At 53.6% G+C, this 115,716-nt stretch overlaps 2 protein-coding genes, 2 long non-coding RNA genes and 1 pseudogene across 7 annotated transcripts; 2 read left to right on the top strand and 3 right to left on the bottom strand.

Annotated features, from left to right (window-relative positions):
• Positions 1–21,686: 21,686 nt before the first annotated feature.
• Positions 21,687–31,001, bottom strand: LOC118350410 (uncharacterized). The gene is made up of 2 exons (XR_007401106.1): positions 25,651–31,001; positions 21,687–23,241 (listed from the first exon to the last, which is right to left on the bottom strand). It is a non-coding gene; the product is annotated as an uncharacterized LOC118350410 (long non-coding RNA).
• SPDEF (SAM pointed domain containing ETS transcription factor) lies at positions 26,674–43,626 on the top strand. Of its 4 annotated transcripts, none has more exons than XM_049092034.1 (7): positions 26,674–26,794; positions 26,956–27,095; positions 37,071–37,535; positions 39,588–39,785; positions 40,845–40,892; positions 41,007–41,153; positions 42,954–43,626. In XM_049092034.1, exons 3-7 carry the CDS (start codon positions 37,100–37,102, stop codon positions 43,130–43,132), a joined length of 1,008 nt encoding a protein of 335 aa, XP_048947991.1. In that variant the 5' UTR covers positions 26,674–26,794; positions 26,956–27,095; positions 37,071–37,099; the 3' UTR covers positions 43,133–43,626. The 4 variants fall into 4 exon arrangements, with proteins under 4 accessions (XP_048947991.1, XP_025274274.3, XP_025274273.3 ...); XM_025418489.3 differs by adding an exon at positions 33,875–33,938 and having other exon boundaries at positions 26,691–27,095; XM_025418488.3 differs by adding an exon at positions 33,872–33,938 and having other exon boundaries at positions 26,691–27,095.
• Positions 43,627–46,727: 3,101 nt separating this feature from the next.
• Positions 46,728–66,086, bottom strand: PACSIN1 (protein kinase C and casein kinase substrate in neurons 1). The gene is given in 11 exon segments (XM_025418482.3): positions 46,728–49,570; positions 49,894–49,989; positions 49,992–50,080; positions 50,920–51,047; positions 51,142–51,262; positions 51,623–51,798; positions 51,895–52,050; positions 52,444–52,679; positions 53,851–54,007; positions 54,926–55,051; positions 65,882–66,086. Coding segments are annotated over 10 exon segments (1,332 nt in total). The 5' UTR covers positions 54,989–55,051; positions 65,882–66,086; the 3' UTR covers positions 46,728–49,460.
• An 8,403-nt stretch (positions 66,087–74,489) lies between these two features.
• LOC125752201 (uncharacterized) lies at positions 74,490–104,741 on the bottom strand. The gene is made up of 3 exons (XR_007401105.1): positions 104,312–104,741; positions 75,715–75,979; positions 74,490–74,630 (listed from the first exon to the last, which is right to left on the bottom strand). It is a non-coding gene; the product is annotated as an uncharacterized LOC125752201 (long non-coding RNA).
• Positions 98,986–99,181, top strand: LOC112641876 (U4 spliceosomal RNA; annotated as a pseudogene).
• Positions 104,742–115,716: the final 10,975 nt, after the last annotated feature.

The raw sequence follows: 115,716 nt of genomic DNA, 5'->3' as shown, positions 1-115,716 counted from the left end.
ATAAGTTTTTGTGGACTGGCCTGGCAATCTGAGAGTCAGGTAGGGACCATGTTCTAGGCAATTGGCAAACAAGCTTGGAATCTTCCCCCAGTACTTAAAAGTGATACAGGCCTATGGTTACCTTGTCGTCAGATAGCATGTAAAGCTATTTGACGACTTAACTGGCATGATGGCAAATGGTGGATTCACTGGATCCATCTCTTCATGTCGGTAGCACTTTTAAGAGCTCAGAACTCAAGTTTGTCCTTAGTCACAATCACCCCTGTGGTGAAGAGATGAGATCAGAGGGGGGGGTTGCTTGAATCGTACAGGCTCAGACCCATGGCCTTGTCTCCCAGATTCTGGCATTAATTTCACTTAATTGCAGATCCTCAAATTGGCCTTCACCCTTGGCTGGCAAAGCTGTGTGTCCTAAATGATGGTGAGGCCATTTCCCTGTAGACAGCTCAGTGAAGGAACGGGTGGCCCTAGATTCATGAGAGAAATGGGGGTGCCACAACAGAACTGGCCTCTGCTCCAAGGGCCTAAATACAGGACTCGAGGAGTGTCTCTACTTAGCCTGATACCAGAGCCTCAAGGTGTGGGCGCCTGGCCCAGAGACCCCAGTGGTGGGTGCCCTCAGCCCCGCCCCCACGTGGTGCGTGACAGCACACCAGCGTCCTGCTTCCTTCCAGGCGCCCCAGGCTGTTTGTTCTCTTCAGGGGAGGGCCCCCACCCTGAACCTGGGTATCTGGCAGCGCAGACCCACTCCCAGGCCCTACTCGACACCCCTACCACTGGACACCTATTTGCTTGGCGGAATCTGTTTGTCTTTGGGGCTGTAACCTGTCAAGAAGTGACCAGGCCCTGGGAGAGGGGAGCAGCTTTGATGGCGGCTTCTGGCTCAAGCTATTCCCACGGGGGCTGGGTGACAGGGAGGGGGCTCTTGCCTGGGGTGGGGGCGGAGGTGCTGGGGAGGCCGTTGCAGTGGTCCGGGCCCGGCCCTCCTGCAGAGCAAACAGGTCCTCAGGCCACTTCCCTGCCCTAGCTCAGGTTGAACCTGGGTGCCTCCCACCCTGTTCTCCAGAAGGCCCCTCCCTCACCTGCTTGCTGTGACTCGGCTGCTTTCCCAGACGCCAACTGGTGTCCAGCCCTGTGTGGCGGCCAAGAGAGCAAGGCGCCCTGGGCACTCATGGGAGTGGAGTAGCAAGCAGGCAAGGCCTGCTTTGAGCCTGAGAGTGTGTTCGAGTTTGGGGGTCAGGGTGTCCAGAGAATGGATTCTGACAGGTTAACATGACTGATGGATCGCAGATGCCTTCTCTTTTGTAAAACGTCCATGGCCATGTTTAAAAGCCAGGACTTAGATGGAGCTCTGGGGGGTGGGGGTGAGGTGCTTAATATCCTTCTTAGCCCTTTGAGATGCTGTAATCTAGAGCAGTGCTTCACAAGTTGAATGTATTAAATGCAACTTCTGATTTAGCAAATATTGGGGAAGCAGGCAAGATTCTACATGTCTAACAAGCTCCCAGGTGAGCAGACACTGCTCCCTCTGGGGACTGGAGTTTGCATGGGGACAGTAGAGAATGGCGTGAAGGGATCGCAAGCCCCCCACCTGCTGCAAGCTGTGAGATCGAGCTAGAGCTAGCCAGGGCTGTGGTGGCCAGACCCACTAGAATTTGGGGGAGTTGAACAGTAATACTCAGAATCTAGAACAGTGATACTCAAAATGTGGGCCATGGTTCCCCAGCATTTCCCAGGGATTATCCAAGGCTGTGACTTCTGGCTTACACGTTCCTTCTAGTGTATTGCCTTTGTCACAAACAGCAAATGTCAGAGTGTCCACTGTAAATGTGGCTATATTGGCTGACTGCTGTTGACCAACTCCTATTAAAACTATTTACATGAATTCATTGAATCCTCACAAGCGTGAGACAGTGCAAGGCAGGCCAGTCTGGTGCTCATTTTGTGAACAAGAAACTCCTAAGTGTCACCACTCACGAAACAGAAGTGCAGGCACCACAAAGCATGTACCCCCACTTAGTCCAGGGGTGCCTGGGAGGAAGTGGCACTTCAGCCCAACTTGAGGATGGAGGATTGGGAAGGGAGTGGATGAAGCCGTCTGTGGGAAGGTTGGGGAGAGGGTAGTATGCTGAGCCCCTGACAGGAGATCAGCGCCTCTGTGAATTCCTTCCTGTGGCCCCGTTTGTATCTTGAGGAGAGGAAGAAGGATGGCCTTCCCAGTCACTGCTTGGGAGAGCTCTGCTGCCCTCACCCCTGTGCACTTCATGTATTCACTCTTACTGAGCATTGCTTATATGCAATGCACTAGTCTAGGTGCTAGAGATAGGGCAGTGGCCAAAAGAGACGAAAGTCCCTAGTCTCATAGAGCCAACACTCCAGCCAGGGTTAACAGACAAGAAACACAGATGCGGTATGTCAAGAGGTGACGGGTGCTATGGGGAGAGAGAAAGCAAAGGACAGGGAGTGCTGGTGTGGGAGAAAGGACTGCTAGAGAAGGCCAGAGAGGCCTTCGCTAAGAAGATGCATGAAGAGCATCTTGTGGATATGTGGAGGAAGAAGGTTCCAGGCAGAGAGAACAGCAAATGCAAGGGCCCTGAGGTGGGAACATGGTAGTTGCAGACTGAGCAATAAGAGTAGTAAGAAATGAAGGCACCTGGGTGGCTCAGCAGTTGCTTTCGGCCCAGGGCATGATCCTGGAATCCTGGGATCGAATCCTGCATTGGGCTCCCTGCGTGGAGCCTGCTTCTCCCTCTGCCTGTGTCTCTCTCTCTCTCTCTCTGTCTCTCATGAATAAATAAAATCTTAAAAAAAAAAAAAAAGAAAAGAAAATGAGGTAAGGGGCGCCTGGGCGGTACAGTTGGTTAAGTGACTCTTGGTTTTGGCCCAGGTCATGATCTCAGGGTCATGAGCCCTCCACTACCACCTCTTCTCTCAAATCAATAGAAACTTTCAAAATGAGGTCAGAAAAGTGAGGGGTGTGAAGTCAGGTGGGGCTTTGAGGTGACTGACATGGCTTTGGCTTTCACTGGAGGAGACGGAGGGCGGTGAGCACATCCTCTAAAAGAGACTACACTGTAGGTGTAGACAAGGGCAGAAGCGAGGGGCCCCAGTGTTGACCGGGTGCTGTCAGTGGGATGGTGAGAAGTGGTTAGGTTCTCAGAACACTTGGGAAGCAGAGCCGAGAGTCTGTGCCTCGGATAGGATGCCGAGTGCTGGGAGAGGGATGGTGTGCCAGATGGGGGCATCGCTGCTCCCCGAGACAGAGGACTGCCTGAGGAGCAGCTCGCAGGTCAGCTCTGAGGCAGGTGCACACCTGTGCCCGTTGGCATCTGTAGGATGCGCGGAGCAGCCAGGTGGAGACGCAGGTCTGCCACGTGCTAGGGAGACGGGGGGGTCGGAGACGAGGCAGGAGTCGAGCTGCAGGACTAGAGATGTCCATCACAGGAGTGCCCCCAGCTCTGACCTCATCTGTCCGCACACCCCCTCCAAGCCAGCTCGTTGCCCCCACTCCCTTGTGATGATCCTCCTTGACCCAGAGCTCCGAGGCTGCAGTTGACTTGTCCCGTCTCAACGGTCCCTTCTGTCCAGCTCTCTGTGCTCATCGTTCCTGCAGATGCGGGTAGAGGCATGTGCGGCTGCAGGCTGTCCAGGCCGGGGTGGCCTCACCCAGGAGCCAGGTGATGCAAGGGCCCCAGTGGGTTGTAACTTCATTCCCGTGGTCCCCTCCTCCCAAGGAGAGTCCAGGGCCCGGAGTCAAGTTCTAGGAGTTCCTCCTGCCAGGCTGTGGGACAGGGAAGTGTGGAGAAGATGGGGGCTATGTCTGAGTGGGGGACCCCAGGCCAGGTCAGCAGCTGGGACCCCCAAGATCCCTGAAAGGCTGGGCTATCACTACTTGGGCTTCTGAGCAGCCGAGGCCCCCCAGACGGTTGGAAGGCAGTGCAGTGTGGAGGGCAGTGCGACAGCAAGTGCCAGGGAGGGATTGCAGCTGAACCACGAGGAAGGCCCTCTAGGGGGGCGTGTAGGGAACAGGATCCGTATCCTTGGGGCCTGGGAGTGGAGCCACCTTGGAGCTGGTGTGGGGTTGGGCCCAAGGCCAGCAGAGGGCGCCCTGTGGCCCAGGCCTTGTCCAGAGGGATGTCATGCTGCCCTAGGCTGGCTCCCCTGAAAGTATGTTTCCCAGATCCGCACTGCTCCAGGGCATGTGGCCCCTGCTCTCCATTGCAGGTAGGTGAGCTTGAGTCTTGGATTGAGGCTCTGCTGCTCTTCCATGGTGGGCCCGGTCAGGGTATGCTCTGACAGCCTCACTGTCTCGGTCTGTAATGAGGACAGCTCCAGAGGTGTCATGAGAATTGAAACCCATCACAGAAGTTTAGCCAGCACCATATACCTGGCACATGGTAAGTGTCCCATGAAGCTGTTGTTATATTTTTGTGACCCGTCAGAGGTGGGAGGTCCAGGCTCCTGAGGAGAGGGGACTGGGACGCTGGGCATTTGGCAGACAGAGTCTAGAAAATCCACAACCTGAGCGGGAGTCTCCCTGCACCACAGCTCTTATTTCAAGCAAATCCTTGTGGCCGTTTCTTGGTCTGGGGTAGGGGCTGGGTTGCAGGAAAGGATCATTCTGGAAAGGAGTCTAGGAGATCCTAATTCTAAGAGGCTCTGTCCACAGTTGCAGGCAGTAGGCTCCCAACACACCTTTGTTGAGTGGAGAAAAAAATAAGTGTGTAGGAGAGGCAGCCTTGCGACTGGCCTGGTTTCTGGAGGTGGACACTGCCCAGCCCAGCCCAGCTCAGACCCCAGACGATGGTAGGGCTCCTAGAGGGAGAGGGTATCACAGGTGTGCCTGAGGTTGAGAATGACAGCTTGAAACTTATGCCTGAGAACTGGTTTGGCCACTGTGGTTTACCACTTCCGAGGGTGGAGCAGTGGGGCTGACACGTTTGCTTCCAGGTGCCCTCAAGGGCCCATATCAATACCAGGGCCAGGGATGGAGGCCAGGCCACAGGTGGGCACTGCAATGGTGTTTGCACCCCATCCTCGTGGGATTTGCTGGTGTCAGAGAGTGCAGAAATCTCTGACCATCTCTGGCTCTGACCCCTTTCCTCCCACACAACCTGGCTTCCTGATAGTTGAGCATGCTTTATCCAGAAGCCATGGGGGTGAAGGCTTGGATTGGGGGCAGTTGTTACCAAGCCAGGTCAGAAGGGCAGTCTGTGTATCTATTGCTCCCTTCCCAGCAACCCCCCATTGTGTGTCACCCAGGGTTGATGAAGACACATGTCCCTGTGGGGAGACAGGACCTAGGAGACAGGAAAAGTGAGCACCAGTGGGCCACTGGATAGGCCAAGTCCTGTGAGTGGGTCCCACAGTGAATACACAGTGCAGGAGAGTCTGGGACAGCCAGGCCTCTCCCCAGCAGCCTTGGGTTGGGGACAGTGACCATTCCAGAGCATCCCAATCATGAGACCAGGAAGAGGGGTAGAGCCCAGTCAGAGAGGGCACTGGCCTTCCCCAGAGTCCCACAGCTAGCATGGCCACTCCCAGCCCGGGCTCTCTCCAGGACACCTGAGCCAGCAGAGACAGCCAAGGTCCCCCAGGGGAGAGAAAGAATCGGTGACTGGGAAACAGGAACCGACTCCAGCTGGCTCGGATCCTCAAGCTGGGCAGCCAGGCATCCGGTGGGGTCCAATCATAGTGGCAGTGGTTGGGCCTGAGGGGAGGCAGCCTTGGCTCTCAGGACTCTTTTGCATGGAGTGAAGAGGAATTTGCATCTTTGAGAAGTTACAGCTATGGGAAGGGAAGGGTGGCCGGGAGCCCTTGGCCAGGCCTTCAGTTGCCTGCCACCCCCTGCATGGGGTGGGTATGGGGGAATAGGCCCTGTGCCAGCCAGCCTCCGCCTTACCTGGTGTGAAGAGCACCACTGCATCCCAGTCCCACAGGCTCAGTGTTTGGAGTCCAAGGAACAGAGCCTCTAACACCTGAGTGTGCACAAGCACATTCACAAGCGTGTGATCCAGCGTACCTGTGCACCGCTGGCTCCGCTCACGCAGGAACGCATGCACACCACACACGTGCAGGCACATACTGACACAGGTGCCCACCCGTTACCACCCCTTGGGGCATGCAAGCTCACACCACCACATGCCCACCTGCACATGTCCGTACTTCATAGTTGGTTTTTTTTTTTTACTAGTTTTTGCTATCGTTCAGGCGTATTTGAAGTTGCTCTGCTCAGCCTCACTGCTATTCTGTTACTGTCGTATATCTTACATACATAAAGAACACAAAGCATACAGGTGCAGCTTGATGAACTCGTTCCTATCAACGCCCTGCGTCACCATCACGCAGGCCAAGGTCCAGAGCACGTCCGGTGCACCCTCCCAATCAACAGCCTGCACAAGAAACCCTACTACTCTGATAGGGTAAGCACCGCTATTATTCCCATTTAAGCGGTGGGGAAACGGAGTCCCACGCTGAGAAATGGCCAGGCTGGCAGCTGTTCGACCCCAGACTACCACGTTGCCTAAATACCCCGCAACGCACACGTGCACACTCTCACATGCAGAGAGGGCTGTGGTCACAAAAGGGGTGGAAGGGCCTATTTTGTTTTTTCCATGAGGAAAGCAGCAGAGACAATTTAAGCTTTGTTTTCAATCGGCCCTTGAAAGGGTGCTTCTTGGCTCACAAAGACTGGGCGAGCTGTGTGCTGTGCTGGGCTGGGCTGTTGCTCCCAGGGGCTGCAGCTCCTGCCCTGGGGCTTGTGGTGTCCGTGGGGGCAGAGGACGCATTGGAGGTCACTTCTGCACAGGTAGAGGCCGTTCAAGCATCTTCATCGTGCCCTCCATCTGTGGAAGCACTACTGGTGAAGCTTGATGTTTCTTCTTTTATTCACCCTGTTAATAAATAAGTATTGGGCACTTCCCTACCTTGGGCCCAGCCCAGTCTTCCATGCTGAGGAGGCAGCAGTGAGACAGACTAAAATAGTGGGGCTGAGAAACGTGAAATATATAGTATATGGGATGAAGAGGAGGGACATGGAGACTCAGAAGGGGATAGTGAAGGGAAGGTGAAGCGCGACTCTGAATGGGAGGTCCCCACTGAGAAAGTGATGATGTTTGAAGAAAGAGGTGAAGCAGCCGAGGGAGTGATCATTGTGATGTCTGGGAAAAGAGCATTCCAGAAAGGGAGAACAGCCATAAAAGGGAAAATGACAGAGATACCTGTTGTATTTTAGAGGCCGGGGTGGATTCTGTGAAAGGTAGACTCTGGCATTTCACCTGGTCCCGCCTTTGGGGCTGTGTGACTGCTGGAACCAGCCCCCCTCTCTGGGCCGTCTCTTCACCCACATGATGGGAGCTAATGTGCTGCAGTGTCCACCTGAGCACTCTGTCCTCAAGGGCCTGGCCCAGCCAGAAGAATAGCATCTGTGCTCACGCCCAGGTCTGCTCACGGCCTCTGGCCTGGCTGCTCTCACTCCCCGGGCTGGCCACAGCCTCAGTCCCTGGCCCTGACCCTTCTAAAATGCAGTGGGCAGGGCTGCCATAAAAGAGAGCCTGGCGTAGTTCCTGGCTATTAGAGCACTTTCAAATATTGGCTCTGTGCATTTGGAAGAATGAGGTGGTGGTATTGGAGTTTTTTGTTTGCTTTTTTTTTTAAAGATTTTATTTATTTATTCATGAGAGACACAGAGAGAGAGGCAGAGACACAGGCAGAGGGAGAAGCAGGCTCCCTGTGGGGAGCCCAATGCAGGACTCAATCCCAGGATCCCCGGGATCACGGCTTGAGCCAAAGACAGATGCTCAATCACTGAGCCACCCAGGTGCCCCGGTACTGGAGATTTGTATGTGACTTGGATGTCATCTCTGCAAATTTATTGTTGAGAGGAACAGTGGATGAGAACTGAGTTTAGGGTCCCTTCAGACTCCAGCCTCCCTGGACACTCCCAGGCATGGCTCATCTCCAGAGGACCTATCTCCTGTCCACCCCCATCTCCTCCCAGGATTGGCTCCACATCTAGGCCCTGTTCCCCCTCCCTTCATCCCCTTTGCTTCTCAAAGGCCTCCTTAAGGGAAATGGTACCCAAGACCACCTAGACAAAGGAGATGGCAAAGAAGGAGATATTGATAGACCCTCTTAAATGATTTAGGAATTGCATTCTGCTGCAAGTAACATAGTCCTGAGGGACAGTGGCTTCAACAAGATAGGGATTTATTTTCTCTCATTAAATGTAAAGTCCAAAGGCAATTACAGGGCTGGCTTCCATCTTCAAGGCCTCTTCATGATCACAATGTAGCCACCACAGCTCCAGCCAACACATCCTAGTTCCAGGCAGAAAGGAGGAAAGACCAAGTCCCCTTTCTAAGGAACCATCCTGGCATCCCTGCCTAACAACTTCATGTATATCCCATTAGCCAGAACTTGGTAAACTATTCCTTCTGTCTGCAAGGAATGCTGGTAATATTCTATCCAGGAAAATTAGGATTCCATTAGTAAGAAAAGAGAGTGGATATTAGGGAGACAACTAGCACTGTCTTCCCTATGTATGCCCTGCACTCTTCCATTTCTGTGCCTTAATAAAGCCAGGTGTTCCCCCCCACCCTTCTATTCTCGGATAAGGAGCCTACAGCACATTTTCTGAACCCATTAGGGTTGCCAGTAACAGAAATCCCCCAGGGTTGCTTGAGTAAAAGGGGAGGGAGGATGGAGTTACTTATAAGAACAAGGAGCACCAGCCTACGATGTCCATCAGCAGAGAAGCGCAGGGCCTCCCCATTCGCTTGCATAGCAGGGACCAGAACCAGAGACAGCAGTGGACAAGGTAGGTCCAGTCCCTGCCTCTAGGAGCTGACATTCTGTTTTGTGTGGTTTTTTAAAAAAATTTTTATTTATTTATTTATTTATTTATTTATTTATTTATTTATTTATTTATGAGAGAGAGAAAGGTAGAGAGACACAGGCAGAAGGAGAAGCAGCTCCATGCAGGGAGCCCAACATGGGACTCGATCCTGGGTCTCCAGGACCATGCCCTGGGCTGAAGGCAGGTGCTAAACTGCTGAGCCACCCAGGCTGCCCTGAGCTGACATTCTGAGGGGGACACAGATCTGAGGGGGACACAGACCAAAACCTAAAGAAGGTCTTTTCAGGCTCCTCTAAGTACCAAGAAGATAAACCAGGGAAAGGCGGTAGATAGTGATGAACCAGATGATCAAGAAGCAGCAGGCACATGGCTGACATTAAGTGTGTGTGAATAAATGTGGGCAGCCCCCAGGAAGGTGGCCCAGAATCCAAAGGCTGTAGACCCTTGAGGGGCAGGTGATAGAACACAGCTCCGGATGGAAAGGCCCAAGGCAGGTGGCAGGTGCTAGGACCCTCAGCCCAGAGGCTGGCCCTAGCCTGGAGAAGGGACAGAAAGAATCACAGCGGGGTGTGGGCAGGAGGCCCTACAGCAATCCTGAGGCTGTGCAGAGGAGCTGCTGGTGTAGACACCTAGCACATGCTGGAGGTCCAAGACTTGTCTGGGTGGGGCCCCTGAGTGGTCCCCTCTAGTGGGTTGGGTCCCGTGTGTGTGGTTGTACAGTGGACACCTGACAACAGAGACGGGGCCTCCCTCCCCTCAGATCCCCACATCCCCAGGCAGACCCTCCTGGCCTCTCACTGGGCTTGGAAGGGAGCCAGCCCTACCCTCAAACTAGCCATATAAGAGCAGTAACTTTCACCACCAAGGGCAGAGCCCCTAAGCCCAAAGCACACTTCTCCACGGAGAAAGCTGTGTCAGGGCACTAGGAGAGGCGTAAAAATGAGCTGGTGCCCCAAATTGTCTCTTTCTGCAAGTCCTGCTGCAGGAGACCTTGTGTCTCACTGTGATGTCGCTGAGACCCTTAGGAAGACTGAAGAAACCCCTCACTGAGGAGCTAAGGACTGATACTGCTTACTGGGTCCCCACTGTTATTCAGTAATTACACCCTATGTGTGCATGTGATGCATTTTCTCATACAGGGGCTTCCTGGAGCTTCCCTTGGGCCCTCTGTAGAGCGTGTTGTCTGCCCCCCACCCCACCCCCCACCCGCTGCCACCTGACACAGAAGAACTCCGAGGCTCAGAGACAGGAGTACACATGCTCAGACTCCCCCAGAGGGAAGTAACAGGGGCAGAACCGGATCCTGCAGTCAAGGTCTCGGATACCTGCGGCAGCAGTGAGCACTGCTCACTATACACCCCCACGATACACCCCCTATACAGCCCCACGATAAAAAAGCACACCCACATCCATCCCTGGGACCACTTTCCTTTTACGCTTCCGGCAGTGTTCGCAGATACTATCTCAGCTTCTCCCACTGATCAACCCAGAAGGCGTGTTACCCCGTTGTACAGCACGGGTAACAACTGAGCCCTGTGGAGGTAGAGACCCGTGCCCCAGGTTTCAGAGTGTCTGGGCCAGGTCCTCTGGTTCCAGGCTTGCCTCTAGGTGCCCAGTGCCTGTGTGGCAGTGCCGAGAGCCAGGTGTGCGGGCAGCACATGGGCTCCAATGTCATTCATACCCGGCCAGGTGTGGCCTTGGGCAGTTCACGGATCTGCTGGCCTCAGTGTCCCCACTCATGAACTGGGACTAGTTCCCACTTCACAGAATCTTCGTCCGACTCCGCTGAGCTCATGCTCACCAGGGGCCTCCACCCTCCTCTTGGGACCAGGCAACAGCCGGGGGCAGTCCCCACTCTGCCCCTGTGCCCCCTTCCTTGCCCTGGCCCCGTGCCAGCTAGGCCCACCCATGCCACATCTTCCAGATGGCACCATAAAGCCATCCTCAAGCCTGGGCCACCGGGAACAAACAGTCCCTCCCCGGCCCCTCCCAGGAGGCCACACCCCACTGGAACCCTCATCAGGACAATCCCCTCCCGCCCTCCCACCATGCCTCACTCTTGCCTGGGGGCTGAGGCTAAGGTCTGTCCTTCCTGGGGGGGAGGAGGGAAGCCAGCCAGGGAGACAGAAGCTGGGGCAAGCTGTGAGAGCCGGGCCCAGGACACCGGAGCAACCCCCAACCCTCTCTTCTCCTCTCTGTTTTCCACCCTTCCTCCCCACTCTCGAGAGAGGCAGACTGACCCACTTCCAATCAGCTGGTGTGACCAGTGGGCAAGACTGAAACTCAGAGAGCTCTAAGTGTGTCCCTCTGTGAAATGGCCCCCTTCCTTGGGGGGCTGTGAAGGCTGAAAGACGCTGGCCTCCCACCAGCCCAGCGCCCACCTACCTTGGCGGCGCAGGGAGAAGGGAAGGGGAGGAGAGGATCCTTCCCCAGGTGGGCCGGGAGAAGCCTGGGGAGCTGGGGCTCAGGACCCTCAGCCCCTCCTCCTGGGCCCCCAGGAACTCACCCTCCACCCTCGGTGAATCTTGGTTTTGCCCTCTGTGCAATGGGAGTGTCAGGGTGGGCGTGGGGCCAGGCGGGGGCTGGAAGAAGAGGGCCTGGTGCCTAGGGGACAGAGACCCAGGGTCAAACCCCGTCACCAGAAGACCCAGGCCTCGACCCTGACCCACCCCTTCCCATTCCCCGGTCACCAGGACTCAGGCTTTCTTCTGGGAAACTTTGATCTGCTCCCCACTCCCTTCTCTCGGGCAGGGAGAGTCTGTCCCGTACAGGTAAATTGGTAATTACAGATTGCCTGTCCACAATTGTTTTCCTTTGTTTCCTGTGCACATCGGGAGGGGGTAGAGCATGGTGGTTCTGGAGCCAAGCTGCCAGGGTTTAAATCCTCATTCTGTGCGTGCCAGCTGCGCTCCCTGGGAGGTCATGTAACCTGTCCTCTGCCTCAGTTTCCTCATTTGTAGAACAGGTTTGGTGATAGTGCCCGCCTCCTAGGCTTGATGTGCGACTTCAACAGTTAAAATATATAAAGTGTTGAGAATTTTGAGGGTCTGTGCACGGTCTCGTTGGTATTTTGTCCACTTAGTGAGAATGGGGCCTCTTCCCAGAGGGCACGCAGGGAAGCTCCCAGACGGAGCAGCTCAGAGAAAGAGCAACTGTTACCACAATGCATACAGCCAGCCCTTGCGTGTGGATGGGCTGCCAGCACCCCCGTGCCCCATCCCTGCTGAGGCCTGAGCAGCCCCAGGAGGAGTGAGAGGCACCCCATCCTGAAACTGGCCGCCCTTGGGTCTGTTGGGCTGGAGGTGGTCCTGGTCTCCACGGGGCTGGGTGACCACCTAACCCAGGTGGAGAGGCAGAGGCATGGAGGTCAGGCTCCTCCTTCTGCCCACTTCCCTTCTCTGGGTGTCAGTTTCTTCAGCCCTAAACTGGAAATGAAAGGGTCCTCTCAAGGGTGTGGGGGGATGAAATGAAACGACATACGTAAAGGGTCTACCTGACCAGAGTGGCAGTGTCGGGGATGGCGATGGAGAATAAATCCAGTGAGGGGAAGATTGGGAGTCCCTCCCCACAACCACAGGGCTGGTGGGCAGGTACTGGGAGAGCCAGACGGTCTAATCCAGCCGCTTGGCTTTCAGAAGACCGGGCTGAAGCCCCGAGAGAGAAAGGAACGTGTGGAGGTTGCACAGCAAGTCCAAGGCAGAGCTAGGTCTTGAGCTCCCTCGGCTCCCGGCCCCCCTGCTTTGGTGCTACCCCCCACCCCCCACCCCCGACTTCCCAGTCACCCTGGCCAGCCCCCTTCCAATCAGCTCTGCTTTGGCTCAGCCACAGGCAGGCTGCCTTCCCTCTGCCCCCTCAGCTGGTTTATCTCCGAAATGGGAATCAGAAGAGGACCCAGAGGACCCCCACAGGGTTGTGAGGGCCCAGCAGGGCCCAGGCCCCTCTCACAGCACGCACTACGGGCTCTCCTCCGCTGGATCTGAGGAGCCAGGCCCCTCCTCACCTCCACCCACAGTCGTCCTGACACCCGGGGAGGGGAGGCCACTCCCCCATGACTCGCTCCCTGCCTCCCAAGTGAGAAGCACCGAGCACAGCACCGCCTGGGGTTGTGGTTTGCTCAGCATGTGTGTTCCCTCCCCGCCGGCTGCATCCTAGCTGCCCCCTCCGGGCCTGGCCGCTGCGCCCCTGCCCTGAGCCCCGCAGCCCCGCGGACCCCCCTTCTGCCCTGGGGGCCTTGCCAAGCGCCCTGGGCGCCCCGAGGGGAGGCCCAGGAGGCCGAGGAGGGAGGGAGCGAGGCCGGTGGGGCGACACCTGAGATGCCCGGAGGCCGCTTCCTGCAGCCGCTGCCAACCACGTCCCAGACTGGGCGCGGGATGCTGGCTTCCCTGACATGACGCAGGAGTGGCGTCGGGTGGCAGGAGAGGGCAAGGGTCATCAGTGGGGCGGGAGGGCGCAGGCGGCTGGGGCCAGCGAAGGGCACGCATGGCAGGAGGCCTCCAAAGGCGGAGGGAGGGGCTGGACAGAACGACTTCCTAGGACGACTCACGACCCAGTACAGTCGGCCGTGTGAACTGGCAAGTCAATTAACTGCTTTGCTTTTCTTTTTTTCTTTTTTCTTTTTTCTTTTCTTTTATTATCTTTTTTCAATCAATTAACTTCTCTGGGCCTTGGTCTCCTCGCCTGCAAACGGAGGTCATGCTACCTACCCACGGGATTGTGCGAAGGGGAAGGACGTTATGTAGAGAGGGCGTTTATTCGCAGATCACAGAAAGCGTCCAATAAACGCATAGTAATGTGATTAATATATTTATTAGAATAAATGCACAGAGACCATAAAAAACTGAATTGAAGTCACACAGCAGGGAGAACCAAGGACAGACCGAGATTCCCCCCTTTTTTTTAAGTTTTATTTATTTATTTGAGAGAGAGGGCGAGCATGAGCAGGGGGTAGAGCTAGAGGCAGAGGGGGAAGCAGACTCCCTGCTGAGCAGGGAGCCAGATGTGGGGCTCGATCTCAGGACCCGGGATCATGACCTGAGCCAAAGGCAGATGCTCAACTGACTAAGCCACCCAGGCCCCCTGACTAAGACTCCTTGGGAGTCTGCCTGAGGCACTGAGACAGGCGGCCTCGGCTCAAAGGTCAGCACTGCTATTCAACCTGTTGACTCCAGGCCACCATCTTGACCTCTTTGTATCTCAGTTTCTCCATCTGTAAAATGGGGATTATAATAGTGCACCCCCCTCCTAAGGTTACTGAAAGGATTCAGGAGTTAATACGGGTAAAGCACAGGGGAGAATGCCTGGTACCAGAGCAAACAGTCCAGAAACTGAGCAGTTGGTGCTGTGTGACCTTCAGGGACTATTTTTCCACTCTGGGCCTTTGCCAAATCCCTGTAAAACGAATCATTAGACTAGTTTAGCCAGAAGCTCCTTCAGCTCTGAGATCCATAGTTGCGTGGAGCAGAAGCATCTGCACTCACACAACACCCATAAAATGGGAATTTTATGGTCCTTGCACACCTAAGAACAGCACCCCTCCCCAGCCGCTGTTCTCTCTCCCTCTCTCCTTTCTTATCCTCCAGATGGCAGCCAAAGGAGGGCGGCCCTAGCGGGGAAGGAAGTAGGGGAGGCAGTCACAGTGTTGGAATGGTGGGAAGGAGAGAGATCTACCCCTTCCCCCCAACCCTCAACCCTGTTTCTGCTCCCCACTGGTGTCCCAGGGATAGGCCTCGCCTCTGCTCTTCTCCAACTGGGTAGGGACCCTCAGAAGGCAGCTTGCCCTTCCACTAGGAAGGGGTGATTCTCAAAGAAACTCCTCCATGGTTTGGCAGAGCTTGGGTAGACCTTGGCTGAGAATGAAGACAGCAGGGGCCCTGAGTCAAGCCCTGGCCCACTATGCCACCCCAGGCAGCCCCCGTATTCTCTGTGAGGCTGTCTTGAGTTCTGAGTGTGGGGCAGACAATGTCTCAGCCCCTCCTGGCACTGGTGACACAGAGGTCACAACCCAGGGAGGTAAGAGCTCACTATCCCTAACCCCCAGAGGCCCCACATGGGGTGGGGGGATGGTGGTGTCTTGTACTGCCCACCCTGCCTCCAGTCTTCCCTGCTCGGCAGGGCTTAAGTCACTTCAGGGGAAGGGTGCCTCTGACTGGAGTGCCAGGTGGGGTAGAGTGGCTGGAAACCCCAGATGAGGAAACAAATCCTGTTCTCTGTCACCCCTTCCCTGACCTTCCTTCCCACACGCCTATGGCCATTGTTGTCGGGGCAATTAGGTCTCACATGGGAACCAAGAGAAGGGAACCCAGCCCTGCACCTTCCCCACACCCTCTGTCCAACCCAGGGACATTCCCAGACCTACCTCAGCTCAGCCCCTGTTCCCATCCCACTTCCTGGTTGATAGCCCCATCCCCAACAAATTCCATCCATCCATCCATCCATCCATCCATCCATCCATCCAACCATCCATCCATCCATCCATCCATCCATCCATCCATCCTTTTATTCCATGCACAGCTATGTGCTGGGCAAATAAGACAAAGCCCTCTCTCCATGTACTCCTTGCTCAGGGCAGGAGACAGACCAGAAGAAGGACAATTGGTATGGTGGGACGTGTGCTGTCATCTCAGGGTCCTGCGAAGGGCAGGATCGGGGAATGCTTCTCAGGGGAGAGATGATGCACAGGGATTCTGAACACAAAGGACGAGTGCCCGTAGCAAGCCAGGAAGAGAGAGCCATCATCAGCCCCATCAGCCCCATCAGCCCCGCAAGGGCAAGGCCTGTTTCACTCCCTGCGGCGGCCCCAGGATCTAGAACAGTGTGGCACACAACAGATGCTCAGTCAACGCTGGAAGAAGCAAGTGTTTAAGGAGAGCTGCCGGCAGCTCCTCGAGCTGAATCTGCACGTGCGGTTGCAAGCAGGAGCAAGACAGGCAACGGGGCAGAGCCAGCAGGGCTCCGCTTTCTCTGAGGGCCATGGGGAGCCATGGGAGGATAGTAAGCAATGGAGGAACAGCCTCCCCTGCCCCCCACTTCCTTTCCCTTCCCCGACTCTGACTTGGATCCAGTATGAGTTCCCATGGCTCCCCTTTCCTTCATCTGATAAGCTGATGTCCTTTGATTTGGGGGAATAAACACATAGCAAGGACTTACTATATGCCAAATGTTTTGCTGTGAGGTGGATCAGGCAATTCTGGTAGCATTTACCCTCCATCCAGGACAGAGACTCTTATTCTGGGGTTCATGGAGGGGTTTCAGAGGCTCTGGGAGCCCCTGGAATTGGTGTGCTTGTGTGTGTCTGTGTGTGTTCAGAGGTGAGGAATCTATAGCTTTCAGCACACTCTCAAGAGTGACCAGTTCCCCATGTAGGTCAAGACCCACATGTGTGAGGAAGAAAGCTCCTGCACCCCATGTTGCATCTAAATACTGCTGAAAAGATTCGGGCCCCAGAATTTTCAATCTCAGCCTACCCCTGACTCTGCCAAGCCCTCCCCAAGCCCATGTGGGGGCTGGCTGTTCCCAGCAGCAGGCCAAGCACCTGGCACTTCCCAGCTGATGGTGCTCCTGCCCAGCAGGGGTGCCCCGCCCTCACCCCAGGCCCCTGGAGTGGCTTTAGCTCTATTCATTTTAAGACATTATGGGAGGGATTCCTGGGTGGCTCAGTGGTTGAGCGTCTGCCTTCAGCCCAGGGCATGATCCCAGGGTCCTGGGATCAAGTCCCGCATCGGGCTCCCTGCATGGAGCCTGCTTCTCCCTCTGCCTGTGTCTCTGCCTCTCTCTCTCTCTCTCTCTCTCTCTCTCTCTCTCTCTCTATGTGTGTGTGTCTCTCATGAATAAGTAAATAAAATCTTTTAAAAAATAAAAAAAGAGGTTCTGGGGAACTCTGTGGCTGTCCTGGCATCTGGGAAGTCCCCAAAGAGGAGGGAGCAGGGTCTCAGGGTCAGGGCCCAGACAGTAGGATGTAAAGGTCCCATCCACCACCGGAGGGGTGAGGCGGTAGCAGAGGGGCAGCTTTCAATGCTGAGTCCCACCTTGCCCACTTCCCATCTCTCCCTCCTCCATTTTTCTTTTTAATATCATTCTCCGTCTTCTAGCATCCTCATTCATTCATTCATTTCATTTCTTTCTTTCTTTTTGGGCTACCACCAAGAAAGAGCATCAGAGGGTTGTTAGGAGCACGAGGCTCTTGTGTCATTGAGCTGGGCTGGGGGGGAGAACCCCTGAGGGGCCAAGAGTTGGCCTGGGGAGGCCCCGGGACGCAGGGAGCCCCCAGACCAGGCAGGCTGCTCCTCACAGCTCCCCCAGGTGAAAGATGGGGCCCGCATGGAAAGGGAGCTGCCAGTGGCTATAATCCCCTCAGGAGAGCTACCCAACCTGGCAGGGCCAGGGTGGGGGTTGTGTGATGGCATCATTGTCCAGAGCTCCGTCTTCCTGGGGCCCAGAATGGAAGTCAACTGGAAGAAAGCACCCAGTGCATCTCCAGCATTGCCCAGTGGGGCAGGTGCCCTAAACCCTCAATCGTGCCTTGGTTTCCTCACCTGTAAAATGGGGGAGACTTCAGAGATAAACTATTGGACTGATGTGAGAAATAAGTAAGTTAATACATGTATCACTGCTGGTAATAACATTGACCCTGGGTTGGCAGTGGGTTCACCATGTTCATTATATTATTAAAAATTAAAGGAGGGCCACGCATGCATGGTGAGTGTGTGTCATAAACCCAGATTTACCGTAAATCCGATTAATGTGAGTCCTAAAAAAGAAGCCGCTGAAGTGCTTGGCACATGCGGAGTGCTCCCTAAACTCTGGCCATTGTCTAGTGGAGGGCCACAGGGAAGAGAGCCCGCTGTGGACAGGCCCACCTGCATGCCAGGCACTCCCACTTCCTCTCTCCTCATTTGCTCCTCATGACATCGCTCTGAAGAAGGAGGCCTTTTTCCCCTCTTACTGAGAGAAACAGGCTGAGAGGGGAAGCGATTTGCCTGATTTGCCCAATAAGGTCATGTAACGAGAGTGCAGCAGAGCTGGAATTTGAACTCGGTCTCCAGACTCTTTCCCAACCGCCTCGGGTTCTTCAGTCCCATGGGAACGGTGGCCTGAGGGCCTCTGATGCCCACAAGCCGGGCCCCAAGGAGATGGCCTGCCCAGCAGCCGGGCAGCTCGAGCCACCTTCAGCTTCCATCCGGTCACCTGTCCCCACAGAGCCCGACCGGCACAAGTCTGCCCACCCGGCCCCCCCGGCCCACGTGCTACCTGCCCACAGAGAAAGTGGGAGGCTGCGCTGGACCCGCCCCGGAGAAGGCAGCTTCTAGAAGAGCACGCCTTGAGGTCGGGCAGCTGGTGCACTCCAACGTCCAGCGAAGACAGGGACTACATGGGGGCGGTGAGGGAGCGGGAGGACCGCGACACTGGACGGGAGGACTGCGACACTGGGCCCGGGGCATGACACTCATCCTCCAAGAAGACCCTGCAGGCCCCGGGCTGCAAAAGGCAGTGTCATATGGCCCTGAGCATCTGCCGGCCCAGGCTTAGCCCGCTCCCCCGAGGTGCCCGGCAATGGCCACAGCATCCTGCCCAGGGCCTGCTGGTGGCCCAGGCAAGGGATGCCTGGAAGGGCGGGAAGTGTCCTCACTGGGCTCTAAGCCTGTTGGGCTCTGCTGCTGTTGTGCTGTGTGACCTTGGGCCCCTCACTGCCCTCTCTAAGCCTCAGTAAATAAAGGAGTCTGTAGGACCAGTTGATCTCTGCCCTCCTGGTGCTGCCCTTCTGTGGCTGTGGTTCTTTTTTTTAAGATTTTATTTATGAGAGGCAGAGGAAGAAGCAGGCTCCATGCAGGAAGCCCGACGTGGGACTCGATCCAGGTCTCCAGGATCAGGCCCTGGGCTGAAGGCGACGCTAAACTGCTGAGCCACCCTGGGCTGCCCTGTGTCTGTGGTTCTAACAACTGCATTGATGGGGAGCAAGGAAGGATCCTTCGGATCTTGATTCAAGCATCACCCCCTCATGCACACACCAATCGTGCCCAGCACTTCCGTGTTTCTGCTTTCTTCTTCTTTTTTTTTTTGTTTCTGCTTTCTTTATGCCCCGTAGCGGCACTTGTCACCTCTGACACACTCCACGTCCTACTTATTTGTGTGTGTTTCTCCTCTCTCCCAGCCCGCGAACGACAGCTCCATAGGAATGAGATTGGTCTGTGCAGGGCCTGGCCCTAGTAACTGCTCAATAAACATGTGCTGAGGGCGTGCCTGGGGGGGGCAGGCATGGGTTGGGGGGTAGGTGGGGGCCGTGCTCCCCCGGCACCGAGTAGGAGGCGCTGGCTGAGAGGTCTGGAGACAGAGGTGAGGGCGCTGAGTCCTGCGGGCTTGGTGCAGGGGTGTGTGGCGGGGGCGGGGGGTGGCGCCCACCCTGCAGGTGGCCCTGTGCACTCCCACGGCCAGGTCCTCCTTCCTGCCGGCCCCCCGCACGGGGTCTGGGGCAGAGGCCGGGCCAGGGGGAGGCACCTCAGAGGCACCCTCCGCAGCTGGGCACAAAGGCAGTGCGGGCGGCCCTGGGGGAGCCCGCCGATAAGGTGGGTAAATTTCAAAGGGGCTCCTGGGGCACGGGTGGGCAGGGCTGCTGATAGCGCCCCGCTGCTGCGCCCCCCCCCCCCCCCCCGCCCCCGGGCCCGCCGCCCAGCCCCACAGCCGGCTGGAGCAGAACAGGTTCCGATTGTGCTCTTATCTGGGCTGCGGTTTGGTGAGGCTCTACCGGCCCTGCGCTAACGGGGGGAAAGGCAGCGCTGGGTGCGGGCGCCGCGGCCCCTCCGCCTCCACCCCCCACGACGCGGGCTGGGGGGGCACCTGGCACTCCAGAGCGGCCCAGGGACACCTGCCGCGCCGCCCCGGCCCCGAGCAGGGAGGGGGCCCTGCGGTGGCTGGGAGCGGGGCTTTGCTCCAGGGCCCGGCCCCACGCCCGGCCCTGCCCGCAGCTTCCCTCTCTGTGCCTCAGTTCCCCCCTCCCCCCCAGGTTAAAATAGGCTCCCTGGTGCTAGGGGTGCCACCTCGAAGGGCCCTTAAGATGACCAAATAAATAATGGCTGTAAGCGGTGGCACCCGGGTCACCGGAGCCCAGGTAAGTGAGGTCCCGGGAAATGAAGAGGCTGGGCCTTCAAGGCCCTGAACGCTGGCCCCAGCCACACCGCTTCCCTGGCCCCATGTCCTTCCACTGCCTTCTCTTTCTGCCCCAGCCGGACCGGCCTCCTGCCTGCTCCACAAGCACCCAGGGCACAAGCCCACCTCGGGGCCTTTGCTCAAGCTCTGGGGCCCGGAATGTTTACAGATAACGGCGGCGCCCTCGCCTCCGTGTTTGTGCTCAAACCTCACCTCAAAGGGATCTGCACTGACCACTGACTTGAATACTGCTCCCCACGCCCCACCCGGCGCTCCTGACATCCTTGGCCCTCTTTTTCATGGCATTCATCACCTTCTGGAGTTCTATTATAATGTGCTCATTTATTACTTTTACTGTTGACTCTGTCTTTTCCCTTTAGAATGTGAACCCAGTGAAACCCACCATGCCTGGCCCACTGCAGACCAGGAGGCCACGTATTTGTGGAGCGAATGGATTGATGTGGCAGGGACCGGGCCAAGGGGACACCCAACCTGCTCTATCATCACTGGAACCAGTAGGGAGGATGGTGTGTGTGTGTGTGTGTGTGTGTAGTGCACACCCTCTCTGCCCCCTGCAAGCCTGCAGGGTTCCTCAGGCTTGGAGACCACCTCTGGCAAGAGCCCATTCTGGCTCAGTTCACAGGAAACTCTGGGGACCCTGAGGGGGCCCTGGGAAGGGGTGAAGCCTCCTCACATGGGATCCTAGCTGTGAATGGATGATGGGGGTGGGTGACTGAAACCACAGGGAAGGAGGTGACATACAACCTATCCACTCAACTTCCCCCTTAGGGGTCTGGGGTCTCTTTCTGAGGCGTCCATCTGAAGAGGAGCAGGAGCATTGGTGAGGAAGCCCAGAGTCTGGGGAACCAGGCCCCAAGCTGGGTAGAATGGAGAGGGCCACGCATTATAGCTCATTGCATGTAATAGGTGTTTGTGAATCCAGTAGCCCCACAGATGGCTAGCCTTCGGAGGGCTGCTAGGGGCATCGGGGCCCTCTGAGACAGAGAGACACTGTGGCCCCCAGTCCATGAGCTCCTTGACGACAGGCTATTTCTGGCCACACGGAGCCTGGCATAGAGTAGGTGCTCAAGAAATGTGTGCCAGTTGAACAGAGAAACATGTCACGGCTCAGGGGTGCCCAACAGTCCTCCCCTGGACCGAGGTGGCATCCTACATGCTCTAGTTAGTGGAAATGCCTAGTTGTGTGGTCGCTTAGGACATAGTTGCCACCCCACGCCGTTCCTGGTCTCCTTGTCCACTATTTGGCTAAAGCATGGTATCCTGGAAAGACTCCAACAGACCCAGCCCGAGTCCTGCGTCTGCCACTTTCTAGCCTTGACTTTGGCGATGCCTAAGGAGCCCCTGTTCCTCATCTGTGGACAAGAAGGCCAACAGAGCACTCAGGTGCTGGACTTATTAAGATTAGATGAGCTAGGGACACCTGGGTGACTCAGTGGGTGAAGCATCTGCCTTGGGCTCAGGTCATGATCCCAGGGTCCTGAGATCAAACCCCACATTGGGCTCCCTGCTCAGTGGAGAGTCTGCTTTTCCCTCTCTGCCCCACATCCCTGCTCGTGCTCTCTGTCTCTATCTCAAATAAATAAATAAAATCTTAAAAAAAAAAAAAAAAGATTAGATGAGCTGGCACACACCACACAGGAGCACAGTTGGAGGCTGGACTCCTTTTTTTTTTTTTTTTTTTTTAATTTTTATTTATTTATGGTAGTCACAGAGAGAGAGAGAGAGAGAGAGAGAGGCAGAGGGAGAAGCAGGCTCCATGCACCACAGCCCGACGTGGGATTCGATCCCGGGTCTCCAGGATCGCGCCCTGGGCCAAAGGCAGGCGCTAAACCGCTGCGCCACCCAGGGATCCCGGAGGCTGGACTCCTATCCCAGTCCTTTTGTGTGTCCTTGGGTCTGCTCCCCAGCGTCGCTGGTCTCAGAGTCTCCCACTGTGCCACGAAAACTGCATGGTCTCTGGCGGGTGGCAGGCCAGGCTTCCTGCCCATCAGCCCCTGCGGTCCCATCTGAGGGACCAGCCCCAGGCTCTCTACACCTCATCAGGGCAGTCTTCCCTCCTTCTCAGGGCCTTGTGTCAACTGGGAGGGACAGCCCCATCTCTCTGGCTGGCATGAGGCCCAGCCTTGACCCTGCCGTCACCCCAAGGCTGCAGTTCCTAGGAGGACCCAGGTGGGAGGATGGGGGAAGAAAGCTAGGAAGGGGACGTTCTGACCAACCGACCCACCAACATTGACTGCCCTTTCCACAGTACTTCCAGCTGCCAATGTCAGCGGCCACTCACACATCTCGGTGCTCTATCCACAAGGTCAGCAGGGCAAGTACGATCTCCACACAACAGAGGAGGTAAGCGAGGCCCAGAGGGGCCTGAGCCGGCTTCCCGTCACCCTGCTAGTAAATGGGCCCTGCCCCCACTAGGTGCTCTCACTCTCAGATGGGTGATGGGTGAGTGGTGGCAGGAGCACCCCGGGAGAGGGCTCAGGCTGTTGGCACCAGGACCCATAATCTGTGTGCAGGCTCCTGTGCTGTCACAGCTCAGGGGCCCCTGCCCTGGACAGGTGAGAATCTTAGGGAGAAAAGAACCACTGGGAGACATTAGAGTACAGGGAAATGGGAAATGGGGAGTCTGCAAGGGCTGGAGGGAACACGAGAAAACCTTCTGGAGGTGCCAGCTCTTGAGATGGGGCTTGAAGGATGAGGAGTAATCCCAAGTAGAAGAAACTCAACGTAAATCCATTTGAGCAACAGACAAAGGATGTTACTGGTTCATCCGGGTGTTGACTCAGCAGAGGCTCCTACTGGGGTCTTGTCCTGGGCTGTCACAGCATACTGTCCCTGGGGCTGGGGCTCAGAGCTCCCAGTGGCAAGAGAGAATACACTATCTCAGTGAGTTGGAGAAGAACCCCAAGAAGTGGCATCAGGCCTCAGGTCTGGAGGGTGCCCACAACAGGTGGGTGGTATGTGGATGAAGAAGGTACGTTTCACCTGATGGGAACTGGCCAGAGGAGAGTTGAGGAGGACACCAGCCAGAGGGGGGAGGGCCATGGCCCAGTGGACCCAGTGACTCATGCCCCGGACCTGAGACTTGACCCTGAGGGGACAAGGGATAGTAACAGGGTCCTACCAGGCACAGCACAATCAAGGAAACTCCAGATTTGAGTTTGAGTCTGCTTCTCAGCATGACCTTGGGCAAGACATTTCTCACATTCCAGCCTCATTTTCTTCACCTGGAAAATGGACATAGCAATATCTATGGAGAGGTTGCTATGAGGAGTTAGATGACACACATCAAATAGGGGGGCTGTGGTTGGTGCAGCAAGACATCGGGACAGGTGTCTCGATTCACAGAACACATTCACCAATATTATATCTCTTCCCACAGTGGCTCTGAGACTTCTCTGGGGATGGGGAGAGGGGGTTTCAGCAGGCTTCAGACACTTAGACAAAGTCCTGAAGCTGGAAAGTGAAAGAACCTGATTGTATAGTTGGGTCAATTTCTGAGTTGGTGCCACAGCATGATGTTGGATGGATCAAAGTGTTGAGAGGTGTGTGTTCCCCAGAGTCCCTTCACGGGGTACAGATAGTTTATAATTGGGCCTCCCTTCCCCTGGAACGCAGCAGAATGTCCTGAGTGACCACCAAATCTGCCTTGAGCCCACCTCTGAAGTCACTCAGAGTCACCTCTTAGTACCTTAACCCATGTGAGCCCCAGCTGAGCAGATGGAAAGTCTTCTCTTGGTTCCCTCTTGGAACTTCCCAGCTTCCAGAGGCACATACTCTAGGCTTGGGCAGATAGAATCACTGTCCACCCTCAGCACAGCTTAGCCTGGTCCATCCATTCAAGTCCACCCATCCCTGGAGACACCTACAAGGTGCTCCCTTGCAACCAGAGTAAGGCTATCCGGCATTCAAAGGCCAGCCTTCCCAAGGCCAAGATTGTCTGTGGCACAACCAGGTGCCTTCTCAATGCCACTCAGCCATGGGATATCACTTCTGGCTGGAAGAGGGTTCTGTCTCTTTTAATTTTTTTTTAAAGGTTTTACTTATTTATTCATGAGAGACACAGAGAGAGAGAGAGGCTGAGACAGAGACAGAGGGAGAAGCAGGCTCCATGCAGGGAACCCGACATGGGACTCGATCCTGGATCCTGGGATCACGACCTGAACCAGAGGCAGACGCTCAACCACTGAGCCACCCAGGTGCCCCAAGTGTGTTCTATCTTCATCTGCCTATTTTCTTGTCTCAGCTAGGATCAAAGTTGGCTTTTAATATTAAAGACCACACTTAACAAAAAGCATAAGGTCTATTTCTCTAATAAATTTACCAAGACACGCAGTGCAGAGCCAGTATGGAGGTTTTATGCAGTCCTCAGAGACCTGGGCTCCATCCAGCTCACTGATCCACCACCTGGTCCTCATGGTCCAAAATGGCAACCAGAATTCCCTCCATCACAGCTGCATTCCAGGCAGCAAGATGGAGGAAGGTTCCAGAAGAAGGGAGCAAATGGTACATGCCTGTTTACCTTTAAGAGATATTGTTAGAAACTGGCACATGAAACTTGGACCTGGACACACAGTCTGGTTGCGAAGGAGTCTGGATAGTCTTTATTCCAGGTAACCAAGTTCCCAGGCAAAAATTAGGGGCTTGTTTCTGAGGAAATAGGGAAAATGGACAATAGGGGTGACTATTTCTGACACCCCATCCACTGAAAAAGCATTTTGGGGGTCCCTGGGTGGCTCAGCGGTTTAGCGCCGCCTTCAGCCCAGGGCATGATCCTGGAGTCCTGAGATCGAGCCCCACGTTGGGCTCCCAGCATGGAGCCTGCTTCTCCCTCTGCCTGTGTCTCTGCCTTTCTCTCTCTGTGTCTCCCATGAATAAATAAGTAAAATCTTGAAAGAAAGAAAGAAAAAAAAAGAAAGAAAGAAAGAAAGAAAGAAAGAAAGAAAGAAAGAAAGAAAGAAAGAAAGAAAGAACGAGCATTTTTGGGGGTAGTCCTTGTACTTACCAATGTTATAGTACATATTTTATATATATGTATATAATATTATATATATATAATATGATCAATATCTTATTTCCTGAGTGTCAAGCAGCACCTAGTAGGTGCTTAATAATGAGCAGTGGTCATTATTACTACTGCGTCACAGTGCAGAGAAGGGCACAAGATTCTGCGAGACTGGAGAGGAAGGCTGCCTGCCAGGCAGGGGAATGGGGTATGAAAGGTATTCTGGAGGAGGTCCTGCCTGGGACGAAAGAGGTCTGTCTTTCTTTGTCTCTTTGTTTCTTTCGTTCTTTCTTTTTTCTTTTCTTTTTTTCTTTTTTAAAGATTTCATTTACTCATTCATGAGAGACACAGGGAGAGAGGCAGAGACACAGGCAGAGGGAGAAGCAGGTTCCATGCAGGGAGCCCGACGTGGGACTCGATCCCAGATTCTGGGATCGCGCCCTGAGCCCAAGGCAGACAGGTGCTCAACTGCTGAGCCACCCAGGCAGAGACAGGTCTTTCTTTTTATTGGCCCTGGTGGGCTGGGCTGGTCGCCCGTAGCCATTTTAGGTTTTTGCCTAAAGACCTATCTTTATCTCCAGCCCAGGCTGCTTCCACTTTTTCTGGGGACTGACTATGGAAATATCCTTACCAAGGTGCCGGCGACCATAACAGCCAAGCACAGGGCTCTCCAGGATGAGGAGTCCAAGCAGATGCTGGAGAATTGGGGCCTCCGTTACGGTGAGAGGGCCAGTGCCGAGGGCCTTGGAATCTTCCTGCAGCCCCAGAATACTCTCACTGTGAGCAGCCACATGGTTCCTTTTGAAATCAGAAAACAACAGTGAGCATCATCTAAGATGCCCTCATCTGATAGAACGGGGGTAGTAGGGGCTTGGTGCCTTCCCAGGGTGATCCAAAGGAAGGAAGAGCCAGCCCCTGCCCTCCCGGGACATCCCGCAACCCACCTGGCAGGATGAGGAGGAAGTGGAGAGCTCGGCTCTGCGGTCCTCCTGGGACTCATGGAGGTGGAGGGGCCAAGCATGGGTACCTCCTCACCTGCATCCTTCAGAGGCTGTTGGGGAGCAAGCTGCTGCTGCCTGTCACCCCCACCCCCGGCTCAGTGAGCTTCCAATCGTTCCTGAGCACCACTGCACGCTAGACCTGCACCAGGCCGGGGGGGACACGGACAACACTGGCCCCACACGCAGTGAGTGGGCTCACGAGCTTCTGGTCCTTTTCCACAGGGTTCTCTGAAGTTCCCTCCATCCCAGGCCTGGAGAGCCAGATGGCACCTCCTCCAGGAAGTCCTCTCTGACTTGCCTTGCTGGGTGCTTCCACAGACCTCCGTTGGAGAGGAGGCATGGGTGGCTCTGACTTTCCACAGAGCTTGCTTGTCTGTTCCCCAATCTTGGCTGTTCCCTATCAGGGCCCTACCCCACGTCCCTCTAGATGTACCCCCTGTGCCTTGCACATACTAGATAAGCTCAGTAACTATGCATCAACTAATGAACATGAGTGTGTAAGTGAATTAATGAGTGAATGAGTGAGTGGGTTGTCTAGCGGCGAGAGTGTGGCTCCCCCTTTGAGGAGAAGGAGGCCTGCAAGGGTTAACTAGGAGCCCGCCTGTGGTCTGAGGTAAGCAGGGAGCGTATTTGTTCAGGTAAATAAGGAAGGATTACTTATAATGGGAAATCAGGTCTGGCCAACTCTTCATCTCACGGCTGCTTGACTTCCTCCCAGCACATTCCTGCACTCTGCCCGTGTCCACACTGCCCTGAGCCCACCACAGCCTCCATGTAAGCCCCTTCAGTAGGTCCTGCCACCGTGCCAACAGGTGGCCCTGGGGCTGGGGGCAGAGGGCTCCCTGCAGGGCACAAGGCCCCGGGATCTCAGAGGGCCACCCCTTGAGGGTGGCCAGGTCCCCAGCGGCCCACCCGAGCACCACCTCTGCCCCCAGCCCTGCTGGCCTCCTGTCCCACTGGTCCCCCAGATGCCTGGCTGAACCCCAGCAGTGGCCCACGCTGCCTCCGCCTTCTCCTGGCCTCCCCTGAGGTTGGCGCTGCGGTGGACGACTCCCTGGCACGAGGCAGCTAACGGGTGAGTCTGGTGGGAACACTGAGTGCCTTGCGGGGGTGTCCTCCTCGCAGCTGTGGGGAGGTGGGTGACGGGAGAGCAGGACTTGGAGGCATGGTCTGTGAGCTCAGAACTGGCCTCCCAGGCATTGCTGGCCCTCTGCTCTGGGTCCTTCACCCTCAGAAGCCCCTGCCCCTGCCACCCATCTGCCTCCCTGGGTGGACCCCAGAGCCTGCATGAGCCCCCAAGGCCACACCTTGAGCCCGGGCTGTGCAGCCTGAGGGAGGCGGCTCTGCAGGTGCAGAGCCTCGGCCCCTAAGACACGGCCAGTTCTGCTTGGCTAGTAAAACACAGGCGACCTTTCTGCTCTGCCAGCTGCAGCTGCTCTGCCAAGGGAAGGGTCTGCCTGGGGCCAGGCCACTGTGTCCAGGGGCTTGCTGAGGGCTGGAGGCTCGGGGCCAAGCTCAGGCTGGGAGCAGTGGGGACAGGCCCAGGGCCAGGGCTTGGGCTGCGGCAGTGGTGGGTGCAGGACCCAGGTGGTCTGGGGAGCTGCAGAGCTAACCGCTGGGGGTTCAGGGACCCAGGGAAGCAAATGGCCTGTGGGCCCCAGTCTGAGTGCACTAGCAGGGAAATGGGATGTCCCTGAAGACCCCCCTAAGATTTGCCAGATGCCTTCTGTGGAGAGAGGGAAGTGACAGTGGTAATGATGGGATAGAGAGCTGAACGGTCTGGATGTTGGGGGGTCCCCCTGAAGCTGGACAAGGGGTATGTATGTATGTGCATTCCTGTGTGTGTGTGTATGGGTATGTGCTTGCAGGTGCATGGGCATCTGTGTGTGTGTGTTGGGGAGTGGGCAGGCCCAGAGCCAGGCCACAGGCCTGTCCCCTGTATGACAGTATGGCCTTTCTCCCTTTCCTTGGCCAAGGCTGGGACGAGGCCTCATTTCCTGCCCCCACCACCCCAATAAACAGCTTCACAGGAATCCCCAATAAAGCTGCATCTCCCCAGCACCAGCTGCTCCACTGAGTAACAAAACAAACAGGCATCAGGCTGCCCTGGGGCCTGAGGTGGCAGATGGGATGGGCAGGAGACTCCCCAGCATATGTGTGGACCTGTGCCAAGCCCTAGCCCAACTGGGGGTGGGGCTGGAGCCGAGGACTCCCAGCGTGGGGGCTCATTACCCCAAACTTACAGACTCGGGACCCCTGGAAAGGTTGAGGTGTAGCAGAGATGGTCTCTCAGGATGGGGAGCCACCCTCTCCTTTGAGAAATGACAATAATTTCCTCTGCCCCAGGCACTATGGGGGGCCCCAGAGACCAAAACTCAATCCCTCTTAGACCTGCTTACTGTGAGTCAACCTGTGATAAAATGCCACTTATAAAATGAGATATAAATGAGATGCCATTCGATTTTCACAAGGACCCCCTGAATGAGACAGGGCCTCTCTGTCCACCAAGCTTGAGGGAACAGGGTGTTCGCTCAGTTGGCGATCTAAAATTGCGATGTTGGCAATAAGCAGGAAAACCAGGAGAACCCACTTTTTACCACTGAGGTCAGTGCAGGTGTAAAGCTAATAGCCCTGAAACAGTCAGAGCCCCATTTTTTCCTCAGGCGACTTGGTGAGGCTTGAGTGTAATCTGCAAAGTCGTTTCAGATTGACCTGCAGACAAAGATGCTCTGGGTGGAGGGCAAGAAGGGATGGGTTTAAGGCCCATGGTGTGTGACCTTGGCCAAGTCACTCTTCCTCCCTGTAGCCCTTGTCTGTGTAATGAGAAGGTTAGACAAGGTGGTCTCCTCCGTTAAAGGAGGCTTTCTTGGAAGGGATCATCTGGAGCTGGGTTTTGCAGGCTGTATAGGAGTTGGTGGAGGCTGGCTAGCTGGCTGGATTTGCCAGAGCTCGAAGATGTGTGCTTTCCCAGCCTTGACCCTTAGGCTCAGGTCTGGAGAGGCGGGCGGCTCTGGCTTTGGCTCTGGCTCCTCCTAGAGGCCAGAGAGGGGGGAGTGAGGCCAGTAGCTGCCCAAGACTGACCTAGAGGGCAGGATGACCTCAGGTAAGGCCCAGGCCTCCCTCGTTGCCAACCTCAACTCCTCCCCAGGCTCCACCGACCATCACCCCCTACTTCTTCCTTTGTTACCCTCATTCTTCACCCCATTGCCATTCCCTCTCCTCTTCCTACCCCATCCCCTCATCTGCTCCCAGGTGCCACCTTCCTGAATGTTAAGCCCATCTCAGTTCACACGGAACTTTCATCCACCTTCATGCCCTCAATCTTTATAGCTCCTTAAAGCATGCTCTTGACAGCCCATTTAACAGACAGGATCACTGAGTCTCTGAGGAAGCCAAGTGACTTACACCAGTCCCAGAGCTAGAGGGCCAGGGGCTGGGGCTCAAACCTGGTCTGGGACCCTGCCCCAGCCCCACCCCCTCCCTTTCTTCACCCCACCCTGCACCCCAGCCTAGCCAGCAGCCTGTCAGGTAGAACCACTCTTCCCAAAGCAAACTTTGCACAAGCCGATTTGCCCTGGGCTCTTCCTGACATTTAATGCTGGGCTCCTTTCCCCTGCCTCGTTTGCATGATCCCTGCTCAGGAGGCGCCCCCTGCCAGATTCTCCTCTCCCACCTTTCAGCAGCTGAGTGGGGCCCCAGACTGGGGGAGGGTGAGCCTCCTCATCCCTCCTGACCTCTCCTCCCTAGCCAGGCACCTGAGTGTGACTCTGCTGGGGACCAGTCCGACCAGAGCCCACCCAGGATCTTCCAGAGGGACAGTGAGGTCTCTGGCCGCCACCAGAACTGAGGAGCCCTTCCTTCTCGCTCTAGCTCTGGAGTTCAGGAGAAGGGTCTGGGGGTGACTGCCCAGCTAGGGTCTCAGCACCTAGGACCAGTGACACTGGTGGGGGCCTAGGTCTCTCTGCTCTGGGGCAGCAGGTTCTTCCTGCCTCTGACTCCCACAGCTCCTGCCAGAGCTCTGGGCCTGAAGTGTCAGCACTTCAGTGCTGCTGGGGGGTACCCCACACAGAGGGTCATATGTGAGGCAAGAGGCAGCCTGGCGGGGGCCCTGCTGGGTGAGGAGGCCGGACCAAGTCTCTCAGAGGCCCTGGACACCAACTCCAGAGGAGGCAGGGAGGAGACACGGCCACATCCTTCATTCTGCCCAAATGTCCTCCATGAATTATGTTTCTACTCGTCAAAGTAGCCCCTGGAATCCACCTCTGTTTCTCCACCATCCACCTTCCAAGCCAGGCTGAGGGGTGAGATGGGGACAGGGGATCGTAGAATCCAGACACCGTGGGGTTAGAAAAGCCCTGAGAGATGACTCACCCCTTCGGAGCACAGAAGAGGAGACCGGGGCCCAGAGGGCACCAAGCGCTGCCCAGGGCCTCACGTACAGTGCGAACAGAGCAGGACAGAGACCCACATTTCCAGTGGAGCAAACTCAAATACAGGGGAAAGCATGGTGCTGAGGCGGGTTCCTGCACCTCCAGGCTGCAGGCATCCGTGCCACCCAGGGCCCTTGTGGGGCTGGCACCTCCAAGGGGCTGGGTCAGTGGGTGGCCTCGGCAGTGGTGACAGGTGTGGGCAGCAGGGGAGACCTGAGGGGCTGGGAGGTGCCAAGTCACAGTACCATGTATAAAGAGAGAAGTGCTCAGTCCCCACGGACTCACGCCCGCATCTGTCAGGTGGGAGTAATAGTGGCTGCCCCACGGGATGGCTGTGGGGCCACGGGACACGGGCTGTGCCCCACGGGACAGCCCAACGAAGGAGTTTACTCAGTTGGCCTCCACCTGGTCTCAGAAGGGGTTGCAAGCGATGTCAGTGAGGCGGCATGGATGGACACCAGCGGTGCTCACGCAGCTGGAGCAAACGGCAGCCGTAGCTCATACAAATGTGCCTTTGGGCTCCTGGCTGCCTGTGGGAACTATGGGAAAAGTAGGCTAGACCAGATTTCCTTGAAGTTCCCTTGACCTTTCTGCTCCTGCCACCTGGCCCTGTGTCCCGACTCCCTACCCAGCCTCTGATTCCTATCTAGCCTCACCCCCACACCCCATTCTTTACACCCACCTCCTGGGCCCACTGACTGGCTCCACAAAGTGCACCCCCCAGGGAGCAGGGCTCCTGGACCGTCAGGCCAGTGGCCTGCACGTGTCTGGGATCTGAGGAGGTGAGAGAAAGCCAGGAGGCCTAGAAGAAACCTGCCTCCCCTGCTCCTACACTGAACCCAAGACAGGTGAGTTCTCCCCCAGCCACCGCCCACCCCCGCCGGACCCACCTCCCTTCTTCTTGCCTTGAAGACCCCAAGGGGCAGCAGGTGTGTGGGGATGGCCCCAGTGGGGTGCTGGAGGAAGGCTGGAGCTGCCCGAGGTGTTGAGCCTGGACATCTTCCCGGGCAAGAAAGTCGCCTGTCCAGTGCAGAGAGGCGGTGCTCTGGACAGCGAAGCCTGGTCAGTAAGGAGGAGGCGGGGTAATTTTCTTGGGTCCAGCTTGTTTGAAGAGCAATTTCACAGGGCAAGGGGGCTGGGGGCCCCTGGAGGGCAGCAGGAGCGTGGGAGGAGAAGTGAGGGGACAGTAGGAGGAGTGGAAGGTGAGAAGGTAGAGGGGAGAGGCAGGGAGGGTTCAGAGAAGCCAAACACAGTTGCTCGGGCAGGTCGTGAGCACTGGCCCCCGACTCCACTCCGGGCAGTCCCGGCTCCTCTCGCAGGTGCTGACTGGGGGCCTGGGGGGCCGGCCCCTGTGGCCCCTACCCACTCTGCCCTCCCGCCGTCCCCACCTCCCTCATAAGGAGGCCCTTGCATGGACAGGGAGGGGCTGCCAGCCAGGACCATGGCCGAGCAGTGAGGAAGCCTGAGGAGGGCTGCCCTGGTTGGTGGAGAAAGGCCAGCTCCGTGGTAGGCAATGTCACCCCCTGCCCCACCGACCCTCCCTTGGTGCTCTTCTCACTGGGGTCTGCAGCCAGGGTCCTCAGCTCAGGGCAGACTGAGGTTGGTCCCAGGATTGAGAGGGGCTTGAGGACATTTGTGCCACCCACAATCCCTCGCCGGGTAAGATGTGGGAGCCTGGACCGAGCAGGATACGGGAGACGGGCTCCAATCCCGTGACAGCCCAGGGCCTCAGGAAAGACCTCCTTGGTAACTGCATCTCTCTGAGGCTGTGCCGTCAAGAGATATCGGGGGATCTTTTGCTGGTGCCAGGTCAGGGTGGGAGTGAGAACTCGGGAGGGAGGGGAGTTATAGGGCCACAGACCTGGCAGCGGTAAGGAACAGCTGCTATAAATCTCTTAACTCGGGGTCCCTCTGCCCTCTCTCCTTGATCTGCCTTCCCGAGCGAGTGGGAGATGCTGAGAGAAGGGGCCCCAAGGTGGCTAATCCCTCTGGCCGCTGCCCTGTCGATCCGGCCCTGTATTTGGGCTTTGGCCTCCACCAGCTGTTACCAAACTTTCTTTGTCTGAAGTCTGAGCCAGAGCCTCTGGGGCAGGAGGGAGCCAGGACATGCTGAGCCTTAATCCAGACATGTGGTTTAATCCAGAAGAGATCAACTCGAGGTTTCGGAGCTGAAGGCATTGCTCGGGAGACGGGCCTCACCTCGGGCCCAGCAGAGGCCGGTGGGAGGGCCGGGCCTGCCTTCTGAAGGCCCTGGACCTGCCAAACACAGAGGCTTGTCCCAGGGCCCCAGGCCTATGGAGCAGGGGCCTGAGGGTCAGCAGGGCCCCAGTTTGGTCCTAGTCTGCTGTGACTGTGGGCATGTCCTTGCCACTCTCAGATCCTCATTTTTCCCAGTGTATATGTGTCTTCTCGGGTGAATGGTCACCTGTGAACATAATCATGGCTAATTACGTGGCACAGATGGGGAGAGCTGGGAAGTCAGAGAAGGAACCTGCCAAGGAGGACTTCCTGGGAGAGGAGGGCTCTGGGCTGAATTTCGATGAGAGGGAAGGGGCATGCACTGGGCAGGGGGATGGCAGCACAAGAGAAAATAGCCACTTTGTACCCACAGCACTGAGGCCAGGGGGAAAATGCCATTGCCCTTAGAGCCTGGATATTGTTACAATGTCAGTCCATCCCTGGTTCTGGTCTAGACCCTGCCACTGACCAGCCAACGAATCCCTTCCCCATATGTGATCTATAAAATGATTACGTTAACGCATGGTCCTTCCAACTCTGATTATCTGGGCTGGAGAGGAGGTGGGCTTAGAGGTGGGTACCAGTCATTGGAATTGTGCAAGGCTGGCAATGGGGAGCTATGGGAGGTTCTTGAGCACAGGAGTGCCCAGTGAAGGAGTGTTAAAGAGGAAAGAGCTTGACGGTGGGGTAGATTGAGCAGCCAGGAGGTGGGAATGGACTTTAGAGGGTCAAATTGCCCAGTCAAGAAGTGAGCAGGACCCTGGGAAAATGGACCGGCCGGAGCAGAAGCCTAAGAGGGAATGTGGTACAATGAGCAGAGCCTGCATGCGGCCAGCTGAGGACTTCAGGCAAGCTGTGTAAGATCTCTAAGCCTCACTGTTCCCACCTATGAAACAGGCCCACGTCCCCCCAGGGTTGTGGGTAGTTAGGGGGATGTGGGCATGAATGCTTGAGACATAGGATGTACACACTGAGTGGTTCTCTCTTCCCTCCTGAGTCCAACCCTGGAGCCTGGAGGGGACTCCAGACTAGCAGGCTAGGCACATAAACCACTGGCTCCCTGTCCAGTAAACCAAAATCCCCCCAGATGTGGGCTGCTGGGGTCAGAGCATTCCCCACCACCACTTATAGACAGTCAGATCTTTCCTCCCACCTCATGGTTAATTGTTGACCTATTTTTCAGCAGGGAGGTATCGGGAGCCGGGATCAAGCCTTGGTTAGGAGCAGGTGCCTTGGCATTTAGGAGCAAGGTGAGGGGAAGCCAGACTGTGGAGTGGGGAGGAGGAGGGAATTCTGTGCAGGTGAAGAAGCCCTGGGCCAGGAGTCCAAAGGCCTGGATACAAATCCCTTAGTCCTCTGCACCTTCACTCCCCTCTCCACGGAGCAGGAATGTGAAGAAGGCCCGGGCTGCTTCTCTCAGGGAGGCACGCTCACTGCGTGTCAGGGACGTGTCATCACATCCCTGCCTAGCAAATGCTGCCACCTGCCCTGCCCATTCATCCTCACTGACCCCCTCATGCCGCTGTGCCCCGAAACACAGCAGCCGCCTCCCATCCTACCTGTGGCTGTGGCCAAGCAAACAGGAGTGCCATGAGGGAAGCAAGTTCTCCTGCTTCTTGGATAAGCTTCCGTCTCCCTGGCATATGGCCCAGAGTGCTGGCAGAGACTGTCCTAACGTGGCAGGCCTGGGAGTTCTGGGGACGTGGATGGGGCAGGAGGCAGGTAGGGGTGATGAGGAAGGGGTGGGAGACAGAGAGGGGGCTCTCCTGGGGTGGGGCCTCCTAGGGGGTAGGGCGTGGGCACAGGCCGGGGTGGGAACCCAGGAGCAGAGCGGGCTGTTGGCACTGCCTGGGTAAATAATGTTGGGCTCACAGCACACATGTGTGTTTGCACAGAAGGCCTTGAAATGATTCCAGGCCTGCCCTCTGTCCCCCGCAATCCCAGCCCCCCTCCTTCCCTGCTCACCCTACCCCACCCTGACCTTTCCTTCCTTGTCACTTGAAGGAGCCCTTGAAAGGGAGAATCGAAATCAAAGGGAACACCCTTCTCTCTTGCTGGCATTCTCTCTGCCACAGGAAACTACACAGCTGCCATGTAGAGTTAGGAAAGTTGGCTACTGCACAGGGAGGGGACAAGGGGGAGTTGAAATGCCCCTTGAGCTCCATTCACCAAACTGCTATCCAGAGAGAAAGATCGCTGTTTGCTGAGATATTTGAAGGTGTGGAAGGGGCTAGCTGCAGCCCTAGAGAAGCCAGAAGTATCTTCCCAACTGGATTCTTTAGGGCAAACACACACCGAAGCTAAGTGGGTCAGTACCATGGGGTGACTTGCAATGGGCCAGGGAGCCCCCTCTCTGTCCCAGTGTGGCACCCTAAATGCCCCCAGTAGAGCCTACCAGTCCTTTGGTTAAAGCCTCTCCCTTTTACTGGCCAGAGGCTTCTGAAGCAGCAATTCTCAAATGTGAACGTGTGTTAGGATCACCCACAAGCCCCACTGAAATGCATCGCTGGGCTTTCCTGAGCTTCTGATCCTGTAGCTTCCAGACAGGCCTGAGAATTTGCATTTTTACCAAGTTTCCAGGTGGTATTGTTGTTCCTGGTCCGAGGCACCACGTCGTGAGAAACACGGCTTTAGTTTGTTTCCTCTAGTTAAGAGTCACTCATGGTTTGTCTCCCTCTCTGATGACTTCCCATCCAGTTTTCCCTCCCTTCCCCTATGACCCTCTGTGCTGTCACTGGGGGGTGCTGGAGGGGGGGGTAGGGGGTAACTGGGTGGTGGGCATTAAGGAGGGCACGTGCTGTGATGAGCACTGGGTGTTACACACACCCGATGGATTACTGAACTCTAAATCTGAACTAATGATGTACTATATATTGGCTAATTGAATTTAAATTAAAAACAGAAAAATAGAGGAAAAGAGAAAGAAACACGGCTTTAAGAACACACGTTGACTTGCCCTTATCTGCTCCTTTTGTCCCTACTGATTTTATTGGGAGCCTATTGATAACCTTCCACTGGGATTTATTCTGGAGTCCCAGGCCCACAGGTCCCAGAAATAGTCCCAGAAACCCTGGTGTGATGGTGTATGTACATCCCCCGGGTCCCTTGCCTCTCCTGAGCCACCTACTCTAATATGGGGTTCAGAGAAAGAGGGCTGGGAGGCAAAGCAGAGCCTGCATGACCGATGGGGAAAGAGGCCTTTAGCTCCTGTGTTGTGGTGCCCCCCCTGGGGGCCTTGGGACAGCAGGAGGAGTGGGTGTCTGAGAGGGAGGGAGAGAGTGAGTGAGTGAGCCAGCAGGAAGGAAAGGAGGCAGAGGGAGAAGCAGACTGCTCCCTGAGCAGGGAGCTGAGGGATGTGGGTCCCAACCCCAGGACTCCTGGATCATGACCTGAGTCGAAGACAGCCGCTTAACCAATTGAGCTATCCAGGTGCCCCAAGAGTGGGTGTCTGAATCGCTGGGGGCCTCTGTGGCTCCCCAGACCATGGCCCTCTAACCACACCTGACCTCCTCTCCCACTCTCACTCTGCACCCCTACCAGCACCCCCTCCTCCAGCTCACCTGTAGGTCCTCAGCCCTCATTCCTCCAGCACAAGGGGAAAGGAGAAGGCCCCGGGAGCCAGGAGGGCCGGGGGCAGCATCTTTGGGGAGGATGAGGTGGGATGGGGACCAGAAAGTCCTCTTGGGTTGGTGTGGTGTTGTTCGGTGACTCCTTCAGAGGTGTTTAGCTGGAAATGTATCCGGCCCCCAGATGGCCCCGTGGAAGGGGAAGGGGCCGGCTTCCCCGACTGGTGAGAAGATGCTAACCTGTCACACCCCTCTCTTGCTCCTTTCTTCCTTCACCTGACAGGTGAAGGTGATGGTGACCTTCTCCCTTCTCTATCCTCTTTAAGGAAGAATAAAAGAACACAAACTCTGCTACAGCGAGACAGATTTAGGTTAGCTCTCAGTAGGAACTTCCTCCACAGAGCCACAGACTGGGATCTGGGCTGGGGCTGGACATTAAAGACTCCTTGTCCAGGCCTCAGTTTGCTCATCTACCAAATGGGGCTAATCATGCCTTCCACGGTGAGGATTCAGTGAGGCCAAGAACCTCAGAAGGTGTCTAAGGCACACCACATGCATAAAGATTCACTGCTTCCAACCAAGCTGGCTTCCTTGGGGACTGAGGGAGCTGTCTGCTTGTACCTCACTGTCTTTCCCAGCCAGAAGCCAATCCGCCCAGCCCTGTCCTAACTGTCCAATGACCCGGAAGCCCCAGCTCTCTCTCCCAGGCCTGGCCACTGCCCACTGGGCCCCTCATCCCCGTAACCAGCTTAGTGGCCCCCAGGGGGATGGGGAAGCAGCCAGAGCCTGATTCTCTGTTCTCTCTTACTTCTGTAGACACAGCTACCGGCCCAAGCGACAGCGGCATGGGCAGCGCCAGCCCCGGCCTGAGCAGCGTGTCCCCCAGCCGCCTCCTGCTGCCCCCTGACACCTTGCTGCGGACAGGCCTGGAAAAGGCGGCCGTGGGGGCAGTGGCCCCTGAGAGACGGGACTGGAGCCCTAGCCCACCTGCCACACCTGAGCAGGGCCTGTCCACCTTCTACCTCTCCTACTTTGACATGCTGTACCCTGAGGACAGTAGCTGGGCCGCCAAGGGCCCCGGGGCCAGCGCTCGGGAGGAGCCATCTGAGGACCCTGAGCAGTGCCCGGTCATCGACAGCCAAGCTCCTGGGGGCAGCCTGGACTTGGCACCGGGGGGGCTGACCCTGGAGGAGCACTCCCTGGAGCAGGTGCAGTCCATGGTGGTGGGCGAGGTGCTTAAGGACATCGAGACAGCCTGTAAGCTGCTCAACATCACTGCAGGTGAGCCCTCCCGCGGGCCCGCCTCCTAGGCGGGGCACAAACAGGGCTGAGGTCACAAGGGGGAGGCGAAGGTACTGCCTACAGCACTCTGGTCACCCCTGGGCCTGCATCCACAGCCCCAGGGATGCTGCTGATTCTGCACATACAGTCAGCCCATAGCACCTAACAGTTGTGAGCCTAGGAAGGTTGGACCCTCTCTGAGCCCCGACTACGGGAGGCAGGGAATCCGAGCTCTACACCATCTGGCCCACCACGTCCCCGTGGACACCTCTCCATGCTCTCCTCGTTTACTCTGCTCCAGCCACACCTGCTCTTTGCTGTTCCCATGACATTCATACTTCAGGACCTTTGCATCTCCCTGTCTCTCAATCTAAAATGCTCTTCCTCCAAATATTTACTGGGCTCGTGCCTTGCCTGTTTTGACGAGGCTTTCCCTGACACCTCTCTTGAAATTATGTCCATAACCCCAGATCTTATTCTGCCTTTTCCCCCTCATCACATGAACTAATACCCTGCATATTTTATTGATTTATTGTATTTGCTGTCTGTCTCCCCCACTGGAATGTACACACCCCAAGGGCAGGGATTTTCATTTGTTTTGTTCACTGCCCAGTTCCATATACCCAGTCCCTAAGAAGGCACCTGGCACATCACAGATGCTCAATAAACAGTAACTTCTTAATATGCCAGGCCCTGCTCTAGCATGGGGGAGTTGAGCGGTGAACGCAACACAAAAGCCTCTTCCTTCATGACATGCCAGTGAGGGAAATGGATCATAGATACGTAGATGAATGTGTCCCTGGTCTGGTAGTGAGGAGAGCTCTGATGAGGGGGGGACTTCAGGGGTCCAGGCACATGTGTGTCTGAGGGACCCGGAAGATGTGGATATGGCGCTGACTCTGTGGATCGAGGGGCTGCTGGGTCTCCAGCCCACTGTTCACGCATCATCTCTCCAGCTTTGGGCAGGCCTGACCCATCTCCGGGGATGCTGGGTCCTGGTGTCTGGGCATCGCCGTCTAGTGCTGCTTTCATACAGAAAAGTCCTCAGGGGTCCCCCAGGTTCAGCCCCTCCCCATCAGAATCATCGGGCCCCGGGCCCTCCCGCCACCCATCCCAGCTGGTGTCCCTCGTCTGAAGCGGCTACTGCCCTCCTCTACCAGTTACCCAATGCCCATGCCAGCTCCCACCCCTGGAGATTTTCCCACACAGGGAGAGGGAAGGGCCTGCCCTTGAACAATGAGGACAGAAACAAATTGCTTTGACCCTGGGAAGGAAAATGGGTTTATTAAGTGAGGGCAGCCCAGCCTGCAGGTCACTGAGCTGGGGCACCAGCTAAGACCACGGTGTCTGCTTGGAGGCCCATTGTGACCATGCCCATCAGCCTGGCCTCCTCCCCGCGTGCCCTGCCAGGCTCAGCCCAGAGTAGCCCCCCAGGAAGACACCCAGGACCTAGCCAGTGACTCTCTTCCTGGCCTCTGAGGCCTATAGGTGCCCCATGATCACTTGATGTCCTGCCATTCATTCATGCAGTGTAGATACACTGAGAAGCTACTATGCACACCATAGGACTAGGGGCTAGAGCTCTCTGTGCCTCAGTTTCCTCATCTGTAAAATACAGCAGGGGTTGGGGGTTGGGGTTATAGGACTACTTCCTAGTCAGGTTTTCTGGCTCCTTGAAGGGTTTGGGGAAAGCAAGAGGCAGCTGGAAGATAAGCTTAGGTGTCTCTGGTTTAACTCTCCCCTCCAGGGCTGGGGCTTCCTGAAAGATCCTTTGGAGGGACTGCAAGGGTGGGAAGAACCTGAGGTCCCAGTGAGGTGGGGTCGTGCAGAGGCCCCAGGCTGCCCTGCCATGAGCCAAGTTTGCCTTTAGGGCCTCTGCCCTTTCACCCTCCTCCACGGGGTTCCTCAAGGTCCTGTCTGGCCTGGCCCCTTCTCATCCCAGAAGCAAGTGGTCCTGGCCACAGGCTGCTTCCAGTTCCCACAGGCACCCCACCAGAGGTTGGGTGGTGCCCTCAAGTAGCTCGTGGAACTGAGGGAGTATCTCTTGCCCAGACCCCGTGGACTGGAGCCCTGGCAACGTGCAGAAGTGGCTCCTGTGGACGGAGCACCAGTACCGGCTGCCGCCTGTGGGCAAGGCCTTCCAGGAGCTGGGGGGCAAGGAGCTGTGTGCCATGTCAGAGGAGCAGTTCCGCCAGCGCTCACCTCTGGGTGGGGACGTGCTGCACGCCCACCTGGACATCTGGAAGTCAGGTGGGACATGGCCTGGGGGAGACAAGCTCCTTCCAAGCCCCAAGCCAGGGACACCGAGGGGGATGCTTAGGCCAGGATGCCAGCCGGGCTTGCTCTCTGTTGGGGCCACAACCCTTGGTCCCAGTCTGGGCTCAGCCCACTTGCACCTGCCTGCCTGGATCCTGGGCTAACTCACCAGCCCTGACCCACTCCCAGCCCTGGTCAAGCCCACAGAACTTAGGGCAGAGCACGTGGGAAGTTAAAAGGTAGGAGTTTAAAAAAAAAGGTAGGAGTTAAATGGGGGGGACATGGATGGCATAGCTGATGGGGACCGTGGATACTATGAGGTCCTTCTTTGTCCTTTTAAAAAAGTTTTGCTTTGCGTTGTTTCTCATTAAAGAAATAATGAGGTAGTACACGTGCATGATTTCCAAGAAGACCACAGTGAAAATAGTACCATGAAAAATAATCTTCTTGGTCACTCGTGACCCCCAGACCCTCTTCCTAGAGGCAAGCACAGTCCACAGTTTCTTGCGCACCTTGCTGGGGAGAGTCCACACATGCACAAGGAGATATACATGTGTGGTTTTCACCTGTTTTAACACGAATAGCACCAGAGTATCACACCGGTCTGCGGGTCTGCTCTCGGTGCATCTCGGATCTTGTTCCCCCATCAGCATCTCTACAGCCGCCCTATTTTTAATGGCTGTGTGCCAACTCCTTAACCCTTGACTTGTCTGGCATCCCACTGTGTGCCCTACACAGAGCCAGTGCTGGGAGGAAGCAGTGCTTGCTCAGTGAGTCAAGGCCCCTGCCCTTAGGGACCTGGGATGAATAAAGGCCTACCCACTCGTAGAGACCGCTAGAGACCACTGTCCTGCCCAGCCCAGTGGCCAGCAGGGTAGCAGCAGTCAGTGCCCGGCTAAGAGCCTGGTGGGGATGCGGACAGAAGCTGGCTGCCTCCGTGCCCCCTTGCTTGGCCACAGAGGGGCGTTTCTGCAGGCCCCACAGTCCCACCCAAGCCCCCCAACAGCCTTGGGGTCAGCCCTGGGTCTCTAGCCTTCTCTCCCTGCCCTGCAGCGGCCTGGATGAAAGAGAGGACTTCTCCTGGGACCGTTCACTACTGCGGTGAGCCAGGGCTGCCAGGGAGGGGCCGGGGCCGGGGCCGGGGCCGGGCTGGAGGGCTGGCTGCGCCCGAAGCAGGGGGCCCCCCACTCACCGCCTCCCCCGCCGGCTGCCCAGCCTCGACCAGCGAGGACAGCTGGACCGACAGCGAGGTGGACTCCTCGTGCTCCGGGCAGCCCATCCACCTGTGGCAGTTTCTCAAGGAGCTGCTGCTCAAGCCGCACAGCTACGGCCGCTTCATCCGGTGGCTCAACAAAGAGAAGGGTGAGCCACGGGGAACAGGCCTCAGGGGGCTGGCGGGGACCTGCTGGCCTCCTACCAGGTGCCAGGCCCCGGGGGGCTGGGGGCAGGCCGAGGGGTCTGGACACCCACTCCACACGGTGCCCGGGCCACACTAAGGGGTTTGAACTTGGCTGAGAATTGGACACGGTCCTCGCCTTCAACACTGTAGCTTCTCGGGGAGCCGGATGGGGTCCAATGAGAAGCCCGATAGGAGCCGCAAACGCAGCCTCAGGCTTCCAAGTAACCACGTCACGTTATCAAACTTTTTTAAAAGGCGGCTTTAATTTTGAGAACACGTTTATTTAATCTGATATTAACCGTTATTAAAATGTCAACATATAATTAGTCGAAAATTATCAATGAGGTATTTTTATTAAGTCTTCAAAATCTGGTGTATATTTTACACTTAGACCACACCTCAGTTTGGACTTGCCACATTTCAAGTGCTCAAGACCACATATGGCTAGTGGTTGTCTCATTGGACAGGACCAGGTGGGGTGTGTGTATGTGTGTGTGTGCGTGTGTTGGAAAAAACTCCAAGACAAGAAACCTGGGTTTTAGACCCCATCCTGTCATCTGTAGCTGTGGGTACCGGGACCTCAGTCTTCTTATCTTAAAATGGACTGGATTCATTCACCCAACAACCTCTCCTTGAGTACCTCCTCTGTCCACACTTGCCCAGGCAACATTTATGGACAATCAGTGTCCTGACGGTAGAGGGAAGATTCAGCTGCACCCCATCCTGGAGGGACTTGCAGCGTGGTAGGAGAGCTAGCAGTGAAACGAGCTGGCCTGCAGAGCATGTCGGCGGTGGGGCCAGCTGTGCCTTGGTCCAGGAGGATTTCACGGGGGAGGTGACGGGCTGAGTGCGAAGGACGTACAGGGCTAGAGGAGGTGGAAAGAAGTTCCAGCACAAGGGGCGGTAGCCCTCATGTATATTTGAGACTTAATGTGAGCCGGTCCTCGGGGAGACAGTTCCATGGTAGACTTCTAGGGAAAGATCAGGGAAGGCAGGGTGGTCTGGGAAGGCTTCCTGGAGGGGGTGTCCTGGCCTGGGTTGGCAGGAGAACTGGGGTGTTAACAGTGTAATGGTTCCTCTCTGGGGGCACTTCCTTCAGCCTCCCCTGTAAGCTTTTTCTGTCACCATTCCACGAATGGTAGTCGCTACGACCCCCTCCAATGACTGGATAAAGGGGCCTCAGAATAGCTTCCAAAGGTAGAAGAGGGCAGAACCAGTCTTCGAACCCAGTTCAGCCTGGCTCAAATCCACGGCTTCCTCTGCCTCCTCGGAATCAATCTTACCAGATAGGGCTGTGCTGGCTTAAGTGTCTGAGGATGGCCAAGAGCTCTTTTGGGCTTGGAAACTGCTGGTGAAAGTGGCAGGGGTGGGGGTGGAGGTGGGGATGACCTTGAAAAAGGAGCTGTGGCCACAGCTCAGAGCCCCCCAGGGCTTCTGAATGGTAGTGCGAACACAGGAGGAGCAGAGGCTGGCACGGGCCATGCCTCGAGGACCCCAAATAACCCACTACTGTACACAGGCTCACCCTGCACTCAGGAGGTCTGTGACTCCATGGTATCACTTGCCACTTATTGGGCCCTGTGATGCACTCTGCACAGAGAGCCTCCAACCCTCACCGTAACCTTGGGTATAGGTACTGCTGCCCCCACAGCCTGGCCCTTGCTTCCAGCTGACACCGACCCCCTTGGCTTTCTGAGTCTGACCTGTTGGTTTTGGTCTTTTGCCCGCCCCTGGCTCTGTCTCTGGGATCCCTGCTCCCTCAGGCATCTTCAAGATTGAGGACTCCGCCCAGGTGGCCCGGCTATGGGGCATCCGCAAGAACAGGCCTGCCATGAACTACGACAAGCTGAGCCGCTCCATCCGCCAGTATTACAAGAAGGGCATCATCCGGAAGCCAGACATCTCCCAACGCCTCGTCTACCAGTTCGTGCACCCCATCTGAGGGCTGCGGGCCAGGCCCTGGGCCTGAAACTCGTCCTTGCCAGTGCCCCCTCCCGCCTGCCCCTGCCTCCGCCAGACCCTGAGCTGAGGGCAGTCTGCTGGCATCGGAGCCCAAGGTCAGGGAGGGGACAGCCCACTGCTCCCAGGGGTTTAAGTGAGCTCTCAGGGGCCCAAGGGACCCCAGGGTGGGGGTGCATCCCCCTCAGGCCTGACTGCTCATGTGCCCAGTCCACTGGAGGATAGAAGGAACCAGGGCAGTCCTCAGTGTTCACAACTCTCCAGGAAAGGCCGTCCCTCCACCCCAACCTCTGACCCCAGAACTTCCAGAGCAGAGCCAACCGAACAGCAGTGACTTAGCCAAGGCCACTCGCAGTCCGGTGCTCCCTGCCACCCATTCTGCACCATGCTTGCCATGGTGCTAGGACACCTCTGCACCCCTAGGTTGGGGAGCCAAGGGTGCTCCTGGGAACGGGTAATAAAGATACTAGAAACCAACGTGGCCTCCGGTGTCTGCAGCAAGTGAGTGGCACAGCCCTGAAGCCACCAATGCTCAAAGTGGTTATGGTCACAGTGGCCTGGGGGTGGTCAAAGGAGGCTTCCTGGGGGAAGCAGCATTGAGCTGAGCCTATCAGGAAAGGGATAATTGATGGGTAGAAGCTGTGGGAGAGAGGCAGTGAGCCCTCAAGGCCAAGGAGGGGCTGGAATGGCCCACATGTCCTCCCCTCCAGGTGGGGGCCGAAAGGAAGGAGTGGGGCTGGGGCTGAAGGGAGTCTCCCCTACTTAGGAATGGAGAGAAGGTGGCTTCCTCATGCTCTGCTGTACATCAGGGCTTTCTGCCTGAAGTGGCCAGGGTGCTAACCCTCTTTCGAGGGGACCCTGAACCTCGGGGGCTCTGGATGGGGCAGCAGGGGTGCAGGAGAGGGTGGGCACTTCAGCCTCCTGCCTGGGACCCTGGCTCTGCAGCAAAAGGGGTGGAGGAAGGGTGGCTTGTCTGCAGTGTCCCTTTCTTTTTCCTTTTTTTAAGATTTATTTATTTATGATAGAGAGAGAGAGAGAGAGAAAGAGAGAGGCAGAGACACAGGAGGAGGGAGAAGCAGGCTCCATGCAGGGAGCCTGATGTGGGACTCGATCCCGGGGCTCGATCCCGGGGCTCGATCCCGGGGCTCCAGGGTCACGCCCTGGGCCAAAGGCAGGCGCCAAACCGCTGAGCCACCCAGGGATCCCCTGCAGTATCCCTTTCTTAGAGAGTCATGGACCTCTGCAAATGCGCCCTGCAAAGCACCCCATGCTGTTGGGGAAAGGTGGGATCAGAATGTGTGTGTGTGAGGGGGGAGTGCGGGGGGAGAGCTGGGCCCACCAGCAACCATCTCAGCTTCTTCAGATTTGTTCAGCCAGCTTCCGCGTCCTGAGGACCGACTATGTGCTAGGTGCCTCCACCGCTTTTTTTGTCATGAACCTTTCCAGCAAAACTGTGAGGTAGGGGTTACTCCCCTATTCTGCAGACAATGAAACTAAGGCTCAGAGCAGTTAAATGACTTACTCAGAGTCACACAGCCAATCAGTGGCAGAACCAGGAGCTGAACCCGCAGGGACAGTGCTCTCTCTGCCCCTCCACTCTCCTTGTTTTGTGGCTGGTGAGCAGCTCTAGCCTCCATAACCGTCCACTTCTGATGCCAGGCTCCAGGAGACGGGATTGGGAGGCAGCCAGAGTGGCCCAGACCATGGAGGGTTAAATGCTACCCTAGACTGCTGCCTTCTGCCCTCAGCAATTTTATTGTCTCCAAAAGAAAGTTTACTCCTGGCAGTGAGCAAACACCACCTTGGCATCTGTCAGTTGGGACTGGACTGGCAGGAGGAGGGGGCCCTGCCCCAGGCCTGTGCCTCTGCCAGGGGGGTGGAGGGGGTGGGGGGGCTGGCTGCCTGCCTCCTTCTAGGGAGGGGGCCCGATTGGGACCCTGGCCAGAACTCAGCTCTACTCTGCTAAACTGGTTTTGTCTCCCGCCTTCCTGGCCTGCCCCCAGTTGAGTCCCTGGAGCCACCTGCTTGCATGTCCCCAGCTGGACCTGGGCCTGGAGCAGCTTGGGGTCTCAGGCTGGGGCGAGGAGGGAGCAGAGGACGGAGGATTAGTGGCTAGGAGTGGGGAGCTGGAGCTACTCCCAGAAAAGGTGCTCTGGAGAGGGGTGAGGCAGCTCCTTGCTGCGTGGATCTGCCACGAGGCACACATCCCCTTGGCAGGCACACACCCCTCCAGTGACACCTCGTGCACTGACATCAACTCCAGAGTCCTCTTCCTCCTCCACACACCTGCCCATCGGAACTCCATCCTGCCCAGGTGTTTCCTGGCCCTCCTCCCAGGACAGTGCCTGCAGGGCTCCCCACAACCGCACAGAAAAGCCTGCACAAATAAGACCAGGCCACCCTTTGTCTTTATTTGAAGGGTCTTCTGTGTGGCTAAAACCAGGGGCTTGTCACTGGAGGTGGATGTGGGGGATAAAGGACACAAGGTGGTGAACAGATCAACCCCCACCTTGACCTTTCCTCCCTGGCCTGAGGCCCCAAGCTGCCAGGGCTTGGGGGCTGCGGTACATGTGCCTCCAATAATGGCTTTGTGTTGGGCCCCACCAGGCTGCCAGGGCCAGAGGGGCCTCAGAAAGATATCTGACCTGACTGGGGGAAGCTGAGGCTGGGGTGCAGGTGGGGATGCAGCGAACTGGTGGCAGAACTGGCCCAGACCTGGGACTCCTGCCTAACCCAGAGGAGACCTACCTGCGAGTGGAGGGTGGGTAATGGAGCTGAGAGCCCAGGACCTCGGTCCTGCCCACCCCCCTTGAGCAATCCTCCTGGGGGAGCCCTCCCAGGGTTCCCACACAGAAATGCTGTCAGAGGACAGGCAGGATACAGGAAAATGGGCCATGACCTGATGCCACACCACAGGGAGCCCTGGGACAGTGAATAACTGGAGCCACAGGCCTCAGCAGTCACTTTTACAATTTTGCTTTAAAAACTAAAACCTGAGGTGCCTGTGTGGCTCAGTCGGGTTAAGCATCCTACTCTTGATTTCAGCTCTGGTCATGATCTCAGGGTCGTGGGATCGAGCCCCATGTCAGGCTCTGCACTCAGTGGGAAGTCTGTTTGTCCCTCTCCCTCTGCTCCATCTGGCCTCACCCTGCCCCCACCCCCGGCTTTCTCTCAAATAAATAATCAATAAAATATTTTTTAAAAATAAATTAAAATAAAGCTTCCTGGTTCAGTGCCCCCCCCCCGCCCCCGCTATAAATAAATAAATACAAACCTATGTAGGGGTCACCCTTGAACTGTGAGTTTGGAGCCCCAGCAATCTTGATCAGTGCTCATCTCTGGGCACCCAGGACCCTAGGGCCACAGCGTCAGAAGCCTCATCTGTCACCTACCACCCTGTGCAGACAGCCCAGGGCCCTGGAAGGTTGGGGGGCCAGCCCTCAGTCCTCCTGCCCATCAGTGGTCAGCCAGGACGGCACACAGTATGCTGGGCACCCCCTCCTTGACAGGCCCCCCAAGTACAAACAAGTTTCAGAGAGTTCGAGAGACACACAAGACTCAAGAACACCACGTCCCACTAGGTTGACACAGTTCTGGATTTTATCCACAGTCATACGATCACAACTGATATATATATATATATATTTGTATTTATATACCTTTAAATTACACAATCATGTACAAAACAGGTGCATTGCTGAGACCACAGCACTTCTCGGAGTGTCACAAGTGTTGGACGAATGGAGTCAGGAAGCCTAGGGCAGCAGATGGCGGGCGGCGGGGCAGCCCCAGCCCCTTGCAGAGCCAGGCTGTAGAATGGTGATTAACTGGGGACAAAACACATTAGTTGCCGAGCCCCAAGGGGCGGGCCCGTGCAGCATTGAGGGTGCAGGTAGGGGCTACAAGAGATGGTGGGCACGGTGAGGGGTGCGGCCCCCACACTTGGTGGTGAGTGCCCTGACACCAGCACTGACGGGTGGGGCTAGGCCCCTAGAGCTCGGGGTGGGGGGGACGGCCAGGTGGGAGAGCCTCCCACTCCGGGGTCCTGAGGAGCCAGGGGACTAAGAGAGAGTGGTCCCAAATTGGGCCATGGAGGTGGTTGCTCAGAAAGAATGGGATCTCAAGTCCCTGCCCCAGAAAGGGCAGCTGGAGTGCTGAGGGGGACAGGCCTGGGATCCAGCAGGGACCCCAGGCCCTCCCCAGGTGCTTGAAAGCCACTGGCACAGACAAAGGGAGCCCAGGCCCCAAGGTGCAGATGTGCCAGCTTCCTGCCTTCCAAGGGTCCATGGTGAAGGGCAAAGACTCCCAACCCCAACTCCCACCCGAAGGAGAGGCTGAAGAGGCTTTTGGTCTGGAGTCAGATGGGCAGAGGGCTTCCGAAATCCTGCTTTGGGCTCTGAGGGGCCTAGGGCACATCTCAGGCTGCAGCAGACGCCCAGAGAGCAGACAGTAGCAAGAAATGGGAGTCCACCTGTCCCTGGGGGTGTCATCACCTCCACCCTCCAACTCTCCTGACCCTCAGGGAGCTCTGCAGAGTCTGCCGGGATCCTCCGTGCACACGCCAACAGGGTCAGGGCCTGGAGGCTGGGGTCCACCACCTGAAAGTGGACTGATGGCAGAAGCAGCCGGAGCAGAAGGACTGAGGGGTGCCAGAAGGCTGGGGTATCACCCGGGCACCAGGTGCTGTAGAAGGGGGTGGGGTGTCTGCAGCCCTGAGGCTCAGAAGCTCTCCTGGTGCTACAAGAAGTCCCAGAGGTTTCCGAGAGACTCCTCTTCCAGCCACCCCCCCACCCCCCGCCCCGGCTGCCTTGAGGTTTTTGTCCTGCCCTGGTCTGGTCTGCTTCAAGCCCCTGTGCCCACATGTGTGGGAGAAGCTGGTACCTGGTACTAATACTTGGTAACCCAACCCTGCTTTCCTTCACCAACCACAGGAAACACTGACTCTGGGCAGGTCCTTTGCCTCCTCTACCCCCACCCCCCACCTCCCAAAAAGTCCTTTGAGACCCAGGCCTAGAGATACGGAGGGGCTGCCAGCAGGGGGAATGCTGCTCCAGGGGCAAGGACCAGTTGAGGACGGGACAAGGAAGAAAGACACTGTGACTGTCCTGCTCCGGAGAGCCTGGGAGCCTCCTTCTTGCCAAAGCCACATCTTTCCCCTTGGTGCTACTGTGTTCCTAGTGGTCCCAGGCTGGAAAATCCCTTGGACCCTGCAGCATCTTCTCGGGAAGGCCAGAGAAGGAGAGAGAGGGATGGGAGGCCACAAGGCTGTCTGGCAAAAGGGCGAGTTGGCGGGGGGGAGGGGTGCTGGCTGAACTTAGTGAATCTAGGAAGATTCACAAGGAGGGGGTGCACAGGGAGGGACAGGGGTGGTTGGGCAAGGTGCCCTTCTCCTCAGGGAACGGGAGGAGGCTGCTACAGTTGCTGGCTTTGCCCTGGGCTGTGAGGCCTCTCCCCCTGCCTGAGGACTTAGGAGAGAGGGGCAGGGTTTCTGCAAGTCACTGAAGGGTATGGCTCCAAGCAAGAGCCTGTGCCCAAATCGCCAACAGCTGGAAAGAAGCGCCCCAACCGGGTCTTAGTGCCATAGCTGAGCCTGGTGCTGGGGTTGCTGAGGGCCTGGCCCCCCTACACTCATCCTTCTATACCCCAGTGACACTGTCACCAACTCCAGCTCACCCCGTCATGTCTGGGGGCATCTAGGGACCCCAGGACATGGCTATGGGAGAAGACAGCGACTGTTCCTCCTCCAGGCCCACCAGTCCTTAGGGGTGAGGCCAGGGGAAGAAGGGTACTCCCCAGGGCAAAGTGGAAGACTGAAGACTGGGAGGGCCCCCTTCTCTGGGGTCTGAAGGGGAGGCCTTTGACAGTAGGGTGGTGGAGGGAGAGGAGCATGGCGGGACAGAAGGAAGAGGTCGGGGAAAGCAGGCCCCGAGGAGAGGATGGGGAACAGGTGCTGGCAGCCTGGGGTTGGGAAGTGTAGTCTGGGGAGTGCGGGTCCAGGAGACATCCCTCAGGGCTCAGGAGACTCTTTGGTGGGATCTGAAGAGCAGAAGTAATGTCTCTGTTGGGCTAAGTACTAAGACCCTCACCTACCCTGGGGCCATCACCCTGAGTCCCACCACCCTGGCCTCCAGGCGGCCCTGCAAATGCTTCTGTCTCTGTATTTTTTGTTTTGTTCTGTTTTGACTTTTAAAAAAATAAAAGCTTGATCGGAAAATATGTCTGGAACTCTATGGCGAGGGAAGAGGGACGAGAGAGAAGGGAGGGGAGGCAGTGGACGAGGGGTGAGGGGGGTGTGGAGAGGAGCAGGGCAGCTAGATGGCCTCCACGTAGTTTGCGGGGTAGAGGCCCAGCTGCCCACTGTCCAGCCGCCCGCGGCACCATCCCTGCTCGTCCTCCTCGCCCAGCTTGGTGAGCTCATCTCCTAGGAAGGGAACACAGAGGAGCTCATCGACAGGGGCTCAGAGAGAGCCACCCCCACCCCCACAATGCTAGGTGAGCTCTCTAAAACTGGTTATTCTGGGCCATCCCACTGCCCTCCCATCACTGTTCCAAAGCCCGCTCTGGAGCCCAGCCCCAGCCACATCCCGACACCCACGTGCGGCCCCCAGCCAGACACCTGAACTGGGTCTCGGCCCTGCCCCCCAGAGCCCAGGCCCCGTCTCGGGACCCAGCCAGGCTTGGCCCGGCCCCAGCCGCACTCCCGCCCAATCCCGGCACCCCCTGCCCTCCGCCCCGGCCCCGTACCAGCCTTGAAGCTGAGCTCATCCTGCTCCTGGCCGTCGTAGTCGTAGAGCGCCCGCACACGCACTCCCTTGGCGTCGTCCTCGAAGGGGTTGGAGCCCCGTTGGCCTCATTGCCCCCAAATGGGTTCCCACTCTCGTCATCTGACCACTCGGTGGCATAAGGCTGGCCCCGGTCGTAGCTGCTAACGCTGGGACGCAATGAGAGGACCCCGCATAAACTGCCCCTCCCCTCGTCTCTAGGGCTGCCCCGTCCTGCCCACCAGGGCTCTGGCCCCAAATTCCACCAAGGCTGGTGTAGGGATGGGCCTCGTAAGAGGGGGTCCCGGTCCAGTGACGCTCATTGACAGCTCTTTCGATAAATATGAGGCAGGACTATTAGCATTATTACCCAGCCCTTGAGTGAGGGGGCACTGCATGGGACCCCTGAGAACATCTGACCCTTCATCTGAGAAGGGCAGCAAGTGGATAAGGAGCTTGACCTTTTTTTGTCTTGTTTTGTTTTTTAAGATTTTATTTTTATTTATCCATGAGAGACACAGACAGAGGCAGAGACACCACAGGGGAAGAAGCAAGCTCCCTCCATGCAGGGAGCCCAATGTGGGACTCGACTCTGGGACTCCAGGATCACAGCCTGGGCCCAAGGGAGGCGCTCAACCACTGAGCCACCTAGGTGTCCCAGGAGCTTGACCTTTTGGACATCATATCCCAGCTCTGAGGCTTACTAACTAGCTGTGTGGCCTTGGGTAAGTCACTTAATCTCTCTGGGCTTCAGTTTCTCCATCTGCAGAATGGGACTCTCTACACACTTCTCAGTGTTGGGAGGCTTCCAGGAGTTAATATATGGAAAGGGCTTACAGCAGTGCCTGGCACGTAGTAGGAGCTCTCAAAGGATGACCTACCACTATCTTTGAGAGGAGCATGTGATTCCTGTGATTCAGACCATTTCTTGTCTCCTGAGGTAAAACTCATCTGCCCCAGTATGTGGGCCCCTCCAGCCCCCTCATGAAGTTCTGCAGGAGGCACTCACCTGCCACGGTCCCCAGCCTGGGATGTGGTCTCCACCACTCCAGTGGCATTGGTCAGCGTCACCCCCTCTGCCTTCTTGGGCTGTTTCTCTTTCTTGGTGGCAGTGTGAGGAAGGTCTGGGTTCCACTCCTGGTGGGTACCAGGGGAGCAGTGAGGCAGGGAGACCCCTGAGGTCCCTTCCAGCCTTTTCCGACTTCCCTTCCCCATCCCCACACTTCCTCACCTCAAACTGGGGCCAGTTCATGGGCATACCAGGGCCGCTGGTGCTGCGGAACCACCTGAGGTCATCCTGGGCATCGGCCCCCCGGATAGCCTGCTCCAGCTCCCGATACACATGGACATAGCTGTGCATGGGGGAGATGGGGAGTTGGGGGGCAAGATGCACCATGGCCCCTTCTCATCCTCGCTGAGGGCCAGAGGGAGCCCATTCAGGGCCAGCTAGGTAGAAGGTGGGCTGGCCAAGGAGCGATCCCTGAGTGGGCAGCCCCGGACACACCAGGAGGTTCTTATCCCCACCTCAGCCACTCACCCATCCATCCAGGCATGTTTCCCCGGCAGCCAGGCTGTGGAGCCTCTTCCTTCTTGGCCCTTGCAGCTCTGCCCACCCCTCCTGTCCCAGCGACATCGGGCCCAGGGGGCCTTGCACACCACTTCCACCCCCTGCCCTCTGTGCCCGTGCCCCCCATGCTGCCACTCCCAGCTACCTGCTATTCTCAGCTAGGTTTAGGTGACGTTTGATGTCCAGCAGCACCTCCTTGAGGAAGACCAGCCGCTTTTCCTCAAACTGCTGGCACTGTTCGAACACCTGCTCCATGCCCTCCATGTACTGGGGTGTGGTCTTGCCCACGTCATCCAGCACCTTCTCATACTTCTCCTGCGTCTACAGGCACCAGGGCGAAGGAAGGGTGAGGCCCAGGCACACGGCTCCCAGCCCCCACCCACTCCCAGCAGCTCTCAGACCCCAGCCCTGGGGCACCTTCTGGACATCCTGCTTGCACTTGTCCACTTTGTCCTGCAGCTTCTTCTGCTGCTCGGGCGTCACTGACTGCTCCGTCTTGCTGTTCATCTCCCGTGTCATGGCCAGCTTCTCCTCCTTGCAGGCCAGATGGTAGGCCTTCTTCGCTGCCTCTAGCTGTGGGCCGGAGGGAACAGGAGGTAGAGCTCCTACTTATAATCAGGAACAGATGCGGTCACTCGTCAAGCCCTCCCACCTGCCGGGGGCTGGGGAGCACATGTCCTAAAGAGGCAGAAGGGATGTGGGCCCTTGCTCCAGGTATTTGGGAGCAGTGCCCACCCATCTGTGGATGTTTCCCTGCACGGCACTGCCTGCTGCCTCTAGGGACACCCTCCCATTGGGCACCGTGATGCCCGCCCCATCTGTGGCTATTTCTGCCATCTAGGCAATGCTGATCCCCGGCAGGCACAATCCCGGCGGGTGAGGTACCGCCCACCCTCTCCAATCAGACTGCCCCTCTGAGCTCAGCTGCCCACCCTCGCCCCAACCGCAGCAGCCACCCCTGGGCACCTCCTTCATCTTCTTGGCCCAGGGCTTCTGGGCCTTGCGGAAGCCGTCTTCAGCCTCCTTGGTCTCCTTGAAGCCGCCCATGATCTGCTTGTGATAGGCATCCTTTTGCCAGTTCTTGACCTTCTCCAGGTCCTCATTCAGCAGATTGTTCTTTACTTCCTGGTGCAGTTCGCTCACCTTGTCCGCCTCTGTCATGATGGCACCCCAGGCCCTCTCCAGGCTGCCATACTGTGGCCCTGAGGAAATGTCACAGGATCACGATGCCCTCATCACCCCCTGCTCAGAGGCCTCTCTCATGCCTCCTTTCTCTGAGGCTTTCCCCGTCCATGCCACATGCACAGAAATGCCCTCCCCTGCTCTCTTTATTGTTTTATCCATCTTTCAGGGCCCATGTACCTCCTCCAGGAAGCTTTCTCTGACTGCTCTGTTCTCACACCCTGCAGCCTGCAGCCCTCACCCTCACTGAATCCTTCATACAGCATCTGCCTCTCTCTACTCCCTATCTCCCCAGCCAGCTGGTGAGCCCCATGGTGGGGGGCAGCCTGGACCCGGCAAGCTCTCACAAGCCCAGCACAGCACCTGGCACACAGCCAGTGCTTCAGGAATGTTGACTGAGTATAAAACTGAAGAAGCAGCTGGTGACTGATGCCGGGAGGCCACTGGAACCATACATTCCACAGTCGTTTGTTTGTTCATCTGTATATTGGGGATCAACTCTGTGCCAGGCACAATGCTGGGGAGTACAGGTTTAGCCCCTGCCCTCATGGGATTTAGGGTCTCACGGAAGAAAAAAAAATTAACAAATACCTGTAAACCCTAACCTGAAAGTGTTCCAGATTAAAGGACTCTATACACAGGATAACTAAATGCAGGATATGATTCTGGATTGGCTTCTGGACCAGCACAAACAATTGCTATAATAAAATTTGCATATGAGTCATATTAAATGTCCTGAATTTGATCGTTGAACTATGGTTATGTAAGCAAACGTTCTTATTCTTGGGAGATATATGAAGGATTTAGGGTAGAGTGGCATGTCTCCCACGTAAACAGTTAAAAAAAAATGCATCAGAGAAAGAAAGAGGGACTGAGAATACAATGTGGTAAAGCGTTAACTGGTGAACCTGGGTGAAGACTACATAGTTCTCTCTCTGATTCTTGCATCTTTTCTCTAAGAAGTTAAAAGTATTTGGAAATAAAAAGGTCTGGTTTTGTTCTGTCTTTTTAATCCAACCTAAAATCGTACAAAGTCGAGTAGAACAGGCACAGGGAGACCTGGCTTGGTCTGGGAGGGTCAGGGCGCAGTGTGGGGCCGGCGCCGGGGCTGCAGGTGCATCCGCGGGGCGGGGCGGGGCGCCCTGGGGCCCCAGACCGTGGGCAGCGCGCCCGGGGTGGGCATGGGAGCACCTTTCTCGATGAGCTGGCGCCAGCGCTTGGCCCAGTCGGTGAGCTGCTGTGCGTACGCCTTCTCGATCTTGGCGCGCTCCTGCACGCAGTTCATCAGGTCGTTACACAGGCGGTGGCCGTCGTCGATGCGCTTCACCGTCCGCTTGTAGTTCCCCACCTGGCGGCCAAGGAGCGAGCACGACTCCCGCGGGCTCCCCGCGGCCCGCGCCCCCGCCCGCCCGGGACGCCGCGTCCTGCAGGGGGCGCCGCCGCGCCCTCCTTCCCCCTCCCCACCGCCTCACCGCCCCGGAACGCGCTGGGGGCCCCTCCTCCTCTCACTTTGGGGGGGTTGCTCAGCACCCTGCGCCAAACCTCACGGCCTATACACTCCCTCACCTGGCTTGCCACATAATTTTCTCGCTGCCACAAAGTGCAAGATTTTTATAATTTGGACCCAGACTTGAATGAATTATTCATCTTGTTCTTGCAGCTAAACGTATTATATTTATAGAGTCATGTAAGTGTTGAGCTGAGCTGCAGCTTCTTGACATAATATTATGTTTTGTAGACATCTCATTAAACACTTATTAATACAGGCTTGGCAGTTTTTGCTTTGGGTTTAGGAAGCCGATCGAAAACATGTTATTCCTTGGTCTCAGATAGTTTGGGAGCCGCCTGAAATGCTGGCTTCTCCTCTGGTCTCCACCTCTTTGTTGCTGTGGGGCTTCTGGAATTCACGGTACAGGGTAGGGGGTGGGGAGCCGCAGTGAAAGGCTGTGTAAGCTGTGAAGCCCTGCACCTGCCTTCCTCAAGGTCAGGGTCTGAGTGAGATTCCCTAGAGCAGCCAGTCAGGAGGAGCCTGTTCCACATCACAAAATGCGGCAGATCTCTCCAGGGGCAGCTGTGGGGCAGAGGGGCTCTGGGCTTGGTGGGCAGTGGTTTTTACCCCCACTTCATGGCTACGGCTGCCTGTTGAACGCCAAGGAATTTGGAGGGACCCGAGGGGCTGGGGAGCAAGGTTGTGGGTGGGTGGGAGCCTGGCTGCCACAGGGCCAGGCCATCTGGTCTCCAGGACTGGGGAGCGTCAAAGCCTCACCTCCCAGAAGCTGTCAGTGGTCTCCTCCGGAGCTAGCGAGGCCTCGTCGTAGGAGCCAGACATGGTGTAGCCGTGGGGGGACAGGTGGGTGTGCAGTGGTGGTCAGCAGGCTGGGCTGCTCATGCGCTGGGAAGGTAAAGAGAGATCCCTGGAGAGGGGAAGTGCCCCATGTAGCCCATTCCAGGCCTGAGGCCCAAACCTGCTGTGGGGATGAGGGCTCCACAGGCTTGAGCCTTGCATGGGGATGGGGACTTCCTGCTGGGGGACAGGCTCCCCATCCTTACAGTAACCCCAAGAGTAACCTCGTAGCACCCCTTGTGTAGACCCCCCATCTTGCCTCCCTTCACTCCATATCCTCTCCCCCAGATCCATTCTTCAGCTCCAGTGTGGCAGCTCTTTTCAGAAGCCAGCCCCAACTGCCAGAACCATGGCACCCACAACTGTTTTTGTGCTCCTGGACTCAAAGTTAAAAGTCAGAACCATACACTTACATATTTCTTTATATAAACCTGCAGTTGGCCTCAGAAACACACACAGCTCCTCGAAGGCAGCAATCAGGCGAATCTTTATGCACGTCCTGCCTCCCCTCCCCAGGACCTGGCATCCTGTAGGGCCCACTGAGGCTCCGTGACCCCAGCTGGTTCTCAATCTGCCCCCCTTAGCACTGCCCCCACCCTGATCCACCTGAACCCTTGCACCAAATATACCCTCCTTAGCTCTCCCACCCAACAGAGTCCCTGGTCTCAGCCCCTAGAGCCTCAAGTCCCCCACCCGGAACCTGGACCTGAGCTCCCTGGGAAGCCGGCAGCAGGGCCCGCCTCCCATCTCTGGCCCAGGCTGGGTCCCTGTAAATGCCCTTTTGCCTGCCCCGGTGCCAGGCCTCAAAAGCCTCCATCAGCCACTTACATGTCTCTTTAAGAGTCCCAAACATGCAGCTTCCTGGCCTACAGGTCAGACCACTGTGATCTGTGTGAGCACTGGAGTGGCTGTGTGTGGCCTGGATCTGTCGGCAGGCATCAAGGCTGTCCAATCTGGGCCATGTGCTGCCCCGGGGCTGGGATGCTGCCCTTCCCCGTGCTCCCACCCTGTGCTGCCAACCCATGCAAGAATGGCTCAGGAGACAGGACCCAGAGGGCCAGGGACCTGGTCTTCAAAGGGGCAGGGAGGCCAGGGCAGGAATGACCCCATGAGGAGCTGCCAGCCTCAGGGCAGGGGATGCCCAAGGGATGCCTCCCTGCATCTGCACTGCTCAGGGACTATGAGCCCTCTCCAGAGGAGGGGCAGCCCGAGTGGCTCCGTGGTTTAGCACCACCTTCAGCCCAGGGCATGGTCCTGGAGACACAGGATCGAGTTCCATGTCGGGCTCCCTGCATAGAGCCTGCTTCTCCCTCTGCCGGTGTCTCTGCCTCTCTCTCTCTCTCTCTGTGTCTCTCATGAATAAATAAATGAAATCTTTAAAATAAAAATAAAAATTAAAAAAGAACCTTCTCCTGTGAGGATACTGGGGGAGGGCTGGCCTCTGCGAAGTTCACACCCACCTGGGGGTCCCGGGGATGCCCAGCCCCTATGGCAGCTCACCTTCAGGCTCAGGGCAGGTGGCATCGCCACGTGAGGATCCTTGGTCAAGGACATCCCTGCCTTCCCTGGCTTCAGTCTCCCTGTCTGTCCAGGGGCTACTGCCCTACTCCCAGTAATAACCCAGTACTGCCTCCTCTTTGCTCCTCCCAGGCTCTAAATATATTTTGTTCCACTCCCCTTCACAAAGCCTCAGACCAACCTTCCCACAAACTCATGCACAGTGGGGGTGGGTGGGAGGAAGGGCGGCATCAAGGGACAAAGAAACAAGTCTGGATTTTTATTTTTCTGAATTTGGCACTTTTCACCTACAAAGCAGCGTTCACTTCATAAAGAGCAATGCACATAGATATAGGAAAGTGAAAGGCAGGGATATTTAATGAAGGACTTTCAGCCAGGTTAGATTAAGTATCTCTGGGACCAGAGCCCTCTCTAGAATCCTTGAAATCATACAGAACCGTGCTCTTTGGGGATTCAAATAATGCTCAGTTGTCATCAGGCTAGCAGTGGGGGCAGGAAGGGGAGGAGGGTAGGGACATGCCCTCATGAGAGCAAAGGTCGAACCCACCCAGGTAGTGGGGAAGTGACTTGACCAGCCTGGATCAGAGGGGGCAGGGTGCATCTTCTCTCCCCATGACAGAGGCATGCCTCCCTCACCCAAGCAATGCCACTCCTAGGAATTCACCTTCCAGCCACAGGGCGATGCTGCCTAATTCCATTTGCTGCAGCACTGCTTGCAAAAGCCAAAGGCTGGAAACATCCCTGCTTCCCAGCCAGGGGACTGCCTAAGGAGATTATGGTGCAGACACATAACAGAATGCTCTGGTCCTGAACCGAACCCTCCCCAAGCCATGCCACTAAGACAAAAGGAGCAGGGTGCAGAAGAGCGAGGCTGCGGATGCTTCCATTTGTATGGGGGGAAAAATACAGACAGGGAACACTTCTGGAAAGCTGGTAGTGGTGGTTGCCTTCAGGGAACTAGTTGGCTGGGGAATGTGATGGGAAGGAGAGTAGGCATCTGGCATCTGCAGGTCCTTTATGCCTTTTAAATTGTGCTTTGTATGCATAAATTGCATATTTTTAAAAACCCTCTGGCCCAGGGCACTTGGGTGACTTAGTGGTTGAGTGTCTGCCTTTGGCTAGGGTCCCAGGAGTCCCGGGATCGAGTCCCACATCGGGCTCCTGGCATGGAGCCTGCTTCTCCCTCTGCCTGTGTCTCTGCCTCTCTCTGTATGTCTATCATGGATAAATAAATAAAATCTTAAAAAAAAAAAAGAAAACCTTCTGGCCTGCATTGGAAGGGAGCTGAGGGAGCTCAGCCAGGACCCAGAGTGTACCAGACACACAGAGGAAGGGGACAGCTCTGCAAAGACCTGGCATGTCAGATGGGATGGGAATGCATGAGGGCAGAGACCAATCTCCACTCTGTCCGGGCCCAGGGGCAGGAGAGTGGATTTGCTGGGGCCCCTCCCTCAGTGCAGGTAAGTCATGGGTCTCAGGGCTCCCAGCTGAGTTAGCATGTGTAGTTCTAGCCTTGGGGGTCCCTGCTGTGTCACCAAACTGCGGTGTGACCTCAGGCAATTCACATGACTTTGTCAGGCCTCGCTGTGAAATGAGGATGGTACGACCCAACGTGAGGCCTGGATGAAGCGGTGAGGGGCCAGGCTGGACCCGCACAGAGGCAGGCTCGGGGAGACAGGCAGGCAGCACTGGGGAGAGGATGCAGGAGGGGGCAGGCCCCCAGCACTGCCTGGCGAGACACCCTGCACCCACCTCCTGCAAATCAGCCTCACACCCCACCCTGGGCGCAAGTGGGAGGCTTAACTCTGGCAAATGCCATGGTCTTCCTGAATGGTGGTCAGGAGCTGCCGTCACTGAAAACACTGCATCTCTCAGAGTCAGGAAGCTGGTGTGGCCAGCATCGATCATGCCCATGGGCAAGCCTGATGCACTCTTAGCAGAACCCATTGAATGGGCACGATGCCCATCAGACTTTTTTTTCCTGGTGGTTGTAAAGCAATTGCGGCCCTACAAGCCCTTTATCATTGATAATAACAACTGGCATTTATGGAGCACATACTTGGTGCCAAGGACTGTTCATGTGTCTTAATTCATCAAATCCTGCAAGCAAGCCACTACGGCAGGTGCTACTATCACCCCCACATTATCGGAGAGAGCATCCAGAGGCTGGGACATGACCGAAAGAGCTTGTCACCTCTCATTATTGATTTGTCACCATTGCTGTAGTGGGGGTGGCAGGCCCATGGCGGCGCCACGTGGGGCGGGGTGGGGTGCTATTTTTGTACAGCCAGGGAAGGAGCCAGGTCTCTCTTGCCCACAAAGATAGTACAGCCCTCAGTGTGCTGACCAGGGGGCATGGGCTCTGCTCCAGCCCTACCACTTCCTGGTGGAATCCCAATCAAGTCCTGTGACAGTGTCCTGGTTTTCTAACTCCTCCGATGGGAAACAATATTTCAGTCTCATGTGACACTCAAATGGTAAAAGGGTAGGAAACTCTTATTGAAAAATACAGACCATTTATGGAAGTGTGAAGTTTGCATGTTGGCCTTGACCTTTACTCTATAGAGAGAAAGGAGCCCCAGGGTGAAAGGTGCCCCCCTTAGGGCCCCAGGCTTCTAGTCAGCTGCCTCTGAAAGCCCCTGGAGGGCTGGGGCCTGTTCACCCTGGAGTGAAGAAGGGTCAGAGGATTAAGAGCATGAGCCCAGAGAGAGTAGGCCTGCTGTGGACAAAGGCACCATGTGGACTCGTGCATCAGAGGTCACTAACAACCACAGGCCTCAAAGTCACCCCAGCCCATTTCTCTTCCCGCCACCACCCAACGCATCAGCAGATCCCGGGCCCTGCTCTCAATCACACTGGTCCCAGCCCCATCACTCTCCTCAGTGCCCTCTTTACTGGCTTGCCTGCCTCTGACCTTGTGTCCCTCACCCCTGTGCCCACTCCAGTCTGTTCCCCACTGCAACAGCCAGGGGACTTTAGTAATTCCTAAGTCAGACCCCACCACTGCCCTACTCGGCATCCTCCCGTGACTCCCCATTTCCTCCAAGTAAAAGTCTAATTCTTTCCCAGGAGGCCCTGCATCTCCTCCAGCTCCACCAACCTCCTTGCTGCTCTAACCCCAGGGCCTTTGCACTTGCTAGGAATGCCCCCAGCCCCAGATTTCCATGTTTGCTCAAATGTCCTGACCTCCCACCATCTCACTTGACACTCTTTTCCCACCCCTAGCACTCTCCTGTCTCCCTGTCCTTGCTTTAGTAATCTCCACAGCACGTGCTACCATATGCCAGGCTCCCAACATTAGAGTGCTCATCCTGTTTGTGTCTTCCTCTCTCACTGAAATGTCAGCTTGCTAAGGTCAGTAAATTTTGTCTGTCTGGTTCTCTGCTGTATTTCCAGCATCCAGAGCAGTGCCTGGCACATAGTTAAGTGTGTGATATGTTTCTGTTGAATGAATGAATAAATGCCAAGCACCTTCTGGAACATTCATTCATTAAATAGCAGAAATACTGAATTCTATACCTCAGAAGCAAATACGGCGCACAGTAGGTACTCAAGAAATGTTGATAATGATGGTGATACAACCAAAAGCCAGAATCTCACAAGGCTTCCAGATCCCACCTGTCCTCTGTTCTCAGGCCGCCCACTTCTCCTGGCATCCCCCCTTCCTCTCCTCTTGGCCAACCCTCAGGGTCCAGTTCCAGGGTCTCTTCCTCCCGGATCCCAGTGACGATTCTGCCCTAAGGTGGTACCCTCCCTCCTCGGGGATCCGCATCATACAAAAGAGGTTGTTCTAGTACCCTCTCTTCACTCTCCCCCTATATCAGCTATGACAGTTGAGTACCTGCAATATGCCAGCCTCTTCCTACCCTTCACCCCCAATCCTCACGGCAGCCCACTGAGATGGGCAGTGACTCCCATCTTCTCTGAGACGCAGAGAGGTTAAATGACTTGTCCAAGGTCACACAGCAGGGAGGACACGGAGTCAGATCCAGGCCCAGGGGTGCATCCTTCTCCTGCCCCCCACCAGGTGCCCAGTGCAGAGCCAGCACCCCCCGCCCCATGGGTGTCACCCTGGCCCTCCTGCCTAAGACACTCTCCCAAGGGAGCGGCTCAGCTCAAACCTGGACGGGGCCACGGGATGCTTGAGCCGCCTCCCCCTCACCCGGAGTGGGTCTCAGGTCCCGCACACATTCCCAGCGGCAGCCCTGCTCCTCCCGATACCCTGAGGTGGACCCGATACCCTGAGGTGGACCCGCTCATCGCGCCTGACGTGGGGCCACACAGGGAGCTGCCAGAAGAGCAAGATGCAGCAGGAAGGATTGGGGTCAGCTGTGAGGTGCCGTCCTCCGCTCCTCCTCCCCACCCTGTGTTCATTCCAGCCTCTGCTCCTTCGTTCACACCTTCCCCCTGCCCGGGGTGCGTGCCATCACTGCCTCCCATCACTGTCTCTCCCAAAATAAAATAACCCTGCTTCCCTTCCAAGGGCCCTCTCAGTCCCACTTCCTCCAAGAAGCCTTCTCTGAATACCCCAGCCCTCACCTACTTCACCCCTACGCCCTGGTGCAGTTCTTAATCACACCTGCCACAAACCACCACATCTTGCTGGTTCCCTCTCGACAAGCAGAGAAAATCCTGCTATGTTAGCACAGTAGTTGAGAGCGCTGCCTGTGGGGCCAGACAGATCAACTGAGTTCAAACCCCAGCTCTGCCGTTTGCCAGCTGTGTGACTTTGGTAAGCTGCTTAAACTCTCTGTGCCTCAGTTTCCCCATCGGCAAAATGGAGGTGAGGACAATGGCTACCCCATGGGGTTTTTGTGCAATGAGTGCCCTGGTGCAGGAGGCCCCATGTTAACTATTGGTATTATTATCAGAGATGTTATTACCTGTGCTTCTACAGCTGCAGAGCTTTCAAAGCAGGAGACGCTCATCTCCCTGGAGGGCTTCACATCCCCCCCTCAATTTGAGCTAATGCCCCCCAGAGACCTTTGCTAAAGACTGACTTGCATCCCCACTATATTCATGTGCTAATATTTATCCCCTCCCCAATGTGACTGTGGTTTGGAAACAGGGCTTTTAGGAGGTGATTAAAGGTACATGAAGTCAGAAGGGTGGAGTCCCCATCGAATAGGACTGGTGGAGGAAGAGAGATGCTCACTGTCTCCCTCTGTGCCTGCATTGAGAGAAGTCGGTGTGAGGACAGGGCAAGACGGCAACCATCTGCAAGCCAGGAGGAAAGGCCTTCCCTGGAACCCAGTAGGCTGATACCTTGATCTTGGGCTTCCAGGCTCTGAGACTGTGGGAAATAAATGCCCGTAGTTCATGCCATCCTGTGTTCTGTGCTGGCCACCTGAGTTGAGAGTCCCTTCCATGACTGTTGGGCCTCATCTGGGACCCCCAGGTCTCCAGGTGCCCTGTGAGAAGAGTCCAGGCCTGGCTTCCTCTTGCCTTCTCTCTGGATATAAAACCCAGGCCTCACATCCTCCATCTCCTCTAAGGTAAGGCCCATGGGGCAGTCCCCAAGGGGCCCTCCCTTCAGAAATGAGTCCCAAGGTAGGGTGGAAGAAAGGGGATGGAAACACAAATGGGGAAACTGAGAGGCAGAGCCTGGATCTGCATTGAGGCTGGAGGGCCCCAGAGAGGCCCAGGGTCCGGGGGACCAGGTAGGATCATCCTCGGCAGAATATGGTTAAAGCCAGTGATCAAAGCCACTCCACCTCAGCCACCCTGTCCTCTCCTCCCCTCCTCCCTAGACTCTGACCTTTGGCCTTTACCCTCCCTATTCTCTCCCTCTTCCACCAGCCCCAGACACTCTCTCTCTCTCTCCTCCAGAAAATCGTCACTAAAGGTGGCCCCACCCTGCACCCTGCCAGGGTCCCAGGCCAAGTGGATGAGGAAACATCTCATCCAGCGGCCTGTCCATCTCCAGGGAGCCCTAGGACAGTGCTGGTGTCCGTGCCGTGTAGCAGGCTTCACAGGGAATGAGGCTGGCCTCCCATGGAGCCTTTACCCGCGCCAGGCGGAAGGCCCAGAAGTGAATACATATCATCTTGCTCGCTAGGCGGTAGTGACAAGAGTTAGGGGGACACCAGGCAGGTTGAGGGGGTCAGGAGCGGCCTTCAAGCAACGGGGGCATATGGTGCATACACACTCCAGCAGCCCCTCCCGGTGGGCTGAGCCCAGGGTGGGTCCTCCAGTGCCTCCCAGAGGTCCCCAGCAGGACTGCTTGCAACAGGCTCCCTGTCTCACCTACACATGCTCATTGTTTCCACGGGCCATCACCCAAATCAAATCCTTGTCTCAGGGTCAGCTTCTTGGGAAGCCCAAACCATAACACCACAGATGACGAGGCAGGAGTGGGAGCTGGCAATACACAGGCCCCCATCCTCTGTGTTCTGGGTGCATCTCTCTCCTTGGGAGCAGTCATCCCACATACCTGGCTCCCGAGAGGGTGGGTCCTGTCCTGAGCCCTCTGTGTCCATGGCCTCCTGGAGGATGGGGGCCAGATCGGGCTGCTGCTGTGTAGGGGCAGCTCCCGATGGGTGCACTGCATGCTTCTCCCCCACCCCGGGCAGAGAACTTTGGGATGAATTCCCACCCAAAGGAAGCTACCCTCTGTCTTCAGTGGGACTGGGGGTGGAATGTATACAGCTCACTTTCCTCCCCTTCCTGGCCAGGTAGAGACATCCTGGCGATGGCTGGAGCAGCTTCTGCACAACATCCTGTCCAGCTTGATGCCCCTGAGGCAACTGTCCAGCCAGGGGGCCCTGCGCCCCTTCCCTTGTGAGGGCCCAATAGCAGGCCCTTCATCACAGCACAGACGCAGAAGGCCAGCCCCAGTTTTATTCTGCAGTCCAGGTCCTTGCGGGGCAGCTCTGAGCTACGGTGAGTAAGACAGAAACCCCCATGCCCTCACAGAGCTGACGTGCAGAGGCCCTGAGGTGGAAGCATGGCTGCCATGGTTGAGGAATAAGGGGGCCATGTGGCTGGAGGGGAGTGAGTGACAGGGAGAAGGAAGGAGTCAGGTCAGGGAGGTTGAGGTGGGGAGGCTGGGGCAGGAGGCTGACCCCACAGGGGCCTGTAGGGCAGAGTGAGACCTCTGACTTCCTGCCTCAGAGTGAGCTGCGGGGTTTGAGAAGAGGTAGGATGTGACTGGGCTTAGGTTTTGAAGGATCCTTGGCTGCCGGGGAGATAGTGATGAGGGCAGGACGGGGGGAGCAGAGGGCAGGAGGCGGCAGGCAGGTGCCTGCAGTCCTTGAGTTGAGAGCAGACCAGCTCCAAAGGCAACCGGGGCAGGCACAAGTGGCTGCAGGCTGGAAATACTCTGACTCAGGAGCCAATGGGATTTGCTAATGGCTTGAAAGAGAGCGTGAGGCACGGAAGGAGTCAGAGACACTCTGGGGTTTGGGCCTGAGTGGCCGGCAGGTGGAGGACTATTTCCTGAGAAGGCAGCCAAGTAGGAGAAACTGTTTGGGGGAGCCTAGGACCTTGACTTTGAAGACTTAAGATGCCCATAAGGAGCCTCCTTTCCCCCAGAGCTCCTACACAGGAGGGGCCAGCCTAGGGCTAAAGTGTCCTTCTAGCCTGTCCCAGGACCCCAGCCCCTGGCTAAGCCCCAGGCCTCTGAGTGTTCTTTCAACCCCTTTCTGACACCGAGAAGACTAATTCAGAGAGGCTGGGTCTCACACTGGCTTCCACTGCGGGCCCACTGGGTGCAAAGGGGTAGACTTGGGAAATATGCTCCAGGAGGCCATCCTGGTGGGCTCCCTGCCCCAAGTGTGGGGATAAGACAGAGACCCAGAGCAAGCACAGCCCCTAGGGACATGTAGGGCAGAAAACAATGAAGAAGAAGAATGTGGCCTAGAGAAGGCGGTGAGGAGCAGAGAAGGGCAGGGCCAGGCCCAGAGGGTCTGGGGGAAGGGATGGCTCCTTCCAGCTCTTGCCAAAACAACCTGCTCCCTGTTCTGGCTGGGATGGAGGCAGGCTCAGCTGTAGAAGGTGAGGCAGGACAGATGACCGTGCCAGGCCATGGTGGGGAGGGGGGTCCCCACCTCCTTGCGAAGGAGAGAGATGAGCAAAGAGGGTGGCGGGGTTCAGAGGAGCAGGGGGCCGACTGTGACAGTGTATATGGGTTACCTGGCCACCAGTTTCTGGGCAGATCGACACCGCCACCTTGTCTGGCCTTCTCACTCCCAGGCTGTCAGCCCCACGGCGGAAGTCCCCTGCGCCTAACGTTCAGCAGGTGCAACTAATGTTTGCAGAAATGAACGAGCTTCTTGGCGAGTATTACCCCACCCTGGTCCCTGCACCTGGTACTCTGACCCCCACGTGCCCAGGGAAATGGGAAGCCCCATAATGTGATGCCAAGGCCCAGCAGAGGACCCAGCCCAGCTCTCGGGGTACACTAGATGGGAAGATCCTTCTCTGCCCAGGCACATGGAGCAAACCAGGGCTGCACACACCAATCCCCTGCCCTTATTGGGCTAGGATTTGTCCCCCCAATGCCAGCCAAGGCCCTTCAGCGCTGTCCCAGGGCAGGACCAGACCAGGTGCAACTCACGCGATGAACTGCATGCCCTCTCCCGTCCTTTGGGCGCCCAGGTCCTCCCGGAGCCCCAGCCCCGCCCCCTCCTGAGCAGCGGGCAGAGGCTCCTCCGCAGTGCCAGTGCCGGAGCTCCCCAGCAGCCTCGAGTCTGTCCCCAGGAGCAATGCAGCAGAGGGACAGACACGGGGGAGGGAGGACCACAGGCACCCCCCCCAATCCAACATGGAGACCCTGGGCTTGCTGGGGAAGGGCCCGGGGTCCCCCAGGAGGTCTGGGGCTCAGGACTGCAGGGAGAAATGGGGAGCAAAGGGCCTGAGCTTGGGGGAGGAGAAGGATGCCTCTTGCCCGACCAGGGGGCTTGAAGCCCAATGCCCGAGATCACCTGGGGCCAGCAGAGGCAGCTGCTGTGGAGGGTGGGACATGAATCTGCTGCTCTCCAACGGCCAGGGCCTAGCAGGGCCCTGAGTGGGAGCAGGGGATAGCCTCACCTTTCCCTGCCCACCCCTCCAGCCTCAGCCTGGGGAGGGGTAGCCCTGTGGATCCCTGGAAGTGCCAGCCTCCCCGCAGCCCACGCCTCCAGCGGGAGAGCGGTTCTACAGTCAGGACCTGTGGCGAGAGGGACAGGAGTGCAGAGGGGGAAGGCAGAGGTGGGGACTGTCCTCCTGTTCTGAAGAGGGCCTCCCAGGATGCAGGCTGCTCCCCCCCAGGTCCACTGACCCCGGCCCCTCCAGCCAGTATGCTTCCTACCAGGTGCTTGGAGGCAGGGGGACCCCACTCTCCCTGCAGCCTCTTCCAGCTGTCCCCATCGGGATGCCTACCTGGGCCTGTCTGGGCACCAAGCCAGGGGCAGGTAGGTGCTCACCACCCCTGCTGGGCCAGGCCAGGGCCGGAGGGGCTGGCTGTCCTCCACCGTCTCCGTGGTGGTGGGCAGGGAGGGGGCCTGGTGTCCGGGTGGGGGGCTCGGTCCTCTCAGGTTCCCTCCACCACCGGCTCAGGAAGGCAGCAGCGCCAGAACTGCAGAAGCCAGCTCCCCGCCCCCCACTGCTGCCTCCTCCCCTCCCTCCTCCCGACCCGCCTCCTTCCCCAGCCACCCACCTCCTTCTGCTCGTTTCTATGGCAACCGGGCAATGCTGCACAGCCAGCCTCCCTCCCATACACCAGGGGACGCTGGCCTGCTAATGTGGGGAGGACGTCACCTCGGGCGGGGTGAACAGACGGGCTCACAAGGCCACTCTGTGGGGGACCCTGCTCCAGGCCCTCTGCTTTCTCTCTCCCCAAGACCCTCCCTCCCAACATCCCTCGGAGACACTGCGAGCAGCACCTTCCCAAGCACTTGCCTTGGGTCCTTAAACTTCACTGCCTGCTGCTCCGTAAGCATTTGTTTGCTTCATCATTTACACTCACTTGGTCATTCTTCACGATTTTATGTTGAGCCCATTCTGGGGTAGGCTGAGTATGGGATGCTCATCTGACACTCTCATCCCTTTGAGAATCCATACCCATTTTACAGACTGGAAAAGCTGAGGCCTCCAGTTGTAAAACAACTTGTCTGAGCTTCTGAGGCTCCTGGGCTGGTTACTGGCAGGGAGGCCTTGTGATTCCAGTTCTGGTGCTGCTCCCACGGGGCCACCGCTATCACATACCCCTCAAAGAAAACAGCTAGGCTCGCACTGTACACGTGTGATCTACATGCGCCAGCCACGTGCCACATAAATGTACACCCCAACAACACACTTAAAGATACAAACACCCACATGTATTTGCACCCATGCAGTTCCACAAGTCTACGTGCACAGGTGACAGATGCATATGCATAACTAGAACTGTAACATCAGCATTTATGCACCTTTAAGACACGTGTGCACACATCTACATGGATCCAGAACACGCAACACATAAACCCTTTCTACACAAAATCAACAGCTGTCCACACAAGCCCCAGCCCTAGCCCACGGGAGGGGATCAGTGACACAAGCAAGAATCCAGTGTCAGAACCAGAATCCACTTCTGGGAAAGACCTGTCTGCTCTGCACCTGCCCTCCAGAGATCAGACTCTAATCTGCCCCCCTGCCTCAGCTCTGCTGCAGGAGGCCTGGGCTCGCCCTCCCCTAACTCCTTCCCTCATTCTGATAAGTCCCCTGCCTGATCCAGACTAAATCCTACCTAGAGCCCCTGCCTCGGCCCAGGGGGCTCACAGGTATCTCCACCCTTCCCTTCCCTTCCAACCCCCCGCAGTTGATGTCAGGTCCTGAGACTTAGAATTATGACAAATACAGTAAAGGGGGCCCCTCCTCCTTGGAAGGAATCCCAGGCTCAGATGACCCTGCCATCCCCCAGGAGGGGCAGTATCTGGTGGAGGCGGCTGGGATGTCAAGTGGGGATTGGGGCCCAGGACACACAGTGTGCCCTACAGGATGCACTGCCCCCACCCCAGCACCACCTTGGAAGGACCCTGGCAAGGATCATTGCCAACCCCGTGTCCCAGGGCACTTCTCAGGGGCTTCATACAGCCCAGAGAAGGCAGATACAATGGAAAGACCCAGAAGCCCACTCCAAAGCTGTTAATAATAATAGCCTCTTCCATATTTCATCCCATCTAAGACCCCCCTCAACCATGAAATTGCCACCAATTAAACCAGGGCTATAAGCTGTATGGTGCATGCAAATGAGAGATGTCAGCTGGGAGGGGGAAAACCATGTTGGGATAGGTGAAACAAGGCATCTCAGTCATCCAGCAGATGCTTACTGGGCACCCACCAGGTACCAGGGACTGTTCTAGGAACTGGGACACAGCCATGGGCAAAACAAAGTCCCTGACCTTGAGGGCGCTGACCTCCTGCCTTCCTGCAGCACCTCTGGCTGTCACTGCAGCCCTACAGGTGAGGTCACAGAACTGACAAGGAAACAGAGGCTCCAGAGACTGAGCAATTTGCCCCAGGTAATACAGCCGGTAAATGCCTGGGTTGGGATTCAAACCTGCTGCTTTGCCAAGCTTTTTCCAATGCTCTACATTGGCTCCATTAAGATCTGATTGGGACACATGGCAACAGCCACCCATTTTCTAGAAGTTTCACAGCCACATGTGCTTCTCATCCTTAGATTAAAGGCAAAAAAAAAAAAAAAAAAAAAAAGATTAAAGGCAGAACAGGGTCATATGCATTTGAAGTGCCAGTCAAGAAGTGGGCATGAGTGAAGACCCCCCCGCCAAATGACCTCAGAAGTCACTTATAGCCTGACCATCTGGAGCCAGAAGCCTGACAGCCATCCCCAGGCCTGAAGGTTCTCAGTGGAGGGTCAAGTCAAGACCCAAACCAGACAGTGGGGCTGGCACCTGAGAGCCAGGGCTCCCTGGAGAGGGGACACCTTAGTTGGGGGTGAGGAGGGATTGGGTTTCCAGGCACTGTAAGCAGAGCCCCCTACCCACCTGTCAGGCCCCCAGCCCCAGATCATCTTTCTACTAACGAGCCAGCTCCATTCTGCATTTTGAAAGATAGCTGCTCTCCGCTTCCACCCCTGCATCAACCGGACCCAGCCCCACCTGCTGCTGGGCAGACCCTCCAGTTCTTCCTTCCCAGGCTTAGACAAGCTCTGTGGAAGAAGGTGACCCTTCTGTCACCCCCTCTCTGCCCAGCCTGCAGAGCATCCACCTCCACGCTGCCCCACCATCAGCCTGATCCAGTCTCATCTGCTCCTGGGAAGGCCCCCAAGCCACCAGTGTGCAGCCATGTACTCTCCCACCTGCAGGTCTCAGACAGGCTCAGGGACATCCCTACACCACACACACACACACACACACACACACACACACACACACCCATGCCCGACCTCAGCTCTACTCCCGAACCTTAACAATAGTGCAGTCCCACAGGCGCGAGCAGTCAACATGAGGAAGGGGCCTCATGCCACCCAGGAGAAGCTGACCCCTTCTCGTCCAACCCAGAAAACATTCATTGCCCCCTCCTTCCCATCCCAACACAGCTATCCCACAGTTCCCCAGTGCCAGGGCAAATGCAATCAGGGCTTATTAGCTGCTGCTTTGCATCTCATTTGCATAATGTTCCCATGACTGTCAAAATGCCAGAATCCTCCCCAAACCCCTGCCCATGACAGGCAGGGCTGGTCAGCTCTGGAGAAATAAGATGGACAAAATTCCACTAAGGGGCTAAACATGGAGGGATAGGGAAGAGCAGAAGGAGAAAACCAAGGCAACTTCAAGTTCCAGACCCAGATAGGCAGCCAAAGGAAGAGCAGTAGATACTTACCAGGCACCTGCTAAGTCCAGGCACCATGCACAGTGCTTTATGCACTTTAGCTATTTGTTTTTCACAATGAACCACTTTACAGATGTGGAAACTGAGGCTCCAAGCTGTTAAGGCTTTGCTACTCAATGTCTAAATCTCAGGACCAGCAGCTGGGGTGTCACCTGGGAGCTGGGAGGAAATGCAAAAATTCAAGTCCCACCCTAGACCCTGAACTGGAGTCTGCATTGCCACAAGATCCCAGGAGACTAGGGTAGGAGAAGTACTTGTTAAGGGAGCTGCCCTCTGATACACAGCCAGGAGATGAAACTGGTGCCTGAATCAGTTAATCCCAAATTAACAAATCTTTCCTGAGCACCTACTATGTGCAGCACTACACTAAGGAGAGGGACACAGGAGATAACCCAAAAGACAATATCCATAACCTTGCAGACATTTCATAGACATTCTCCCAAAGCAGGAGACACAAATACAACAAACACATAATTGCAGGTCAAGTGGTGATGGGGTGATGGGTGCTACTGAGAAAAATACTGTGGGGTAGAGAAAGGATGAATGAGGTGACATGTTAGGATCCCTCTTTGAGGAGATGACATTTGAACAGAGACTTAAATAAAGGGGGAAGAGGAGGTATATGGTGATTTGCGGGAACAGTGTTTTCCAGCACAGAGAACAAGGGCAAATGTCCTGAAGCAGGAGTAAGCCAGGCACACTGAAGACACCCCAAAACTAAATGGATGTGTGGAGGGATGGACAGGCAGGTAGACAAAGGGATGGCAGGTAGAAAGAGATAGTAAATAAGGTAGGGATAAAGAAGAGGCAGGCAGCAGCTATATCCTGCAGGGCCTTGTAGGTTATGGGGAGAATTCTACTTTCTTTCTTTTTTTAAAGATTTTTTAAGATCCTCCCTGCAGAAGGAGAGGGAGAAGCAGACTCCCCACCACGCAGGGAGCCTGATGTGGGGCTTGATCCCAAGACTCTGGGATCATGACTTGAGCTGAAGGCAGACGCCCAACCAACTGAGCCACCCAGGCGCCCCTACCATCTTATCTAAGTATGAAGAGAAGCCATTGATATATTTTTTAAGATTTTATTTTTAAGTAATCTCTATACCCAACATGGGACTCAAACTCACAACCTCAATGTTAAGAGTCACACACACCACCAGCTGAGCCAGCCAGATGCCCCAAAGCCTTTGGTATTTTTGAACAAGGGGAAAACGGGATCCCATTTATGTTTTTAAAAGATCGCTGTGGCTTTTATGTGGAAAAGTGAGTAGGAGGAGGCAAGGGCTAAAGAAGCAAACCAGTTAAGAGGTTTTGAAATATTTATTTCCAACAGAAAGGAGTTCTGTGGGCACTAAAACACACGTCCAAAAATATTTGTTCATAACAGCAAATTCTCTTCAAAGCAGCTCTGTTTATAATAGCTCCAAACTGGAAGCAACCCAGATGCCATCTACAGAAGGGCTGATCAGCAAATTGTGTGGTTTACTGCACAGTAAAAGTAGGTAGCTTGCTTTTTCATTGCTGTATAGGATTCTACTGGGTAAATTCCACAGTGTGGTTTGTATAAGGTTATCAAACCTTATACAGCAATAAAAAACATCAGACTACACACAACCACATGGTCAATCTCAAGACATCATGCTGAGCAAGGGAAGCCAAGCTTAAAGAACATCTGTAGTGATTCTATCTACATGAAGTTCAAAAACAGGTAAATCTTGGCTTCTGGTTCCTGGGCCAGATGAAGCAGATACACTTTTTCCTACTTCTCCTGTGAAGTACAGCTAATGCCCTGGATGTTATATATAAAACAAACTTACAAAGACTCTCAAAAGGGAGAGAAGAAAGTAGACTAAGGAAGACCCAAGGAGCAACACAGCAGTGAGTTCTCTGGGTTTTCTTTATTGCCCCAAATATCTCAGATTTGGAGCTGGAGAAGTCAGCAACCCAGAAATACCAATGAGCATGGACAAAAACAGCCTTAAGAAAAGCATCTTCTCCCTATCTCAAGGACTGGGAAAGGCAGTCTAGCAAGACAAAATCTTGAAAACAATAAATGCCCTACTCTAGCCAAACACTATAGAAAAAAACTGTGGCCCCATCCCCTCTACATGACCAGACGCTGAGTGGAGAGCTGTGCCTGGTTGTAATCAGGACCCCATTCCCCTACCACCAGGTGGTTACAGAGAACAGGTAGGGAGCTGGGACTTCCATCCCCACCCAACAGTACCCGCCACACTGGGTAGGGGCCTAGGAAACCCAGTTAGGACCTTCACCATCCTCACTAGTGAAGACCACACAGGGAGCAATCATGAGCTACCCCTCTCTTCCCAGGCAGGGAGGTATCAGTGGAGGTCTGGTGGATAATGAGAACTCCCATTCCCACCCAGCAGTAAGGAGGAAGTCTTCTCCCCCACCAGGTTGTCAGCTGAGTTCAAGTGGGGGAAACGGACTTCCACCCCCATCTGGCATCAACAGGCAGTCTTAGAGGAGACCCACTAAAACAGGAGGCTTGAATAAGAGCCAGTGTCTCATAATACCCCAATGTCCAGGATACAATAGAAAAATCATCTGTCATACCAAGAGCCAGAAAAAATCTCAATCTGAATGAGAAAAGGCAACCAACATATGCCAACAGCAAGATGACACAAATATTGGAATCATCGGACAAGGAAGTTAAAGCTGCAATCTTAAAAAGGCTTCCACAAGCATGAACACCCTAGAACAAATAACAAACAAAATAGAAAGCCTTAGCAAAGAAACAGAAGATACGAAGGAGAATCAAACTGAAACTTTAGAACTGAAAGGTCATTGGAGGGGCTCAACAGCAGGTTGGAGACAAGAGAGGAAAGAATCTGTGAACTTGAAGATAAAACAATAGAAATGACCCAATCTGCCAACAGAGTGAGGATGGACAGGGTGGAGGAATGAACAGAGCCTCTGGGCCCTTAGGCTCATAACAAAAGAGCCAACATTCCTGTTGTTAGGGGGGTGGGTGGGCAGGACTAAGGGTGAGGGGCTGAAAGTCTTCAAAGTAGTGACTGCAAAAATTGCTCCTCTCCATGAATCTCTGGAGTCTGTACTTACCCCCACAAGGAAAAGGAGAATGAGAGAAACTAAGGAATTTGTCTGAAACCACATAGCTCATGGTGATCTGAATCAGGCTCTTTCCCCTCCCAGGGGTTGTCTGGCTTAGGGAAGCACCAGAACCATCTGGAGGTTTGGATAAAATGGAGATTCTGGCCCCAGCCACAGAGATTCTGATCTAGCAGGGGTTTCAGTTATGTCACTGCATGATAAAGCTCCTCAGAATTTAGCGACCTAAAACAATGATTTATTGTATTTTGCAACTCTGTGGCTTGGCTGGGTTCACCTGGGTGATTGTCTCTTCTACAGTGGCCTCAGCTGGGGCTGCAGTGTCCGAAACAGCTTCTTCATTCCCGTGAGTGGCCTCAGCTAATCCAGGCAGTCCCCATCCCCCCAGGGGAGGGATGTCTTTTCCCCCAGGCTGTGGTCTCTCCAGCAGGAAACCTTAAGACCTACTTACATAGTAGCTCAGGGCTCTAAGAGCAGACATTCGAAAAGTACAAGTTCCAGCATGCAACTTGTCTTTCAAGTTATCTTATCTATCAACCCTCTGCTTCTCTCAAGCTGGCCAACGTCAAATTGCCCATAGCAGGTCACACAGCAAACCCAGAGTCAATGGGGGAGGGGAGAAGGGTGGAGGGAGGGAAGGTGCTACACCAGGGTGTACATAGTGGGAGGTGGGGTTCACAGGTGACAGCAGGGAGCACCAATGTATCAGACCACAGTTAAGTCAGTGATGGGGCCCACGAATTTGCATTTTCTTAAGATTTTATATATTTATTTGAGAGAGAGAGAGCGAGAGTACGTGCACAAGGAGGCAGAGGAAGAGGGATCCCAACACTCTGGGATCATGACCTGAGCCAAAGGCAGACATTTAAATGCCACTGAGCCACCCAGGTGTCCTCAGATTTGCATTTTTAAGAATTTATTCATGAGAGACACAGAGAGAGACAGACACAGGCAGAGGGAGAAGCAGGCTCCTCACAGGGAGCCCGATGCGGGACTTGATCCCAGGACCCCAGGGATCACACCGTGAGCCAAAGACAGATGCTCAACCACAGAACCACCCAGGCATCCCCTGGATTTGCTTTTTTTTTTTTTTTTTTTTTTTTACCTCTTTCCAGGTAAATCCCCACTGTGAGGGGGATACAGGCGTTCCAGTGACCGCACTGCAAGAACTTCCTACCCTATTCCTACACCTATTCTGTAACACCAACATCAAAGAGGCTTCTCAGTCTCCCCGCTGGTTCTAGTCATTGATCAAAGGGAATGTCACAGACACAATCACTGTCTTGGAGGAGGCGGAGGTGGACAGCCCAGAGCAGATCCACACACTGGGTCACAGGAACACTGTTCAGATAGTGGCTTCTCCAGTAAGGGTGGGACTGTGGCTCTGAGTCCTGACTCAGCCCCAGTCCAGCCAGGTGACTTTGCACAGGGCACTCCCTCTTGGGGTACCAGTCTGCTGTCCTCAAAGTGAGCCGGTGGGACCAGATGAACAATCTCTGCACCACCGAGGGACCCTTTACATATTTCTTCACCCAAGAAGCTTCACGTTTGGAAAGACTCTTGTCTAACAAACTGCACGAGCTGAGAAATTTTTTTTAAGCTAAACCACAAATTACTCCTGACTCAATTAATTACCAGGTAGAGTTTCTGATCAGCAAGGCATTACCAACATTTCTATGCTGAACGGATAAAACTCCCACCCAAAGCGAAGCATTCTGAGGCACTGGCTGGACTGTACTGCCTCAGTCTGAGAAATGCTCAGTTTGGGGACAGTTTTGGTAATATTCAAAATAACTGAGCTCCACTCTACCCTTCCCCCCAATCTCTCTCCCTCTCTCTCTAAAATAAATAAATAAAACCTTTTAAAAAGATACAAATGCAGATATGTCCAACACGACACATTTGACGGGACCCAAAAAGAGAGCTCCTACACATCAAATTCTAGGTGCTCTACTGCTCATAGGATGTGATGGAACTGCATTTCTTTTTTTTTTTTTTTTTCAAAAAAAAAAAAAAAATTGGCTCCAGAACAGTGCAAAAATCACACTTAGGGATAGAGCCAACCATATTTTTTAAAGATTTTATTTTTAAGTAATCTCTATACCCAACGTGGGGCTTGAGCTTACAACTTTGAGATAAAGAACCACGTGCTCTACAACTGAGCCAGCTAGGCTCCCCAGGATACAGCCAACCTTGAAAGTCAGGTACTAAAAAAAAAAAAAAAAAGAAAAAGAAAGTCATTTACTATGTTTATTTATTTATTTTTTTATTTATGATAGTCACACAGAGAGAGAGAGAGAGAGGCAGAGACACAGGCAGAGGGAGAAGCAGGCTCCATGCACCGGGAGCCCGACGTGGAATTCGATCCCGGGTCTCCAGGATCGCGCCCTGGGCCCAAGGCAGGCGCCAAACCGCTGCGCCACCCAGGGATCCCTCATGTACTATGTTTAAAGAAAGATGACTGGGGTGCCTGGGGTTCAGTTGGTTGAGCATCTGTCTTTGGCCCAGGTTATGATCCTGGGGTCCTGGGATCGAGCCCCGTGTTGGGCTCCCTGTTCAGCAGGGAGCCTACTTCCCCCCTCCCTCTGCCCCCACCTTCACCTCTCATGTTCTCTTTCTCATTCTCTCAAATAAATAAATAAAATTTTTAAAAAGATGACTAAGGTCTTGATAGAATTGCCTGACCAATAGTATCTAGGCTAAGCCACCAAGTATGGCCCCTACTCAGAACCGGCCCCGTAGGGCTCCCTGCACCCTCAAAGAAGGAGAGCCAGGGGCCTTGGCTCATCCTGACAAACAGAAATCTCTTTGACCCTGCAAGCCCCGTGCAGCTATTTCTAAAAGGCTGTTCTGCAAGGGGGCAGTGTGGGAAGGGTGGGGGGCTGTCTGATTTATTGTGAAAGTAATTTTTAGCCGCCGACACTGCTGGTTGTCTAACCCACAGCTGGTCCTCCTTTGCACTTGCTGATTGGAGCCCCAGCTGCTTTATGAGACTCAGAAGAATGCCTGAATGGCCTAGGGCAGGCTTTCTCGACCTCAGCACTACCGAGATTTGGAGCTGGTGATTCTTTGTTGGGGGCTGTCCTGTGCATTGTAGGAGGTTCGGCAGCATCCCTGGCTTCTACTCACTGGATGCCAGCAGCAGCCCCACTCTGAGTTATTATAACCAAAAACTCTGCAAACATTGCCAAATGTCTCCTGGGGCACAAAATTAACTCAGGTGGAGAACCTCTGGCCTAAGGTATGAACTCTGCCTGTGGACTTGATAAAACACAGATTCCTGGGCCTTACCTCCAAAGTTTCTGACTCAATAGGTCTGTGGTGGGTTGGAGAATTTGCATTTCTACTGGGCATCCAGGTGATGCTGAAGCTCCTAGTCCAGGGACCCATTTTGAGAACCATTGGTCCCGGCAGCCCAGATGGCTCAGCGGTTTATAGTGCTGCCTTCAGCCCAGGGCGTGATCCTGGAGACCCGGGATCAAGTCCCACGTCGGGCTCCCTCCATGGAGCCTGTTTCTCCCTCTGCGTCTCTCTGTCTCTCATGAATTAATAAGATCTTTAAAAAAAAAAGAGAGAGAACCACGGGTCTAAGCCATTTGTGGCACTCCTGTTCCCCCTGGCCAATCAGACCAGAGGGAAAGAGCTTCCAGGGAAGGTTTCCTTGTTGATGGTAAGAGGCACTTGGAAAGAAATAGTCATTTGTCTTCTCAGACATTGTGGAGTCTGCATGTGATGTCTGGAGCTGTAGCAGCCATTTTGTGCTCCCAGGAGCTTGAGGGCCAAACCTACCCACTGAAGATAGAAAGCTTGTTCCTGATGTTGGTTGAGTCACAGAACTCATACTAGGGTTAACCTCATGAAATCTTGATGAGCAAGATAGCAAGATTTCCTTTTAGTTTAAGCAAGTAGTTCCCAAATTTTACTGCCCATTAGAATACATGGGAAGCTTTAAGACTCCTCTCACATCAATTAAGTCAGAACCTCTGAGTGTACAATCCAAGAACCAGTATTTTTTTAAAGTTTCACCAGGTGTTTCAACATTTAATCAAGTTTGAGAACTTTTTTTTTTAAGATTTTATTTATTTATTCATGAGAGACACACAGAGAGACACAAAGACACAGGCAGAGGGAGAAGCAGGGTCCCTGCAGGGAGCCCAATGCGAGGACTTGATCCCAGGACCCCAGGATCATGCCCTGAGCCAAAGGCAGACACTCAATCACCAAGCCACTCAAGTGTCCCCAGTTTAAGAACTCTTGCTACTGCAAGTGTGGTTGATGGACCATCAACATTAGCATTATCTGAGAGCTTGTGAGAAATGGGGAATCTCAGGCCCCACCCCACACTCTGGGACCTACTGACTCAGAGCCTATATTTTCACAGGTAATATGTAAACTGTATATACAATAAAATTTGAGAAACAATGGCTTAAGCCATTTTGAGTTGTTTTTTTCTGTTACTGACATCCCAACTGTTACCATCTATGCAGCTAACACACCTGAACACAGGATTTACACATTTAAATCACACTGAAGTAATTCTTTCAAGAGGACCCCAACAGTCTTCCCAGCACTAGAGAACATTGTGGCCATGTCTCATAAAGCTGACCATGCCCATACCTGTAACTTAGGAATTCCACTTAATGGCATACCCTCTTGAGAAAAACTTACATATGTTCAAGAAAACAAACATAAAAATGTCCTTTGCAGTTTTGCTACATCAGAAAAGGGAGAAATGACCTAAAGGTCCCTAGTTGGGGAAATTAATAAATTACCGTATATTCATATTACCATGACATTAGTTAACATTTTTTAAATTAACTAATTTATTTTAGAGAGAGAGTGTGTGCTTGCATGCAAGTGGGGGCAGGGGCAGAGGAAGAGAGAGAATCCTCAAGCAGACCCCCTCAACTGAGTGGGGAGTCTGATGCAGGGCTTGGCCCAGTGTTTGATCCCACTACCCTGAGATCATGACCTGAGCTGAAATCAGGAGTCAGGCATTTAACCAATTGAGCTACCCAGGCGCCCAACATTAGTTAACATTCACTAAATGGATACTCTCTTTTATAAATGTTCTACATGAATTACCTTGTTTAGCCTCATAGCTTCCCTATTAGGCACGCATTATTAGAATCCCTATTTTACAGATGAGGAAACTGAGGCACATAGCAGTAACCTGCCCAAGTTACTGCACAAAACCCACAGAACTAGGTGGGATTTTAAACCAAATAGTCTGGTCCTAGAACTGACCTTCTAATCATTATAGCAGCCTACCTGTGCGGGGGGAAAAAATCCCCCCTGACCTCCTGACCTTTCTACACAGACATACGCAGTTTTCCCACATACATACTCATGTCTATCACTGCACATGTAATACTTAACTGCAACTATCACTTTCATGACAATCTGCTAGCTCCTCTTAAAGTGCTTTTCAAATCCAGATGCACATCAGAATTACCTGGAACACTTTTTTTAAAAGATTGTGGTAAAATATGCATAACATAAAATTTACCATTTTAAACATTTTTAAGTATACAATTAAGTACATTCGCATTGTTATGCAAACATCACTACAATCCATCTCTAGAACTTTTTCATCATCACAAACTGAAACTCTGTCCTCATTAATAAACTCCCTGTCCTCCCTCTTCAATCAGCTCCTGGTAATCACCGTTCTACCTTCCATGCCTATGAATTTGCCTCATCCAGGGACCACCTCATAGTAAGTGGAATCACACAATGTATCTTTTATGTCTCGCTGCTTTCACCTAGCTTAATGTTTTCAAGGTTCATCCCTATTGCAGCATGGGTCAGTACTTCATTCCTTTTGAAGGCTGACTCCTATTCCATTGGATGTATATGCACCATTTTCTTTATCCATTCACCCACCAAGGGACGCCGTGTTGTTTACACCTTTTGGCTACTGTGAATAATGCTGCTATCAACTCTGTAATTCAGTATCTGTTTTGAGTTCCTGCTTTCACTTCTCTTGGGTAGATACCCAGAAGTGGAATTTTGGTCATATCCTGTGTTTAACTTTTTGAAGAACTGCCAAACTGTTTTACCACAGCAGCTGTACCATTTTACATTCCCATCAGCCATGCAGAAGGGGTTCCAATTTATCCACATCCTCACCAACAGTTATTACTTTCTGGGTTTGTTTTTTGTTGTTGTTGTTGTTGTTTTTTGTTTTTAATAATAGCCATCCTAATGGGTGTGATGTGGTATCTCATTGTAGTTTTGATTTGCATTTCCCTAATAATTAATGCGGTTGAACACATTTTCAAGTGCTTATTAGCCACCTGCATCTCCTTTTTTAAAGGAATATCTATTCAAATCCCTTGCTTATTTTTAAACCAGGTTCCTGGTTCTTTGTGTTGAGTTGTAGGAGTTCTTTATATATTCTGAATATTAATCCCTTACCAGACATACTATTTGCAAATATTTTCTCCCACTCTGTATGTTGTCCTTTTACTCTCTTGATGTCCTTTGACGCGCAAAAGTCTTAATTTTTTTTATAGGGGGTAGGGGCAGAGGGAGAAAGAGAATCTTAAGCAGGCTCCCTGCCCAGCAAGGAGCCTGACACAGGGCTTGATCTCATAACCCTGAGATCATGACCTGAGCCAAAATCAAGAGTTGGATGCTTAAATGACTGAGCCACCCAGGTGCCCCAAAAGTCTTAAATTTTTATAAAGTTCAATTTATTTTTTCTTTTGTTGCCCATGCTTTTGGTATCATATCCAAGAAATCATTGCCAAATTCGACATCATGAAGACTCCCTTCTGAGTTTGCTTCTAAGAATTTTATATTTTTAGTTCTATTGATTCAATTTAGGCCATTGATCCATTTGAGTGAATTTTTGTATATGGTGGTAAAGTAAGGGTCGAACTCCATTCTTTTGCATGCGGCTATCCAATTTTCTTGCTTAGGACACTTTTATTTTTTTTTAAAGATTTTATTTATTTTTTCATGAGAGACACAGAGAGAAGGCAGAGACATAGGCAGAGGGGGAAGCAGACTCCCCTCAGGGAGCCCCATGTGGGACTCAATCCCAGAACTCCAGGATCACACCCTGAGCCAGAAGGCAGATGCCCAACCGCTGAGCCACCCAGGTGTCCCTGCCTAGGACACTTTTAAAACTCCTTCTATACCCCAGGATCTCTATGGTGGGGCCCAAGCATCAGTGAAAAGAAAAGCTCCTCAAATGGTTCCCAAACACATCCTGGGCTATGAACCAATGTCCTACTGCCCTGAAATTTTAGTCCCAGGTCAGCCTGCATTGGTCTCGGCTGAGTTTCTAGCAAAGGTGAGGCCCATGGAGGTATTCAATGGGGTTTATGCGGGGCCTGGGGTGACTGTGGAAGATTCTGGCCCTAGAACTTTTTAAACACATGGTTCTCCACGCTATGTCAGGTGCATCTAAGGAGATAAATAAGATCTGGTCACAAGGTCAGCTCCAGGGGAACAGGTGTAGACTCTGGAGAAGCCACAGAGTAAGATGGTAATAGGGTGCCAAATAGCATGAGACAGGCTGTCCAAACCACGGAATCAGAGAGGTCCGGCTGCAGGGAGGGCTGCCTGGAGACAGGCTGGGGTTCAGCCTTGAAGGGACAGATAGGAAGGAGAGTTTCACAGGAGGAGGAGCTCCAGCAGAGGCACATGGGTGAGTATACCTGGGGCAAATGGGGAAGACCTGCTGGAGAAACTTCCCAAGGAAGAAAGAAAAAGAAATAATTGTACCGTCTGCCAGGAGCCTATCTGCTCATGCTTTCCAGGGTCGTGTTTCCTCATCTTTAAACTGGGATAACAGCAGCACTTGGCACACAGGGCGGCTGGGAGGATTTCGTGATCTGGGCCAGGAAAGGCCCCTGGAACCATGCCTGACACGGAAGAAGCAGTCAATAGTGCCAACTAGATATTTCTTCATTATTATCTCCTTTAATCTCGGCAGCGACCCTAAGAGATGGATACCATTATACCATTATCTCTATTTTTCCAAAGAGGAAACTGGGGATCAGGGAGGTAAAATCAGTGGCCCAGTATCACACAGCAGGAATGAGCCAGGATTGAAACTCTATTCTGTCCCACTCCAAAGCTACGCACAAATCTTCTGCAAAACTTGGAAACAGATGCTGGATTCCTGGGCCCCAGAGCTGGAAGGTGCCTCCCAGAGCCCCTGCATCTCCTTTCTCTTGTCGAGAAAGACAACCAGAGAAGGTGGGTGATGGCACAAAGCCAACCCCACAGGATGTCAGGCTGAGGGGGAACCGGGACTGAGTCTTCCAGATGGACTGATGGGCAGGTCAGATCACCACGCTGGCCTCAGGCTCCACATGACTCGGTAAGCACGAGGTGCCCCGAGCTGCAGCCACCTCAACTAAGAGTGCGGTAGGGAGCCCAGGTGCATCCTGGAGGAGGAGGCTTCTGCACAGCGGCAAGCGAGTTCAGTGGCCTGCCACCCACCTCAGGCTGCCTGAGGCCGCCCCCAGGGGCTCTGGTCCCCCTCCCCCTAAGCTTGGGCCTGCAACCCTGAGACACCCCTCCCTGAGGGGCCCCCACCGCAGTCTCCTACCCACTACAGGGAGGAATTCAGGCAACTACAGATGACCTCTGCAAGGGAGCAGAATGTAAAGTGGAATCCCTTTGCCTGTGCAATCTTCATGATTACCACAGCAACAATCCTCAGCGAGCCACTGTGACCAGGCTTCAGTGCAGGTGCTGAGCCCCCAATGGACTTTGGTTCTTGCCTCCCCCGTCCCCCCACCCCAGGGCTGCCTTTTGTCCCTCCGCATAATCTGCTGCAACTGCACAACCTGAGGCCTCTCCACTCTCCAGCGACAACCACAGGGTGGGCTGCAGGTGGCTGGCTTCAGTCCCATTGCAGAGGTGAGCAAACAGAGGCCCCTCCTCACTGAGTTCTGGTGGGAGCTTAGCCTCTCACATCTCATCTGGGTCCCCTTTATTCCCACTCAGCAGTTTCCTGGGTGAGATAGAAGGACCCTCTGAGTCATTCTCCTCTAGAAACAGAGGGGAAATGGATACACGAGTAGCACCCATGGTATAATTTAGGGAAGCAGTTTCTAAACTTGGATGTGGGACAAAAATCTCTTTCAAAGAAAATGCACATTCCTAGTACCCACTCTGGAGAGTCTTGAGTCTGCGGATCTGCGGTAAAACCCAAGTGTCCCTGTCTTGTTTTGTTTTATTTTTTAAAAGTTCCCTCATATGATTTCAATAACAAGCCTAAGCTTAGGAAACATTAGAGGGCAGAGGAAATAATCCCTGAATAGTCTCTGATCTTTCCCTCACTGTTGACTTTTCCAACAACCCAAAGCACCTTCTTTTTCACATCTAAATAACCCCTGGAAGAGGTAAGGGAAGAGATGTGGGTCATTCACACTTTAGTATAAAGAAGTTTACTTAGCCACCTTTCTGCTTAATGTCTAGCTGACATTCTGCCCATTTAGGGGAAGACGAGGGTGGGAATTAGGAGTGTTGAGCCTCAGTGGCTCAGTCAGTAGAGAGTCTGAATCTTGGTTTCAGTTCAGGTCATGATCTCATGGATTGTGGGATTGAGACCCATGTCAGGCTCCCCACTCAAGGAAGAGTCTGCTTGGGATTCTTTCCCTCTCTCTCTTTGCCCTTCCCCCTGATTGCGCGCTCTCTCTCTCACACACACAAATACATAAGATTTATGTATTTAAGATTAATGTGTTAAGATTTAAGCCCCACCCCCCAAAAAAGAAAAAGGAGTGTTGAAGAAAGAAGAAAGTAGGAAGAGGGAGGGAACAGAGATGCTCCTGAGACAGGTAGTAAGAGTAAGGGGCTTTTAACTGAGCCAGATGACTTGACTGGTATGTCTCATGGTGGAGAAACCAGAGGGAGGCTTGAACTTGCCATAACTAGCACTCCTGCCAGAATCCAGATGGTTACTAACCAGTGTCTGCCTGAGTTCCATGGGGGATGTCAAGCCCAGAACAGAGACCTGCCTGCACAGCCCACAACTGGGGAATGGTCTAACTCTCACAACTCAAAGTGTGGTCTGTGGACCAGCAGCACTGGCATCACCTGGATGTTTGTGAGAAATGCAGAATCTTGGGCCCACCAGATCCTCTGACTCTGAATCTTGGAGCAAAGTCCCCAGGACACTTCTGAACCCATCAGAAGCTCCAGCCCAATTAGCAGTTAGCCCCAGAGAGCCCCGGGAATTACTTGCTTCTGAGAGAACATTAACGGGCAATAGGCAGGGGTCCCTCATAAAACAAGTGGAGGACGAGGAAATTGGGGAGAGGAGTGAAAGCCCACCTGAGCTGCTTTCTCAAGGAAGGGAGGGGGGTCACAGGCCAGTAAGATGTAAAGTTAGGACCCATGACTTGGAGTCCATCGCTAGGTGCATGGCTCACTTTGCCACGAATGTGAGGGCTGCTGTGAGGCCCAGGGGAGCTACAATGAGAAAGCATTTTGGAAACTGTGAACCACTAGACAGAGTGAGTCACTGCCGCTGCCTCCTGGTGTCCTCAGGAGACCCCGCATAAACCTGGCAGCAAGCTTACCTGTTTCCTTCCCATGACCCTTCAGAACTGGAATCTCAGGCTGAAAGGAGTTGGACAAACCAAGTCATGTGACGGTGTTATTTCCTGATAATGTTTTAATGCATCTGTCAGTATCTGAAGAAGGCCCCTAGAAGTGGGTACCAGGTACAGTCAGGTGGGGGTGGTCCAGGTTCTCCAAATCTCACATCCATCCACCCACCAGGGAGCAGCAGCTCCCCACCATGACTGCACGTAAGAATCAGTGCTGTCTGGACCACCACAATGGCTAAAATAAAAGGACAGATGGTTTCAAGTGCTGGCTAGGATGCAGAACAACACCTCCCCCGGTAGTTGAAAATGGCCCCCTTGGGGCACCTGGGTGGCTCAGATGGTTAAACATCTGCCTTTGGCTCAGGTCATGATCTCAGGGTCCTGGGATCAAGCCCCACATTGGGCTCCCTGCTCAGCAGGGAGTCTGCTTCTCCCTCTCTCTCTGCCTCTGCCACTTCCCCCTCACTCATGTGCTCTCGCTCTCTCAAATGTATAATTTTTTTAAATCTTAAAAAAAAAAAAAAAAAGAAAAAAATGGCCAGCTTGGAAAACCACTGGGAAAAATCTAGCAAAGTTCGCTACATGCATACTGTAGGCCAACACTTCCACTTTTGGGTGTATGCCCAACGGTGATGAGTGCAAACGGCCGCCAGAGCGCCAAGCATGAATGCTCACTGGGTGGTATTTGTATTAGCCCCACACCACCCAAATTTCCACTGACAGCGGAAAGATGAACTAAACTGTATGCAGTGGCTTCAGGCCAAAGGTTCCCTACCCCAGCTTCAGGGAGTGTTCACTGCTGACAATTCTTTTTTTTTTTTTTTTATTCATGAGAGACACAGAGAGAGAGAGGCAGAGACACAGGCAGAGGGAGAAGCAGGCTCCATGCAGGGAGCCTGACATGAGACTCGATCCCGGGTCTCCAGGACCACATCCTGGACTGAAGGCGACGCTAAACCGCTGAGCCACCCGTGCTGCCCACTGCTGACAACTCTTGGTGCCTCCCCAAGATCTTCCCTCCACCTTACAAAAAACGCTCCAGGCAGGCAGCTCACATCCAATAACTGGTTGCCACCAGGCCTGGATCCATCTCCCTAACAAAGGACGACAGATGTGAAGTACCCCGGCAGACTCAGAGCCCCCTCTGGGGTCAAGTGAGGCCTGTGTTCAGCTTCTCCCTCTCTGCCCAGTCCTGGGTCCCCCTCTGGTGGCTGGCAGTGAGCACCTCGGCTGGGTAGGAGAAGTACCAGCAGCCTGCAGCAGTGAAGCTTGTTAACACCTTCCTGGGCTGCAGGTGGAAGGGAGCAAGCTGAAGGGGCAATGCCTCTAGAGTTGGAAAGGTTGGGGGAGTAGTAATTACAAAGCCTGGGAAAGTGAAATGGGCCGGCTATTGCTGGAGGTTCTTGTGCCCCAGAGAAAGACAGTGAAAGGCTAGAGTGATGAATCACTAATTCAAGGCCAAGTGTGAAAGCCAACGGCCTCCTTAGCAGCATATAAATTCTCCCCCGCAGCTGAAGGTGAGGGAATCGCTGAGGAATAGAGGCAGGGCTTAATGACAAGGGGAGCAGAATATCAGAGCAGGCTGGATTCTCAGCCCACAATGAGTCTTTGGCACCAAGGTCAGGCCTTGCTTGGGAGGGGTGGGCCTTGGAAGTGACCCCCTCAGAGCCAAGCATGCTTTCACGTTGAAGATGGTGCTGAGGATCCTCCCTGGGATCGGCACCCCACCCCCACCCCACCCTGGGGCCCAGCCCAATGACCAGGGTAAGACACACCTCGGCCCGGCTGCAGATGGGGCCACCGTGCCCTGGCAGAAACCAGGGGAGCATTCGGGTGCCATCCGAGGGCGGGATCAAGGAGTGTGGGGGCCAAGAGGCTGGATAATGAAGAATATCCCACATATAAGAGAGAGAGACAGCACCGATCACGGTGTGAGAGGCAGAGATGCCAGGCCTGCCGTGTCACCCTAGAAGATGGGGGCAGAGCCTCGGACAAGCGGGCGCAGTCAGTGGATAGGTCAGTCAGGCCAGAAAGCCCACCAGAGGTCTGTCTACCTCCTGTAGGACTGACGGACCCTCCCTTTGCCAAAGCCATAAGGGAGGTAGTGGCCTGAGCAGGCCCAGCAGCCCGACGAGCTTAGGGGTGAGTGTCCTTGAAGACCGAGACTAGGAGCTGTCGTTACAGAACTGGGTGTCCAGATAGCAATGAGATGACAGTGCCCCAAAATAAGAGGCCAAGTGGCAGCACTTACTCGTCAGAACCAAGGTGGGTGCAAAATCATAATTCCTGGCAAGGTCGGAGCCACAGCTGGGATGGCCTGAGCCACCAAGCTATGGAAATGGTTAACAGAATCCGGCGGCCCCAAGGGCAAGCCCATGGGCAGCCAGCAAGAACCCCGCCCACTCTAGATAATCAAAAGAAAGCAAGGCCTGATGATCAATAAAAGTCATGATCCTCTGCCCCATTTCCAGACCTGAGCAAGGTTTCAGACCCAAGTGACTGCAGTAGAGACCAGGTCCCCCAGAGGAAGAGACCGGTGACCCCAGATAATGATTTGACCAATCTCCCCTAGGGACTTACACAGCCATTTATTGGGGTAAGCATCACTGGGGAGGGAGGAAAACCCAGGCCTTTCAAGGGCTATTAGACACAAGGTCCAAATAGATATCAATCCCAGAGGCCCAAACAGCCATCATGATCGCTGTGTGGTGGCAGCATATGAGGCCAGATGACACTGGCTTCGTGGCCCAGGGTGGGCTCACAGGAGTCCACTGCGTCTGCCCTGAGCCACTCTGCATGACCTTGGAGCAGTCATCTCCCCTGTCTGGGCCCCCGGCTCCCCCTGCAGGTGAAGGGGAGGCTGCAAGGGCAGGATGTAGACTCAACCTGAAGTCCACACTCCTGTACAAACATCCCAAGGAGTGCCTTAGGGATCCACTAGACTCTGATCAAATCTCGACCCTGTCCCTTCCTGACAAGTCACCCTCAGGCCCATTTTCTCATTTCTCATTTTCTGCGAAGCGGGATGACAGCACCTACTTAACACGGTGGCTGTGAGAACTGCCACGGAGACCAATGTTTCACAACACCTCCTCCTTCTTCGCTCCAGCTGACGCCGGTGCTGTTTTCGGGAGAAAATGGGAGCAGTCTGCCGAAAACACCCCTGCACTCGCTCTGCCCCCACTCACCCCAAGCTTTGCCTCCGTCGCACCAGGCGCTAGCCCTTGCCCTCCTGGCTTTCCAGCCACGATGATCTCCCTCCCATGTGATCAGGGTTCCCCCCATATCAACTCTTTTCTCACCAAGGGAAAATTAAAAAAATAAAGCCCTCCCCCCCCCCCCAGAACTGCACACTGCCCTCAGTTCCTGCCCCATGGGCCTGCTCCCATGGTTCACAGGGGATGCTCTGGGAAGGCCATCCACAAGCCCTCCTTCCCAAAGACCCCCCAGTCAGGCTCTGGCCCTCCCTGGTCACCACTGGCCGGCACCACCAAAGCCCCAGCCCCATCAGCCCTGACATGGTGGCCTTTCTGCTTCTGACACCACACTCTCACTGCCATCTTTCCTTGGCTCTCTACTGACCTATGCACCCAGGGCTCAGCCCTGGGACCCCTTTTCTCCCTTGGGCACATCTATTCTCCAAGTCATCTCCCCTAGGCCTATGGCTTTAAATGTCCCCCTTGTGTATTTCCAGCCCCAACTTTGGGCATTGAACTCCAGCCTGATAAATCCAACCATCTCCTCAGCATCCCATCTGGATGCCCAACAAGTTGACCTGTCCCCAAAACACTCTTGATTGCTCTGGAGTCAGCTCCAGCCCTCGTCATCTCCATCCCCCAAAATGACATCGCTGTTCACCCAAGTGCTCAAATCAACGAAGTGGATTCCTCTCCTTCCCTCGCCCCCACATCCACGGACTCTCCTCTCCAACTATCCCCAGAATCCCCAGCTACTCCACACCTCCTCTGCCACAGATAGTAGGTCAGCACCATATGATGGAGTCCTCACTTGGAGGACTGTGTGGCCTCCTAGCAGGTCTCCCTTCCACCCTTGAGCCTTACCACCTATTTGCCAGATACTCCTCTCTTTAAATCATAAATATGATTTTGACATGTCACATACTCCCATACTCCTGCAAAGCCCTCCTGTCGCTCACCATCTCACTGAGAACAAGATCCAAGGGCTTTCCCAGCCTGTAGGTGGAACATGGAGGGCCCCAGCCTGTTTGCTTACCCTCACCTCTAGCCACTCCCCCATCCCCTTCTCCCTTCTAGGCACTTTGTCCTTCATATACATCAGGCTCTTTCCTGCCCTAGGGCCTTTGCATGTGCCCTCCCTGTGCTGGGATACTCTTCCCGATGTCCACAAGGCTCATTTCCTTGCCCTGTTAGGTCTCTAATGTCTCTGTCCCCTAACCCATCTAAAAGCCAGCCTGTCACTCCCTAGCCCCCTACTTCTGTTTTACTTTTCCTTTGCAACACTCATTACTCCTTGATGTTACTTTTTTTAATTCATAGGCTTTATTTTTAGAGCAGTTTTAGATTCATAGCAAAACTGAGCAGAAAATACAGAGAATTCCCACATATCCCACTCCCCCGTTTCCCCTACCACCACTATCACATCAGTATGGCACATTTGTTATAGTCAATGAACCAACAGTGACGTCATCACCAACCAAAGTCCATAGATGACGTTAGGATTCACTCTTGCCGTTGTACATTCTGTAGATTTTGACATACATATAGTGACATGCACCCACTGCTACGGTATCCTACATGATCATTTCATTGCCCTGAAAATCTCCTGTGTTCCACCTACCCATTCACCTATCCTATCCCTCTAACCCCTTCTCCCTCTCCCCAAACCCTTGGCAACCATGATCTTTTTATTGTCTCTGTAAGTTTTGTCTTTTCCAGAATGTCATATAGTTGGAATCAAAAAGTATATAGCCTTTTCAGACTGGCTTCTCTCACTAATTTCTTCAAGGATTCTCCATGTCTTTCGTGGCTTGATGGCTCACTTCTTTTGAGTCCTGATTAATATACCATTGTCTAGACATACGAGTTTGTTTATCCATTCACCTATTACAGGACGTCTTAGTTTACTCCTAAATTTCAGCAATTACATACTTTGACATTCACAATAGGTTACACACATAGGTTAAAGGCACTGATAAGTCCTGCATAAAGGAAACTCTTTACCTTGGGTGTACCTCGTTTCTCCCAAATTTGACCACTGATAATGCATCCAATGCATTGGAGAATGCAACCTTCCACCTCCTGGGGCCACAGGAGTTCATCGCAGACAAGCCCTCTGGGCTGGGGCAACCAAAGAAGCTTCTCCTTGAAAGAAGAGAAGCCAAGAGCCACAAAACAGAGCTGGAGGCACCGAAGTAAAGAGAATGGCTGAGTCTAGGGGTTTGGAGGATGTAGGTTGGGCTAGGATGAGGATCCTAAGAGGAGTAATGGGAACTACAGTGGGGACCTAAGTCTGGTGACCCCTAGCCACATAGCACTGGGTGCCCCTGCAAGCCACCTCCCCCCTCTACTTCTCAATATCCCTGTAAAGCAAGGGGATCAGGCAAGGCTACTCCCTACAGCCCAAGGCCCTACTGCCCAGAGCTTCTGAGGCTCTGGGTAGGTTCTTAGGTTGATTTCTAGAATTCAAAAAGCATAATGCCTCCAACACCCAGACTAAGTCTCTAACTACCATTCCTCATTAAATGGATCCAGAGAGGGGCGCATGGGTGGCTCAGTTGGTTAAGCATCCACCTTCAACTCGAGTCATGATCTCAGGGTTCTGGGATTGAGCCCTGCACCAGGCTCCTGCTCACTGGGGAGTCTGCTTCTCCCTCTTCCCCTGTGCTCCAATAATTTTAAAAATCTTTTTTAAAAATAAAAATAAGGATCCCTGGGTGGCGCAGTGGTTTGGCGCCTGCCTTTGGCCCAGGGCGCGATCCTGGAGACCCGGGATCGAGTCCCACATCGGGCTCCCAGTGCATGGAGCCTCCTTCTCCCTCTGCCTGTGTCTCTGCCTCTCTCTCTCTCTCACTATGTGCCTATCATAAATTTAAAATAATAATAATAATAATAATAATAATAAATAAAAATAAATAAAATAAAAATAAAAATAAGTGAATCCACAAAGAAAAAACAACTCACAGAAATGAGGAAAAAAATTTGCAAGTCATATATTTAATAAGTGTCTCATATCTAGAATATATAAAGAACTCTAAAAAAACCTCAACAATAAAAAGAGAGAGGGGCAGCCCAGGTGGCTCAGCAGTTTAGTGCTGCCTTCAGCCCAGGGTGTGATCCTGGAGACCCAGGATTGAGTCCCATGTCGGCTCCCTGCATGAAGCCTGCTTTTCCCTCTGCCTGGGTCTCTGCTTCTCTGTCTCTCTCTGTGTCTCTCATGAATAAATAAATAAAATCCTTAAAAATGAATGAGTGAATGAATGAATGAATGAATGAATAAAGTACCCGATTAAAAGTTGGGAAAGGAAGTAAAAAGATATTTCTCCAAAGAAGATACATAAAAAGCACATGAGAAGATGTTCAACATCATTAGTCATTGGAAAATGCCTATCATAACCACAATAAGATGTCACTTTACACCCTCCAGGAAGGTTACGATCAAAAAGATGGATAATCCTGGGATCCCTGGGTGGCGCAGCGGTTTAGCGCCTGCCTTTGGCCCAGGGCGCGATCCTGGAGACCCAGAATCAAATCCCACGTCAGGCTCCCAGTGCATGGAGCCTGCTTCTCCCTCTGCCTGTGTCTCTGCCTCTCTCTCTCTCACTGTGTGCCTATCATAAATAAATAAAAAAATTAAAAAAAAAAAAAAGATGGATAATCCAAAGCGCTGGGGAGGATGAGGAGAAATGAACTTTCATACCCTGCTGGCGGAAATGTGAACTAGCACCATCTGGGAAACAACCTGGTTGGGCTTCAGAAAGTTAAAGGTACATTTACCATGTTACCTGGGTATATATCCAAGAGAAATGAAAGCATATGTCCTCTTGCACATAAATGCTCATAGAGGCATCATTCATAACAACCAAAAAGTAGAAACAACTCAAATGTCCATTAAGGGATAAATGGATAAACAAAATGTGTATATCCATACAATGGATTATTATTCAGTCATAAAAACTAATGAAGTAAAAAAAAAACCAAAAAACTAATGAAGTCCTGCCCCATGCCACCACAAGATGACCCTTAAAAACAGTACTCTAAATGAAAGAAGCCAGTCAGAGAAGTCTTATATGAGGGGCACCTGCGTGGCTCAGTCGGTTAAACATCTGCCTGTGGCTCAGGTCATGATCTTGGAGCCCTGATCATAATTGATCAGGATTGAGCCCCAAATCTGGCTCTGCACTCAGCTGGGAGCCTGCTTGAGGATTCTCTTTCTCTCTCCCTCTGCCCCTTCCCCTGCTCATGTGCTCTGTCTCTCTGTCAAATAAATAAATGAGGGACACCTGGGTGGCTCAGCAGTTTAGCACCTGTCTTCAGTCCAGGGTGTGATCCTGGAGTCCCAGGATCGAGTCTCACATCAGGCTCCCACATCAGGCTCTGCTCCCAGAGCCTGCTTCTCCCTCTGCTTGTGTCTCTGCCTCTCTGTGTCTCTCATGAATAAATAGATAAAATCTTTTTAAAAAAATAATAAATAAATAAATAAATAAATAAATAAATAAGAGAGATCTTTAAAAAAAAGAAGAAAAGTCTCATATGAGTCCACTGGCCATAAAAGAATTATCCAGAAGAGGCAAATTTATAGAGACAGAGTAGCCTGGTGTTTGCCAGGAGCTTCGGGAAGGAGACCTGGAGGAGTAGGTGCTCAAGTGCATGGGGTTTCTTTCTGGAGTGATGGAAATGTTCTGGAACTAGACAGTGGCAACTTCTAAAAGTACACAACTTCATGAATGTGCAAAAAGCCACCGAATTGTACATTTTAAAAGGGAAATTATGGTATAAAATTATATCCCAATTTTTAAAAAAACATATATAAAATGACCCAGAGCTTCTTGAAGAAATGGCTGATGGCAGCTCTGAGAAGCCTAGAACATCTGCATTCCAGAAAGCAAGGATATTTCCAAATACCAGTGCACATGTGTGAAAAGGATGCCAGAGACAAGTTGAAGAGGCTCCCACTGGCCAAGGGTAGGACAATGTAGTGAATACAGGACTGAAACTCATCAAACTGATAAAAACCCATAGTGATAATAAAAATTAAAATCTAAAAAAACTTTAAAAGTCTGCTAATACCCCAAGGTCTGCGAGAATGTAGAGCACTGGATGCAGTGCACGCGGCCTGTACTCGTGTGGACTGGTACGACCACTTGGGATAACAGTTTAGCATTATCCAGTAAGTGTGAAGACACACATACCCTGTGACCCAGCAATTCCACTCCTAGGCATGTAACCCACAGAAACACAGAGTGTGTTTATTTAGAGAATGTTCAGGGTGGCATTTTTCACAATAGCCACAAATCAGAAACCACCCTGACGCATGTGAATGCTAGCCTGGGTAACTAAATCACAGTCTATTCACATACTAAAATGCTATACAATGGCGAAAACGATGAAAGAATCACTGCTACAAAGAACACTCCAGATGCATGGTAAAAAGAAAATGCAAATACTAATTGAAAAAAAAAAAAAACTAGCCATGAAAGGATAGTAATTTTATTAATTAAAATTCAAAGACAGAACTATTTGATTCTGGATGCATACTTAGGTGGTAAAACCAAAAACAAAGCAGCTAATAACACTATTTAGAACAATGGGTCCCTCTGGGAGGCCCAATAAGGAAAAAGGATGCAAAGGGGGCCTTTTGCAACTATAGCAATTCTCTGGTTAGACCTCCAGGGTTAGTGACTTGGATGTTGGCTTTGTATTTATTTGTTACAATGCATAACCTATTTTATACACTTTTGTATTTTAAAATGGGAAAAATACTCACTGGTCACCATTGGAGGTTGCTAGAGCACCAACTCATTTATTTTGAAACTGATAAAGGGAAAGAAGCAAGCCTTTATTCTACTATACATACCATATTTCAGAACGAAGGGGGAAAGTTCTTTACAGAAGTCTAGCTAATGCAAACAAAATGATCAAATTAGAAAATCACCATCTGGTGAGGAGGAAACTATGATGGAAATCAGACGTTAACTTGCAGTAAGGGTGGGGTGGCTACAGCTCTCGGGGCTCCCACCTCCCCTGCATCCCTGTGGCTGCTGTGAGCACCTCACTTCCCTGCAGACCAGAGCACTCCAGCCATCCAGGCCAGGCTGTAAGCATAGTAACTGCCCCATTAGCCACACCAACAGGGTGGTGGGCTTTTTTGCATGTGCTTTGCCTGCTATTTCATGTCTAGAATATGCACAAATATTCCTGGAGTTTTTGCCAGGGGGGGCATAGACCCCTTCTGGTGCAGTCCCTGGAGGGAGTCTCGAGGCCTGAGGAAAGAGCCTGGCCTCCAGCACCCAGCTCAACTGAGCAATAGTCCACAGCAGCTTGGAGACAGGATAGAAAAGAGCCCTAGGGAGAGTGGGGGTCTCAGGAATCTGGAGCTGATGCTGATGTTGGGGGCCCCATCCCCATTCTCCTGACTCACAGATCCCCATCACCAAGGCAGCCAGGACAGGGGACCCTCCCTTACCTTATATACCTAATGCACCAGTGTTGCAACTTATTTTCTCCCAGTTGGGCTTGTCTTGACCCTGTTTGGGAAGTAATGAGACACGAAGGAAGCCCGTTGTGATTTGCCACCCACCCCCAGCCCTGTCCAGGGACACCCAGGCCAAGCCAGCTTTGCAGCTTACCAGGCCAGTTGGTGCAAGTGGGAGGGGGCCCCAATGCTCAGGCCACTTGGGGCTGGCCCAAGGGCCCACCCAGCCAGTCAGGGCCGTGACAAAGGGACTGGGGGCGTAGGCGGGGGCAAGAATCCAGGGCCCAGTAGGGTGGGGGAGAGCACCCATCAGAGGTGCCCTATCTGGGGCCTGTCCAAGTGGGGCAGGTGAGATGGCAAGTGGTCACCCAACACTCGGGGAGCAGGAGAGGGTAGCAGCCTGGTCTCCGATGGAGCTGCTGATAGAGGTGACACCAGATAGCGTGCTGTGGGTGGGGCCGGGGAGGGGAGGTGGATGCGGGGAAAGCCATGTTCAGACCTAGTGTGAATCCCAGTTCTATCACACATTTGCTGGAGACCCTGGCCCAAAACCTTAAGCCCCTCTGCAGCCTGAGCCTCATGCCCCTCTGCATGGGGTGCTGTGAAGCTCAGGCATGTTATTCCACAAGAGGAGTCTAGCACAGTGCCCAGCATACAACAAGGACTCGACAGTTGTCACATGTTTTCATTCTGGAAATTGGAACTTAGGGCTCCTCTGGGGTAAAAAGGGTGTAGATAGACCCATCCCCAGACAGGAAGGGGGCTCACTCGCCACAAATGGCCAGCACTCAGGTCAATATGGCACCCAGTACTGGATACCTATTTGCTGAATGAATGAGAGTGATAGGGAACAGACAGCTAGCTAAGGACAAAGCACAAGCCTGGGGCAGCACATTGACAAGTCCTTGAAACAGTCAAAGGGACCTTCCTCTATGGACTCAGCTGCCTCGATGTTCATACTTTGCTAAGGACTGAAGCCAATCTCAGCCCGACCCCCAGGATCCTGTAAGCCTACAGGATATATTTTTATATGTTAAACATATAAAAATTCCTTTATCTCTAAACCCCTAGGGGCAGCCCGGGTGGCTCAACGGTTTAGCACCGCCTTCAGCCTAGGACCTGATCCTGGAGACCTGGGGTCAAGTCCCACATTGGGTTCCCTGCATGGGGCCTGCTTCTCCCTCTGCCTGTGTCTCTGCCTCTCTCATTCTCTCTCTCTCTCTCTCTCTCTCTCTCTCTCTCTGTCTTTCTCTGTGTGTGTCTCATGAATAAATAAAATCTTTAAAAATAAATAAATAAAAATAAACCCCCAAGATACATGTTGGCAACCATCCCCCATGCACCTGGCCCACCCAAACATATCTGAAGGTCTCATGACTCAGGTTTTGTGTTTTTTTTAAGATTTTATTTATTTATTCATGAGAGACACACAGAGAGAGGCAGAGACACAGGTAGAAGGAGAAGCAGGCCCCATGCAGGGAGCCCGACGTGGGACTTGATCCCTGATCTCCAGGATCATGTCCTGGGCTGAAGGTGGTGCTAAACTGCTAAGCAATCCGGGCTGCCCCTCAGGTTTTATTAGATGGTAATAAGTGACCTTTTCCCAACAACAGCTGGCCCCCTCAAGGTCCTGGAAACCTTGCTTCCAAAATCCCTTAGACACTTACCCTATCCCTAACCACCTCCCAACTCCCAGGAATATAATCAGCCACCCCTCACGGGCTCGGGGCAGCAGTTCTTCCTGTCCACAGGTTCTGTCCTGCTTTAATAAAACCACCATTTTGCACCAAAGACAACTCAAGAATTCTTTCTTGGTTTTCGGCTCCAGACCTCACCCCACCAAACCTCACCTATATTCCAAAACTTCATCAAGAGGAATATCAAGAACCAGCAGCCACTAGAGGGTCCCAAGGAAGAATCTGCATGCACATCCCAGGTCTGTGCCTACCTGGCTATGCCACCCCAGGCCAGTCATTCCACCATCCTGCCCCCAAACCTGGGCTTCTTCACCTATCACACAGGAAAAGTGGTCATTAATAAATACCTCCCTCTGGCCCCTGGGAGGCTCAGTCGGTGAAGCATCTGCCTTCGGCTCAGGTCATGATCACGGGGTCCTGGGACCAAGTCCCACGTCCGGCTCCCTGCTCCATGGGGAGCCTGCTTCTCCCTGTCTTCCCCCACTTATGCTAGCGCGCGCTCTCTCTCTCAAATAAGTAAATAAAATCTTTTTTTAAAAAAAAGAATAAATAAATAAATACCTCCTGGCAGTTGATGGCTGGGCTCAGGGCAGCAATCGGATACAAAGAAAGTGGAGGAGGGGTGCCAGATACCCTGTACTGCGGCCCCTTCTCCTGAGAGTCTCCCCAGGTTTCTAGGTGAGCAGCCTCACTCAAGACGCCTGGGAGGTGATGCCTTCCCCCCAATGATTGCCTGCTAAAGGGGTAGAGAGGCCTGGCCCCTTGCCCCCAGGCAGGACAGCCCCAGCCCCAGCCCCCTCTCAAGCGCCCCGCAGCACACCTTCCCTGCCCTGCCGGGCAGATACCCTCCCTCCGCTCTGTGAGCATGCCTGCAGTAAATCACTTGCCCAGGAATCCTTGTCTTAGGTCAGATTTCCTGGTATCTGACCTAGGACAGGAAGTATTTTATAAACTCTGAAGCATTGTTTTATTTTCCAGGAAATGCTGAAAAGAGAGGAGCTGACTGGAGCCACGCAAGTGGGAGAGGAAGCCTGGTCTATGGGCAGTCATGCTGCCCTGCCCTCTTGGGAGCACACAGGCGGGTAGGGGAAAAAGAGGGGAAAGCAACAATATTTTAACACCAAGGATGGGCAAATGCCAGGAAGGAAGCTAAAGCCTGGGCGGGGGTGCAAGGGCCGCTATTTTAGATGAGATGCTCTGGGAAGGCCTCTCCAAAGAGGTGACATGGGTAGGAATGTGAACATCACGAGCCATGCTGACCAGCCAGGCACAGGGAGTAACAGTGCAAAGGCCCTGAGGCAAGAGGGTATCCAATACATCCTCATCCCAGTGAGGAAGGAATGGTGCGAGGCGGTTAGAGGTACTACGCAGCCAGATCACACAGGAGCTTGTAGGCTGTTACAGGACTTTTTATAGAACTTTGAGTTTTATTCCAAAGAAGAAGAAGTCATTGAAATTTTGGGCAAAGGAGGGATGGGATCGGATTTTTTTTTTTTTAAGATTTTATTATGAGAAGTGGGCTTCCCCTGTGTGACTCGATCCCAGGACCACTCAACTGCTGAGCCACCTAGGTGCCCCTGATTTAGGTTTTAAAAGGGTCTCTTTGGCTGCTAGGACAAGGAGGGAGGCCGGAAGACCAGGTTGAGGCTACTGCAATAATGCAGGGAAGCTAGAGTGGAGACTCAGAAGTGGGGGTCGGGGGTAGCAATGGACGTGGTGAGAGGTGGTCAGATTCTGGGCGTCATGAAGGTAAAGTCAGGAGGGTTTACTGATGACTGGATGATGAGGAGTCCGAAGACAGATGCACCCAACTACCCAATTTAGTCCCCTGCCAGGGGACAGAGGGACATGTTAAACTACACCACAGGGATCAGGGATGCAATCAACAAAATCCAGACTACAGGAAATTCTGCAGGACAAACAAGCTGGTTTCTCCAGTAGATCAACTGTCGAGGACAGAAGAAATGATGAAGAGGGAAACCACAGATCAAGAGAGACTTAGATACATATCAACCAATCAAAGTATGTGGCCTTATTTGGATCCTGAGTCAAACTAAGCATAAAAACAAAACAAAGACATGTTTGTAACAACTGGGGACATGAACACTCGGTGGGTATGTGACAATAAAAAGGAATCGTTTCTTCTCAGGTGGAATAACGGCATTGCGATTATGTCAGAAGTCCTTATTGTTTTGAGACACATCTTGATGTATTCGTGATGAAATGACGTCTGGGATTTGGTCTGAATTGGGGAAGGGGGCAGAAATGACATGAAACTGGCCATGAGTTGAAGCTGAGCAATGGATACATAGTGGTACACTATCCTATTCTCTCTACTTCTGGAAATGCTTATATTTTGCCATAATAGAAAGCTTAAAAATAAAGAACAGGAGAGGGAACTGAGTCCCAGGAAAGATGCTGAATGGCCCAAGGTCCCTCCACGAGTGGGTGTGAGGGCCAGCACCTCGTCTGTACCACCCCCTCGTCCCCCTGCTCCCAAGCCCCTGCTCCTCCCCTGCCTCAGCTGTCTCTCTTGTCCTCCAGTGGTCAGTCAAGGCTAGACCCAGGCAGGTGAGGAATAGGGTACCTCGCCCCTGGGGAGGACCAAGCAGAGCAGAAGAGGGCTGAGGGGTTGGGCCATCTGTTCCAGAGAGTCCAATGAGGCCAATGGTTTAAAATATTTGCCACATGCTCCACTAGCCTCTACTCTCACTTCCTCCCTCAGATTCCTGTGCTCATTTCCTCCCCAGCCCCTACATACAACCAGCTCCCGTGCTCCTCTACATCTCTGTCCCTGCTGTCACTTTGCCTGGAAGGCACCTTCCACCTCTCTGAATCTACCATCCTTCCCTTCCAGATCTACCTCCTGCAGAAGACCTTCCATGGCCAAGCACCCTCAGTCTTCAGGAGCATGCCTATCTTCTCTCCCTAACAAGACGAGCCGTGGCATAGAAGTTAAGAGCAGAGCCTCTGGGGGTGCCTGGGTGGCTCAGTCGGTGAAGCATCCAATTCTTGGTTTCAGCTCAGATCATGATCTCATTGTCCTGGGATCCAGTCCCGACTCAGGCTCTGTGCTCAGAGAGGTGTCTGCTTAGGATTCTCTCTCCCTCTCCCTCTGCCCCTCCTCCCCCCATTCAAATAAATAAATAAAATCTTTTAAAAAGAATTAAAAAAGAGCAAAGTCTCTCTGGATCCAGATCACATGGGTGTGAATCCTGCCTCAGCCACTTGCACTGTGAGCTCAGGCAAGTCACTTAACCTTATTTTCCACATCTGTAAAATGGGGATGACCTTGTAAGGTGACTGAGGAAAACTAAATGAGTTCATCAGTATGGATAAACAAAACAGTGCCTGCCACACGTCAGTGGACCTCAGGCCCCCGCCCCTTGGGCCCCTTGGGCCCCCTGGCATTGCTGTCCAGGGCCCACCTCCCACCTTCATGTCCCCTGCCCCCTGCCAAGACAGCTTACCCGCTGCGGGTGCCCAATCACCACTTTCATGGAGACTTGGCTTCTACGATGCTCCTTCTGCCTTCCTGGTACCCAGACTTACCTTACCCACATGCCCACCCACCGGGTCTCATCCACTCGCAATGAGGACGTGAAGAAAGAGAAGAGAAAGACACCCATGCAGGGACCAGTTCAAAACTAGCCACAAATAAAAATGTAAGCCCATCTGACTCCGATGCCATCAAACTAAGGGGAATGCAATTTAAATGCTCACTTTTTTAAAAAAAATATTATTTATTTATTTATTTATTTATTCATGAGAGACACAGAAGGAGAGAGAGCCAGAGACACAGGCAGAGGGAGAAGCAGGCTCCATGCAGGGAGCCCGATGTGGGACTCGATCCTAGGTCTCCAGGATCACGCCCCAGGCTGAAGGTGGCGCTAAACCGCTGAGCCACTGGGGCTGCCCTAAATGCTCACTTTTTTAGATTCCTAAGAAGAATCCCAGATATTATCAAGCATAATATTAATTATGTTTTTATGAGGAATGATATTCGTTCTATAAAATGCAAACAGCAGGATGCTGGGTGGCTCAGATGGTTAAGCGGTTAGGTGCCTGCCTTTGGCTCAGGTCATGATCCCAAAGTCCGGGGATGGAGCCCCACATCAGCAGAGAGTCTGCTTCTCCCTCTCCCTCTGCCTACCCCAAACCCCCCTCATTCTCTCTCCCACTCTGTCCCTCTCTCCCCATCTTTCAAACAAATAAATAAAATCTTAAAAAATATATAAAATAAATAAAATTTAAACAGCACAGGCTGGCCGAAAGAAAAAGGAAATATTCCCGTCCTGCCTGGCACGGAGCCTCCTGTTACCTGTCCCCAGAGGTCAGCTCAAAAAACACCTGAGTATGCAGTCTAGTCTTCTGAACATGTTTATGCAATAGGAACACACAGATACATGTGTACATTTTTAAAATGGGATCATACGAAATACATCATCCCACAAAGTCACTTGCCTTCACTTGCCCATACATTCTGACCATCTGTTCTTCTCTCTCAGCATCCCTAAAGTATCTAAAACAGTGCCTGGCACACAGGAGACATGCAGTGGAGATTCACTGACCAAATGAAATAATTGAACAGCTGCTCAAAATCCCACTCGCTGAGCTTTGCGCAGTGGCAGTATCGTAGCCAATGAGGTTTATCCAAGGCGCGATTATTGCTAATTGAAAAATCCCACTGGCTGGAGAGGTCCTAACTCTGTCCCTCCCGTTGGGCATGTAGCTCTGCTGCACTGACCATTTCCACCCAGCTGTCTCTGCACCCTGGAACCTGTGAAAGAAACTACCAGGTCAATGCTTTGATCACTATTGCCAGAAAGGCAGTGCCAACCTACCCTCCCGGCTGACAGGGAGTTCCAGTTTGTCACACCCTCTGCCACATAAGAGCTTTCTTATGATACAGATATCTATTTCTTGAATGAATTAACATTCTTTAGGGACTCCACCCTGGATCCTCAAATTTCCTGTCCCTCTTGAATAAATGAGAGGATGTATCCTTTATCATTTCTGAATGGCCCTAGGGAACCCAAATCCACAAGTAAGGCATCATTCTCTAGACAACAAACAGGTTACATACGCAAAATTTGAAATATTTCATTGACTTCAAAGATGGACATGTTGGGCAGCCCTGGTGGCGCAGCGGTTTGGCGCTGCCTGCAGCCTGGGGTGTGATCCTGGAGACCCTGGATCGAGTCCCACATCGGGCTTCCTGCATGGAGCCTGCTTCTCCCTCTCCCTCTGCCTGTATCTCTGCCTCTCTCTCTCTGTGTCTATGAATAAATAAATAAAATCTTTAAAAAAAAAAGATGGACATGTTAATTTTTTTTAACTGTCAACTCTAAGCAAGTATCCACTGACCCCTCCCACAATACAAAAGAAGAGAGAATTAGAACCTCTACACTGCCCCCTCCCCCTCCAGATTTAGCAACTTAAAATAAAGGACACCTACTTATTTTTTTTAATTTTTTATTTATTTATGATAGTCACACACAGAGAGAGAGAGAGGCAGAGACACAGGCAGAGGGAGAAGCAGGCTCCATGCACCGGGAGCCCGACGTGGGATTCGATCCCGGGTCTCCAGGATCGTGCCTTGGGCCAGAGGCAGGCGCTAAACCGCTGCGCCACCCAGGGATCCCAAGGACACCTACTTAAATGTGACTTTCAGATAAGCAACAAATAAAATTCTTAGTGCAAGCATGTTGCATGCAATATTGAGGACAGGCTCCCGCTAAACAAATTTGTTGTTTATCTGGAGGTCCAATTTAACTGGGCATCCTGGATTTTATCCTCGAAGCCTACTGCAGCCCCCACCCAGCATTTTAATATCAAGTGTTTTTTAAATAGCAGCCGAGGCTTCCTCTGCCTGACCAGCCATCAGGCAGCCTGCTGCCCCTCACGGCGGAGAAGTCTCCAGAGGAACTACCCCCACCCCCACAGTACACCCCCACCCGGAGATGGCCCCACTAACTTCCCTGACACTGGTGTTCCCATCCCCTCAGAGCCAGCGGGGGCCAGGTTCCTGCTCATCTTCTCCCCTGGCCCATCATGCAGGAACGCATCTGTCCTTTCCGGGGGTAAACACCACCTCTCACCCCGGCTGCTGGGGGTGATGTGGGCACAGGACTGTCAGGTGGCAGCCTCCAGGCACTGCTGCCACTATAGAGCCACCTGCCTAAGGGCAACCCTGCCCCCTACCCAGCGCCTGCTGGCTGCTTAGGTCTAGACGCCTGACAGATCCAAGTTCAGCTCTAAAGGGTGACGCCAGGGATGCCTGGGTGGCTCAGTGGCCAAGTGTCTGCCTTCGGGCCAGCTCCTGATCCCAGGATTCTGGGATCGAGTCCCGCAATTGGGTTCCCCGCGGGGAGCCTGCTTCTCCCTCTTCCTGTGTCTCTGCCTCTCTCTGTGTCTCTCATGAATAAATAAAATAAAATCTTTAAAAAAAAAAAAAAGGTGACTCTAGCTCCAGAGCACACCTGGATCCCTGGGGTTGCCCACTTCTCCCTTCATCCTGTCCTGCCTGCTCCCTTCCCTGTCCCACCTGCCCGCTAATGCTCCCCCTCCACTTTCTACCCCACCTGTGTCCAGTCCCCCGATTCCCCCCCTCCCCTGCCCGCCACTGCCCGTTTCCTGCCCTAGTCTGCTGCCCCTGGCTGGAAACCAGCCACCAAGTGCCTACATCAGGTGGGTGTGGCACATACAGGCTAATGGATTTGTTTGGCTTTCTAGTACTTTCTCAATTCTCCACCGCAAGCACATATTCCTTTGGTCATAAGAAAATAAGAGGTTTTTTTGTTTTTAAACTTCAGAAAAGTGTAAGACCAAACCAAGCATCCCTCCTCCACCTGGCTGGCACACTCACTCCTACCCCATCCCTCCACCTGTTCCCCCTGGGGAGGACTCTTCCGCAGATCACTGACCTCTCCCACCTGTCCACCAGGTCCACAGGTGGTTTCACTTCTCCAGTGAGGGCTTTCTACCACCAGCCCATCCTTGTTGGGGGACAGTAGGGGGGTTATGCAAATTTATGAGTGGTTTCCCCAATTCCCGTGGGGAGAAGAAAAATGCTTTCTGTGTCCTGAGGTTGGTGATGTGAGGGACCCATACGTACTCACTCATTCTACAAGTGACCTAGGGCTACATGGTGCCAGGCACTGGAGACACCAGGGACAGAGCACAGACCTCGCTCCTTGGACTTCACAGCCTTGCAGTGGGAAGATGGGGCAACAAACCCAACGCCCCAGAGGGCACCGCGTGAGGGGTGGTGAGCAGGATGCCCAAGTCGGGAAGCTTCTGGGAGGAACAGAAGTCTCAGCCACCCCAACTCCAGGGTGAGAAGGAATGTGGAGGGAAGAGGACAAGAGTGTTCTCGTGGGGGAAGAGCCTGTGCGCAGGCCAGCAGGTGAAAGAAGCATGACTTTCTTGAGGAACTGAGAGCAGTTCAGAGCAGCTGGAAGGCAGAGGGAGGGTGAAGAGAAGGAGGAAACTCAGACTTGGGGAGGATAAAAGTGCCACATTAAGGAGACTGCCTTTAGTCCTCAGGGCAGTGAAGAGCCATTGAAGGATGTAGAGCAGGGGACTGATACAGGGTCAGGTGTGCATCCTATGAAGGTCACACTTGCTGCTTACTGGATTCTTATTCTCAGCAGCCCCAACACACAGTCACAGCCATGCACATCGCACCCACCCTGCGTGAACTTCAGCCATGGAGTGCCTGAAACCCGTGTCTCCAAGGAGACAGCAAGCCCCCATCAGTCAGCTCCATAGCCCTCTTGCTCTGGCAATAGGGAATACAGGCTAAGAGCCTGGACTTGGGAGCTGAGGTTCAAATCCCAGCTCCTCCACTTTCAAACTGTGTGATCTTGGACAGATAACCTCTCTGTGCCTCAGTCTCATTTCTCAAAATAGGAATAATAATGGTATCTACTTCAAGCTACGGTGAGGACTGAATGAGTTATAGTTGGGACAGGACCTGGCACATGACAAATGCCTTGTGTTGTTAGTTTTTACTGCTGTTACTGCACCCTCTTCTGGGGACCCCCCCCAGGGCCAACCCCCTGCAGGTACTGACTAACTCATCCTCCACTTGTCTCCCCCTATCCCTGAAGCACCCCTCCCGTATTATCTTACCCCTGAAGCACCCCTTCCATATTCTCTTACTCTTTCCATTACTAGAGGTCAAGACAGAGCCAAAGACTGGGAACTTCTGGTTCTACAACGATCACACTCTGACCTGGCATCGGGGCCTCACCCTAGCTCCCTGGGGCCCCATGGAGAAAGCACTGGACTTGGAGGCAGGAATTAAGTGCCACCCCTGGCTTGCTGCTAAGCTTCCCTGGGCCTCAGTCTCCCCCTCTGTAAGGCCAGGACAAGAACAAATTGCAGATGTCTTATCAGCATGGCTGTCAAAGGAGCAACAAGGTGCTGAAGGTCCACATCTGTCGCAGACCCCTGGACCTTTGGCTTCTTCTTCTTCTGGCCTGGGTTCCTCCTCCACACATGGAGTCATGAGATTTGCTCTGAGCTCTCTATGAGGACCCTGGAAGCTGAGGATGGCCTGGCTGGGGCCTTCCCAGACTCCCTGATGCTGACCAGGACTTTCCCATGATCTGAGCTGAGCACCCAAGAGGAAAGTGCCCACTCAAGGGCATGAGGTTAAGCCAGACCTTCACTGGGGCCTTCCCCAAGTTTGGCTTAGACCAGGGCACTCAAACCAGGAGCCCAAAAAGACCCTCTTAGAGCCACTGGGACTGTGACATTTATCTCCAAATGCCATAGTAGCCATCAGCTGCAAGACCAAGAAGGGCCAAAAGGGAACTGTCTGACTTTGGTGGCTCTCCTTCCGGGGGATGGAAAGAAAGCTCAAGAGGAGACTCACTCCCCATCTGCAGGTTGCCAGCTATCTCCCATACTTCAAACCCATTCATTCACTCATTCCACAAACATTTACTTGGTGCCAGACCCTGGCCAGGCGCACAGTCAATGACAGAAATGAATCAAACAGATTCCTATCCCGAAGGCACTTCTGGTCTAGAGGGTGACAGACGCGCCATAAATAACTAAACCACAAGGCGACTAGGTGGGAGAATGCAGGGCAGGAGGCAGGCAGGGATTTCACCGGAGCATCAGGAAGCATCCTGGGGGGGGGGGGGGGGGGGGGGGCGGGCGGGAGGCTGTGAGCGGTGATTTGCATGTGATGGGAAGGTCAGGTGGGTAAGGGCCAGAACCTCCAAAGTCATGGACAGACAATTCTGTTTGCACCTCGGCTGTGCCACAGCCAGGGCAATGTGGGTTATTTATGGTTATGCCCGGAGAAAAGCGGCCACATGTGTCACTGCACGTGGGGTGCAGAGCTGGGCTGTGGGGGCGGGGGCGGGGGTGGGTGGGGCTTGAGGCCGGGTCTGGCCAAGCTCCGGGGTCTGCCACTGCGGCCCTCACACCCTGATGACCTTTTAATACATTCACGCCCTCCTAAGGCAAAAAGAAGACGGAGAGGTAGTTCCGACGGGCAGCAAGTGGCCTGGGGGATGGGGAAGAGCGTCGGGAAGAGCGCCGGGAAGACCCCGGCTTCGGCTTCGGCGTCTTTGCAGGCTGTGTAGCATCCCCTCCCCCGCCAGCTACGCGGGAAGGGGCGGACGCACGGAGCACAGGGCGCCTCGGCTGCTGCGCTTCTCTCAGCCCACTCTGGTCCATGAACAGCCGCCGCACCCAGCGGGCACGAGCCCACCCCGCGGGAGCAGCCCGGCCCGGCCGGAGCCTCGGGATCCCCGGGCCCGGGTGCCCGCTCCCAAGGCCCCGCTGCCCGGCGCTTCCCGGGTAAGGCCTCCGCCGCCAGCTGCCTGCCCGCGGGGCCCGGCGCAGGGGCCTCCCGGCACCGCCCGGGTGACGCCCCCGCCCCCGCCCCCGCCCCCGCCCCCGGGGCCCGACCCCTACCTGCGGGCAGCAGCGCCTGGCACCCTCCGCGCGCCGCAGGGCGGAGCTGCGCGTCCGCGGCGGCCTCAAGCCCGGACGACTGCCCGGGGGAAGAGGAAGCTGCGCCGCCGCCGCGTCTCCCCGGAGCGCGGGCTGCGGGGAGGAGGAAGGTCAGAGCGGGGGCGTGCAGCGCCGCGCGGATTAGAGAGGCATTTCGAGCGAGCCAATGGCGGCTCGGCGCAGGGCGGCGCGGTGCCCGCTGAGGAGGCAGCGCCCGGCTTAGCGGCACCCGGGCGGGGGGCGGCTCCCCGGGTCCCGGCCGCCCCCTGGGGTGCTCTGCGGCGGGGCCGCCCCTGGGGTGCTCTGCGGCGGCCGGGCGGGTGCCGGGAGCACCCCCGTGCCTCCTCCCCGCAGCCCTCCTGCGAGCGCGCCCGCGGGGGCACTCTCCCCTCCCCTCGTTGCCCTTCCACACCTTCTGGGACATTCCCCTGGCCCTGTCTGACCGTCCGTCTGTCGGTTGCTGGCCTCCCCTACCCTGCGTCTTCTGGGACGAGAGGGTGCGTGTACGGGGTGCGCGCGCCCTGAGTGACGGCCCCTCCTCTCCCACCCACCCCCGTCCTCCCCCACCAATAGCCGCTCTCCCGGAGGTGCCCCACTGACCCTCAAGGGGCAGCCACTAACCCTCGTGCCTTAGTGTCTGCCGCACCTGCTGTCATGGAGACAGACTCCAGGCCGGCTCCTTGGGGTTCCCTGGGAGGCTTGCGGTGACCCCGAAGGCCCATCGCTCTTCTTGACTTGAACCCCGAGTGTGTCCGGGAGCCTGGAGCCTGCAGGGGGGACTCGGGCAGCTCTCTCCGCTGCAGGTACGTGCAAGGGGCTGATGATTTATTCGACACAAAACAGCACCCTCCCCCTCCCCCCAACAAAAGAAACAACAGCAAATCTCTGCCCTTAGGTAGTTCGCATTTGTCAGGGAAAACAAATATTGAATATAATAAATAGGATAGAGATATTTTAGGCACAAAGTAGAAAAATAGAGCCAGTGAAAGGGAAAGATAGAGTGTTCACAGGGCGATTGGATCTGGGACGTTTGTGGGGAGTAGGGGTGGCTGAATTTGACTGTAAGCCCCTCACTAGGCATCCAAACTCTCCTTTGCCACAGACCTCACCACTCTCTGTTGTACACCTGGGCTGGTCACACATATTTCCTGTTATCCCCCTCCCACCCATCCTCACCATAGCACCAAAATTCATGACCCCAGTGATCCAGGGGAAGGCTGAAGAGCAGAGTTTATTCATTCAATTGGAATTCTCTGAGCACTGGGTGCATGGTAGGTGTTAGAGCCTAGAGGAACTCAACACCTAGTTAGGGAGGCCAGACGACAGTACCTACACCAAGGATGACGGGGACAGCCAAAGCCAGCGGACAATGTCCCAGAGAAGGTCAAAGGGCTCTGGTTTAGGGCCATCCAGAAAGGCTTCCTGGAGGAGGCAGCCTTCTAATGGGTGTGCTGGGATTCTGCTGAACCAGATGGGGCGACAGGCAATGAAGGACTACTGAGACAGGTCAGCAAAGCCAGGAGACATTTGGCAGGTGGCTGGGCTGGGGTCCCAGAGCAGGCTGGACCCCCTCCATGTAAGGGATGTGCTCATGTCTGGAGCTGATGAAATCTCACTTTGCCACCCCAGTCGCCTTCTGTCAACCTGGAATTTCCCATTGCCAGGAGGAAATGTGTTGAGCTTGTGGAGGAGAAAACAGACTTCACTCAGTTGTTTGTTTGCTGGGTAAAAAAGGACATATTGTTGAATCCCTCTGAGGTTCAGCCTCCTTAATAGCTGTGTGACAACTTACTACAGTGATCTATGCCTCAATTCCCTCATTTGGAAAAAGAGACAACCACAGCACCTGTCCCACAGGTCATGTGAATGTTACACCAGACAATAAAGATGAATTGCTTAGCACTTAAGTACTCAGAGAATTTTGTTGTTTTTATCATCATGATAATGACACTTGCTTCACAGAGTTTTTGGAATTAGACAAAGGGTTTAAGGCACCTAGCCTAGTGCCTGAAACATAATAGGTATGTAATAAATCATATATATTATTATCATTAACTATACATACCCCCACATCTCTCCCCTTTGGGTCTCCATGGCGCTGCAAAATTCTCGTTAGAATTTTCTCAATGTGTGGGCAGCCCAGGTGGCTCTAACTTCAGCCCAGGGCATGATCCTGGACCTGGGATCGAGTCCCATGTCAGGCTCCCTCATGGAGCCTGCTTCTCCCTCTGCCTGTGTCTCTGCCTCTCTCTCTCTCTCTCTCTCTGTGTGTGTGTGTGTGTGTGTGTCTCGTGAATAAATAAATAAAATCTTAAAAAAAAAGAAAAGAATTTTCTCAGTGTGAAGAGGTTAATTCCCCATGAGCTGTTTAAGCACACTCTGTTTAAGTCTATGGCTAGACTACAATACTTGCTCCTCCCCTACATCCGCCTACCCAGTGCATCATCAGAGCCTTGGTGTAGATGCCCAGGACTGGGATGTTTTGAAAACGTAGCGAAGGGCAGCCCTCATGGCTCAGCGGTTTAGCGCCGCTTTCAGCCCAGGGCCTGATCCTGGAGACCCAGGATCAAGTCCCACGTCAGGCTCCCTGCATGGAGCCTGCTTCTCCCTCTGCCTGTGTCTCTGACTCTCTCTTGCTCTCTCTGTGTCTCTCATGAATAAATAAATAAATAATCTTTAAAAAAAATGAAAACGTAGTGAAGTCCAGAGCACAGGACACTGGCTGATCAAAGATGCTCAGTTTCCCTTGGCAGCCTTGGTGGAGGATGGCAAGAGTGGGAAGGGTACAGGCTCCCCCAGGGGGTGGGGGTCATAATACAGAGGATAAGAAAGGCTGGGGGGCTGGAGGTCGACAGAAACTGGACCCAGTTAGGGCAGTTGTGGGGAGAAGAATAGAGAAACAGACCTGATTAGGCAGGTGATAGAGGGAAGTGAGGAAGTGGACAGGCTGGGCTTACTCCCTTTGGAGTAGAGGTGTGCCCAGGCTAGAATTAAGACCCTGGCAAGCCCCAGCTCTGGAAAAAAAATAATAATAATAAGAGTAGAAAACACACACACGTGCACATGCACACACACCTGTCCATGTGTAAACCCAAATAAAATGTTATTTTTGAAATTGACACAGAACTTCTTAAAGTTGAACTAGTTTCCTTCTCAATTTTCTGATTGCAAAACTTACGCTCACCAAAGCTGACCACCCCATCTCTCCCTCTCTCTCTCTTATTCTGTGCCCCATCCAGAGAGTAAGACGTTTATCTGTTTCACTCCTGAAGGCACTTTTGACATCTCTTCTTTCCCCAACAATTCACTTTTCTCAGTCCCATTAAGTTCCAACCTATCTGGGATGCAATGGGACTGTCCTCCCTCCCACTGAGAGCCCCAAGCCATGCCTTGGTCATACTACAACTCCTCTGCTAGAATCTACATGCCAGTCAGAGCAAGGAGACTCTCCCCAGATGAGTTTTCAATGCAGACAAGACAAAAAGGACACGTAGACAGGAGGACAGACCAGCACTGAGAAGCCTGTGGCATCAACCAGTGAGCAAAATTGATTAGTGATCAATATCACCTTTCTCCTGGGAGAGGTGGGGGGGATGGGAATGACTCAGAGTCCCTTTTGCTCCATTTAGTATGGAAGCCTTCAAGGGGGAGGTGAGGTTTTGAGGAGTTTCTCTACACTCACCACATCTCTAGTTGGAAAGGAAGAACAGGGAGTGTGTCCCAATTTTGGCAGAGCAGGACTCTGAAGCCCAGAGAGGAAAAGTGACTCGTCAAGGTCACACAGCACATTGGTGACAGAGCTGGGCTAAAAACAGATCTCTTGACTTCTGGTCAGGTGCTGTTGTCACCAGATGCCTCTACCTCCCCCGCAAGGTTGCATGGAGGTGGGGCAGGACCTGACGGGGAAAGCCATTGGCCCAGTAGCCCATGGTGTTTTATTTTCTGAGCTGCCTCCCAACAGCATGCATGGAGGTGAGCAAGAAAGCCCAGAGGGACAAAAGTACTTTAAAAACAGCCTCACAGCCCCCTTCTGCCCTCTCCTTATCTTCTCACCAGCTGGCTTCACACTTGCAAATTGGTTTCTGTCACCTGCCTGGTGGACAGAGGCTGTTTGTTGCCAGCTGCACCCTGAATCCAGAGACCAGGGTGTCGGGAGTTTTGGAATTGTAGCTTTCTCTGTCCATGACTCATGCCTTGAAGACCTATTGTCTTGACAAGGTACTCAATCTTGGGAGGTGCCCAAATTTAAGACCTAGACTATACATGAGAGAGGGTTCGCCCTAGGACATATGTAGACAGTGGCAAACTCAGAGCACTCTTCTTGGACCAGGTGCTTTCTAAGCATTTTAAGCATATGAACTATGGGGATAGGTATGACTACTAGCCCCATTTACAGACAGGGAAAATGAAGGCCCAGAGAGGTTAGGTAACTTGCCCAAGGCCACACAGCTGGTAAGTAACAGAGCTGGGATTCAAACTCAGGCAATCTGGTTCTAAAAGCCAGATTCATGTCACTTAGCTAGGAAAGAAGCAAACACTTACTGAAGGTCTTTCTGTGCACAGGAGGATTTTACGTGAACTCATCTAGTGCTAGTATCCCCATTATACAGATGAGGAAACAGGCCGAGCCCGGTCCTTCAGTGAGACCTCTCTAACTATTAAAAAGAACTTCCCAGATGGTCCTTGGGGTTTGTGCTCAGAGCACACCGCAGTGGTCTGGACACCATCGCCACCTAGTGGCACTGTACCTTCAATGCAGGTAGACTGTCTAAGCAGATGCTGGGTATCGAGTTCAACACCCCACAAAGATTTTGTGTTGTGGTTTTTATTTATTTATTTTTAAAGATTTTGTTTATTTATTTGAGAGAGAGAAAGCGAACACAAGCAGGAGGAGCAGCAGGCAGAAGGAGAGGAAGAAGCAGGCTCCCCGTAGAACAGAGAGCCCGACATGGGGCTTGATCTCAGAACCCTGGGATCATGGCCCTAGCCTGAAGGCACTTAACCAACTGAGCCACCCAGGTGCCCCTTGGCTATGATTTTTAATTTCTGTGTCCTGAACAACAGAGAGATGTGGCTCACTAATAATCTTACATTGAAGATGTGGTAATGGGCAGAGTTCACCTTTTTTTTTTTTTTATTCATGAGAGACACACAGAGAGAGAGGCAGAGACACAGGCAGAGGGAGAAGCAGGCTCCCCTCAGGGAGCCTGACGTGAGACTCGATTCCGAGTCTCCAGGACCACACCCTGGGCTGAAGGCAGGGCTAAATCGCTGAGCCACCCCCCCACCCCCCACCCCACCCCACCCCACCCCACCCCCTCCACCCCCGGGCTGCCCGAGTTCACCATTTGTAATACCAGCCTCAAAATGAATACCTAGGGGAGAGGAATTTAAACAGTGTGTTGATTTTTTAATTTTCCAAGAGCTGTCATATAAATTATCTCATTCGACTCTTACCACATCTGGTAATTTTAATGAGGGAATGAGACCAGTCAAGGGTGCCTTGACTGAGCCTCCAACACTGAGTTAGTGTTGGAACCTATTCCCAGTGGCTCCAGAACCTGGATCTTGTTACTGGAGAGGCCCCAATAGGTCAAGCTCCCAACTTCTAGGCCCAGGGAGGCTAGGTGACTGGCCCAAGGATCCCATGAGTCAGTGACAGGCCTGGGTCTTGATCCCAGGTCTCCTGAATTATAGGACTGGGTTCCTCTCCACCCGGGGACTGTGTTCCAGCTTCTACTTCCTCCAAAGCAAACCCTACCTGAAGAAACAACAAGGCGCATGTAAGGGCTCTGCCATGAGGCTCGCTGCTGCAACACACCCCCTGCGGCCCATGATCTCTGCTTGGCTGCTTTCCACTCTGAGGTCTGGGGTTTTCCATCCAACCGGTTCTCTTTCAGCATGCAGCCAGTGTTAGGCCAAGAAAGAGAAAAAGACCACACTGATGGATTTGCCTGTGCACCACCCCCATGCTCCAGCCACCTGTCCCCTTCTATGCTGCCCACCGCCTTTTCCTCCCACCCCGATCCCAGAGCCAGGAGGCCCAAGCCAAGATGAGATGAGGGTGCAGAGCCAGGGGACTGGAAGCTGATCTGGTTCTGCCACCACCTGGCCTTGGGGCCTGGGCTGGGGGCGTGCATTTTGCCTCTCAAACCTTGGTCTCCTCACCAATACAATGAATATGGATCACAGCACAGTGAGTTAGAGCTAACTACTGCAAACCAGCAAAGTGCCCTTCCGCAAGGAGTGCATTAGAAGCACCACGGCACAACCACACAATGAAATGGATTTTTTCTTTTTTCTTTTTTCTTTTTTTTTTAAGTAGGCTTCATGCCCAACGTGGGGCTTGAACTCACGACCCCGAGATCAAGACTTGCGTGCTTGGGGAACCTGGGTGGCTCAGTCAGTGAGCTTCCAACTCTTGGGTTTGGCTCAGGTCATGATCTCAGGGTCGTGAGATTGGGGACTGCGATGGGCCTCAGGTCAGCTCCACGCTCAGCATGGAGTCCGCTTGCAATTCTTTCCCCCTCCCTCTCCATCCCCCTTTGCTCCTACCCCTGCTCTCTCTCTCGCTCTCTTTCTAAAAGAATTTTTAAAAAGAAAGAAAATGGTGGTGGAAGACTATATACCCATGTTTGCTTATAAAATGGAGAGGGTATTTTGGTAGGACACAGGACCTGGAAAGAGTGGCTGCCTCCCTGAGAAGAAAGCAGGTGGCTGGATACCAGGCAGGGAGACTCCGCTCTGTGGACTCACATATTCCTTTTTGATGTATGAACTATTTCAGCATATCATCTATTTAAAAAATTAAATTGCAGGGACACCTGCGGTTGGGCATCTGCCTTCGGCTCAGGGCGTGATCCCAGGATGCCTGGATCAAGTCCCACATCAGGCTCTCTGCATGGACCCTGCTTCTCCTCCCTCTTCCTACGTCTCCACCTCTCTCTGTGTCTCTCATGAATAAGTAAATAAAAATCTAAAAAAAAAAAAATTCCTTAAAAAATAAATAATTAAATTACATATCTTAAAGATAGAAATAAATACAGTGGGGGAGTAATAATCATCATCACCACTCACATGGGCTTGCTTTCTCTTTGACACTATTCCAAGTGCCCACAGTTAATACCTCTCTTATTTCTCAAAATGAAGCTATAAAGCGAGGCATCCTTATTACCCATTTTGCAGATGAGGAAACCAAGGCTTAGAGAGGCGAAAGAGTTTTCCTAAGTCATCTTGGAAGAGCAGTGCTCTGGCCTTCGCTGCTGTACTGCCTCCCAAGCCCTGTGGTCCACATCCCCCACAGAAATCGTGATGGGCGTGGCCACGCAAGCTCTTTGAAGAGTAGAGAGTGCTCTGCTAAAGTGGGAAACTTCTGTTTATCTTGGCAGAGCCCCACCTCAATGTCTGAGGCTGTGACAGAGTGTATTTCCCAAAGATGGCCCCAATGGCACTTCCCACCCACGTGCCCTTCCACATGTCTCTCCAGGAAGAGATGGGGTCTGTTTCTCCACCAGCCTTCAATCCAGGTGCCCAGTGACTACTTGGACCAATATAATGTGGCAGGAGTGATGCTGTGTTAGTTCCCAGCATAGCCCTTCACCGACCTGCATCTTCTGATCCCTGCTACATGAAGGTGTTCCAGCCAACAGCATTGGCTGACAGCCAGCACCACCCAGCAGCTGTGAGAGAGAAAGCCATCCTGGACTTCCAGATCAGTCAGGCCTTCAGATGACTCCAACCCTAGAGCAATCTGACTGCAAACACCCAAGAGATCTCAAGTGAGTAAACCACCCAGCTGAGCTGAGTCAACCCACACACAGAGTTGGGAGAGAGAATAACACACTGTCGTTTGAAGCCACTAAGGCTTGGGAAGAGGTGGTTCATTACACAGCAATGAATAACCAGAATGGAGGCCCTAAGGGGAGCCTACTCGTTGTGGAGCCCAGTTCTTGACTGTGGTTCGGTTGCCCCATAGTGTTCAGTTGGCGGAATGGAGGGAGAGAGGCAAAGACCCTGGCCAGGCTCCTCGGTGACAACCTCCAGTGACAATAGCCATTACAAGATGTAGGCTCAGCTGCTGTCAAAGCTGCTGTCAAAGCTCCACCTCCTTGTCTCTCCTTTTGCCCTGATGGTCTGGCTAGCATCAGGGCAAAAGAGGGGGAAAGCACCATTTCCAGTCGTGCTGACACATGCCTTGCTGCCCCTAAGCCATAAGTCACCACTTGGAGTAACAGTAAATCAAACAGTGGAGCAGAGACTGCTTTGTTGGTTATCTGTCTCCCTAGCAAAATTGGAAGCTCCTTGGCACTTAGCTCATCCTCAGTAGAGTAGGATGGCTTGGCCGCATCACTGGGGCCTGGGACCCTTCTCAGTCCTGCATTGTTTCTCTCTTACCCTCTGCCTCTTTGCCTCCAAAGGTTCCCCATGGTTTTACTCATGGGTTATGAGACAAATACAGACCGGCAGTGTTCTATCCAAGCCATACTTCATTACTTCATTCATTCCAAGTATTGAGGGCCCTCTGTGTCCCAGGCACTGTTCTGTGTGCTGGGAATATAGCCGTGAACAAGTCGGGCAAAATCCTTGCCCTCATGAGGCTTGCAGCCCTGTGGGGAAAGAGATAATAAGCAGATAAATAAGTATACAATCATGTCAGGTGGTGATAATGCTACGAAGAATAACGAGACTCAAGAGAGTAACAGGGGATAGGGATAGTCTTTACGAGGGAGGTCAATGAACATTCCCAAGAAGTCATCAAAATAACATAAAAATTACCCAAAGAAAGAAGCAGAACTTCTTGACAAAACTCATATCTGTAAAATCTGATCAGGGAAATAATACTTGATAGAAATATGAGCACAAAGAAAACTCACAATCTTAGGAGCTCTAGATAGTAAAACTTGATATGTACTTTCCCTCCACAAAAGTCAATAAATCACATGGGATTTTTAAAAATTATTAGTGAAGAATTGATCCCAGTGACAAAAATCTCAATAAGGTAAAAATTAAAATGGGCAAAATTTTACCATATATTTTAGAAAATTGGTCAAGGAATTATCTTCATATCATTCACTCCAGAAAACATTTTCTCAGTGAAAATTGATAATGGGAAAAATATGATTTAAATGTTATATTAAACAATGGAGTCCATAAGCGAATTCATGCAGACAAAAATTAGATTAGTGGTTGCCATAGGATGAGGAGAGGGATGAATGGAGAGTGACAGCTAATGAGTGCTGGACTTCTTTTGGGGGTGTTGGAGATGTTCTGGAACTAGATAGTGTGATAGTTGCACAACATTCTGAATATACAAAATGCTACTGAATTGTGTGCTTTAAAATAGTGAATTTTATGTTCTGTAAATTATTTCATATCATTCATTATATCATGTGAATTACATATCAGTAACAAAATTTAAAAAACAGAATCAGACTTTTCACTGGTCTCTTGATAAAGTCCTTTGATGCACACAATCTTTAATTTTTATGAAGTCCAATTTGTCCATTTTTTCTTTTGTTGTCTGTGTTCTTGGTCTTATGTCCAAGAGATCTTGCCAAATCCAATGTTGTGAAGTTTCCCCAATATTTTCTTCTAAAAGTTTTCTAGTTTTAATTCTTATGTTTAGATCTTTGATCCATTTTGAGCTAATTTGTGTACATGGTGTGAGGTAGGGATCCAGCTTCATATGTTTGCATGTGGCTGTCCAGTTTTCCCAACACCATTTATTGAAGAGAGTGTCCTTTCTCCATTGAGTAGTCTTAGTACCCTTGTCAAAACTCTTTTGGCCATACACATAAGGATTTATTTCTAGGCTCTCTATTCTGTTGTATTGATCTGTCTTTTTGCCATTACCACACCATCTTGATTACTGTTTCTTTGCAGTATGCTTTATTTTTTTAAGATTTTATTTATTTATTAGAGAGAGAGAGAGAGAAAGAAAGCAGGGGGAGCATCAGAGGGAGAGAGAGAAGCAGGCTCCCCGCTGAGCAGGGAGCCTGATGTGGGGCTCAATCCCAGGACCCTGGGATCATAACCCAAGCCAAAGGCAGACTGAGCCATCTAGGTGCCTCACTTTGCAGTAAGTGTTTTTTTTTTTTTTTTTAAGATTTTATTTATTTATTCATGAGAGACACAGGGAGAGAGAGGTAGAGACACAGGCAGAGAGAGCAGGCTCCATGCAGGGAGCCCGATGTGGGACTTGATCTCAAGACCCCAGGATCACGCCCTGGGCCAAAGGCAGATGCTCTACCACTGAGCCACCCAGGCGTCCCTGCAGTATGTTTTAAAATCAGAAAATGTGAGATCTCCAACTGTGTTCTTTTTAATTTTTTTAAGATTTTATTTTTAATTAATCTCTACACCCAACATGGGGCTTGAACTTATAACCCCAAGACCAAGAATCACATGCTGTACTAACTGAGCCAGCCCAGCACTCCCAACTTTGTTCTTTTTTAAAGAGTGCTTTATCTAACAAGTGACCCTATCTATTTAGGGTCATTTGAATTTGATGATGAGTTTTTCTATTTCTGTAAAAAAAAAAAAAAGGCTATTGGGCTCCTCATAGGAATTGCCCTGAATCTGTTCATTACAAAACCCCTTTTCTTACTTCTGAGGCTACCTGGCCTGCCCAGGGAAAGCCTGCAGAGCCTTGGGCCCAGGCATTCTTGAGCCCCGACCCAGGCTCTGCCACTTGCTGGCTATGTAAGAGTGAGGCTGGGCCCAGGCTGAACCCTTGGGCTCACCTTTCCCATCTACAACATGGAGCAAACAGTGGTCACTTTGGAATTGTTGTCAGAGAGACTACCAATAATGTGAGGACGTGGTGGTGCTCCATGAAGGGATTGGGGAGACTACTCCACTAATGGCATAGCGTGTCCACTTCTTGAAGGGAAGGATTTTTTTCTCCTGGAAAATCTGGATCTTGACTGAGAAAAAGAGTTTGGCACTTTTTCCAGAAAGGAGACCCTTCATTCTTCTCCTGCTCCTCTTTGGCTCTGGGTCCCCGTCCCAGAGAACTGAATCTGCATTTGCCCTGACAGGAGAAAGCTGGGCAGGCCACATCAGCTCTGAGCCCCCTTCTATCCCCACCACCCCACTCTGTCCCCTTCGCTCTGCCGGCAGTGGAGCAGGCCAAGGCAGGAGCTGAGGACCAGGTCTGCTTGTGAGCACACCCTGCCCCTGCCCACACGCCATGAACTCCATGAAGGAAGAAGGAAGAAGAGAGGCATGGTGACTGCGAGATGCTCATCCATGAGCAGAATCTCTGTCCCATCCCCCAAAGCTGCAACCTTTACTCAAATTATAATACAGCCCAACGCCCCAAGCCTCCCAAGCCCTGCCACAGAGCCTAGCTGGCACCCGGCCCC

Source organism: Canis lupus, chromosome 12 (assembly GCF_003254725.2).
Source record: "Canis lupus dingo isolate Sandy chromosome 12, ASM325472v2, whole genome shotgun sequence".
Lineage (NCBI taxonomy): Eukaryota > Metazoa > Chordata > Mammalia > Carnivora > Canidae > Canis > Canis lupus.
Note: the sequence above shows the minus strand (reverse complement) of the source record. Positions and strands in the feature narration are given on the sequence as shown.

Coding starts and splice junctions, on each gene's coding strand:
- SPDEF (XM_049092034.1), top strand. CDS start 37,100: ATGGGCAGCGCCAGCCCCGGCCTGAGCAGCGTGTCCCCCAGCCGCCTC. Junction 37,536..39,587: donor GCTGCTCAACATCACTGCAG/GTGAGCCCTCCC, acceptor TCTCTTGCCCAG/ACCCCGTGGACTGGAGCCCT. Junction 40,893..41,006: donor TGGGACCGTTCACTACTGCG/GTGAGCCAGGGC, acceptor CCGGCTGCCCAG/CCTCGACCAGCGAGGACAGC.